Here is a 136988-nt window from a genome sequence, read left to right on the forward strand (position 1 = left end):
TATGAGTAATCACAAGAGGATATACAATAAGCTCATCTTTCAATAATTCACTGAAAGTGCTGTTCCTAAACCAGGAATCTCAGATTGCTAATCCATCTGTTATGCTACCAACAGAATGACATAGGGGTAAGTATCTTATATATTCATATGACATAATATCTACATTTATCTGTCTTTTACTCCATCAGAATGTTCCCTAACCCCCACCTTTGAACAGTTTAGAGTGTATATTGCTGGTATATTTCAACTAAAAAACACTATCTGTGTAAACATTTTCATCAATCTTTTCACTCTCTCTTTTCACTCAGTGATAATAATACCAACCAGCTACAGTTTTGATGGAAGTCTGTTCTGTTGTCTTCTGTCCTGAAGGGACCATAAAATAACTCAAAGGCAAAATACTGCTACCAAAACTGTGATCACTACAGGACCTCAGATGCCTGCAGCCGTTGTCTATGATTGTTTTATGAAAGATTACACAGTTTTTCTTTTGTGAAACAGTTCTCTGTTTTTCAATGTTGAGAGCTGTAAATACTCAAGGTGACAACGTTTAAAATCACTTCAGCCTAGACGTATTTTTGAAGCTGTGTCGATTCGTTACTTGTCTATCTTTGAGAGGCCAATACAACAACTTGCATCACGTTTACATACTTCTTTTGCCACAAAGCTACTTAAAGTTAGCCTACCTTAACCTACTTTAAGGGTTAATGGACTGTGTCAAGTGTTGAACAAAACATTTACCTTTACCTTTATGCTGATCACTAAAGTAACTGAAGTAAGTAGGGCAGAATATTGTGACCACCTCTCCAAACTTGGCCGATGGCCAACAGGCGATCGAGTCCCACATCCCTTGACAACCTGCAAAGACAAAAGACCAATACAGACATCAATAAAGGGAAGTTCAAATAGTAAAATATTTGAACATGACTGTTTTGCTTGCTGCCATAAGAGGTATAACAAGTTGTTGTTATTTTTGTTCAACTCATTGGAAATACCAAGATTCACAGGTTTACACTTAACATCAAGATCAACATCCTGTTTTACAAATTATCATCAATCAGCCAGAGCATATTCATGTCATGACCAGCACACACAGACATCTTCTACCGATATCATTTAACACCAGCTCCAACAAGTACTGAAGTACTGCCTGTTTAGATGTCTATTTGGAGGTATAAACATTTCTTCCAGATGCAATCATGGGTGAGTTTCCTAGGTATGGAGTATGTGTCAATAAATGTTAAGTTGAATGATCCTTTTAAGTAGAGCACCTTACCTCTTTCAGAAACACATTACCTGTAAAATAATATCTGTCCCACTTATGCTTCTGACACAAAGTCATAAGTCTGAATGTTATTAAGTCAGAATGTTATTAAGCTATGAAGGTGTACAGCATAGTATATTAACACACCTAAACCAACGCTATAAATCTGCTTCCTAATACCAGAGTGCATGTTTCTGTTTGTCAGGAATACAGCTTTTGGCCAACTAGGTCGTATCAATTAAAATGCTAATGTCAATGGTGCCAAAGGGAGAATGTTAAACAGTTTACTTGAGACAAGTTTATTTAAGGTATTTCAAGATGGAAATGTTGACTAAATGACTTGGCCTGCTTTAACATTTTCAACAAATAAATAAACAAGCAAAACAAGTAACAGTAAACATGTAGAAAAACTCCTCAAATTTTAAATAAGTAAGTCTCCTGATCTCCTGAACTTGGGAGGTCACTGAAAACTTGTCAACATTAATTCAGAGCTAAGAATCCTCTTCATAGCTGAGATAGCCCAGTCTACCATACATTATGATTAACGCCGATATATGCAAGTCTGACATATGGAAATGTGGTCTTGGAGCAGTAAAGAATGGAATAGACCTCAGCAACCATCCCCAAAACCCCCCACTCCCCCTACAAATGATTTACTCAACATCAAACCAATATCTTGCAAGACTTCGCTGTTATCTTTCCTCACACATTAAAACGCACAGCCTGTGAAATAATTTTTCCACTTCAAGACATAATAGGCTACATTGAAAGTGCGACATTTGCATTACATTTAGTCATTTAGCAGACATTAAAAAGGATGCCACCACTGTAAGCAAAATGCTATAAACAACACAGAAAGTTGTTATTTTCAACAACAAATTATTTACTAAAACAAAGACTAAAATGCTCCTGTGGATTTCAGGTTTTTCTAGAGGACCATAGAAACCTGTACTGTGTCAATAGCCACACAATCCTTATCTCCTTAATCACCGTTATTTAGATAAATCTGCAACTTTATCTACTTCCTCGACAGGAAAATTGGTAGACTGGAAAGGTCATATATCTTGTAATTGGATTTACATAGTCATGGAGCCATGTAATAGAGTATGTTTTTCACAAAGCTCAAAGATTTCTGTGGATGTCAGCTGCACATCAGATGAAATCTTCCTAATGTTTATGACTTCAGAGAACTGACCATATACCGTGGGAAGCTGTTAGCATTGTACACGTCTGACGTTCTATGTCATTTAGAATGCTAATGTTTCTTTCAGAGCATGACACACACGACTACAAAAGGTCTCAAACTAAATACATGTTTACAAAGGGATGTACAGCAGGAGCCAAATGAATCACTTTTATTGTATGGATGTTTTATACAGCGTACGTATTTTCTGCACTTTTTGTAATCTTTAACTTTCTAGATTTTTTTAATGAGAGAGTTTTTGTTGATATACATGACAACAAATACGTTCCCTGGGAAAATCACTGGCGCGTTATAGATAGCATTGGGTTGCATGAAAGGGACAACATAAGGAATTGAAATGGATGGCCCTCACTACAAACGTGCGAGTAAACTGTTCACTGAGAGTTTTATAATTGGTGTAAGTTTCGCTCTGACAGTCCTAACAGACTTGAAAGAACCAGCCTACCTTTTCTTCCATTGGTTCAGTGTGACAGGACGGTCGAACAAGGACAACCCATTTCACACTTCACTGAATTGAAACAGAAAAGCTCATGTATGATCACAGACCAAACGTGCCACAGAGGAAAAATATAAATAAGAAGAGATTTCTAAAATACGTTAACTCCCAGAACAATCGCTTCCGAGCGATGAGACTAATATGCTCAACAGGGGCTTGTTTGTTTACATTCAGAACTGGGCTTGAAAGCACCAGAATAAAACAACTGAGGTGTCCATGTTCAATAACAGTGACGCGGAACAGGGATGCAATTTCAGATGGGTGCGTTTGGGTCATAACACTGTTGGGGTCTTCATACAGCATCATCTTGGTTTTCACACCTATTTTTCTGTAAATTGCCTTCTATGAATAAATACCATGAGAGAGGAAAGCAATGCATTGTGGGTGGAAGAACTGACCTGCCGTGACATTCCCTGCGGTTCTGTTCTCGCAGTGCTCTTTCTCCTGCTCAATCTCATTCACCACGTCACACATCTGCATGGAGGACACCTGCGGGACACACAGAACACAAGTTTGCTCATTTTGCAAAAAAACAAACACTGAACCAGACTGCCTGTGATGCAGTGCTCTCGTCAAGGTCTCCTGTGAGCTCATGTCAATCAGGCAGATCGGCAGTGTAGGGAAACGTAGCGGTTCCTATCAACTATTTTTCGTATTTTTCACCCGTGTCATATTTCATCCTTACAAAACCAAAGTGTGTAGAAATGCATTCATTGTTATTTATGATGTAGGGTTTGTGTCAACGCAAAATCTGAAAGTCTGTCAACGTCTTCTCCCTTCAGGGTGAACATAAGAGTTCTGCAGGCGAGTTGAGACTGAACAGACCCTTGCAGATTAGTGTCAACACACCATGCCTGACGCCAGAACTCCCCTGACCCCCGACCCCCCAGCACTGACCTGGAATCCTCCACCTTGCTAATGGATGATATCACATCGATAATAGTGGAAGTGAGGAGAGAGGTCCAGTGAGTAAGGGCACGACTGTTCATTTGTGTCAAAAGCCGCTGACAAACTCGAGCTGACACTGGCTGGCGTAGTGCCGTGGGTCACTGAAGATGTGTAAGACCGCGAAGCGGCTCGAGAAGGTCAGCGGAGAAGGGGTGGGTGGGTGGGCGGGAGATGGCACACGGAGGAGAGGGTAAACAAGAAAAGGAAAGTAAAAATGGGAAAATGATAGAGGGAAGGGAGAGAGAAAAAAAGAGAGAGGAAGGGAGAAAGAGAAAGCAAAGAAAACACAAAATAAGTAAGACGGGGGGGGGGTAGGGAGGTAGTCAGTCACCCTCCTCCTGCTCTGGACAAGGGAAGGAGTTCTAGGCAGACAGCTGCCACACAGACCTATCTGCTTATTCATGGCTTCCCAGACAGGATTACACAAGCAAGACAAGGCAGCTTCCCAGCACAGCCCACTGCGGTACCATGGACACAATATTAAACACAGGGGTCAGGATTAGTGGCTTTAACATCACAACAACAAAGAAAAAGCCCTGGTACCACAACACGTTTTTGAGGTGAACTTGTTTTCACATCCTCAAACCACATCTCATCACCCCTATCCCCACTGGCGGCAGCTTCACAAACACACGCATGCCGTGGAGAGTGACGCATTCACGGGCACGAACCGTAGTGATCCTCATGAATGCATGGATAATACGCTGAGTTAGGATGTGTGGTTCCCAGGGCTTTTGTACCCTGAGTGGTCCACACAGATGTTGGGCTTCTGCCAGGATCATCAGGGTCCCTCTACCCAGACATCTCCGGGCCATTAGCAGACCTCTCCCCGGGCATCCGCAGTCTTAATGCTTTCAACAACCCCATACCAACAGCAGCACACTCATAACTGCATACTGATGACTGTCATCACTTCAGAATCAAGCTGGGAAGGATAGAGTGTTCTGCTACAGTGTAGAATCCCTACTGGTCTGAAAGGAGGAGGGGTTCCGTGGGCATGTCTGTTTGTTGAATCTAACTACCGTTGATGAAGATACAGATTCAATTCATCAATAGATTTCGTACTGTAAGTGGTGTAAGATAACAACCCTGCAGATGCAGGGGGACACACAGTGTAAACACGGGATTTGACAGTGGTTTCTGAGCTTTTGTCATTCCATCATAGACGTGTCACACCGCAATTTTTCTCTTTCATATTTACAAAGTCCAGAAAAATGATAACTTTGTATAGCCTCTCCATACACAAGCTGTCAAACCATAAGGAGGGAAGGGAGAGGTAACGCTGACTGCTCTGAAAGCCACCAGGATACCCAGCATTAGATGCAATCAAGATCATCAGGACACACAATTATACTCCCCCTCCCCAACCTGTCCATCTCTCTCCATGTCTTCTTCTCTCTCTCTCTCGCTCGCTCTCTCTCTCTCGCCTGTCTCCAAAACATGACCATTGCTGTCATTATTCTTCCAGACAATGTTCAAACCAAGCACAATAGATTGTATTCAAAGAACTCTCACTACCGAACGTCGCACTCATATTTGATTCAACGCCACCACATCATCAAAAGTATGTCCATACATACAAAGTGGTGTAGTTCTATGTACAAAGCTCATGTTTAGAGGCAAAGAGAAAGTAACCAGCACAGCATACTAAGCCCCCTGTCGTCTATCAGGAAGCGAAAGTATGAGGTTCTCCTAGGACATAAGCTATCAGAAGACTTTGTCAAAAGGTTGTTCTAACAAAGAAGATCGACTGGGCTGTGTACCTAGTCCGTGGACAATCCCCCATCATCACTCAGCACAGCTGAGCAACAGACCACCAAGATGCCCCTACAGACCACCAGGATGCCCCTACAGACCACCAGGATGCCCCCTACAGACCACCAGGACGCCCCCTACAGACCACCAAGATGCCCCTACAGACCACCAGGATGCCCCTACAGACCACCAGGATGCCCCCTACAGACCACCAGGACGCCCCCTACAGACCACCAGGATGCCCCCTACAGACCACCAGGATGCCCCCTACAGACCACCAGGACGCCCCTACAGACCACCAGGATGCCCCTACAGAACACCCAGATACTTCCTCGTCTGTTTCCCATCTGTCGGGCCTTATCTGGGCCTGAATCATCATCATCATCATCCCCACATCATACTCACAGCTCTCGGTGAATGAGTGGCTATCGTACTCTCATCCACCCTGGAAAGTAGAAGCCTCTGCTATCTGAAATCTCAATCAACATAGAATTCCACACATTCTACAGCAATATCACATTGTGTCTTTACCCTGGAGGCCATTGACTCTTCATTTTTTTGTTTGTTGACAAAGTCAATATCAATGAGTTGTGTTCCACAGCACTTGTATAAATGTGAATATTGTCGAAAGACAATTCTTGAGTTCTTATTTAAGCTACGAGAAAAACACATGGTTAGCATCATGAAGTCAGAGTATATGCTACTCAAAGACACTGGAGAGGGTTTCTGCTATTACTGGAACTAAATCAAACATATTAGGATATTAATGTAATCCTCTTTTAAATGTGTTGCAGAGGAACATGCCTGAGCTCCTGCATAACAATCTCTTATCTCTCCTGAGAAGAATATACCGATGCTATATCTTCAGGACGGCACTAATGCTGGGTAAATACTGAAAGAATGTAGCCAGATTTCTTAATCAGGAGGAAAAACAGACAGGATAGCAGGCAACAAGCTGGGCCGTGGGATAGTGGCGTCCAAGTGTACTTGACTGGATGGGGATTAATAGTTCATTTATCATCCTATACAGATTTTAACCGGGCATATATGCAAAGCCAAGTCACAACAAAACTGAGTTTTTGGCTTGACACGCGGTTATGATGGAAGAGGTGGATGAGACAGAGTAGCGTTTCCTGCTGTCTGGCTATTTGTGTTGGAGTCTGAGAGAAGAGGATGATCTGGTTCGATCGCTTCCCGTCAGCACGGACAGTAAAGTAAAGCATCAAGTGTTGGAAAGCTGCAAACTCTGAGCTAATTGTCACGTTAAACTGCTGCAGACAAAACTCAGCCCTGACACATTGCGGTGACGTGACACACGTGCGCTGTGGTTTCTCAATGGCTTCCTCCAGGCTAACAGGACGAACACTTATCTGTCTGCCTCTGGAGAGCGGAGGAGTCATGGAGTCAACATTGCGGGGACGAATAATTTATTTTAATGATAATTTCGGACAGCGTGCGTGGTTGCCTGTCGTTGAATATTGGGGTCCCCCCCCCATATGTATTATGATTATGGCTTTGATGCACGCGTATGTGTACCAACTGCCAAGTTGACGGTTTGTTAGCACACATCTAATAACGTTGGTTGCCAGGTTGATGTTATTCCTAGACATGTGTTCTCTTGTCTATCGGTCGCGTGAAGATTACAATCTAGTAAAACAAACAACGTAGCCAACAGAGGATTATAAAATAAAACAACCGATGCAGTGGGAAAATAGAAGTGTAGTGACTAAAGTGTTACTATTTCAGTGTTCAGAGGACATCTTATCTTAAATATGCTCCCAGAGAAATTGCTTTGCACATGGATGTTTTGATTTGTAGGCAAACATATGAACGTGTCCAATTTGATTTCAGGCCGGACGTTTCACCAAGTGGCGAAGATAAATACAGGAAACATGTCCATCCCTATGTTCCAAAAACTGTTTACAAGGACAGAGGGTGACAGTTATATCTGCATTCAAAGTATGCTGAGCAATTTGTCAAAATGAAATGTTGTTTGGTTTGAAGCACAGTTCGGATATAGGAACGTGAGGAGGACCTAAGCACCGATATCGGCCACCCGAGACGAGACCCCCTCCCTTCTCCTCCAGTTTCCTCTGCACTGTGTCACACAAATAACTCTGACATGCAACCCACTCTCACACATTTCTGGCACTTCAGGGGTCTGGTCATCCTTCCTGACACCACCCCATCTCAGCCTGTACATCGTAGGACATGTCAGGGTGTTATTGTTAAGCTGCGTCTGAGGATTGTAGGAAAAGGGACAGATGTTTTAAGAGCAGGGCAGGCAGATGTTTAAAAAACATTCACACAAATGCTTGTGATAGCCTCTGAAAATATGTCAACAAAAGCTTTCCATGCGGCAGCCCTTCAGGCCACATGGTGGGTCAGACATGTCAGGGGGGGAGGGAATCCATTTTTCAGAGCACCTTGGAAATTCGCACTTTGAGTCCACACTTAGTCACCCTTGGCAGGACACATTCAAACGCAGCCAGATTGTCTGACTGTCTGAATTATGTGAGAAAAAAAAAATACAAATACAATTTATACCATAATCACACTTTATTCTTTCCCCACAAAGATTGTGGGAGGACACATTTTAAACCACAACAATTGATACCCATTCATTTGCTTTAGTTTACCAATGTATTTTCCTTTTAATGAGTTTCCCTTTCTCTGCCTTTTTAGATCTTCAAAACGTTTTCATTATTGAAAATTGTGAGGCTACAGGCTGTTGTCTCAGTCACGCCAAATCAACAGGCATCAGGTTTTTCATACAACCCCCAGTCATAAATCACAGCCTTATTTAACAGCAGAAATATGATTTCAAACATGTGCTGTTGAGATGAATGACTGATAGATACTGAAGTCAAGGGCTCAGTGAGAAGCCTCCTTGGCCAAGTCAATGGTGTCAAAAATATGAATGGTTTGGTGGGGACAGGAAGTGAAAGAGCAATCTTTGAAGTAAACACAGAAGTGTCTTGGGTTAATGGACAGGTATATCGTTTGCTATCGAAAATATTTTAATTAGACTCAATCTTTGCATAATGGATTTTCCAAATTAGTCTCAAGCCAATTGTGCTATTAGTACTGCAATAATTATTTTATAAATGATTACAATTTAAATCAGCATTTTCCGCAAGAATCCTTTAAATTGGCCCTCTTTCCAGAACCATTAATTACACTATAGTACTAATGTTCAACAAAGGTAATATCAAGCATGAGCATAGTTACCTGGGCCAGCTTTAAGTAAGAGTGAAAACACATTTAAATCACACATCATTAATCCCTGTTTTATTTACTCTGCAAGAAGATAAATGCTAGCAGTTGTTCGATGATGATTAGGTCATACTAACACCTGGTCAATGCCTGTCTTGCCTCCACTTGCACTCTGAATGCCTTCAACAGCATTAAACAGCAACAGTGTCTGTCTGTCGTTGTGAACAAAAACATCTTCAAACAGAACCACTTTCCTTGTGAAAAGGATGACATCTCCAGTAAGAGCTGCAAAAACGTCATATTATTGTTTTGTTTTTTTCATGCAAACCCACTTATCTAAAGCACAGTTGGGTGTAAAACTCCTCTGCTTATTTTATGATCGGCCTTCAGATATCAAACTGACAGCTCAGTGAGGTAACCACCCAGAGGCTACTGTACTTCAAACTCAAACTGCCACCCCTGCTCATAGTCCACGTTTGTAAAGCAAAAAGAGATTTCAAATCTCCCCCTGAATTATCCTGTACATCCTTTGTAATCATAGTGGACCGTTTCACATAGGTGACATAAGTGTCACTACAGATTAGTTATCATAATCAGTGTGCTTTTGATGTGGCATCCTATTGGACTAATAAGGCTATTCTGCTTAAGAGACAACATACACCTTAATTAAACCCCTACCCTGACATTAATTTAACCGTGAAGTCAAAATTGGGTAGAATTAAGTGAGAAAGATTGTGTATTGGAGATGCCACTGAAGTATGATGATATTTATATTAGTGATTACAATTGTGTGTTTTAAAAATGTAAGGATGTGTGTACCCTGGAGTGACTAATTCCTCTCGTGGGTGCCCTAAGCGGAGGCTCTAACGAAGGCGTTAATCACAATAAAAGGTCATCTTGGTTTGACGTGGATATACGAGCCTACAAAATCTACAAGCGGAAGCTAGCCAATTAGTTTATATCATTAAGTTTGAGATACAACCACTTCAAGGTTGGACAACGTTGCGTATTTACGCAAAACATGTTCAAATGTAAGAATGTATAGATTCGCGACTCTGGTATCGATGCAATTTCGTAACTTTAAATTGATTTGATCCGAGTGACGTCTTTGTATATTAATGAAGCAGGCTACAATACGTATGATACAGTTCGCAGGATGACAAACAGCAGGCACCGCACCTTCCGACTATTGTTCGACACCGCCGAGGAGGCAAGTCGTATCAATTTGTTGAAACAATGACTTCTTATTCCTTAGTGTTGGTGAAACATTTTGAGAAGAGATGGTAAACGACTTACCACAGACAGCACGAGGTGTGTTGAAAGTAGAAGAATAGCGCATTTAGAGGCATCCATCATTTGAGTTCTGACAAAGACTAAACTGTTAAAGTCCCTTGAATTTTTCCGGAGTTTGTAATTCAATAAATATAAAAATTAGTCTCCAAACCTAGATTTAGCTACTTTAAGATTACTCCAAAGACTTTTCATCAGCACAGTAGTCAGTGTATAGCGTGAAGCCGTCAACACTAGCAGGTCTAACTTCGCCAGTGGCTGCAGTGCGCGTTCACCTTAACTTGCGCACGCCCTTTGGTCGTTGGATCCTCTTTAATTGTAGCGGTCGATTCTCCATTCAGAATTCAGCTAGTAAACTGGTCCCGACACAGCAGCCAATGATCACTGCTAGTGACTCATCGTGACAGATACATGTTAATGAGGTGTCAGAGAACGGTCAGGAACTCAGTCTAATGAATTTGTCCTAATGGCATAATGCTCTTAGCATTTTTATTGCTGCCTCGCGTTCAACAAACTGTCATCTGCTATATCTTGTATTACATTCGTCTGTAAACAGTGTACAATTAACATTGGGGATTGTGGTGTTATACCGAAAATATTGTGAATGGCTAATAGATTTAGTGTGCTTTATCAGGCAATAAGAGAATACAGCCTCAACTTTTCCCCATAGCCAGGATAAGGGACCAACTGAATAGCCAAGTAATGGTGTGTATTTGAAGCTTACACTCTTAAGTAAATCTCATAGTGACAAAACAAGGTTTACCTTGGACTCTGAACGTTTTAGGTGTGGTTACAGCGTCACTCCAAAGTTTCCATCCAGCTCTCAATTAGGAACTTTGAAGTCATAATCATCCAAGTAGGCAACTAATTCGTTTCTCACAGTTCACTCACTGACGTTAAGCTTGAAATTCGTAAATAAAATCGCAACTCAAAGACCGCCTAAGGACTGCTGCTTATAAGAAATGTCCTGTTGATTATTCATGCATAGACAGCTCACAATAAAATGATTTGGAGCTCCCGTCAAAGCCTATCAGAATATCGTCAAAGCATTGTAGAAAAAGATTACATTGAAGGAGAAGTGCGCTTAGCAGCACAGTAGCTTAGCATTGTAAACAAGCAAGACCTTCTGTATCAACGGAGAGAAGGTGCACAATTCTAAACCATTGAGTGTGGAGTTTAGATGACTGTACTTCGTAAGTGCCGAAGCCCTCTCGGACAACTTGATATTGAATTAAGGTGTTTCTCCCTTAGATTAATCTCTAACCACCATGATGCAAAGCAAATCCCTGTTGCAATCACATTAAATATATTATGACTAATGGGTTTTATGGGTGTTTGATTCTGACTGTTCCAAGTTAAGATACAGTAGATCAAAGACAGAGCAAGAGAAGGTGTGAGAAAGGGGTTTGCAAGACTGTTTTCTATATTTGTGTAGCAATGCTTAAACAATTTATTGTACTGTGTTTTTGGCCCAAATCAACAGGCGTAACTTGACTAATTTATACCACAGTATTGCAAAGCAGCTGTGAAGTTAGCCAGTAAGACTATACTCATAACAAAAGTGTTTACAGATACATGTGAACACTGTGGCTTTTAACGTGATTAAAAGTCTGAAAAATAAGTAATTCTATTTCAGATTTGAAAATCTATTAAAGATGTAAAGTCACCAAAATGACAATCTTACTCTTAAGAGTTAGAGATAGGGTGACATAAAGCAGGCGTTCTTCTGTCAGTCACACATCCGCACGTCATTCATTCATACACCCCTCCTGAATCTATAAACTCATACCACCCTTACTGAAACTAAACTGTAGGGGGGTAAATATTGTCCAAACAACCAAAACTAATTCCCCTATGGTTTAAAGGAAGATGGGAAACTGAACAGTGTATTAGCATGAACCAAATCATGCCAATACCAATAGAATTCCAGGTATTTGACTCTATGGGTTAAATCAGAGCAAGAATGGTCAAAGTACGGTTAAATGAAATACGCATTTAATTCAACTTTGCAAATGAATGAAATCAATTACAAGGCAAACATGTTACAATATGAAAGCTTTCAATCTTACCTACTCTACCATGATCATTGTAAATCAGAGAGAAAGCAAGAGGTGAGCAAGGAGTAGGACAAGGGAGAACTGAGGAGAAGGTCTCAGGAGACAAAGAATCCACAGAACAATGCATTACAATTCCCTTTATACACAAGAACAACCAATCAGACCACATCTTGGATCCTTTATAACTTTGGCACTTGGCTAACGGAGGACTTTTCTGTTTCAATATTCTCTCTGCTGCATTCAACTTACATACATTTACACTTAGTCATTTAGCAGACACTCTTATCCAGAGCGACTTACAGTTAGTAGAGGGACATTCCCCCCTGAGGCAAGTAGGGTGAAGTGCCCTGCCCAAGGACCTAACGTAATTTGGCACAGCCAGGAATCGAACCAGCGACCTTCTGATTACTAGCCCAATTCCCTAACCGCTCAGCCATCTGACTCCCTACTTACAGGCTTGCCTCGGTATCTGTGCCAGGGAAGGATTTGAATGTTTCCCTCTCTTCCACCTTGGGCTTCAACCACGAGTTGGAAGTTAACCAGCCATACCTCTGCTGGAACCAGTGAATGGCCGAACCATGTAGCGGATATAAAGAGGAAATTGACAATGTTTTGGGCTACCTGGGCTTTAGTCCCAGCACGGTCAATTTGCAGGATTCTCATTGTGTTGAAGACATTATGGTACACTGCTCCAGTGGGAGAGCCTAAAACAAATACAAGCAAAGTAGATGATAACTTGAACGCTTTGTGTCTTTATTTGGTGGAATCACACCACACACACCACTAGGGGCAGTGCCTCATTGAACTGGTTTTCCAATTAGAAAATATGGAAGTGGAAACAAGCAGAGACCAATACATGATATCAAACTTACAATGATAAATGTTTGTGCAGATGACAATTTTTTATCAGCAAGTTTGTCTCATTAGCTCTTGATTCTTTCAATTGAAACCTAGGTCCAATATAAGACATTGTATACATGTAATGTCATCAATAAGGTCCGCGTTTTGTCAAAAGTTTAAATTTTGTTTTTGTTGTCACTGTTGTGAATTAATGCTGCAGTGCTGTACATATCATATTTGTTTATTTTTTTGCATAAAAAAGTGTTTAGTGTTTCTTAAATGTTTACTTTCTGTTTTTGTTCTGTTTTGGGTTAACGTAACTATGTGATCAGCTTTTGTTTACTTTGCTAATGTTGTGTTATGCATGCTAGGGCAATTACTATGGGGGGGGGGGGGTTGTTACTTTTAGAAATCAGACCAACTTCACCCTTTGATGTCCTGAAATCCTCTCAGTCATATACCATTCAGTTTCCAGCCACAATTGCTGCACTCACTGGCGTCTCAATTTCTTATCAGTCCTAAATTCAAATATACAGACACCACAGTAAGTGGGGGACATCACAGGACTGAAAACAGGAAGAAGGAAGATAGAGTGAGATTTACAGAATCCTACAGAGGCCCAAGGCTAAGATGAATCAATATGATTTCTTCATCCCCATTATCATCAATTCTGCCATGAAGGAACAACATTTCTACCACATGGCTCTTGCACACCGGAGCCACTGGTATCACAGTATCAGTCTCATTACCCACAATCAGAGGTCGACGCTCAACCAGGAAATCAACCAAAGTGGCTATTATGGTCTCCTTAAAAGGTTAATGGTTAGAATTTGATGTCACTGTTCCAGAATGCCCTATATGTCTCTTTGGTACCGTAAATGTGCACCATTAAGACGTGTTGCCCTGAGATTAGCTGGGATGGTGGCCTCAGATTAGCTGGTGTAACTGTGTTATAGGTGCCTCACTGTGGAATCACCAGCTCTCAAAATATGTGCTCTATCTTTCCCTCTGCTAACATAAACTGAGACATTTACTTCTTCTCTGTGACTTATTTTCTAAAGAATATTACCTTACAAGGACAGCTGAGTCACAGTAAAAAAAAAAATGAATAGAAAAGCTGAAAGGAGTCTGCATCTGAAATCTCTCTTCCAACCCATCATTGTATTTTTTGTTCAAGAAATACAGTAGGCAATACTGTCGAGTCTGTTTATAATCAAAGTTACAATGAATGAGCCCTTTTTTTTAACCATGTATAGTATTTGTGTGTTAGTAACTGGAACCAAATAATTTGCTGCAGGAGGTTGACAGATCATAAATAACCAAAATCCATCTGCCAAACTACTGTATATTTTTTGGTGTTAATTAAATTGCCTGGCAGTCAACTCTTTTGCGTATAATAGTCTCTCTTGTGTGGTTGCGAGTTTGAATTGGTTGAAGTATAGCCACTGCAGGCAGGTTGTTTTCAAACGCAAGTTTTTCTATTTAGTAAATGATGAGAACCTGTGAAAATCACCCCCTTATAAATAAACCGAAGCCCTGATGGATCTAGCCATAACACATTTAGCCACACCCATAACACACTTAGCCACACCCATAACACATAGAGCTACAGTGTTCACAAAGGCAGCCAAATTGTCTCTTCACTCTTCGGTGAGTCAAAAGAACCCTCAACGGGTGCCCAGTACACCAACACCACATGCCAGATCTGTCAGCTTCGCCGCGCTCCGTGTCTGTGTCTCTCCTGCCAGTACTACCCCTCAATCGCCATAGTGACATACACACACACTCCCCAAGTGCAGAGGATCAGACGTGATTTTCAACGTGACCGACCAACACAAACACAATCAACAAGGCCCTGGTGAGATATCGCGAGGAACAACTGGTGCATTCCTCCACTGCCCTCCAAGACCATACACTGTGCCTATTTAAGGCCACTGTTTCATTTGCACATATTTTCGAGCTTAGCAGGCAATCAGGTAACCATAATAAGGTGAGTTTATTTACACACGATGAACCATACAGGGCTTCGTGAGTCATAGGTAGTCAAACAGGGGGCCGAGAGATGGAAAAAATGTATTTCTCCCATGGCTATCCAGCTAATGGTGTAGTAGGTTGAGAACGCACAACAAGCTGCTGCGAGCTATGAAGGAAAACTGATTTCTTGACGGTGAGCTGTTTTTTTTCTTTTTTTTTCGCCCTGCTTTTACACTCACACACACAAAGCTGCTTTATTATACTTGTACTGTCGTGCTGTCGTATGAGCGTATGGTCTTGGAGCGGGCGTCTCAAGGAGAGCCTGAGGGTCAGGGCATTGGCAGGGGATGGAGGTGCTGGAAGCAGGAAGCAGGAACCCAGAGCCGAAGGAACAGGTTAGGCACAGTGTGACAGAGTCGTTTTGGCCACCGTTCCGTCTCAGGGACTAAGGAGCACCTGACACATTGGCTCACTCCTCCATGCAGAGATTACCCAGGCGGCTCGTGATGTCGTGCCGAGATCTCACTCTGAAAGTCTGGAGATGTGATTTAAACCTGGACGAGGGACCTCTGGTGACCGTGATGATGTGCCCTCTTGACAAACTGAAGGGTTAAATGTCTCCTCCGCTTTGATTTAAAGATAATGGGATTTCCAGTTTGAACTTCAATTTTCTACTTTGTGACACTTTGACACTATTTCCTTAAAAAGGAACTCTAGATACCTTCTGTAAAAGCTGTAAGCGTTTGTTATTTCTGATTTGCTTTTATTAAGAGCAACAGTGTAGTGTTTGTGGGGAAACTGAGGAGAGGATTCTGGTCAAGCTCCGACAGCACAACTACATCTGACCACATACTCACCACCTGAATCAACAATGTCATTTAATTTAGGGTTGGCATATTCTTGCGACCTACATCCAACTCCACAGAGTAAATGAACCCTGTGGCTTTATTAAAATATCAACGTCCTCTTTATTTTACCCTTTTGCTCTACGGCGTGTGTGTGCTGTCGTTAAACAGCTTTGGGTAAAACGTCTCAGGTAACTGTACAAGGACAGACAGTTGTCATGGGGATCTGGCTGAAAGTGTCTGTACACGTGCTTCTGATAAACCCAACAGGAGGAGTTCCAGTGCTCTGTTCTCCAGGCTGTGCTTAAAGTCCATAAGATAGTCACACCGCAGCTGCTATGTGAACAGTTATAGCCCACCAGCTGCATCTGATTTCCCAAAAGCATCCACCACTACCAGGTATATACTGTACCAATTTAGCTAATGTTACGACCACATGTTCCAAGACCTTAATATCAATTTTTACTTAATGGCCTTTTACTATATTTAGGTATTCTGCACAGGGGCTGGAGAGAAATTAAGAACAGAAAGAAGACAGAAATAGAGAATGTGAGGGCAAAAAGTAAAATGGAGAAAAAAGAAATTGAGTTGGGGTGTGGAATGGGCTCCAAACATGTTTAGATGGACAACTAATAGTCCACTGTTTCAAAAACACAAGTAGTTTTGGCTTTCTTTAAACGAATCCCCCGCAACAAGGTCTACTCAACACAGAAGTGATGCCTAAAACATAACACGGAGCTAGATAAATAACAGATTTCACAGGAGGATAGCCTCTGAGTATTGTAAAACATATCGAGTTTAAGTATTTGAACCTTCCAACAAATCATAGATTTATCCTTGACAGGCACAACATCTAGGGAGTCATCGTATCGTTGGATCGTCCTCATCCTTCATGTTGTTCTGTTTTTAGCTTGGTGGAACTGTTGCACACCTTTGTTTAAGGAGGAGGAGGAATGACCTCCTGTCAGTGAGTGGTGAGTGGGTGATGGTATTGCAAACTGAATGTAATATAGATTGACTGCGGGTCACAAATGAATGTTGGGGTCAAGAGCCCATGGTGTCACTGATAATCCATTTCCACACAATTGAATTCAATGGCACATACAGATTTATCCACAAACCTGAGGATCAATTTGACATCCATAAACAGTCTGCTAAGGGGTCAACGCAGACTACATGTCTCTCGTCCCAATGAAAATGTAAATGTCCCTTGTTTCATGATCATCACGGACAAAAACGAACCTTTTCAGAGAAGGACCGACATGCAGATACTCTGTACATGGAAAATAATTGTCTGTGACAGTACCGTTTACTGTTGTGTGAGTTTGTGATTTGAAAATAAGAAAAAAAAATCAGGAATCATTGTTGGCAGAAGAAATTAAAGCTATTCATAAAATGTATTAACTTTTCAGAACATGGACAAAAAATCAACATCTGACTCATTTTTAGTTTTTTTTTAGCTAATTACTCATCATGATTCAGGCTATGTCTGCATTAAAACCCTCCAGATATCATGACAAATAGAGACCCAATGTGATCTGGATCACTAAAAATTACCATCTCCCTTTGGAGGTGAACACAAAGTCACATGCAAAAAAACAAACCGAGATTACAGTAAGAGTGGCCTTTGCACAATAGTTGTGACACAACCGATTATGATCAATGGTTGTCCATCTCAAATTAGCCTGCAAACATCTCACAAATTCTGAAATGTATATTTTTATACTGAGATTCTACACGTACTGCAATCATTGCTGAGTGGGTTTACATTTACTTGCATGCACATTTAAAACAATGCAAGCTATAGGCAAACTGATGTACCCTGAAGTTGGTGTACTTATCTGTGACCACAACAGGCAAACAATGGATGCTATATAATTTCTTGCTTAGGTTGTCTAACATAATTACATTACTGCTCGGAGTAGTAGTATGACCAGCACATTCTCAGCATTGGCAACATTTATAATTCAGACTGCAGGCATTGTGTATCATACCCAGAGCAGAACCAGCAGTTAAGAACTACAAGTCGGAAAAGCCGTGGGCTTAGGGGGTGATGTGTTGCATTTAAACTAAGACATTTTGATTCTCTGAACTGGGCCTATGGTCTGCAGGACTGGGCTACTGGGTGTGCAGATATCGGTTGCCCACTGGGAACAGACACCAAAGCTAGAGTCCCCAAGACTCACACAAAATGTCTTGTTTCCCTTCTGCTACCTATGACTTGAAACTAGCATCAAGTGATCACATCCAGAAGGTGTGAGTGTTTAAGGGGAAACAGTTTGAGTTGTGGCAAGTTCACTCTATTCCTTTCTAAAAGAGATGCAACCTAATTCATCATCACAGCTAAGTAATAACATTTCAAGACGCCCTGCCCAGACAAGTATATTGAATCGGTCTCCACTGTGCCTGGTGACAATCTATTGAGGTAAATAATCAGAGTGACAAAGGCTTGGATGAGCTGGTCTGGACAACTGCACCAACCCAGTATGAAACTGGTCTACAGGTCAAGAAATGCATGCCTCAAAATTCTCACCAGAATGATGAAAGCCCAATTCGCAATGGCATTCAAACCAAGACTCTCGTCATGTTTATTAAATAAACCGTTATAGGCTACAGTCGGATTCATTAAAGAATCACGATGTTGCAATATCCAAAACCTGTAAACAATAGAGGAATACATATAAACTTGAATATGCATGAGGTTTTTTTTGCATCATTTTTCAAATGAACCACTGCTACACACCGGCAAGTCCTGAGGGCTGTCAAATTTTATTTCAGCTCCAGATAGTTTGAAGGTGCACTCCTACTGGAAAGCACCACCAGAAGGATCATCTGAGGGGTGGGACAACAGAGGCTTTATCACAAGACGCATGAAATAGGTCTTTACAATCCAAGCTTGATTTAAGAGTTGGTAGGCTGTAGTCTGCTTTAGAGACAGATCAATTTATGACACAGAGTTTTCCTCACCAAGTTCTCTATTATGCTGTTGTCTGCATCCGTGATTACAAAGAAAGTAATCTGCTCCCTTGCTTCAAACAGGACCTAGAAAGAATGACACGGAATAGATTAATTTAGAAAATAAAAGTCAATTAAAATGAGAGGGTAGCAACTTTAATAGTTGCACCAAGATATGTCAGATGAGTCAATATACTTCAACAGAAAAGGTCATGAATAATTAACAGCTCTGTTGCCAGGACAGGTAAGCAAATGTATCAGAATTCTGACCTTAGTGCTGATTGTGTGGAACAGATTATATTCAATCATGTAGACATTCAATCATGTAGAGGCTTTAACCAAGAGCCAAAAGAAGCTTTTAGGCAAATCGTTTTTTGTGTGAGGCAATCCATTACACTTTGAAAGGGTTCTAATATCAAATTCTTTGCTCCTACTGTCCACAAACATTGAAGTGAAGGATTAATAAGTGGCACACTGGATGCTGGCCAATACGAAAGTTGCCAAGTCATGAGGTAAGACAATTCAGTCAGGGTATTTTGGGTAAAAAACACTTTGTGGTTAGAAAATCAATGGTAAGCCTTGAATTGGTTGGGTGGAAAAAGTTACGAAAAAATCAAAAAACAGGATCGATAACAGCTCAAGCAGAAATAGGGCTCCCTCAGATGCATTTCAAATGGCTGTAGAAGACCTTAAAACCTTAATTAGGATGTGTTTACCTGCACATACTGCTCTCACCTTTAGATGTAAGACACGGCGAGTTCCTCTGGGTAACCTCCAACGCTTCAGTTAAGCACTCTGCTCTATTAAATGTGCTTTACTGTTGCCTGTAATGTATTCCTTTAGGAAGGAAGAAACACCATCGGGATACTTGATAGTGGCCAATTAGGGGAGATTGATATCCACGCACTGAATTTCCTCATGGCAACGTTTCACCCGTCATAGAAAACTTTCAAAGAAAATGTGGTTACTTCCTGTAGTCTTGTGTGTGAAAGCATTGTGTTTTAAACCAAACACATCTGTAGTCAATCAAGGTCATTAAATGCATGAGATGCAAAGATGTACAGTAATCCGCTTTCACACAGTATGGCTGTCAACTCCAATAAAGAATGATTCAAATGGGACTACAAGAGAGAACACATGGAATTGTCAGTTCCTTTGAAAATGACCTTACAAAGTGGTGGGTGGATGGATAATTGACCTTCTTCCTTGGCTTCGATAATGTCCCAGTACATGGCAGAGAAAGCAGAAGGGGACTGAATAATAAATACCACAGCTTTTGATCCCTGCCACTTGAGAAAACTGCCTCTATCGAATCCAAGGGCAGGCTATATGAAATTCACATGTCACAACTTAGCATGTGACAAATATCTGCCTCCAGGCCAGCCGACAGGGCACGTAGGTGCACACATCTGCAGGACTACAGATAGGAGAGCACAAGGCTGACTATTGAGCCAACACTCAATGGATTTGTCCAATGCAGCTGTGTCTCCTCGGCCACAAACATCCACCTGGCTAAACATTACCGTCAGTGACCATTCCTCCTGCTCTACCTGGAGGTCAGGGAGATTGCTCAAACTATCTGTCACAGACATTATCTCTGATGCCAGGAAAGAGGCACATGCTTTCACATCCACTGCTGTGCATCAAGAGTGCACGGGGGCTTCACATGCCTGTAGAAATGAGATTCTGACGATGGCTCTGACATAGTCAGGCCTACCGGGGAGTCTGGAACGTTTGTGTCAGCAGAGTCTGACCTCGTCCTCTCATTGAGTTGGTCGAAGACAAAATAAACTTGAATAGAAAAAGATGATGGGTGTTCCAATCTCTAGCGGTAGAACATGCACACCTGACACTCACAGGAAAATGTTTTACAAAAACATAACTGCAGATGTGGTTTGTTTCACTATATATTATCAAGCCCCTGACCCCTGCAATTATCTCTGATAGGCAATATTGTTGCAAGGGACTCTGAGATGGACTATGGAAGTAAGTAAGTAGGCCTAAGTAAATTGTATTTATAAAGCACACTAACACAGCAAGGCTGACCAATGTGCCAAACAAGAGCACACAAAAAAGACACCATAAAATACATATAAAAACTAAATACAAACAGTTAATAACAGTAAAATAAGTAACAATACAACTCAAGAGGTAGTGGGAAACGCTAGTGCATATAAGTGCTTTTTAAGTTTGGATTTAAAAACAGACAATGCCACAATGCAGTGTTGACACAAGGACGAGACACTGGACTTGTACCAACATGTCCAGTTTTCTTATCTTCTCCCGCAGGAAAGCAGAAAACCTTGTAAAGCCATTATTCCGATTCAGCTCATTGATTTATTTTTCGCAACAACTCTCAAGAATATTTCCTGGTGATTCCGTCTATGGTTTCCTATTATGTCTGCTGTGTCATTAAATGTGTCTGTCTTTCTTTGATTTCTCACATAAACACAGCATTCCCTTGGCCTGTTTTCTGGATGACAACTGTTCAGAATCCATTTGATACACTTTCCAAGAAAACGCCAACTGACATATTTATATCGTCACTTTCTGTAACATCCCCCCGGCACCGCAGCACTCGGTGAAGTATCCTCACCGTTCGAAGTCGGTCCTGTGCGTGACAGAACAGAAGGTAACTGGAGCAACACAACAAAAGCATTTAATGAACTTCAACCGCCAAAATATGATCTCAATGCTGCATATATCTAAATTTCAGTAACCTACCACTCCTGTAATCCGAGATAAAGTGTGGCCCTTGAGATTGCAGGTGACAGAATATTATCACCGCCTCACCCAAAAACGCCCTTCAGATAACACAGTGCCTTTAATCATGAGTCGTGGTGCGACTGCAGAACAGGTTCTGTGCTACGTTTGAGAGTAACTTCACAAATTGTTTTATGACTAAATTTAGCCAGTTATAGGGAGCCAGGCTCCAGGACAGTAGCATAATTGCTGGCGCATGTCACTGTCACAATGTGGACCCGCTGTGCTTTTACATTAATTGTTTGGTTTACTATCAAGCCTCAAGGGCAGCTGGCATTTCTTCCTCTGCTGCTGCGTGGATTGCACCACAAGAAAGAGCATCACTTCAAGGTTTGGCGGCAAGCCATTTGTGACGAAGAGACCGTATACCTCTCCAAACCCATCTATTACAGTGCGTGACCACCAACTATATTAAACAAGATATTAAAGTGAAAGTACATTAAAGCAAAGTCAAATTACTACCATGATTTCTTCTAGTTTTGAGTGAGAGCTTGCGGGGCGAATTAAAAGCTAACTGCTATTGGGGATATTGATAGTATATTCTGTATAGAATACATTAATACATACAATAAATGTGCATATTAGCTGACCTTGTTTGACACTTGAAGTTGATGTTTTAAACTGGAGACATCTGGAGCATTCATTGGCATTGTGGAGGCTCACCCTTGCACTGATTGGCACAAGACCTAAAGTTTGTATCTAAACATCACAGCTAAGTAACTGTTAATAGCAAACATTGAGGTAGTTGAGAAATCTAGACTAAACACATTCTGCTGGACAAAACAAAGCTTTTACTTGAGAGTGTACATTTCTGAGCATTCATTAAAAAGCTTGACTGGAAGCTTATCTAAAACAAGGCGGGCAGAAGGCTTTGAAAAGGTGACAGATATGCTGCTCTGAGCTGGGGAGAGAGATACACTACTCAGGTGGTGTCAACACATTCCTAAAGGTAAAATATCTGATCTTGTATGATGCCCATCGATCAGAACCCACCAGGAGCCACAAAGACTCTGACAGGCATCTACATGCCACTCTTGCAACACTTTTAATTATTTAATTATTTCTCACATTTCTTCTCGTTTCTAAACCTTTGTTATATCATAAAAAAGTTGTTGCTTTTAACTGATGACAAAAGGTTGCAGAGGTATAACTGTGGCATAGGCACAGTTTGGACTGTGCATGGGATGTTAGAAGAGATCATGAAAGGTCATGGGAGGTTAGGGTTAGATAGCTGAGCAGTTAGGGAGCCGGGCTTTTAATCCGAAGGTTGTTGGTTCGATTCCCGGCCATGCAGAATGACATTGTGTCCTTGGGCAAGGCACTTCACCCTACTTGCCTCGGGGAGAATGTCCCTGTACTTACTGTAAGTCGCTCTGGATAAAAGCATCTGCCAAATTACTAAATGTTGTCTTGCATTTACATAATTAAGGAAATAAATTCTGCTCATGTATTCCTGCTGAGACAGAAAAATCTTTAACACACTCGACTAGACTTTATTTTAATTATTTGTTTTTCTGAATTCCGTCTTTTCTGTTATATAGAAATGCACTTTCAAAGATGGAGATAGTGCCAGACAAATGCCAGCCAATTACCACATGAATGATGAAAGGAGAAATATAACTTTGAGGTGTTAAATTAAAAAACATTCTCAAAATAAACATGGTGATCATGGTGTACACACTTCTCTCTCTTTCTCTCTATACTTTCTCTCTCACTCACTCCTCGCATATTACTATTGAACCGAAATGTCGCCTCCGAGCATCTGTTTGTCTTATCTATTGATTCATTCTGCAACAAATCACAGCACTGCTCAATCGTAGAATTACTTTTTACTTTTGTCAAAGGATCCCTGCGTGAGCTCCACAGCCAAGTCAAAGGGCAGTAATTGACAATTCCTGGCCTGGATTCCTGGGTGGTCCGAGCACCTCAGTGTCAGTCAGAAGAGCCAAATCCAACGAAACATCTTTTGATTTTGATCAGCAGAGCTGACGATGTATATGTGCACATCCCAATGGGAAAGGAGCATCGGAAATCAACTCCAATTTATAGTCCTTCGAAAACAGAGAAAGCTGAGGGTCTTTCCATGGCTGATTGTGTCACTGGGATCAGAATGATTAGCTGTTTCCAGAATCCATTACAGGAAATCCATTGCGGTCATCTCAAGCAAAAAAAACGAATACTTAACAAGTACAAAAATACTTGCAACTATTCAATAGTTCAATTGTGTAGAAAAATATACATATTTGAAGAAAGTATTGAACTATAATTTACTCCATTTAAGTACTCTTTTTCCAGTTTGGGATAAAGCTTGTTAAAAAAAGTTAAGAATGCTCTTAGTACTGATGACGCATAATATTGTTTTCCACCAATTTAATAAAAAACAAACCAAAACTCAATCTCAGGATATTCAGTCTTTATTGAGGGGTTTGTTTATGTTTGACAAATGTTCTTTCTGATTCTTATCAAGCCAATTACCCCCAATGCTTCCACGAATCCTAGTGTAAAGGTCCTGTTTACGGCAAAACTGAGTAGATGAAAAGAGTGAGCTGAGCAGTGGATTATACAAGGATTTAACCCTGATGCTTCATTAGGGTCTTGATCCTGAACACAGGGTGAACTATTTCTTACGTCAACATACGCTACATGAATTACAAATATGTGGTCCTCATCCTCCCCCAAAGAACCATAAAGTCCTGATTAGAACAGTGAGGAGAATTATATAGAAGGGTTCTGGAATAAATGATCAACAAATGAATTCCAACCACACTCCATGTCATCATGCAGTGCTGCTGAGAATGACATCACTATTGAAGGAGATTGAAGGCCTTAATGCTACAAAACAGTGACTCCAGTTTTTCATGGCGCAAAGTATCGCACACTGACACAGGAGAACAAACAACATGCTCAACAAACACATAAAAATATTAACTGTTTATATGTTTGATTTTTATGTACAGGTGCCTTTAATCTTCTTTCTCACAGGTGATGTGATTCTGCGTTCTGCCAGAAATGTTATTGCAATAGTTTTGAAAGCAATTTCACAATTGCTTTGTTTTCATACAAAACAAGGCGAATCATACAGGATCAACAATTTTAATAAATACGTCGCCGTTGGTCGTTGTTGCTTATAATTCTAATTAATTGCCAAAGGACAGTTTTCTCGCTTTGTTCCAATATGATTATGTTAACTGGCTTCTATTTCAATCTTTTTTATTATGTTTTTTTTTTCAGTAAACACTGGGAGCAGAAATCATTTCCTCAGTGTCCTATTCTTGTCCTATAGGCAAAACAGTCCTTGTTTCAGGACTGTGGTAATGACTCTTAAACAGTAGGACCCATCATTCCAACATACATTGTGAATAGAACAATAACTCATGTTACATACGCCATGTAAAATCACCCAGAAACCTCCACACTGAATTTATCATCAATACCCCCGTCCCCCCGTCCCCCCTCCGACCCCCTAAACACACACACACTTCACCCCTCACTCCCACATCATCCCACAGTCAGTTATAGGACCTTACATAAGACTGATCAATTATATACTCTACCTTCCATTTCAACTCCCAGACTCTGCCCTCTTCCAGTTTGTTTCAATGCCAAACGAACAGAATGGCCTCATTGTCTATGTCTGATTAATGGAGCAATCCAGCGCCACAGAAGAAAGTAAGACCAGCTTCATTGTGGGGGCTGATACCATTTTAATGGGTTTATTCCTGAGCCATGGCAGAGATTCGTAGTCACAATGTGTAGTGGCCACAATAACAATTGCAGGAAATTATACATATTCCAGGGTGACAACACCTAGACCTTAAGCATAAAGTAATCATGTCAAACAGCCTTGGTTTTCTGGCAAAGCAGCTTCATATCACTCATAAAAGCAAGTCATATTTTCCACCTGAAAGAATTCTCTCGAGCAGTAGAGAAGGTCTAACTGTGCTCGTGCTCTAACTGTGTACTTTTCAGTATTGTAGTCAGCTAATCCTTCAGTCTAAATGCAAAGCAGAAATAAACTGTAATACTGACTTATACTGTCCTAAAAACTATATTATTAAACTAGAAAGGGTATGATTTCTGGGGAAATTGTGAAGTGTACTTGTGGCCACTGTAACTGGGATGAAAAAAAAATCAATACACCTATAAACCTATTGTTTAAGAAATAAAGGGCAATCTTGTGTAAAAATTGTCCAAAACTATATTGTGAATATTCCCTTTCTACTGATTTACTAGTAGCTACTCATATTGCATTTCATGAATAAAGAAACTCTGTTGAAACAAGTTGATTCAAACAACATTGTCCTTCTGGCAGTATTTTAGCTGGATGGTGATTCAAACGCAGGGCTGCCAACTTAAAACAAAAACTTGGAGTGAGATCTGGTGGGGCCAACCAAAATGTTGCTGCGTATGAAGCAAACGGCGTAAACCTTAATACATTACATCCACGGGTGCAAGCTGTATGATTATTGCAGTTTATTTTTGCCTCCTAAGGAGAAAGAGTAAACCGCTGGTGACCATATTACAGTAACCACCTCGGGCATAATAACATATGTTTATCTGAAAGTAAATCAAATATATTAAGGTACATTTTCTCTGAAATGTTTCGAGACATATATTTCTTTGTGACTGAATTGCACGAGCTACATTTGTAATAACCTACCTAAAACCTTACACTCAACCTATATTTCAAACGTTAAATAATCAAATTCTATTGTAAAGAAAAGAAAGAACTAAATATGGAATGGACCTGCACATTGGGTAAGTCGTCAGAATATGTGACTCCACTGTAACTGCTGAAAAAGGAATTCAATTTCAAAATATTGTTTGAGGAAGTTATGTCATCCCTTCACACTAATCTGAACACGTTTTCTTATTTGGAGTCATCACAGAGCCAGTACCACAGAGGTCACCATATCTGACAGCCGTCTGGAATATGTGACCCCACTGTTTGCGTTTACGCTTTTCTTTGCTCTCCATTGTCTACCACACACGGGCAGATGATGTGCAGCAGGGTCCTCTGCGGTCACAGTTTCTGATGGGTCATATCTTTTGGTACAACACCTGTTGTACCGAAAGTACTGTTGGTACTACAGTAGGCTACTACTGTGGGGGATTGCTAACCAGAAGAACGAAGTCATGTCAAGCTACAGAAACTACTTATGAGACATTCTCTCCCAAGGCCTGTGCCTGTTCTTTTTGTTGTGTAGCTAGCTAGCTAGTCTAGCAAAAAATTAATACAAAATAAGTGGCCTTTTTGCCTTGCTCGGGTCGCCAGCTATCCCAAACTGTCTTGTGGGGCCTTTCGCGTGAGGCGTGACGAAAATGATTTGGAGACCAAATTTTGCTCGCAAATGTTGTCATTTTTCTTCAGAGTACTTTGATTATGGTGCCACTGAAGGATGGGGGGAGGGAGTACAATAAAACAGGAGAGAATGAGTGCTACAGTTTTGGTCCGCTGGGTGACAGACTTTCAAGTATACATTATTTACCCGCTCAGAGATATGACCCTCTATCACCTCTTAAAGCAACTTAGGAGAGCCCGGTGCCTCTGGGCAACTTGTGATAGAGGGAAATAGCCCATGATGACTCCATCACTTTTCTGCTTCTGCTTCAGACCTTCGGAAAGTGGTTGTGGAGATGGGATCGAAGTTAGTCAAAGCCCAGATGTATTTATTTTATGTAGGCTATTTGTCCAGGATTTCTAAATCATTTTTATAAACAGCGAAGTAATCGTAATCTCAGTTGGCTCGTCTGTATTAGGGGCCGTTGAGGAAATACTAGCCTATGTAAATGTTAAGTAGTAGGCTATGAATGTGTGCAAACATTTCACATGTTCGTGCGAGCATTTCACATAGGCCTACGTGGATGTGAGTTTTCAGTAGCCTAGTATATGTGTGTGAATGTTTCATATGTGAATCTGTATGTGTTTCGATGTGTTTGTGTGAGGACACTCAATCATTTCCTTAACGGCCCCTTATACGTATATGTGCAGCTAACGATTCGTTATGTGAAACGCACAGGTACTTTTTTTTAATCGTCAGTCACTGCCTAGTGCCTTCAGGTAGGCTAATATAGGCCTAATACATTGCATCACAGATAAAAACAACGGGGTCTGCGCTTTGCAAGCTTTGAGGAGGAAATATTTTCGACTACAGTACATTACCACAGTAAACCCCCAAGGTCTGGAACCTAGCAACAGCCCTGGGATCTAAGGAGACCGCAGACCGGTGGACCTGTCGAGGTGGTTGAACAACAGCTGGAAACTGGGTCTTCCCAGTGTTTGTGTTCCAGTGCTAAATAAAACTAGCTAATGGCGTGCTGTATATTTCAAGGGTTGGGGGACCCAACAGAGAAGCAGAGAGAGAGAGAGAAGCAGAGAGAGAGAGATGCACAAAATCACTCATCCCAAAAATTGTGGGTGCTTTTCTACATATTGTGGGGAGTTAATACCTTAACCCTCATGGCGAAGGCCGTGTGGGAACTCAAACATCTGTTTTGAAGAGGAGCTAAATGATTTGTAGGCAGGGAAACCTTTCAAATATATGCTCTGTGTGCTACACAAATGTCGGAACTTTGTGTGCCATCGTTCCTTATCAGAACTAATTATACTGCTACCGTTAAACATATCAGGAGACGGCATGCATTCAACCCTCAAAACTGAGACTTGCGGTTGGTCCTCGATCTACTACTTTCTATGGTATGCCACCCTCTAGAGGTGAAACCTGGTACTTGTATCAACTGAATGGATTATCGTAGCTATTGATCAAAATACACCACAGTGGTTAAAAAAAAACATTATTCATTAGAAAAGATTAAGTACAAACATTTGATTTATGTACAGCGACTCTAACACAGTATTGAAATAATAAGGAAGAATGTGACTTCCGAAAGTTTTTTTTTTTTTTTCCATGAGCATCATTTCAATTAAGTTGACTTTGTATGATGCACCATTTAACCGCTAGGGTTATTAAAAAACTGACAAAAATGCAGTCAGGAAACACTATGTACACAATATCCAAATAAGATCATCTTACAATTATTTCAGAAGGTGCTCCTATCTGCAGTTAAAGCCCCATTCATGTTTACTCTAATGGACTACCAAAACTATTTTAATTGAACAATGAGTAAATCCGTGAGGACGTCGAAAGGTTGACAGGAAGGCAGGTTGGGCGGCCATCTTGTCTTCACTCTGGGCTTTCAGCCTGCATCCTGTTAAAGTAGAGGACTGCAGGCTCCTGGGCAAGGTTGTGAATGTTGTAGGCATGTCCTGTTACGTGAACAGGAGAAGAGCCACAAGGGATTGTTGAGGATTAATAATGTTTTACTTCAGAGCTCAGTTTTCCTAAAGACCCTGTCACGCTGCACAGCTAATTGATTCGCCCATGAAAGACATTTCCAACGCTGTGGGGAAAATCATAGGTTGTGTGAACATTTAACCCATTTAACCCTCAGATAAAGCATAATCCTGGATTTATTAAAAAAGAAAAAAAGACTTTTAGTTCTGCACTAGTCTTAATCGGTTCAGAAAAATAGATGAAGAGAAATCAAAGACTTCTTACCACACGGGACCATGAACGTTTGTCCGGGGTTGTAAAGCGACACCTTCCCGTTGATGGTCACCCGGACACAGCTCGTCAGGACATTATAAACCTGGAAAAGAACCAACAACCTCTGAGTCTGTTTCTGAGGAATCGAGACCATAGGTAATTCACTGCAATACGATACATACTCGTGCAGGACGACCAACAAAGTAAGAAATGAGGAGAGATGCAGGAAGGAAGTCGATCCGACTCACTGATGTGAAGCTGTGATCCACCCAGAGAGGCTTCTTCATGAAGGAGCCCAGCAAGATTCTTCCGCTGCAGAAGGAGCTGGTCTGCAGGTCCACGCGGAGGCCCAGGGCTCGACCACGGTAGGAGTACCACTGGAACTGCTCTGGAGTTACCTGCCCCCCTCCTACAGTAGCCACACAAAGATACTGCGTCAGATCAGAACATCCTTCTAACTGGAAGCAGATAAAGAAGGTAAATGGGATCTGGTTCTGGCCTGTGCCTTTAAGGCAGGGGTTCTCAACCCTGGTCCTCAAGTACCCCCTTGTCCTGCATGTTTTAGATATTTCCCTGTTCCAACACACCTGATTCAAATGAATGGTCGTTAACAGACTTCAGCATAACTAGATTACAACCCATTCATTTGAATCAGGTGTGTTGGAGCAGGGAAACATCTAAAACATGCAGGACAGGGGGTACTTGAGGACCAGGGTTGAGAACCCCTAAAGTTACACAGATACACTCTGTAGATATGTTCTGGACGTGTAGAGTTTTGATTTCAACAACAACAACAAAACATATAGTCTGGGACTAAGGCGTGCACAGACGGCACAAACGTATCTGAGCCCCAATGTTGTAGGAACCTCGGAAAGAAACGTAGCTTTGGGATAAATGTGTAACTGCTGATCAAAAACGAGCGTTAGACGAGCAGCATTCCTGGATGTCTGATCTCACATCACCCTGTCCCAGAGGGTTTCCGGGCTCACCCTTGATGGTGGTGGGCCAGAGCACCTTGAGCCACTCCTGCAGGTTGGCCCTGTCCTCCTGCTGCAGAAGCAGTGGTCTGAGAGGAGGCCCACACAGCTCAGAGCCAGCCAGGACAGGCACAGACAATCTGGACGACGGTAAACCTGACGGAGGTTCAAGGATACAGCGTTTTTCAGCACTTCAATAGGAGATTTTTTTTTTTTGTCAAAAGAAGTTGTTGTTGTTGTTCGAGTGATGTTGCTGTTTGGGGCCACAGAGTTAAGAACTTACACATGTCCTCGTCTTCCTCGTGATGCTCCAGATCGACCATGGAGGACGGCCCACTTATGAAGCCCTTTAACCTGTGGAAAAACAAAAAACCAGCATCCACACTTGAATTACTCAGTTCACTGTGAAGACTCAGTGTCGAACTGAGGGAACAGACGGTTCAAAACAGGAACCCTGTGAAAGGAGAAGTGAAGGGTACTCACGTGTTGTCTGACAGCCGTTGGCTGATGGAGGGCCAGCTTAGCCTCTTTCCCAGCTCTCCTGCAGACTCCATACACACTGAGGTGGTATGAGTCTCTACAGGACTGGAAGTGTCATCACAGGGGATCAAGCTGCCGGAAGGTTCTTGACCCGGATCGACATCCTCAGTGTTGGTACCCTCGCTGGCGAGACTGCTCTGGGCCGAGCCTTGGCCCTGGGAGGGGAACAACGTTTTACGTCTTCCACGCCGGGCCGCACTTCGGACCCTCGCCACCGGGGGCACTGTGTCGCCTGAGGTGAAGATGGCTGCGAAAGTGGCCAGGGACCTCTTCGCCGTCTTGGGAGCAGAGAGGTCTTTCTTCTTCAGTGGTGGCTCGGGGTCTGTGCGGCGGGGTTTGGGCGAGCGGACCAATCTGCCGTTCTGATGCGGTCTGAGAGAAGGTGACTTGTGTGCTTTGGGCTGCTTTGCCTCACCTTTTTGACTTTTCGTTTTCTTGTCTTTGGGTTTCCGTGGCGACGGGGGGGTGGCCTCTACGTTGGCAGGAGGACTGCCGATCGCCCACCAGTTTCCAGGAGCTTTCCGGCATCGTTTTTCTTGCATGGGAATATTGTCATGATTATGGTGTCTTTGAGGTGTGGAAGGGTGGTTCAGGCCTGACTTTGCATTGGGGGTGCGACCATAGACCCGGTCAAACACCTTTTCACCTGTAAAGTCACAGTGTGCACAATCAGAACAGCAACAACACAAAACACAGCATCCACCTACAGCCCAAGCAGACCATAGCCAATTCCTTAATGGACTAAGCATTATTCCACTACCTATCCATTTTATTAAGCGTTAAAGCAATTTAAAAATATTAACAGCTGAGCTTCCACATTGATATTAGTAAGACGTTTGTTGAGGTTTTAACCATCCTTACTGGGAGTGGAAGAATGTTGTCTGAGTGGACTGGGCTGTGGGCTGAACTCTCCCTGTTCACAGCTGCCAGAGTCGACCACAGCTTCCACTTCCGTCTCAGCAGGTTTTTCTGGCTTTGGTCGGCTGCTCTTCCTCTTCCTGGTGTGCCTGGCCCTCGTACCAGCCTTCTTAGGCTGTGCTTCTCCAGACCGCCTGGACGAGAGTTTCGACGGCTTCCTGTCACTCACACCTCCACCCCCTTCCAGCGCCTCGTCCTGGACCACAGGCGGGGAGACGGCACCTTTTGCCGTCTTCCTGCTGGTCTGTTTAGACTTTTTAGAAGCCGGTCCACTGAAGGCCTCGGTCTTAATGGTTTTGTCAGACACACCTAGCCACCAGGCCCCAGGCGCACACTTCTTTCTCTTCCCTAGCACAGGGCTCTCTGCACACGTGTCAGAAACACCCACAGTGGAGGACTCTGTACCCTTAGGGATGGAGGGGCAATTAGAAGTTGCTTTTCTTTGTCCTTTTGGAAGTTTGTTCTTTGCCCTTTCTGCAGAGAAACAAGAGTCAACAAGAGTGGAGAATGAGATATTAATACTAACAACATGTTCGCATACAAGAGAGGACACATATTTAGTTATGTCTACGCCTTTAAGCTATCGAAATTAAACACACACACACAACGTCTGTGACAAGACTGAACAAAGGTAGCTTAATACTTGTGTTCTCTGGTTCAGGGGAAGCCTTACCTGGCGCAGAATCCTTCTCCTCCTTCCTGTCTCCATCAGTTGATGGAGACAGGAAGTCTGCACCTCCTCCAGGCTCCTCCAAGTCCTCCACGTGACCAGGTTCTGCAGGAGGTTCTGGCAGCTCCAGCCCGGGGGAAAGTTCCCTGCTCTCCTTGGCAGACTTGCCTCTTCCCCTCTTGGGCTTCTCCAGACCAGCTTTGGATCTTTGAGCATCTGATGGTTTGGGAGCTTCCTCCTCCTTCTTTTGTTTTCTTTTGCTGGGTTTGGCAGAGGCACCTTCTCCGTGTCGGTCCTTCTTTCCATCTTCTTCGGCGGATGTAGCTTTAGATGAAACCTTGGTAGCTCCTTTCTTCTTGGACTGAGGTTTGTCTCGGTCGTCCTGATTGGCCAACCCACCGGCATCGCTCTCAGGCCTCGTCAATCTTCCAGGACTGGAGCTCTCCTCTCGGTCCATCACAGCTACGTTCCTGTCCGTGCATGTGGAGAGGACAGGTCTCGATGACACGCCTCTCGATGACACTGCCTTCCCTTTCCTTCCCTTTGTTTCTTGTCGAGCCGGGTTCTCCGTTCCCTCTAGGGCTTCCTGCTCCCTGGGAGCCCAGCCTCCGTGGTCCCGCTGGGGAACCACGTCTGCAAACGCCTCCTTGTTGGATGAAGAGCTCTGAACTTTGTTCTGCTTTGTTCGTGCCTTGCTTTTGTTCGGGTCAGTCTTCCTCGGGATGGAAAACAAGCTCGGGCCATCGTCTTCCAGGATCATGAAGTCATCGTCAAAGTCCTCAGGAGGAGCTTTGCTCACTTTAGAAGGCACCGGCTTTGAGCTGGAAAACATGGGAGTGTGTTTACTTCAAGGACTCTTAGTGCTAGCACCCCCAGGATACGGTTACTGTGGTCGTGAGCTTAAACTTAAACAAGAGCATTGTGTTATGGAAACAGGCAGTCAATCGTAAACCCATTGAGGACAAAGGGAGGCGGTATCCTGGTCTTACCGTGCTGGTATGGGCTGGCTGGCCTCCCTCAGTTTTAACAGAAAGGCAAACGCGTCTTTCTGCTTTTCTTTGGACTTGTCCTCTGTCACCAGGGAAGGTCTGGGCTCACAAGGTTGGTTGTCCTGTTTCATTGTTGAGACTAAAGGGCAGGACCTTTCTTGCCTGGGTAAAAGCCAAAACAACAAACAATAGAAAAAAATAATATAAATCCTAAAATCCCCCCCCCTCCCCCCCCCCGTAAGCTACACTGCAGAAGCATATACATGTTCTGGATACTGAATTTAAGGTTTAATGAAATGATTCTTACGAGGATTCTTTTGGAATGGACTGCGGTACAGCACATTGGACACTCTGTGATGGGTTTTCCAGGATTTGACGATTATCCTCACTGCAAACAGATCACGTCAACATATCACCCTTATACTGCCACGGTCCTGTCATAATCTACAGTACCAACGTCAGAGCAACGCGAATACCAAATGCAAATAATTCTGAAAGATTGTGCGACAATCACTGATTAACTGAGTATTTTCATTCAAAAGTCTTACCACGGTGCTTTTGTTTTGCAAAGCAAAGCAAACTTCGTCGGAGGCGAGTCCACCCCAAGGTCATCCCCACTACAATCAGGATGGACAGGACAGTAACCAAGTATGCACTTACCTTATCACCACAATATCACATTTATAAAAGCACCTACTAAAAACACATGAATAACACCAAAGAAGGACATTTATTTAGGATATCCCCTCACCTGTCTGTTGCCTGTCCACTGCAGTGCACGTCCTGTGAGGTGGAGGGGTTGAGTTTGGGAGGGACATCCTCTTCATCCTCACAGACAAACAGGAGAGGAGAGGCTGTCTTGTCTCTATAGCAACAGTCAGTGTTGTCCACATGTACCTCTTGCTCAATGGGACTTGATGTCTTGATGGGGCCATGTTCTTTGAATGGGGTCACTACCTCTGATGGACAACAGTGAAATAGTACAGGCTCATAGGTGAAAAGGTCAACCTTAGGTTCAAAATACAGGCCTTTAAACTGGTCATATTTGAAATGATAGTGATTACTTCCAAACTTCCCAGTTTCACAACATGTATTTTACCAGTTCCAATAAATGACTCTATTGTGCATGCATGTTTCTTACCAGCATCAAGTGTAGGGCAGTACAATGCCTTTAATGCCTCACATTTGAGCTCCTCAGGTGGAACAGCCTGAGACACCAGACATGGCTCTTTAAGAGATGGTTCTGGAACAGGCGATGCACTTCCCTGCTCCTCTACAGCAGGACATGTCTCTTTAAGAGGAGATGGTTCTGGAACAGGCGATGCACTTCCCTGCTCCTCTACAGCAGGACATGTCTCTTTAAGAGGAGATGGTTCTGGAACAGGTGATGCACTTCCCTGCTCCTCTACAGCAGGACATGTCTTCGGTATGGGAGACAGAGTTGGTAGATCTAGCTCTTCCTCTGAGGTAGAGTCTGTAACAATGTACATGGCATCATTAACTATATGCAGGTTACCAGTGAATGGTGTGTAGACTCATGCTCACCCAAGTCGGACCAATTTCAGTAGGACCAAACACAGGATATGACGTAAGGAAGTAAAACAAAAAACTGCTGTTCTTACGTACCCAGGTCATCGAACAACTTGTCAATGTCCTTCAATTGCCACCGTTTGTCTTGTAATTCTGTAGATTTACTGCCATAACAACATCATAACATTGCAAGCACGGTTAGTTTGCGTGATTTACTCAGATAACCACAACACTGAAAACATTTGTTGTAAAAACTAATGAATCATTGAGAATACATCTAAAAGAATGTCGCGTGAAAACAATTAAGTTTTCTCACCACTCTTTACTTGGGAAGTAGCGGAGCCTCTTCTGTGGTCTTTCCTGCAGTGAAGACACATCATTATTCTTCCATACCAATTCTGCTGGCCAGCTTGCTACCGCTACAGTTCCAGCTGTTGAACGACCAGTCCCATTTTCTGGTCATTTGAGACTACAAGGTTGTTTTTAACGGTCCAAGATAAAGGTATACATACCAGTTTCGGAATTTTGGAGTCCATCAGTACACTATTTGTTAAAAAGCTAGTGCTAACGCCTAGCGTCGTTACGTTAGCTTGATACTCGTTCTGCTAGCTAGTTGAGCTAATGGACAAAAGTCACTTTAGTTTTGCCACAACCAAATTGTTCTATCTACAAGATTATACATTACAAAATATTGTGCAGAGCTATACATAACTTAACTTCACTCATTGTGTCAAATCTACAAGAGCTACCTATGCGGCTAATTCCCGCTAGCAAAACAAAAGTGCGCGCGACTTATCTAAACGCCTTCTCTTTTGATTTGGATACGGTGGCTCTAAGGTGCACAACAGAACGGCATAAGCAAAAGCAAAGCTAACAATTTACAGTAATCGATAACACAAAAGCATGAACGTAAACGTAACATTTGAGAAATGTATTGCAAAATATACACACACATATACACAACACCGTCGTGTTGTGTGTGAAAAGAAAGTTTCGATTTTCTTTTTTCGAAAGCTTGAAAGAAAAATCGGTCGAAAACTTATTTTCGAAGAAGGCACTACAGAGACGCCGAGTGCCTTCGCTGAGATCAGAGATACACGGTGAAAGGTTACTTTGGGAGAGGTAGCCTAGGTCCAAATACATACCATTCAGATAGTGCTCTTATCTAGACCTATATGCTTATGGTGTGCTGTATACTAATCAATATTACTATGAAACTGACATAAAAAGTTAATGAATCACAACCACTAAAATTTTTACAATACATGCTGTTGAATAAACAGAGGGGGTTAAAAGGTTACTAGAATCAAGTGCACCCAAATCCAAGTTACAAAACATATTTTATTACTTTTTATTATAACCCGATAATCACAGTTGAATTAAACTATTTACAAAATTACAATTTACAAATGCATCATTGGATCATTTTCAGTCAATAATATTATTACATTTATTCATTTAGCAGGAGCTTTTATCCAAAGCGACTTCCAAGAGAGAGCTTTACAAAAGTGCACAGGTCACTGATCATAACACCGAGATATCCCCAAACATTGCGGGTAGCCAAACATGAAGCATACATTGTGAAAAAAAACAGAAATAAGTGCAAAAGGGAAGATCTATAAGAGCATGATATTATTGCCATAACACATTCATTTATGGTCACTTTAGAGTGTTTCTTAAAAAAACATGTTTCAAACGAACACTAAAGAAATATTTTCTTTGTCTTTTCTGCAATCTCCATTGGAGAAAACGCTTCGTCTGGGCTGACATGTTTGTACAGGGGGTTCTTGATGTGCCTCCACACAACCAACCCAATCCTTACGACGAACAGGAAACAGGTCAAACCCATCAGCACAGCTATGGGGAGGAAATACAGATACACAAATGAACATCTTGGTGTGCATGTAGTGTGTTCAGGGCCAAACACCATCTTGAAGTGTTTATTTTAATAATGTATTAATATACTGTATAATACTGTTGTGAAAACAGAACACAAACAAAAGCCAGTGCTGTGTAGTCCTATCTGTACCACCAATATTTCCCTTCTTGGATTTGATCCCTGCATTTATAGTTTTTGTTAATGTCCCTTACCCTCGAAGACAGCATTGCGACTGGGAGAAGATGGATCATAGTTCTTTGTCAAGTTTCCAGCCAGGGCCACAATCACAACCGGGTAGATCGTGAGGATATAGCGCACGTGTTTGTCTAAAACAAAGTTCTCCAGAACAAACCTGGGAAAGATTAACCAATAGAAAGTTGAAAATACACACCAATCTCATAATCTGTCTAGACATACTGCAGCACGCCCACTATGAAAAATATGCATGCCTACTCTTTTTGATACATGACATGGTTTAATCTATACTTACCAAACAACCAACAACACAGTCAGAATAGAGAGAGAAACTGTTGCAGCATCTGTTGCAGACAGACTTCCATCATAGCTCATTACAATTGTCAGGTTGATCAAGGTAGCAAGGGTTGTCCAAGTTGTGTAGGTGGACAGTGCATTCTGAACCTGAAAATATAGCACAAAGTGTGTGAGAAAAGACTATCGGTGGTTGAACTCATTTACATATACGATAACAATGCCAAAATGTCATATAAGTAAATGTTACAGTTTGTTGGATGAAAAAATAAACTACCACTGTGCATTTCACAGAAAATAAACTGTCCTACTCACTAATGCACGGATTAGCCAGAGGTCGACTTTGTGGTACTTGTTGAGCCAGGCACCATAGATGTGAAGTCCGTGACAGGTGAAGAATATCATAGCATAGTTTGTGCAGGCAACCAGAAACAAAAAAATCAAAGCTGGTATCATGTACCTTCGAAAGAAAAGAAAAACCATCAGATTAAAAAAAACAACAACATTAGTCTACCATAAATATTTGAGGATTACATTTAGTCATTTAGCATTTATCCAGAGCGACTTATAGTAAGTACAGGGACATTCCTCCCAAGGCAAGTAGGTTGAAGTGCCTTGCCCAAGGACTCATTTGGCATAGCGGGGAATCGATCTGGCAACCTTCTGATTACTAGCCCAACTCCCTCACCGCTTAGCCATCTGACTCTGTTTTTATACTTAGGTTTACTTAGATTACCTAACTTCCATGTAATAACCAGGTTTAAAAGAAATTAACTTTCTTATACAAAAATATAATTGATGGACATTGTCACACTTACGTTCTGTCCCACAGTAGTAACCACCCAATATTTAGACCCATGTTCAGGATCCAGGACACAAAGAACCCATATGGCAACACCGGAGGACTGCAGTACATCCACCCATAAGCGTTTCTAGAAAATATGAGAAAATCTCATGTCACATGTAATTACCAAAGCAACTCGGAAAGAGTAATATAAGTGTTAAGCCCAAAAATATCTGGCATGGAAAACTGAAATGTATTAGGCTATACAGACACCAACTTAAAGTTATTCTTCAAAACAAACTATAAAAAGAGTATAAGAGAAGTTTTATCTTACTTTCTGCAGAGACCAGAGAGGATGTAGGCCAACATGAGCGTCAACCAAGCGTAGATCACCCCCCAGATAGAGAACGTCCATCCTGACGGAGTAATCTGGGTGTCAAACTCGGCTGACACATTGCCTGTGCTGGACTTAAATGGATCTGATAAGAAAATACATAATTGTATCAAACAGTGTCTTCCCCATTACACCCAAACAAGTGTCTCTAAATTTTTTATTGCATTTCTAGTAGGCCTACGCTAACTCACATAGTCCTGGACCGGCCAAAATGTTGAATGCAATGATGATGATATAGGAAACGAGGGACGCTACTATTAAAGCCAAACGACCAGGATTGTGCTTTTCCATTTTGGTTAACTGCAACAAATACATTTAACGTTAAAATGTGTAATGGCACAGACCTGAACAAAATTCATATAATGAGCTTCAACCAAAATAATTTACACGTACCTTTTCCGTTCTGCTCTAGGATAAATGTTGATAAACAGACAGACTGAATGGGTATAGCCTATGGTTGGCGTGCGATGCTCATATACCTAGCTAGTTATGTAACCTGAACCTGTTTTTTTATAACCAAGCAACACGTGCACTTTATCTTTACCACAGGTGAGTAGCCTATAGTACCTGTTACAAAAGGATTTCCTATGCAGTTTTTTTCCCCTTTTCAAATCAAGCATTGGTTGAAGAATCTTACGAAACTAAAACATAAAACGTATAACACCTGGTTAGGTGTGGCTGTACTTTGACAGCATCCATCTAAAATGTAAACATAGATACGCTACCCCTTTGTATATCCCCTTTGTCATCTATTGCCAGTTGATCTTTTCGTCCAGTTCACTTAATGTAAGTCAGAAAGAAAAAAAATTATGCAAGTGGCCTTGCCCCTAACCGTCATATTGTCATTGTAGTATCGTGTGTAGGCTACGTTCACGGATAAATTAGCCTACCTGGCAACGATTAAGTAACAGTGGACAACTTGCGACTCGAGTTGCGTAAAATCTCACGATGATCTCACGGTACTTTCAGTAGGCGTTCAGGGCAAATCTTTGTAGCTCACGGTTTTTTGAATTTGAAGTTTATCGTTAGCTTTCCTACATCCACGATGCTTTCGACTGATATGGCTTCAGCGTGGTTTTCAATCAGCCTGAATCAGGTGTGTTGGAGCAGGGAAACATCTAAAACAAGCAGGACTGTCCTGAGGACAGGGTTGAGAACCACTCTTTAAATCCATTACACAAGTACGTAGTAATAGTTTTCTATAGCAGCTTTAATCTCAGATATGGTACTGAGAGAGTGGTACTGTTAAGAATAAAACGTTAATATCTAGCTGGGGCAGTAGCACCAACCTGTTCACTGAGTGCAATGAAATACCTCAGTTTGAAGAGAAGCAGCATGTGAAATAAAATGGAGTTAAACTATTTGTATTTACAAACAATGTTATTACACTTCTATTTATCGGTGCTTGAATTAGGCAACAATATATTGTTCAGCTAATATTTAGCCTAGGAGTGAGATGTGCATAGGCTAATTATAGCTGTCTAGCATATCTGGGATGAAATGTTGAAGAGAGATCAGAAGAATAAAAACAATATTGACAAAGACAACGTTTATGTAAAAAAAAAGAGTCTATGTTTACTTTCTTTGTAACAAAACAAACGGTAACATATTCAACATTTATGGCAAACTTTGTCAAACAGCGAACTACAACATTGCCATTGTCTATGTAAATATTTAGGCTTCCGTGTTTTTTCTTCTTTTTTTTTCTTCTGATTTGCCTAACTTTCAGTCTCCCAGGGTCTGTCCCTCATTTGCGCTTTGGACAGTAGCGTCGCGTGTGAGCTTTGTCACCGGTAGCGTCACAGATCGGGCAGATGTAACTCCTCAGAATGGGACAAATAACCCTTCCGTCTTTTGCTTTCAGTTTGTGGGATCGGTAAATTTTCTCCGTTTCGCCGTTCTGTTTGCAGAAGGCACAGCAAGTTGAGGTCGGGCTGCAGCGGCTGGTGTCTGAGATACTACTCGCCGAGCTCAGATCATCAGCTTCAGAGTTGTTACTTAACGAGTCATCGCGGCGACGGGGTTGGACCGCTGGCACGCATCGAATCCACTCGGGCATCGGGGGTCCTCTCTCTATCTTGCGCGTCACACCCAGTTGCTCCAGTGTCCTCCCAAGATTCATATAGTCGTGCCACATGTCGAAGGCATTTCTTGACCCGATGCTGTTTTCTTCTGCGAGGAGATGTCTCTGCATGGTTGTCATTTTTGGTGATTGTTGTATTCTTGGGGGGCTTTGTGTCTCCTAGTATTTATAGGTGTCTGGCTCGTGACTGACTGACCCTCATATTGCAACATTGTATGGCAGGCGGCATGCCGACACGGTGGTCACAGTCTGGCGCCACTTATTGCAATGTGTCTTTGTTTTTGTATGAGTCTACTTTGGTGTCTCGTTTTTCAACCCTTTGGTTTAATTGCATCACCGACAGTTCTAACAACAAACGCTTATATATATAACACATTGCCAGGATAATTACATATCAATCTTACACCACATTGACCTAAGCATGCACTGGGCTTGCTGTTAGAAGATATGTGCAAGGTTGAAAGGTAAATTGGGTTGATGTTGATGATTGATCAAATAGCACAAGAGAGAACTGGAATGTCATTTACGGTTTGGGTAAGATAGATTTTAAAGGTCATTTGTATAGGTCTGATTTACACCTTATTTGAAGAAGATTGATTCCAGACAACCTATACTTGAGCGTCTGAGTGGCTTGAAACATTGTTATTTATCTGGTCTGTTGACCCACTTCAGGCCTCTCTGATTCCACCTTCAGCCAGGTGCACAAGATGTCTGCATGTGCAGCTCATGCCATACAAACACGTCATGCAATGTCCTAAACCATAGGCCTAGTGCATGATAATATCTATCTGAATAACTGTATGTAGGCTATACACGTCAAGCATTACAGCAGCTTGTTGTTTAGCATTTAGGCTACATACAGACATTGTGCTATATAGGGTTAGGTTTAACAAATTGTGCAGTTCAGTATAATATTAGGACTGAGCTTAAAATGACACTCAAAGGCATCAGAAAAAGCTGCATGCAAGGGAAATGTTCAGATCAATTTAGCAATGTCATAGTAGGCTCTTACAATTTCAAACTTTCATCCCAGCAAAGTTCCTTAAAAAACCTACAACCTAATTTTGAACAGCACTGTGTAAACAATGTGTATCCATAAAATGCAGATAAAAATCCAGGACATTTCTGTAACTCCAGAGATAAGAAAACGTGTTGTGGTGCCAACTATTTTTGCATTACTCTCTTCATTTAATAAGATCCTCTTATTCATAAATGAGTAACTTCTCTTACACATTTAATGAGTGCACTCAATGCACTCGTTTTGCATTGATGCGATGCAAACCATGGGCAAAGTAGGTGGCACCATAACACGTTTTCTTATAACACGTAATTTCTTAGTATTACTCAGGTCTAAATAGCCATGGACTTCCTAGATGATCTGCGTTTGTTTGAGCGGAATAAACAAGTGCACATGCGCAGTATTTAAACCGGCGGTGGCTGTAGGAGTGGTGGCCTAGCGAATTGGGGGATTATTATACCCAAATTATACAGGTCAGTAAAACGTATCAAGGTTATTAAGAATCAGATATTATTTGCGGCATCTAAGGTCCTATTTACATGTGTTCAAAAACGAGTAATATATTGTTTTAGACCTTTTATGTACCTTTTTAAGTATACCAGTCGTTAGGCTAGCTTCGGTGGTCGTCAAATAGCTAGAGCTAATATCGACGACGTGAAATTAGGCTAGTCAAGTAGAATTGTTGCCTTCGTAAATTGTTATTTGTTCACAATCCGGCGCATGACAGACGGTTAGGGGGGTTTCGACCCACCACTTGCCCAGCAGCAGCGACTCAATTCACCGTAGGTCAGTCCTGGATACTCAAACTGGGTTAGCTACACACCGACAATAACATTAGTTGCTAAGATAGCATAGCCTATCTGGCAGATAGTCTAGCTAGGCTAGCTATATCCTCAAACACCCTATACCAGCTGCTTTGCTCGGCCAATGTTACAGCGCTTTAATTACAACAACGCGGTTAAATCGGACATTCGCCGATTAAAGCTAAAAATCAGGTTTAGCTACATGTTGGTTGTCTTTTACTTGTTAAGTCTAGCTAGCCAATTTAGCTCTACTGGCAACGTTACGTAGCGAGCTGTACATTTATAAGTAGCTGTCTGGATAGTTGACATTAATAACATTTCCTCTCATTGCTAGTCTAGCTAGCGTTTATTCGAGACAACCATTAGCTATTATTGTGAAGCTACTGAAAGCAAGTCCATGCAGTCACATCCATTACTTCCGAGCATCATTTTATACTTTCGTCATACTATATCTTTTTTTCCATCATTTAACCCCTCTTTAAATAACTCAATTGCCTACTCCCAGACTACAGAATGAGTCAGGGTAAAGATAATGCACGGCTCAAGAGCTACAAGAACAAGTCGCTCAACACAGACGAGATGAGGAGGAGGAGAGAGGAGGAGGGATTACAACTCCGTAAACAGAAGAAAGATGAACAGGTGAGCCTAAGAAAGCTACATGTTGTTACATTACCATCATTCCCTTCCCTACGTTCCCATGGGGATCTACAGAGGAGGATCACACAGCATAGGTGAAGTATGACATCGTTGCCAGGCAACCTGCAGTTCTCTGTAGACATCTGCAAAAGCTTGATGAGGATGTGTGTCTTTGTTGCTGTATGGACTAGAACGATTAACAAGCATAACGATCTGAGCTGGTTCTCTCGTAAAGCTGTTCAAGAGGAGGAATGTTGCAACAGTGGAGGAGGATGGAACCGCGGAGGAAGACAGCATGGGCGACAGCGGCTACCTCGAGTCCCAGGCTAATAACATGGACCCCCTCACTGTGAGTAGTGTAAATGATTGCAGATTGCGATCGATAAAGCTATGCTTATTCCTGATTTGACTGGCGCTTGATTCTCACAAACAGGCTATCTGTCCATCTCTCTCTATCTCTCCTCCAGGGAGGATTTATTTCAGAGGACATGACCCAGATGATCTTCTCGAGTTCCCCTGAGCAACAGCTAATGGCGACACAGCGCTTCAGGAAGCTGCTGTCTAAAGGTAAGAATGCCGGCTGTGCCCTGGCCTCCGTATGGGTGCCGACCTGACCACAAGTGTCCCTCTGACCCTTGCATGCCCAGTCTCTCACTGTTGTCGAATTCGTCACACAGAGCCCAACCCTCCCATTGATGAAGTCATCGCCACCAGTGGAGTTGTGGAGCGCTTTGTGGAGTTCCTTAAGAGGAGGGAAAACTGTACTCTGCAGGTAGATTCACGCAACCTGTCTTGATTCAGTCTGTGGGCAAAATGTTGCACATACACACACACACACACATATCTTTAGCAATGTCTGTGGATGTATGACCATTCAGGTAGTGATTGTTCATCCGGTGTGTGTGTGTGTGTCCAGTTTGAGGCGGCGTGGGTCCTGACCAACATCGCCTCAGGGACGTCCCACCAGACACGCGTGGTCATCCAGGCTGGAGCTGTGCCCGTCTTCATAGAGATGCTCAGCTCCGACTTCGAGGACGTCCAGGAACAGGTACGTCACACACCTCTGGGAAGGCCCTCTGTCTGCCATCCAGTGTTTGTCCTACCATTATATTAGGGGGGCTAATTATTGTTATTTTTTTAAGTACAGTTAATAAATTTAAAAAATAAATAAATTTATTTTTGTTATATAGTGCCAGATCACAAAATAAGTCATTTAAGGTTACCTTTCCTATAAAACAGGTCTATAGCTTGCTCTTATATTAAACTATATGGCCTTATGTTATTTATCTTATTTACATGACGGCTTGTCATTTCTGTCATTGGGACAGTAATGACATGCCCACCCACCCCCACCCCCCCCAAAAGATGTAAACCCAGGGGAAACACTGCCATCTCTAAGTCCTGTTACACATTTAATCTCAAAACACACACACCCGTCTCCTCTGTGTCTCTTGTTGCGCATGGAGCTGTGTTGAATACCAGTGTGTGTGTGGAGACGAATGTTTGATTGTGCCTCTGGTTTTGGATTGTTGCTGTACCACATTGTTTTGGATACACTCAGAATGTGCTTGTGATGCTGTGTGTTGCTGTCGCTGCAGGCGGTGTGGGCCCTGGGTAACATAGCAGGAGACAGCACAGAGTGCAGAGACTATGTGGTGGACTGCAACATCCTGCCCTCTCTAGTACAGTAAGTACTCCACTACCATCTCCCTTGCTTGAAATATACACTCTGTGATGTTTTTTTTTTGTTTTATAACAGGCCGTTATCAGGTGAACTATGTTCTTTGACAGATCAATACCTGTCGCTTCCCTCTCTCTGCCAGGTTGTTGGCCAAGCAGAATCGTCTCACAATGATGAGGAATGCTGTGTGGGCGCTCTCCAACCTCTGCCGAGGGAAGAACCCTCCTCCGGACTTCGCCAAGGTAACGTCCCACCTTTGACATCGCCACGGTAACAAACAGGACCCACCTCCCACATCACCATCTTGATGTCTCTAACCTAGAACCGTGGCAACAGCAGACCAACACACAGAACAATAGATGTTCTCCTCCTCCTCCCTCTCCTCCTCCAGGTGTCTCCATGTCTCAGTGTGCTGTCGTGGCTGCTGTTTGTCAACGACACGGACATCCTTGCGGATGCGTGCTGGGCTCTCTCCTACCTATCGGATGGCCCCAACGACAAGATCCAGGCCGTCATAGACTCAGGGGTCTGCCGACGCCTGGTGGAGCTGCTGCTGTAAGGACACACGCATCACTCGGTCACCATTCTCTCACACACACACACACACACATATACACACCTCTCAATGCTACAGACAATGACCTAACCCTGCGATGCCTCTTGTGGTGTCATTTCAGACACGCTGACTACAAGGTGGTGTCACCAGCTCTGCGGGCCGTGGGAAACATCGTCACAGGAGACGACCTCCAGACACAGGTAAAGACCGCAGACGTGAACGTCCTGCTTGCATTCAGAGCAGCTCACTGCTGGTCTGGCCAGGATTTGTCTTGTGTGTTGTTGTTGTTTCACTGTGTGTGTGTGTGTGTGCGCTCTCTCCAGGTGATCCTGAACTGCTCCGCCCTCCAGTCTCTGCTCCACCTCCTCAGCAGTCCTAAGGAGTCCATCAAGAAGGAGGCCTGTTGGACCATCTCCAACATCACTGCAGGAAACCGTGCTCAGATACAGGTACGTGTGTTTGTGCTTTAATGTTTCTTTAATGGTTTAATTTCCTGGGACCAGCAGTTCTATAACTCCGTCAGTCGTTCGGCTGGTCACTGCCTACGTGGTCACAGCTTGTTTTCATTCATGTTAGTCTGCTTCCAAGAGCTAACTCTCCTTGAATCTATTGCCTTTTGCTTCCCCCTCCTCTCTGTCTCTGTCTTTCTCTGTCTCTCTCTTTCTCTCCCCCCCCCCTCCTGCTGGCCTGTAGATGGTGATGGATGCAGGGCTGCTGCCCCCCATGATCAATATTCTCCAGGTGGCAGAGTTCCGAACCCGGAAGGAAGCAGCCTGGGCCATCACCAACGCCACCTCAGGAGGCTCTGCAGAGCAGATCAGGTACAGCCCCATGCCGGGAGCCCCCAGGCCTGCTCTCAAACTGCAGTCTGTCCAGGTGTCGTTCACCGCGTTGTCATTCGCTCAGGTAATCAAACTAAAATCTTCTGTGTGTTTTCTCTGCAGGCACCTTGTGGAGTTGGGCTGTATCAAGCCTCTGTGCGACCTCCTGACGCTGATGGACTCCAAGATCGTCCAGGTGGCCCTGAACGGGCTGGAGAACATCCTGCGGCTGGGAGAACTGGAGGCCAAGAGGGGCGGGGGCATCAACCCATACTGTGCTCTCCTAGAGGAGGCCTATGGTACGCACACATCCAGCCTAGCTGGCTCCTTCTCAAAAAATGAAGGAAGGACAGGATATTTGACAGCACACAGACCCAGGGGTTGGTCTTGACGGCCCTTGTGTTTTCTGCCTCCTCTCCAGGTCTGGACAAGCTGGAGTTTCTACAGGGCCACGAGAACCAGGAGATCTACCAGAAGGCGTTCGACCTGATCGAGCGCTACTTCAGCCCCGAGGATGAGGACCCGTCCCTGGCCCCGGCCGTCGACCTGCAGCAGCAACAGTTCCTCTTCCAGCAGTGCGAGGCCCCCATGGAGGGCTTCCAGCTATAATCCTCAACACCCCTCACCCTGGCACACACCCCTGCCCCTCTCTCTGCCCACTCCCTCAGATCCCCCCCCCAGCCCCTCCCCCCTTACCTCCCCCACACCCCCAACTCCACTAAGAGAGATTGATTTAATCATTATCATGATTACTAGAAGTGTAATATTTCCAGAGCACGTGTGTGTGTGTGTGCAATGCAGGCAGAGTCCTTGCAGTCCTGTCAGCCAGTTGGTGAAGGTTTTCGCTGTCGTGCTCTTAAGTCTTCTCTGAGCTCACACCCACACGCTTATTGTTCAGCAGCACAGCAACAACAACCCTCCCTCCTCCTCCTGCTCCCCTCAGCCCCCTCCCAGCCTCCCTCATTCAGAGGACACAAAACTGCCCCTTCACCCTAACTGGCTTGTTACCATATGGAGAGAAAAGAAGAAAAAAAAACGTGTCCACGACCACATTCTCAGACCATGACCTGACCCAGACCCGGAGGAAATGGGAGTGGGTACAGCCAAGCTGTTTGTCTGACTAAACTGCATCAACGACTGAGAAAAGCTACACGCGGATATGCCAAACCCCCCCAACCAGCATCCAATCCAAACACTGGACTGACCGTGAGACTGTGTGACCACACAACCGTGTCTCGACCGTGGTCATTGGACTGACCCACCCCCAGCGGCGTGATGTGGCCAGTCCAAACCTAAGGACTCAATGACTTCTACTGAAGGCACTTAAAAACGACAAAAAAAGGAGGTTACTTTGCCCTCTTTTTTGGCCATTGATTGGTCACCATGGATTGACTTAATAGGAGTTTAACCAGTGGTTGTGAGGGGTGGAGCCTGTTTTTGTGACTAACCTGGCTTGTTTTACCCTTCCAGTCCCCATATCATGCATTCCTTTCTACAGTGGCGGGACTCCCTCCATCTGTATTGCAGGCTCCATCCCTAAGAGTTTGGGCTGGCTCCTGCCTCTGGTGTGATACATATACCCCATGGAATCATGGGAATTGGAGTCTTCCCTCGCACTGAGACAAATGGACGGACGTAGACCAGACAAAATAAAACTATTTATTTCCGTGAGCCTGTCCAACAGACCATGGGAACTTTGAAAACCTAAATCTGCTATTCAATTTCATTTGTGCACTTTAGTTCAGGAATTTCACCTGTTCATTCAGAATTTTTCAGAAGTTTTTAGCGCTCACTTTTCATTGGCTCACAATGGCTCTTTCCCCTCCTCAGGAAGTGAGGTGTAAATACTCTGTAAACAGTTGGGACTATAACTAATGAACTAGTTGTTTCACTTCAGCTCGACAATGTCTCAAGGCACTTAGAATTACACATGTCAAGAAATATTCAAATTCCACTAGTCTGTGGGGGTATTGGCTATTGAGATACTGTTCTGTCTCCAGTTTGATCATGCCAAATAAGTACACCAACCTAATCCAACGATGTGATTGTACAACAGAGTTGAGAAGAAAAAAATATAAATTCTTTGAAAACATGATATGCTTTAATTTGGGAGAAAACCTGTCAGTACCAGAGGTGCCAAATTAATCTCTCACGAAAACGAAGCAGAGAATAGAGATATTAAAATTTAAATTGAATACTACCAATTTATTAGTCACCAAGGCTGAAAGATTGTTTTCCAAGTTCTTTATTTTGTCAGATTCCTCCATTGATTACTTGCTCTTCATGTTCAATACTGCAGTCGTATTAAGTTTGTGTAACTGTCCTATGTTATACCATTTGCATAAATGCTGTTTCATGAACTTGTCGTGAACTTGTCTCATTCAAGTCAAACCTCTGATTCTAACACGGTGCCATCAAACTTACTCAGAACTACTTTGACAGCCTTAGATTTTCACAATCATTTGAATGGCTTTACAACACACAGAGGTTTGCACACTGCTCAGTGTCAGGACACTAAATTGAGGTAAGGATGAAGCTAGAGGGAGTGATCTGGCATGTATACAAGGACCCATCTCTGATCCACCTTTCCAATGTACTTACCTGAAAATAAGCCATGTTCTACATGTAAGTGCAAAACGTATACGGGTGTACCTTAGGTCATGATTTAGCCATCCTGACTGAAATGTAGTACACCCAGAATGGACCAAATTATCCTTAACACTTATCACATTTTAAAACTAAAGTTTTACTTTCTTGCTAGGATAAATATGGTTACATTTAAGGCATTTACACAGAGGAGCATGAGAGAAAAACAAGGATGGTTTTGACAGTCACATGTTAAGCTATATTCAGAATAATGAGTGAGTGCTTTCATTAGGTCAGCAAAAACCCAAAACAAAAAAAGCACTTCCAGACAATTTGGACCAATTTATCAAACGCAGATTATGGAGGAAAAAAGCAATGAACATTTGGCATACTTCCATTGTGTGGGTGAGATACTCTAAACCAGCGGTTCCCAATCCTGGTCCTCGGGCCTCCCTGCCCTGCATGTTTTAGATGTTTCCTTGTTCCAACACACCTGATTCAAATGAATGGTCGTTAGCAGGTTTCTGCATAACTAGATAACGACTCATTCATTGGAATCAGGTGTGTTGGAACAAGGAAACATCTAAAACATGCAGGGCAGGGAGGCCCGAGGACCAGGATTGGGAACCCCTGCTCTAAACCAAATACATATACTCAGTAAAGATTTCTCTATAAAATGAGTTATTGTATACAAATGACCTCTCATACATTATTTTGAAATAGACAGGGGATCTGGGGTGTAAGTAACTGAACCAAAATTAAATACCAAATCTCTGCTCAATTCCTGTGCAATGCTACGTTACAAGAGAAATGGAGTTCCCAGTACCACAGGCTACCGTACCAACCATCAGCCCAGTGGATGTGACTGCAACAGTGTGACACAAGAGTGTAGTGTTGGGGGACAGGTGTAGGTGTGGTTGTTCTCATCCAGTTCCTCTCACTGAGCCTTTACAGTCAGGCTAGCTGCTTCTATGGCCGCTGCTGTGTCCTTCTCCTTCTGTATCTCTTCTCTCCATCTCGCTTTCTTCTCCATGTTCTGAGAGGTCAGAGACTCGTGTCTGCCAGCGGCCTGGGAAGGGGCAGAGGAAGAGACAGTCAGGCAGAGGAAGAGACAGTCAGGCAGAGGAAGAGACAGTCAGGCAGAGGAAAAGACAGTCAGGCAGAGGAAGAAACACTCAGGCAGAGGAAGAGACAGTCAGGCAGAGGAAGAGACAGTCAGGCAGAGGAAGAGACACTCAGGCAGAGGAAGAGACAGTCAGGCAGAGGAAGAGACAGTCAGGCAGAGGAAGAGACACTCAGGCAGAGGAAGAGACAGTCAGGCAGAGGAAGAGACAGTCAGGCAGAGGAAAAGACAGTCAGGCAGAGGAAGAGACAGTCAGGCAGAGGAAGAGACAGTCAGGCAGAGGAAGAGACACTCAGGCAGAGGAAGAGACAGTCAGGCAGAGGAAGAGACAGTCAGGCAGAGGAAGAGACAGTCAGGCAGAGGAAGAGACAGTCAGGCAGAGGAAGAGACAGTCAGGCAGGAGAAAACCGAGCCCAGGATGACTCAGTTGAGGCATCTTCAAGCTCAGTTATCACTTTCATTTGAAAGTTTAGTAACATTTTCCTTTCAGAACTGACCCGAGGTGAACACCAAGACAACACAAATGAACCGTAACACATGCTAGAACATGGACCCTACGAGTCATGTACTCAACTCACTTCTAAAAGGAGAGGAGAAGGGTAAATCCATCCAACCCAGGACATTTCTGTCAACACGTGAACATGGAGAACAGCGTGTACACACTCGCATGCATGCGCGCACATACTGACATCACTGTGTTTCTCTACTGCCTGTTAAAGCTCACCCGTTTTCCCAAGATGACCGTGACTAGACAGGCTCCGATGGTGACCGCCATCATTATGTAGCAGGCCTTCACTCTGACTTTGTTCCTGGCCGCATCAATCATCTCGAACCTGTGTGAGGTATATAAAATATTGTCTCAATCCAATAAAGTCACTCCTGAAAAACTTTACAACACGCAGTACATGTCATGGGAGGGTGTGTTACTGTTTAATAAGAAGAAAGTATGAGGTGTGGCTGTGAGAGAGTCTGGGGAGGAGGACTGTTTGGGACAGACTGACTGTTTGGGACAGACTGACTGTTTGGGACAGAGTGACTGTTTGGGACAGACTGACTGTTTGGGACAGAGTGCTGCTCTAAATCAAACCAACAGATCTTCATAGATCTCCTCCCTGATGGCAGACGTCCCAAATTATCTTTGCCTTCGGACAGATTTGGTTTGAACTAACAGCAGTTGTCCCACACGACCAGCCCCCCCCCCCCCTCCCGTAACAACACTCATCCAATTAGCTGGCAGCTAGCACGGCAGTGATGTCACTCGGTGTAAACAGCCAACCAGAGGTGGGTGTGCTGGGACGTCTGGTGTAAACAGCAGAGTCACTTACGACACAAGCTCTGGGATCTGGTCGGGGGTCTTGAAGCGTCCGGACCAGACTAGGATCTTCCTGTCCATGTTGGATGGTCTGTAGCCGGGTAGCTTGAACCCAGGACGGGGTGCTGGGGGGGGGGAACAGAGCAGAAGGTAACTAAAACCAACTGCATGTTCCACTGGCCCAAGTGTACTGTATACAAACAGTAGATTCACATCCCGTGCGATAAACATAGATTAAGATATTGTGTATGTTTCACATGCTCCAGCCATTAACTTCAACCCTGTGATGACCTCACTTGCCTTGTTCCCCATCCTCAGGGACAAGACGGTAAACTTTCCCCTGGTTTCTACTGTAGCGTGCTGGACCTGTTAATCCACTATGGGGCGTCCAAGGAAACTTTAAACTGAGAGGACTTTTCAATGTTTCCGATAATATGATTATGTTTGAGGGATGTTGTTGTAGAACAACCTCACTCATGCACCCATGTGGCCCAATCAGAGAGCTGCACTATCACTACAGTGCCAATTAAGAGGTTCACATTCAGTACTTGCCAACGTTACAGAGTTATGTTATCTTTAATAATCTGTTCTTGGAAGCCTCTTCCATTTCCTGAATAGCTGTGCTGAGATAATAATCTGGCTAAATGCGGTTTATTTATCTTTACAAAAAGAATCAACTCTCTGCTGTGTTATCCAATTTACAACACTAAGTACCACATAGTCCAGTCAAGTTAGTACTGAATCCTACAGCAACTACAAAATGCTCCCTATCTTTGTCACTTTCATCCTCAGGCTCCCAGTCTGTTTATTGGAATGGACCCTCAGAGGAAATGGGGGCTATATTTGGAATTGGGATCAGGATCTCTTTAACTCAGCTCTCGTCAACTCATCCCTAACTAGGATCTCTACAGAAGTGTATGTTTGTTATTTAGATTATTTTGCGTTCGTGTGTTTGTCGTACCTTGTGCTGGTACTGCAGGCACCTCAGTGTGCCCCTCCTGGGGTTTGTTACACATCCTCCGAACACCCCCATTCTCCTGCGCATGTCCGCGCCACTGACCTGGTGAAAACACATCGTGATAACAGATACCCGAATCCTGAGTTCTTATTCTGCTCTCCTGGTACAACTATTGTCATTAGTTGTTTGTTGACAGCGGTCCCATTTGTGAAGAATAGGTAAACGCCCACGCCCAGACTATCTTAGCAGGCAATACTTGTACTTAAGTTAAGTATCTTCGCAAATTAAAATCCTCATGTACGTTGTTTTTGATATAAGCGTCCTCCAAATGCTTACATTATTGTTATTAAAAGCATTATTATGGTTGTAAATAGAAAAGGACAACCGAGGAACACACCCCCCTTTACTCTTGGCCCACAACGACAGCACGTATGCCCAAACATCAAGAAACCTAACTACGAGGTGTAGGCCTACTGTACGACGATGACGATCAAACTATATCTAAAGTGTTAATAGGCTTATAATACGACCCGGTTTAATTTGAACAACCGTCACACGTGAGCCAGCTACAGAAGCCTTGCTAGATAGCAGAAACTATGAAAACCGCAAAAATACGAAAACAATACAACTAAGTTACTCACCAATCAACGTCCCAGTGGCAATGCGAGATCTGATGAAGTTCATATTAAAAAGCAGTAGTATATGCCACAATCCGTTAAGCCATGAAGGTGTGAAATCAAAAGTTCTTTGGCTGTTGAATGTCAACCCTCAGTCATATCGTTCCAAAACACTAAAGTGAGCTGTCGCTGCAGTCTAAGGACCCTTGGACATTTTGCTACATGCCTGCTTAATTCTGCTTCTGACGCACGTAACCTTCTTCACACAGCCTGGGTGCTTCGTGTTGATGTTCACATGAGAGATAATACCGTTATATTCACATATATAGTTGAATACACACATTTATATAGTTGTAATTACAAAGAATTAAACACATGAAAAATTTGCTATATGTGTATATCTTAAACCATAAATACTTGCGTTCACACCTTAGTATTTTATTAGGTTAGTTTGCGCAATTTATATTTAATCGCCGTCATAATATGAACAGAAACACTTCAAACACCAAAATGAATTTCTATAGATAATATAATTAAATGTTTTTGTTCAGGCATCCACAAAAGACATACATAAATTTTGTAAGCGTGCAGGACCTGTTTATCCACTATGGCGGCGCCCAATGAAACTTTAAACTGTGAGGACTTTTCAATGTTTCAGGTAATATGATTGTGTAAAAAGTCTCGCTTACAGATACTATATCATGAAATTGCATTTTCCTGAATCGACACACAAAGCAAATGGGCAGGTCCCGTTCTCTATGGTGTGGATCACGGTGAGATTGAATTAGTGACCCCTTCTCTTTGCTGCGGAGCAGCCAGTACTTGCACAGGGTTCAATGTGCATTATATGTAAACGGAGTAATGACAATAAGTTTTGCATGTCGGTTGATGTCGGTTGAAGGATAGCTGAGATCTCGTACAGCTTGTAGATTGTCTTTATCATTGCATCACGATAATCTCTTTAGGTCATTATAGCACATAACAAGAAACCATCGTGCTATATTTCTGAAAACTTGCAGCCTAAGTTCGTGTAGTTTCCGTGACTAGACTACTTCCAAGAGCCACGTCAGTCAGTCTCACAGATTCATTCAAATCATGGACACAGAAACAGCAAGTGTTATTCACATAGTGAATGAAGTCCCAAAGCTAGTTCCATTTAACTTGTCAAACTTCTTTCCTCCATGTACCAATCATGTTTTCACATTCAATTCACAACGCAGATACTTTTATCAAAGGTGATGTGCAAATAATGCAAAGATTAAGCCAATAGTGCGTATGCAATAGGGATTGGTACTCAATCAAATGCGCAGCTTCTTATTCCTCTATCTCTGTGCTTACCAGGAGGTGCTGAAAGTGATGCGCACCATCGACGACAGGATTGTCCACGCCCTCAACACCACAGTGCCCACAGTGTCCTTCTCGGGCAAGGTCGACGCCACGCAGACATGCAAACAACTTTATGAGTCTGTGAGTGTAATTACCTTGCTCTTCCCGAGCATGTGCAGCGTGTGTTAGTTCAAAGTGTAGGACATTTTCTCAAGCTCAAAATTTTTAGATCACCGTTTGTCCTCTCGGTTTCTTTGGTTACGCTGTAACCTCGTTCCTGTATGTTGTGTCGTCTCTCTGGTAGATGATGAAGGGCCATCTAAGCCGAGACAGAGCCATCAAGAGCTGTATAGCCCAGACCTCAGAGGTGGTGGGGCAGCTGCGAGAGGAGAGAGGAAGGGACCGTGACAACGTGACCCTCGTCAAACAACTCAGGAAGGAGCAGACTAAGGTAAGACGAGTTTGGTCACCGCTAGAGTGCAGCAGAAGCATTCGTGACGGATTAGTACGAGTTCGACAAGTACGAGGGGCCCTGTGAGGCTTGTTTCTCATCACTGCAAGTGAATTGCTCATGCATACATATTCTGTAAATCTATGCTCGCTCATATGTGAACACATACTCAGATGAATCACTTGCACATGCGTTTGAGAAAGCTCACTGGAAAAGCTGACATACACATTGTTGAACACTTTTAGATTGTAACTGAATCTGCTGCATATGATTTAAAAACCTGGTTAAAAGGTTTGATTGACGTTTTCCATTACATGTATCTGCGGTCTTACATATAGATGTGTGTGCATTTCACACATATAGATGTAAATCATTTCAGTTATACATGAAAGATAAACTTTCAGTAGCTTACAGAGGCCATTCTCAGTTAGACGGAAAGCTGAAGTAAAGAGCACACCTTGAGCGAATGATTACGGCAGATGGAGAGGAAAATACAGTATATTCTATGTGTATGCATGAAGGTTTATCGAGTTAAATAAGTAAAACATGCATGTAAGTCCTACTCGAAGACAAATCTTAACCGACATTTCTTTTTCTCTCCTCTAGTTAAAACTGATGCAATCAGAGCTGAATGTTGAAGAGGTCGTCAATGATAGAAGTCTGAAGGTGAGAGGGCGTTTCTGTTCTGTGCAGGGTCTTGTACGGTTTGACCTGCATTCTTGTCAGTAAATCCCATCGTTTTTGTGCGTGTAGACATATTCCAGCTCCTAGTTGTGAAAGAGGTTACGGTGGTCACTGTCATCTGCTCATGGCCAGCTCAGCCTAAATCTGGTGTAAAAAAAAAAAAAAAAAAGGGAAGTCGCCACATTCCATACTCCTTTTACCAAACACACACACATTCTATATCTAACATGATCTCTTCCCCAAGAGCACACATGCACACAATTGTCTCTTATTTGATTTACTTTAATCTATTTGAACGTATAGACGTGTTCCACCTCCTAGTGGTGAAAGAAGAGAGAAAACAGTCTCTCTTCAGCTGTTGTACAGGATGTAGCCAGCCCATTCTTGGAACTAGTGGCTTTTGAGGGGAGTGGACATTCCATACTCCTTTTCACACACTCACCTACACCCACATCTACGCGTGTGGAACACAGGTGAACAAATGGTCTCTTATCTGCTGTAAATGGAGTCAGATGGCTGAGTGGATAGGGAACCGGGCTAGTAATCTGAAGGTTGCTAGAGCCAAATGACGTTGTGTCCTTGGGCAAGGCACTTCACCCTACTTGTCTCGGGGGGAATGTCCCTGTACTTACTGTAAGTCGCTCTGGCTAAGAGCGTCTGCTAAATGACTAAATGTAAATGTAAATTAAAGCATACTAACCCAAGGGTTGTGCTGCGGCACTCAGAACAGCTTGCAGCATAAAAAGCGATCACAAACTTCCTTCATTGACCCATCTTCCTTTGCTCCGGTACATCTCAGGTGTTCAGTGAAAGGTGCCGAATCCACTACACTCCTCCTAAGGTTAAGTGATTGCCTATTTTGGTTTCCTGGGACAAGACGCAGATCCAGTTGGCTGCACCAGGACTGGATACAGAACCAGCAGGGTGTTGCAGCCCAGACCGACGGGCCTCTGTCATCCGACCAGCTCATTTCAGTTGTTGCCCACGACGATCAGGACACTGTGTTACCGTGTCGATGCATAATTACCAATGTAAAGGAAAGAGCCATCATTGTGTTTATTTTCTAACAAACATCCCCCAAACAAAGATTTTTTAAAGTGCATTAATTGTTATCCAATGGTATTCATGGAGTAAAATATGAGGCTGGCTTTTTGAGCCAGATTAAGTTGTAAACAGTGTTTGTTTGACCCCCATGACCAACATCCATTCTATGACTAAAAAGGGGATCAATTCCTCACTGCAAAGGACTCAACATAATCTGACTGAAGCACTGTCTCCAATGTGTCTTTAACATGTGTGTACTGTGTTCTAATCCTTGAACAGTGGTCTGGTCATTCCAGATCCTTAAGTAATGTGTGTGATTGCAGTTCTCTCAGGTTTACATTGCGAAACACACACACACACACACAACAGGTTCTCACTGGTTGTAGTCATAGAAGGGATAAGGGCGTGATGTGAAAGAATCTGATGTTTACCAGACACGATGAGTAATCGTCTGCTGCTTATGAGTGTGCAGCCCAGCATATCTTAGAACTTGTGGTTTTTCAAAAGGAGAAGTGACCGCATTCCATTCCTTCATCCAAAACACATAATTTAAAGTAATTTTCTTTAATTTATTTCATTGGCTGAGTTACAAAAATGTTTTGTCTTCCAATCAAACTGCTAATATGATTACACACACAATCATGTTTGAATATGAAACAAACTTTTTAATATACATTTCTGCACAGAGAAATTAGGAAAAAAAAAGAAAACATGATCCCAGATAATTTTATAACGAATCATAAAAAATCAGAGTAAAACAACCAGGCACTGGAGGGGATCAGGTCTACTTAAAGACGTATATCACTTTTACATCAGAAAAACTCAATGGGATCCTGGTGGGATTTGGAATCCTGCAGGCTCGTCAGATCCAGTTTTCCTCCTGCGTGAGGAAGCATCTTGTACACGCGCAGGTGAACATGGTCATCTCCCCCAACATGGACCTAGAACAAAAAACGATACATTTGAGGAGGTAGGTAAGCTACGTGAAATACAACACAACAAGCATCCTATCCAGATCATAAACTGTACGTCTACTAACCTTAATAAAGTAGTTTGTACCGGCCACAACCTGCGTCTTGAACGATTTCGCTGTGAAGGTGTCAAAACTCTTTCCGGCCTTCTTCTCTGCATGTGGCTTCATCTGTGCGTAAAATATAGCTAGTTTAGATTTTTTATATTGAGCCCATTGCAATCTGTGCAGTAATAATAAAAGGCTCAGATATACTATCTATTCAAAGAAGATTCAGGGAACTAATAGATACCATTAAAGGCACGGGCCCTGGACGAAAGTAAATTGTTAACTTACCTCATCACAAATCTTTTGGACTTCATCCGTAGCTGTTTCTGCAGCTGATGTTCCTCCACACATCATTTTTGCTGAATAAGGAATAACGACAGAAGACGAAAAAATGTAATGGTGAGAGAGAAAGATGCTGCTCTTATTTGTTTTCCAGACCTGGGAGTTCCGTTTGGGTAGCGATCACATGACCGTCGTTCTGGGACATACCATTATTTTGAATTTGGAACATACCATAGCCTATAGTTAACTTTTTACCAAAGGAAATTTAAATGTTTCCTGCCAACGTTATTTAATATCATGGGACATATTTCATAGTCCTAGCTGGATGGTTTATTTAAGAATTCTGAGGAAATATAGAACTAGATTTAAACATATGGACTCCCCCACTGTATTTCACGTGGTTTATTCGTTAAAATGTTTCCCAAAATTATTTCGCAAAAAAGGAAAACACAAACATTGATTAGTGGTGTGCTTGTGACAGGACTTCAGAATGCATGTTTAAATTGAAATACGTATTTGAACGACAAAGATTTATCGATTTTTATATTCCAGCACTGCCAATAGAGGGCAGAATATAAAAGTAGCCCTTCAACAGCCGACATGTAGTTTGTTATCAAGCCAACATGTTGTCTTACCTGTTATCACGGAGAACAGTAATTATAGTAGCCGACACTGCCAGCCGTCTGCCTCTCGGCTCGTGTGGTCACTGGCTGAGCTTTAGAACGTCGACATCAAAGTCTGGCAAACCCTTGATCGACAGCGGTAAAGTTTATTAGATTGTTGGGCTAGTAGCCTACCTTGTATTTTGTTGGTTAGGCTACGCTCTAGCTTCAAATACTGCAGATCCAGTTAGGAGGGTTTTGACTGCCTTTTCTAGTAAATGAGCCTATGTGTATATTTGTAGCCTGCTTTGTAACCGTTCAACAATGGATGTTATCGGGAACAGGTCGATAGGTCACCCATCTGTGCGACGAGAAGCCTCTGAACTGTTACACTGTATAAAGGGCCCAGCAGGCTTACTAGAATTCTATGGCAAATGTTGTTGTACGTGACAGGATAAACTTGTGTCAGCGATGGATGGTGAGTGTAGGTTGTGCAATGATTTGGCATGTAGCTGTTGTGATGCAATGATAGTTAATGTAATATTGTGGTTTCAGACTCAGTGGTGTCCTATGAGCAGCTGAAGAATATGCTGTCCAGACGAAACATTCAGTTGTTTGATGTCCGCAATCCCGATGAATATCTCGCTGGTCGAATTCCTGACTCTGTGAACATTCCATGTAGGTGTGTGTGTGTGTGTGATATACATCAGTGTTTGTGTGTGTTATTGTGTGTGTGTGTGTGTGTGTGTGTGTGTGTGTGTGTGTGTGTGTGTGTGTGTGTGTGTAATATATGTCATGTTTTTTATGCATGTTTCAGTGGGTGAGCTGGAGGAATCTCTGAAGCTGTCCCCTGAGCACTTTAAGCAGACCTTTGAGGTGCCTGCTCCATTGAAAGACGCTGACAATATCGTTTTTCACTGCAAGAGTGGAAACAGGAGTGGCAAAGCCTTGGCCATTGCCTATAATCTGGGGTTCACTAGGTAAACACTGCTACATCCATGCCTGTAACCTCCCTCAGTGCTTGTTGGCCTGTATTTCAATGAACTGTTTTGGCTTTCAATGTCTGTTTTCTTTTCTCTTTTAGAGCAAGACATTATAAAGGGGGCTACAGCGAGTGGGTTGAACGAGAGGGCAAATGATGGCACATATATAACCGGCCTTTTCAGGGAGGTTTGTTTTGTTCCTGTAACAGATGATGTTACTGCAAGATCTGATACTTCTTCCTCTGATATATCTTTGAATTATGTGTATAACTGCTTACTGATTTTGACAAGGTGTGTGCATGGTACTGAATGCAATCGAGTGGTTTAGGATCCCATTAAACCTGACTTGCACAATAGGTTTGACCCTAACTCAAGATATCAAATATTTGTTATATTGCTTTTGTGACAAAAGTATTACTTCTGACAATCTGAAGTTACTGAGCAACCTTAAGGTCCTGTGCGTGAAAGAGGTTTGATAAAAAATAAATACATTTGAAACAAAAAATCCAAGCACGTCCTTTAGTGTCTTTCTTGTTTGTTTTTGGAACATTGAAACATGTCTGTGTGAATACACACGGATGGGTTGAAGTCCATGTTGTGGTAATTCAAGGCTCTTTCTGTCATTTCAACTTTGAGCCAGTAGATGGCAGCAGTGTGTTACACTACCCAGATAGATCTCATGCAAAAGCGTGTTCCCAACTAAAAGTATTCACCACAGTTAAACTCCTGTTCTTAAAGGGCCAGTATGCATGGTCATTGATGAGGGTCAAACTTGCATAACTCTGGTCAGCTATTTATCTTGTGACGGCTCTGCAAACAGCTGTCAAGCATGCAGTCAGCTCAAGGTCTCAGTATCTCTCACTGAGGAGGAAGGTTGCTCTCTTACCTCTCTCCCCCAACCCAGGGGTGCAGATGGAATTTTTGAACCGAGGGGGACCAAGCTTTCAGCAAATGGTTCCAACTCAATTTTGTGTAAGATATATGTATATATACTGAAGCTGCAATAAACATTAGTATGTCAATCACGCACCAAAACTTCATGCCCTCTGCAAATGTTTCATTTAAACATTTGCTGATCCAAGCAGGATGTAAATGATTACAAATATAACAATGTGTATGAACACGGAAGTATAAACACTTAAACAGTTTTAAACAAATACAAATAAGTATAGCCTACATACCATGAAATGTGAAATTAAATTTAAACTTTAAATTAAATATTCCTAATTCTCTCTGCAAGTATGACTTTTCATTGTAATTTTTTTTCCAATAATAAACAAAATGTATTTAAAAAAAAAATCCCTCTGCTGCCAAACTAATTTACTCTCTAGAAGCAGACTCGGCAGCCCAGACAGACGGGCCTCTGTCATCCGACCAGAGGCCTGTTCCATAAAGCGAGTTTACCGAATAAGCCAGACTTATGTCAGTTAGTCGGACTCATTTCTTGTTCATTCGGTTCTATAAAGCTAGCTCAACGTAGTTCGAACTCGGTTACTATGGCAACTTAGGCTACGAAACTAGTCTGGTCAGGGTCAGACTAACTCTCTGGCTTAGCGTGACTTGGTGCTTAACCAGACATTCCTGTAACACTGACCCAACGGGAAAACGATGATTTTCCACGTATATTCTCATTTTCTTAGTCTCATCAGTTCAACATTGATAGAAAATCAACGTAAATAGCCTACATAGGCTACAACATGTAGTCTAAATGCATTAAACAATAATGAACAATGCTTTGATAGGCTACGCACCATAGCCGTTAAATGTATGGATGTTAGTTTGTGATTTCAAATGTTTAGGCATCAGGCATAGGCCTACATCTCAATCTAAATTATCCGAATATATTTATCATAGCAATATAATTGTTAACAGTAGCCTACAATTGCAAAACGAACCTAAATCCGCCCTCCATTTCCCCGACACAAAACCCATGTTAAAAAGTTAGCACTAGGCTACTGGATAATGTTTTAGTTAATAGTAGGCTATTTATTTTAAACAATGTCAAAAAAGTCCATTTAGATTAGTTTAGAGGGTATTTTTTAATCAACAAAGGTCTACTTTCACGACGTCAATCATGGCGTGTCATTTTACTTCGATTGAAGCGGTGGATGAGGGAGCTGTCATTGTACACGATTTAAAGGGGACGTTCTTTCTGGAAGAAGTCATGTGGCCGTGTGCATTGCATTTGCCGTGGTGGATTGAATAATCCATGTTTTACCTTTCGGGATGTTAAAAAATAGGATGCACGCGCAATTAGCTTGACTACGTAAATCTGGCTTGAATTAGTACCCAGACAGCAAAATGTGTTTGGGCCAGATCTGGCCCAGGTCTTCATTACCATTTGGCCCAGATCCGCTTTACGGACCTGGGCCGGGCTCATCCTTTCCAACGGCCCAATACCGGAACAGGTCGGAATTACGGATCAGAGACAGATCTGGGCCAGAACTGGCCCAGTACAGTTATTAATGCCATGACGTGTGGTGCGGATCTGGCCCAGATCCGCGACTCATATCAGGGGCTCATCTGGCCCTGCTCTGTGATTCATACTATCAGAAAATTAATGGCCAAACAAATACCCACACAATTTATAATTTTCAAACGTTTTATTTTAAACAGGCACAAGAGAACATTTAATTTAAACATTTCATTTTCATTTCATTTTCTATTTCATTTTCCCGGTACACACATTAAAAAAACAAAACAAATGTGAACATTGCACACGCTTATTGACCATCAGTTGGGTGTGACCGGGCACGGCGGCCACCCCCGCGGTCGCAAGCCAGATTCAACCACCTGATGGCACAATGATTGATCTCCACGTCGGTGGCTTTGTCGCAAATGCGATTCTTCCTTACTGCCCCTGTAAGACGTACAAAAAGCACACAAAGCAAAGAAACAAAGAGTACATATTAGATTCAATATTCAAAGATTCTTTATTACATGAATTGCATACTTTTCCCGTTTGGATCTGCGCCAAATGCCAATGAATGAAGAGCTGGTCCAAACACATTTTGCTGTCGACCATGGTGCTTTAGATAACTATTGCGGTAATACGTTCATAGTGTGTTGATGTTGAAGATTAACCTAAATGTGTATAATACAGTGAGACTTTGGATATGGTACTGACGTCCGAACTAGTTAATGTATTTGGACTTGGGAAGTGGGCGCTAGCAGTAGCTAGCAGCGATCATCACAGTGTAGTAGTACCAGCAGCAACGCTAGCTACAGACAATAAAGTGGTTAGTGCTAACATGGTCTACGATGTTGCAGCTAACACACAATGGACACGATATTCAGCAATTTTGGTGGATAATAAAGATCCCCGATTTGGCCTGATGTTCACATTAGTTGTGGATGTTTTAAAGAACCTATACAGTACTACCGTACCAGCTAACCTTACGGTAGCTATGCTACTAGCTTGTCTAGCACGTACGTCTGAGGTTGTCAGAATAATGTGTCAACAGTTTGGAAACTTCTATATTTAAAATACATATTTAACAGACTTACATGACATCAACCCCAGTTTACTTTTAAATTTCTACTTACTAATAATGCACTTACCAACAATCACAAATCTCAACAATCAAACGGTGCAGCCTGCCTTACACTCTGCATAAGTCAGATAGAGTGGCAGGCTCTACTAAGCGTTCCGTTAGTTGTGGCGCGTCTGGTCTGCGCAGCTGGCCCGGATCCGGCCCACACCCGCCGGGCGGACTCGATTCAGTTGTGGCGCGTCTGGTCTGCGCAGCTGGCCCAGATCCGGCCCGCACCCACCGGACGGACTCGATTCAGCTGTGGCGCGTCTGGTCTGAGCAGCTGGCCCGGATCCGGCCCGCACCCACCGGGCGGACTCGATTCAGTTGTGGCGCGTCTGGTCTGCGCTGCTGGCCCGGATCGGTGCCGCACCCGCCGGACGGAATGTCACAGACAGAATTGCTATAGACGTCTGGCCCACATTTGGTGCAGATCTGCATTGTGAGTGCGACTGCTGCGCGAATCTGCTGATTCGAAAACGGATCTGGCACAGATGTAAATGCTGTCTGGGTAGGACTGCGTGAGCTGAAATTGGCCTTCATGGAACCGCTTAAGCCCCACTTGACTAATTAAACTTATTTAAGTCTGGTTTAGGACTTTAAGTCTAGCTTTATTGAGCGGCCTTTATGGAATAGGCCCCAGCTCTGCCTCATTTCAGTTTTTGCCCACGACGATCAGGACACTGTCTTACTGTGTCGATGCATAATTACCAATGTCAAGGAAAGAGCCATCATCGTGTTTATTTTCTAACAGACATCCCCTCCCAAAAGTTTTTTTAAAGTGCATTAACTGTTATCCAATTGTCTTCCTGTGTTGAAGCTGGCTGGCCAAGATGAGTAATCGTCAGCTGCTTATGAGTGCAGCCCAGCATATCTTAGAACTTGTGTTTTTTTTAAAGAAGTGACCGCATTCCATTCTTTCATCCAAAACACAGAATTTTAAGTAATGTTCTTTCATTTCTTTTATTGGCCGTTTTACAAAAGAAAATGGTGTCATACAATATAACTGCTAATACGATTACACACACACCATCATGTTTGAATATGACACATTTCTGCATCGACAAATTAGGATGAAAACATGATCCCAGATTTAAAATTCTAACAAATCCAGTACAGAGACTGAAACAACCAGGCACTGGAGGGGATCAGGTCTACTTGAAGACGTAGATCTCTTTTACATCAGAAATACTCAATGGGAGCATGGTGGTATATGTTCTCCTGCAGGCTTGTCAGTTCCAGTTGTCCTCCTTCGCAAGGCAACCTCTCCCACACCCGCAGGTGAAGATGGTCTTCTCCCCCAACATAGACCTACAACCAAAAATGATATGTTTGAGGAGGTAGGTAAGCTATGGGAAATATGACACAACACGCATCATATCCAGATCAAAACTGCACCTTTCTTTACCTTAATGAAGTAATTCATACCGGCCACAAGCTGCTTTCTGTAGAATTCCGCTGTGAAGATGTGAAAAGTCTTTCCGGTCTTCTTCTCTACTTGCTCCTTAATCTGTGCGTATAATACAGGTAACAGGTTATTGATATTGGGCCCATTGCAGTCTGTGCAATAATAATAATAGGCTCAAATACTATCTATTCAAAGAAGACTCAGGGAACTAATGGATTTCATTAAAGGCACAGGACCAGGACGAAAGTAAATTGTTAACTTACCTCATCACAAATCTTTTGGATTTCAGGTGTTGCATGTTCCTGCTTTGCTAGTCCCCCAAATTTACGATCCATTTTTCTTGAATAAGGAATAACAACAGAAGACAAAAAGATGTAATGGTGATAGAGAAAGATGCTGCTTTTATTTGTTTCCTTGACCTGGGAGTTCCGTTTCAGTAGCGATCACATGACCATGAGGGTTTATTTGGAACAGCCAAATTAACTATCATTGCAAAACAACAGTTACATGCCAAATCATTGCACAGCTTACATTCACCATCCATCACTGAAACAAGTTTATCCTGTTTTGAACATGTACTGCACAATTGACCATAGAATTCTAGGAAGTCTGGGTCCTTTATACAGTGTAACAGTTCAGAGGAAATTAGTCACACAGGTTGGTTGCCTATTGACTTGTTGTAAAAAAAGAAACATCTTTAGAGATACACACACACACACACACACACACACACACACTGACCTCTCTGCTCAGATTGGAGAAGAAACGAATGAAGGAATAACACCCTAATCCACTGGTATAGAGACAGACTGAGACCAGAGTGCAGCTGTGACCCCCAGAACCACAGACACTGTAGGCTCTGTACCTCCGAGCCCAGGGACGGCAGAGGGATGGACAGGGGTCACACTGAGGTCAGGGGTCAAGTTCTGCTCAATTATCAAATTACTGGGGGAAAGAAAGTATGCTATTATAAAAAAGTAGTGTAGGAATATCTGGCAAAAGGCATAAAAGACACAGGTGCATTGGCAGAATTGCCTTGGGCACTTCACTTTCTTGTGAAATTCTACAGAATGTTAAGGGTTACTAGAAGTACAATGCCCTTCCCTGGGTTTCCAATGAAACAACTTTAAACAGTTCCTCTCTGACTCCTTTATCAACTGTATTTGATCAGTTGTCATCCTTGCTTCCTGTCGTAAATATGTTACTGCAACCTGTTTACTGGCACATTTACATTTATGCATTTAGCACACGCTTTTATCCAAAGCGATTATTCCAATAGAGAGCTTTACAAAATAGCATAGGTCCCTGATCATAACAACGAGGTAGTCCCAAACATTGCAAGCAGCCAAAACATGAAGCATACATTGTGAAAAAAATAAACAAGTGCCAAAGGGAAGACCCATAAGTGCATGCAGTTATACACGTTACAAATTAAAACAACATGAACCACAAAAAGTGCAAGACTGTACCTGTAGAAGAACAATCAACAGTAAAATATTTCACAGCGAGTACAAGAGTTAACTTCGTTATAACTAACCTACAAGAGCAACAAGTCACTCAATAAGAGTCATTGTGATCCTGGAGGAAACTAACATCAGGTCCAGCCAAGCATTCCTGAGTGCCGTTGTACTCCCGGAACAAGTGTGTCTTGAGCCTTTTCTTGAAGGTGGGGAGACAGTCAGTGTCCCTGATGGAGGTGGGGAGCTGGTGCCACCATTGGGGGGCCAGGCAGGAGAAGAGCTTGTGACCGGGCGGTCTTGAGCGGTGGGACCACCAGGCGATTGTCTGAAGAAGACCGTAGGTGACGGGTGGGGGTGTAAGGTTGCAGGACAGACTTGATGTAGTCGGGTGCAGTCCCGTTCACTGCTCGGAAGGTCAGTACCAGGGTCTTGAATCTGATACAGGTGTTGATGGGTAGCCAATGGAGAGAGATGAGGAGCGGGGTAACATGGGAGCGTCTGGGTAGATTGTAGACCAGGCGGGCCGGTGCGTTCTGAATCCTCTGAAGAGGGCGGGTTGCACATGCTGGGAGACCAGCGAGCAGAGAGTTACAGTAGTCCAACTTGGAGAGGACCAGTGCTTGGACTAGCAGCTGGGTGGAGTGCTCAGACAGGTATCTCCTGATCTTCCGGATGTTGTAGAGGGTGAATCTACACGACCGGGAGACTGCAGCAATGTGGGCCGTGAGGGAGAGCTCCTCATCCATGGTAACCCCAAGGTTCCTGGCAGAGGATGAAGGGGTCACCGTTGCAGATCCCAGAGTGATTGACAGATCGTGGTTGAATGGAAGGTTTAGCCGGGATGATGAGAAGTTCTGTTTTGGCGAGGTTCAGCTGGAGCTGGTGCTCGGTCATCCAGGCGGAGATGTCTGTGAGGCAGGCCTCGATCCTAGCTGAGATCCCCGGATCAGTCGGGGGGAATGACAGGTACAGCTGCATGTCGTCAGCGTAGCAGTGGTAGGAGAAACCATGGGAGGTGATGATTGGTCCAAGTGAGGTGGTGTACAAAGAGAAGAGGAGGGGTCCAAGGACGGAGCCCTGTGGGACACCAGTGGAGAGCTGGCGAGGGCCTGACAGTTTGCCTCCCCAGGAGACCTGGTAGGATCTTCCCAACAGCATAACATACATTCAACTTCATGTGACACATCTTAATAGAACTGTGCTTTGGTGATATAAACCATGGTTGTCCTTTTATAGCAACATGGGATGAAATAGTAATCTCATTCAGTCCTCATGTGAGCATTGTTCAAATTCAAGTATTTTATTGTCAGATGCACAGAACAACACAAGGTCACTAGGCACTGAAATTGTTAGGACAAGACAACGCAAAGCAACCTGGCATAACATGACATATAAGTACTTAGAACATAGATTACACCTATAATAAGATAAAATTAATATTATAAACCTCTTAATTGACAAACTAATATACAATACAGTATACTAAACCTCTAATACACATAACCAATACTAACCTTATAACCTATACTAACCAAAGACAAGTGGGGTACAATTAGTGAAATATTGCTGATGCAACCAGTAGCTGAAAGTGCAGAAATTAGGGAGTATGTCTGACTCCATGCCAAACTTCTTCAGTCTCCTTAGGAAGAAGAGGCGTTTCCGGGCCGCTTTGTCCACCGTGTCTGTGTACGTAGGTGACATCATCGCTGATGTGTATATATAGATATGCTGTCCAGACGCAACATTCAGTTGTTTGATGTCCGCAATCCCGATGAATATCTCGCTGGGCGAATTCCTGACTCTGTGAACATTCCATGTAGGTGTGTGTGTGTGTGTGATATACATCAGTGTTTGTGTGTGTATCTGTGTGTTATTGTGTGTGTGTGTGTGTGTGTAATATATGTCATGTTTTTTATGCATGTTTCAGTGGGTGAGCTGGAGGAATCTCTGAAGCTGTCCCCTGAGCACTTTAAGCAGACCTTTGAGGTGCCTGCTCCATTGAAAGACGCTGACAATATCGTTTTTCACTGCAAGAGTGGAAACAGGAGTGGCAAAGCCTTGGCCATTGCCTATAATCTGGGGTTCACTAGGTAAACACCACTGCTACATCCATGCCTGCAACCTCCCTCAGTGCTTGTTGGCCTGTATTTCAATGAACTGTTTTGGCTTTCAATGTCTGTTTTCTTTTCTCTTTTAGAGCAAGACATTATAAAGGGGGCTACAGCGAGTGGGTTGAACGAGAGGGCAAATGATGGCACATATATAACCGGCCTTTTCAGGGAGGTTTGTTTTGTTCCTGTAACAGATGATGTTACTGCAAGATCTGATACTTCTTCCTCTGATATATCTTTGAATTATGTGTACACCTGCTTACTGATTTTGACAAGGTGTGTGCTTGGTACTGAAAGAGTTGAATGCAATCGAGTGGTTTAGGATCCCATTAAACCTGACTTGCACAATAGGTTTGACCCTAACTCAAGATATCAAATATTTGTTATATTGTTTTTGTGACACAAGTATTACTTTTGACAATCTGAGGTTACTGAGCAACCTTAAGGCCCTGTGCGTGAAAGAGGTTTGTTAAAATAAATAAATAAATACATTTGAAACTAAAAATCCATGCACGTCCTTGTCTTGTTTGTTTTTGGAACATTGAAACATGTCTGTGTGAATACACACGGATGGGTTGAAGTTTATGTTGTGGTAATTCAAGGCTCTTTCTGTCGTTTCAACTTTGAGCCAGTAGATGGCAGCAGTGTGTTACACTACCCAGAAAGATCTCATGGTAAAGCGTGTTCCCAACTAAAAGTATACACCACAGGTAAACTCCTGTTCTTAAAGGGCCAGTATGCATGGTCATTGATGAGGGTCAAACCTGCATTACTCTGGTCGACTATTAATCTTGCGACGGCTCTCTAAACAGCTGTCAAACACACAGTCAGCTCAAGGTCTCAGTATCTCTCACTCAGGAGGAAGGTTGCTCTCTCTCCTCTCTCCCCATTCTTCTCTCCATTACATTTTATGTGGCTGCCCTCCATTGTCAGTAACCGGGCCAGTTTAGACAGGTGCAGCTGTCCATAAAAATATGGCTGCCGTCTTTATACTGTTTAAGAACAGAGACGACTGCAGGTTAAGGTTTTTGGTGTGTCTGCGTGTGATTGATTTCAAGGACAATCTTGTACGCTTACAGGGATGGTGGAGGTGTAGAGGGGAGTCAAGTGACTAGATGAAAAAAAACATGTTCAGGTAATATTTCACTATCCCCTCAGGGTTTACAGTTGCTGCTACAGTAGTTGGCAGTGTAACATGACACATAGGAGGTCCAGTGCACTCCACAGTGTTCAGATTATATCTTGAGTGATTCAAGGTGATGGGTGGTTTGCGTTTGAGTTATTGTCAAGTATTTTATCTTTCATAAAGACTCACCCTAAACTCCAAACCTTCAAATGAATCTTCATATGCAGGGTTGCAAGGGGGAGGAGATGAATCTGGTTCCTATAGTTGCAGCTGATTAATTCATCCAGACCGTCATTCCGTAGACAACCGGCACGCCTGCATGCATTCACATATTTTACTGTATGTCAAGTTGATCTTATGACTAATGTACACTTGTCACTGCGCCCTTGAGGTTTACAACATATTTGACCTGAACCATCATTGAGGAAAAAACATAAATTTCATCTCATGTATAACAGCAAGGTGCCTGCCTGTCTTCGTTCAGGGATGGAATTAATTATACATATTGACTATATGGCACCACATTTAATCGGATATGTGGTGACAATATTCTGAACGTCTGTCAATGTGATCAAAGATACAAATAATACAAGTAAAAATTAATCTCAGTTCACGCATGCTGTTGAGCTGCGTGCACTGAGCTCAACATTTTAATCCCATGTCTAATTTACATACATGTAAGTCATGTGCACATTAAAAGTTTATTCCATACGCCACACACCATCTGTTCTATACATTCCACTACATGCAAATTCGCAATGCTTCAATCCCCGATGAATGGAAGCGATTGGCACCATGTAATTAGTTTTTGGAGTTCTTTGTCCCGTGATTTATTATGCCTGTCCAGAGCTGCGTATTAGTGCTGAATGAGTGGGAGGAAAGAGAGTGACAGAAACAGAACTGAGAACTAAAGGAATTACTATTTTTATATAAACGGTTTTTGTAAAAGAAAGAAACACCAATTCAAAAGCAAACCACCCATCACCTTGAAACACTCAAGATATGATCTGAACACTGTGGAGTGCACTGGACCTCCTATGTGTCATGTGACACTCACAACTTGTCTTTCACATTGTCTTTACATGTGCAGACGTTAGTTTCTCAGGTTTCAGCTAGTCTTTAGGCCTTATAATGCCTGTGATTTACAAAGATGATATATTTCTTAAACATTGGACAACAGGAAAAAACGTCTTCAACGCCCAAACGTTTCCTGGTATCTAAGGTATTAGCTTTTTGTTCTGAGAACAAATGAGGTGGCTGAATTCTGAATTCTCTGTTGCTATTATACGGATTCTTTCCGCTGAGGTTTTCAGTGGTCCGCAATGCATGTGTGACATCTGAATAGCCTACATCGGGCTTTATAACGACTCCATCTGAATTAACACGCAAAATATATACGTCACTGAAATGTCGCGTTTGTGAATGTCCCGGGATGCCTCTGCAAATATATCAATTTTACTGACTGGCACGAAGCCGTAGGACCCATTAAGATAAGCTATATCATTTTTCAAATGAAATCAATGTAAATATTGTATTTGCATGGCACTGTATAAAAGGATAAATTGTATGATGTCATAGCATCTTTTAACCCAAACTTGGTTGGTTTGGGTCGAAGAAGGCATATACCAAATGTAGCCATGTATTTCAATGGACGAATTTGCTTCGTCTTCCTTCTCCAAGCTCACAATACAGAACGATTTGTTGGTAAATCAGTCTTTTACAAAACCACCCTGCTAGCCACCGGTTAATAGTGAACTCTTGGTTAGTCTGTGCTTTCATTGGGGTTTGCTAGACAGCTCAAACAAAGTGACTGCTCTTTCCTGAAATCCCGTGTGCGCGCCTCTGTTTTACGCGCAACAAGACCAGTAAAGAGAAAGTGAGCCACATGTCTTAAATTGAATAACTCAAGGTGAAGAAATCGGAGAAGGTTCATATATATTTTATTGAGGATTCATGAGTCCCAGACTTGGAGTTCTGGCTGTCTGCACGGAGATGGGCGCCCCTTCGCTCCCGGTACCGTTGGAGAGGATACAAACAGACCGGTCAACTTTTATCTTTCAACGGATGGATCACGCCATGGCATCTATTGTGTTCTCCTTTGTGAGAGTCTAAAAGGTATACTTTCCTTATTTTCTATTCCAAATATTAATTGATTCATTATATGACCTTGTCTTTTACATTTATTGCAATATGTATATTACTCACTGATATCCTTGTGAGCAATTTATGACAATAATCATAGAATGAGTAATGTCATTTGTCACGCGTAATTCTGGTTAAGATATCAAGAACTGACCCCAATCTCACGAGCTCCGTTCGCAATATTATTAATTTGACAGAATTTCTTGTTGAAGGTTTGATTAAATAAGGTTGTAAATTGAGACACTTTGACTGGAAGCATATTTTGCAGATGGAACATCAACAATAACAGCACGTATTATAGATTATTTTGGTTATTTAGCTCGTATCATCTAGTTTACTCAGGATGATTTCACAGTCTGTTAAATGTTAACTTCCGATGTTTTTTGTCATTAAAATGTTGTGTTTAGCGGTTGCATGTAAATGCACATTGACTTGGCTGCTTCAGTCCAGGTCTGTGTTTGGATCCCTGTTCTGTGTGTACCGTGTAGGTTGTTTGTGGGAGGTGGGTGTTTGCTTTATGTTGGCGCCTTCAAAACAACCGGAGCCATTAAAGGGACAAACAAGCACTGCACTATTCCCAAGCACGTATGTGTGGAGAGACATATAGAGAGATGAGTCTGAGACGACACATTTTCACACAAACACACACACACGTTTCCTAAGGTAAAACCAACAAATATAAACGTAATTGCATCCAGCAACAGATTCACGCACAGTTAAGGGTACAGGTCTCCTTAGCACTGCCAAGCTGTTTGCCTGCGCTGAAACAGAGCAAGCGCACACACCCACAGACACCCTTTAATAGTTGTATTTCTCCTTGACCAGAGCCCCATGCTGCACTCTCATTGACAGGGCTTAGGGGGTGGTTATCATAACAGGGCAGCAAGTATGCCACGAGTACACTGAGTCACTCAGTCTCTGCAGTCACACGGTCGTCGTCCCCCCACCACCACCACCACCACACACACACACACAATGCATGGTTCTGTTACAGCGCAGCATAGCTGAGCAGAGAGGACGAGAGCACAGAGTCAGGAGACAGAGGGTTAGCTGTACACATTAGAGAGACGCTTGGACCCAGGAGTGGGTCTGGGCATTGCCAGGTCAACATGGCAAGGGGACAAGCAGCTTCGCAGAACAACCACATCAGTAGACGAGAGGGCAGCCGCTTCGAGTCGTGCTCACAGAAATCGGGGGATAAAAAAGCCGCAGGCTGGGTCCCAATCTGAAAACGTGGCTCTCTGCCTCCCAGCCTGCATGCTCCGGATGACTCCCATTTCCCTCCAGCCTCATCCCTTCAAGTGCCCCCCTCACCTCCTCCATCCCTCTCCCTTACCTCCTCCATCCCTCTCCCTTACGTCCTCCATCCCTCTCCCTCACCTCCTCCATCCCTCTCCCTCACCTCCTCCATCATTCCCCCTCACCTCCTCCATCATTCCCCCTCACCTCCTCCATCCCTCTCCCTTACCTCCTCCATCCCTCTCCCTTACGTCCTCCATCCCTCTCCCTCACCTCCTCCATCCCTCTCCCTCACCTCCTCCATCATTCCCCCTCACCTCCTCCATCATTCCCCCTCACCTCCTCCATCATTCCCCCTCACTTTCTCCATCCCTCCCCCACTCACCAGGAAGGGCTGGAGGAGAGGGCGCAGTCTGTGTACCTGGGAATCACATGGAAGCCAGTGTAAGCAGAGCTGTTATCAGGCCTCGAGCCATCTGCAGGCCAGGATAGACACGGAGGCAGAGCGATGGGTGAAGGGAGGAAGGAGGAAGGAGGAAGGGGGCTCAGAGAGAGATGAAAAGTGGGAAAGGAGAAATGGAACAAGGGAGATGTATGTGGAGAGAAAGAGAGATTTGATTCTAAAAGGTCAGCAAACAAAAGCTATTTTAAAATGCTAAGTCATGTTCGATCAAAAAGTGAAAAGGGATGGAAAGAGATGCTTGTTAAGAGTGCCAGCCATTGTGGAATGATTAGTGCTCTTTGATGGAGGCTTACAGTAACTGGTCACGGGAAGTAAGTCATCTGTGCATTGCATTTACAATTTGCTTTTAAGTCATTTCTCAAAGGCTCTCATCATCGCAACCATTTACAGTAAGTGCATATAATAGGGTCTGACGGGAAAGATCATCCTCAAAAAAAGAAAACTGTAGCATAAAGACCAGACATATTCCACGTACACTCAGCGATTCATATTGTGAAGTATCAATATTGCAGTGAGGCAAAATGCCGTGATCACATTTGACTGACAGTCTATGGCAATAATGTCTGGAAACCATTGCAAGTATGCATGGCTACGACTCTGGTTCTTTTGTTGTAAAAAATAAATAAATGGAGTGACACCTGAATGTGATTATGCAGCTCCCTCTCTCCTACTCAGCTCTGTGTCTGATGTGACGGCCATGGCCCGATTATGAATGAGACGCCATCACATCTGACGGATGGGCTTTCATATTGTGAGGGCTATAGGGTGTACTGAAGAGGGGGCCTTATGTATGTAGGGTTTGTCATGGGGATATGACGTGATGTCACGGGGACAGGACGTGATGTCACGGGGACAGGACGTGATGTGAGGAATATTAGCCTCAGCTCTCCACCTCTCTTTTCTTCTCGGTCCTCCTGTTCCTTCCTCTCACCGCCAAGAAATAGTATTTCCTCATCTCTTCTCCTTCTTCTCCTCCGTTTCCTCTCCTCTCAGATCCATCATAGAGTCCGTCTCCCATGTCACCGGGACATCTCCATGGCGATGTTTAGCGGCGCAGAGCTGTTCTGGAATGAGTCGGACTTCCTGTCGGAGGAGCAGGGGAACGGTAGCGCGGCGGGGGCGGGGGAGGAGGAGGCTGAACGGAACTACTACGCCATGCTGTACTCACTGCTCATCCTGGCCATCGTGTTCGGGAACGTGCTGGTGTGCCTGGCCGTGCTGCGAGAACGCTCCCTCCAGACCACCACCAACTACCTGGTGGTGAGCCTGGCCGTGGCTGACCTGCTGGTGGCCTCGCTGGTCATGCCCTGGGCCGTCTACCTGGAGGTGAGGGGGGTGTTGGGGAGGGGGGAGGTGAGGGGGGTGTTGGGGAGGGGGGAGGTGAGGTGAGGGGGGACGTTGGGGAGGGGGAGGTGAGGTGAGGGGGGGTGTTGGGGAGGGGGAGGTGAGGTGAGGGGGGGTGTTGGGGAGGGGGAGGTGAAGGGGGTGTTGGGGAGGGGGGAGGTGAGGTGAGGTGAGGGGGGGTGTTGGGGAGGGGGAGGTGAGGTGAGGGGGGTGTTGGGGAAGGGGGTGGTGAGGTGAGGGGGGGTGTTGGGGAGGGGGGAGGTGAGGTGAGGGGGGTGTTGGGGAGGGGGGTGGTGAGGTGAGGGGGGTGTTGGGGAGGGGGAGGTGAGGTGAGGGGGGTGTTGGGGAGGGGGGAGGTGAGGTGAGGGGGGTGTTGGGGAGGGGAGAGGTGAGGTGAGGGGGGGTGTTGGGGAGGGGGGAGGTGAGGTGAGGGGGGTGTTGGGGAGGGGGAGGTGAGGGGGGTGTTGGGGAGGGGGGAGGTGAGGTGAGGTGAGTGGGGGTGTTGGGGAGGGGGAGGTGAGGGGGGTGTTGGGGAGGGGAGAGGTGAGGGGGGGTGTTGGGGAGGAGGAGGTGAGGTGAGGGGGGTGTTGGGGAGGGGAGAGGTGAGGTGAGGGGGGGTGTTGGGGAGGGGGAGGTGAGGAGGGTGTTGGGGAGGGGGGAGGTGAGGTGAGGTGAGGGGGGGTGTTGGGGAGGGGAGAGGTGAGGGGGGTGTTGGGGAGGGGGAGGTGAGGTGAGGGGGGTGTTGGGGAGGGGGGAGGTAAGGGAGGTGTTGGGGAGGGGAGAGGTGAGGGGGGGTGCTGGGGAGGGGGGGAGGTGAGGGGGGGTGTTGGGGAGGGGAAAGGTGAGGTGAGGGGGGGTGTTGGGGAGGGGGAGGTGAGGGGGGTGTTGGGGAGGCGGGAGGTGAGGTGAGGGGGGGTGTTGGGGAGGGGGGAGGTGAGGGGGGGTGTTGGGGAGGGGAGAGGTGAGGTGAGGGGGGTGTTGGGGAGGGGGAGGTGAGGTGAGGTGAGGGGGGGTGTTGGGGAGGGGGGAGGGGAGGGGGGGTGTTGGAGGGGGGGAGGGGAGGGGTGTGTTGGGGAGGGGGAGGAGCACACAAAGCGTGCATGTACTGCAGGTTAGACCGACAGAAAGCGTTGCGTTGGTGTCGTGTCGTGAAGCTTCCTTCCTTAGAGATGAATGACTGCACCTTCAGCTAATAATTTTAATGATATTGAGTTATTTAAATGAAACTTTTCACTATTCATGTGCATATAAATAATTGGAATGGACATATTTCTTATTAACAACTAATGAGTTAATTTGCAGTGAAGAATTGTTTGTGATTAATCAGTCAGAATAATAAGGGAGCAGGCCTGTATCTTAGACAGTTGTTCTCCTTACCCTGCTACACTGATTCACGTCTTGTGTCTGAGAAAATTACAATCCAGGATCTAATTAATTATAATTAGTGTTGAGGATATTCACTGATTTGCAATGTATCTTGACGATGTGTATTATCTCTCAAGGACATCTACAATATACAATATATTTACCTGGCTTTAATGCCAAATAACACACACACAGACACACTGAAATGGGCTTGTGTCACATATCATGTGTTTCTGTAAAGGAATGTAAACAGTGAAGATAGCTCAAAGGCACATGTTCTTATGACTGGCATGGTGTGCGTGTCAGATTTCAGTCCCTCTAGGGAAGGTGAGGTGTGTGTGTGTGTGTGTGCCTGCGTGCATGCATGTGCATTTATATGTGTGTGTTAATGTGCATGCATGTGTACACATGGATGAGTCTGTGTGCATGAGTTGGAGACCCAGTTGTCAGGGGAAGGAGATCACGGGACATTTGTCTTGTCAGACAGTTATTACCACCAACATTATATGGCCATAGTGGTGGTCTGTCTGTGAAGGAGAGGGGAGGGGAGGGGAGGGGGGAGAGGGGAGGGGAGGAGAGGGGGAGAGGAGAGGGGAGGAGAGGGGGGAGAGGAGGGGAGGGGAGGAGAAGGGGGAGAGGAGAGGAAAGGAGAGGGGAGGGGAGGAGAAGGGGGAGAGGAGAGGAAAGGAGAGTCATTTGACCACGTATGTGACAGATCTTTCCCCCCAAATATATACATACCACATACCAATCCACTTTTCCCCCTGCAGGTGGTTGGTGGGGCCTGGCTCTTCAGCAGGCTGTATTGCAACATCTTTGTCACCCTGGACGTGATGATGTGCACTGCCAGCATCCTCAACCTGTGTGCTATCAGCATTGACAGGTAAGAGCGTGTGTGTGTGTGTGTGTGGGTGTGTGTGTGTGTAAAAGATAGAGAAAGTGAGAGAGTCAGAAAGGAAAAGCTGAGTATTGTGTTTGTGTGTATTGTGTTTGTGTGCTGTATAAATCTTTGGTTTGCAATCTACGTTGATACTTAAGGGCTTAGGTATGTGTAAAAGAAAGAGAGAGAAAATGGGAGAAAGAGAGATGTAATATGAGGGAGAGGGAGAGAGAAAGAATAGGAGAGAGAGAGAGAGAGAGAGAGAGAGAGAGAGAGAGAGAGAGAGAGAGAGAGAGAGAGAGAGACAGAGAGAGAGAGAGAGAGAGAGAGAGAGAGAGAGAGAGAGAGAGAGAGAGAGAGAGAGAGAGAGAGAGAGAGAGAGAGAGAGGGAGAGAGAGGGAGAGAGAGAAGGAGAGAGAGAAAGAGTGCGAGGTGGAGAGCTGAGTAGCAACGTGAGGATGAAAGCAACATTGAGTTGTGAGTGTGTATAACTCAGCTGTATACCTCACCTGTTGTGGGCACTGTCCGTGTACCTTGTTACATCTTGGGTTCCCACTGGGTTTCTCTGATGCACCAGCTGGCTTTATATCAACTTCTATGTTTTATTTATGTTTCATTTGTGGTTCAGTACAAACTGTACAGAACACACTCCATAGGTAAATACTTTATCGGGCCAATCTTCATTCCTGGTTTGCTCGGATTTTACTGACAGGGCTATGGTTGTTTGCATCGTGTGTGTGTGTGTCTGTGTGTACAGCTGTATAAATCTTTGTTTGTGCATACAATGTCTTATCGTGTTGTACTTGGCGTGTTGATCCTTGTACTTATTGTCTGTACATAATTGATGCTTTTAGTTCTGCTCATGTAGCACTGAATATTGTACAACTATGCAGGAGGAAGAACTCATGACCTTCAAGCACACATCTTTAACCGCTACAGACTTAAGAATTCAGAGCTCTGATGTGTTTGCGCGTTTACTCATCGTAGTGAACAAACATGCAATCAAAGCGCTGCTGTGTTGCTCCATCCTGTGTATGACTGGAAATATGCTGAGTTGTGACAGGTGCTTCATTAACACCTCCACACGTCAGGTGTGTGTGTGTGTTTACTGTTTGTGCGTGCCCGCATGTGTGTGTATGCGTGTGTGAGTGTGCATGCAGGTGTACCTGTATGTGTGTGTTCGACGTGTGCGATCCATGTTAAGTTGTGGTGAGAGTGTGCAGTGATCCGTCTGCAGAGGGCCTTGTGGCTGGCAGTGATTGATGACGGTTATCACAGGGGAACATGATTTCAGCATTATCATAATGTTTTTGTTTAGCAGACAGAACAGACACTGCACCTGAGGCACGGAGTAGGTAGCCTCGCTCCGAATGTGCCGTGACGTAGGCTGTGACGGATGGACCAGTTTAGTCACAGGGCTTGACCAACGTGCTCTGACTGACTGACCCAAAATGTCAGTTACAGCCGTCTGATTTCATGTTGTTTGCACGTGTTGTTGTATCGGAGGGTGTCGTTCACAATCGCCGTGTTTGTAAATACCTCCCACGTTGTTTTCCACCTTCTATCGTCTTTGTGCCTTATTAAGAAAAGGAACAATTACGCTGATGAGGGTAAACAACGGCGGTGGCTGTAATAAAATAATTGTCGCAACTGTGTCGGAATCAGGTCGAGTTTAATTACAGACTCCTTCTGCCGCTGTTAGCGTTGCAGCCACGTCATGTTCTGTTCATTATGTATTCCTGGCAAACGCAGGGTTTATTAATTCTCGAATCAAAGCCTTACTGGCATTAATGCTGAATTGCCAGATTAGAAACGACAGAGTTTTAAAATGTGCTCTGCTTGCTCTCGCATTGTTCATCTTGATTTCACATTCTCTCTGCACTCCTCATCTGCCCTCTTTCTCAAACTTTTCTTTGTCTCTCTTTTACAAACTTTACTTCTTCCCAAGTCAAGTCAATGTTATTGATTCCGCTAGGGGAAATGTGCTTGTAGACATGTGTTTGTGTACAGGTATTAAAACACATTCACTCCATCATAAAATACTACATAAACAGCATACCTGACACCACACAAGACAACACACAATAAATTACAATACAGTACAAGGATCACTTAATATTGAAAACCCTGAATAAATTCCGTCCATAAAAACTTCATACCATTCATTTTTGCACATTTAGCCTCCCAATAGCAAAACAAATAAAAGAGTCCCCAAATCTTTTTGTTCTGTGTGTGGGAGCTCTATACCTTCTTCCTGAAGGCAAGAGCTCAAACTTCAGGGGATGGTCAGTAGAAGCCAATATGGACTGGGTCTTCCTTGCGACCTGCCGAACATAAAGCTCAGAGAGCTGGACTTTGTTTACCCAAATGACTTTACTGGCCACTCTGACAAGCTGATCAAGCCTGTTCTTATTAGCCAAATTCAGATTCCCAAACGATACCACCACACAAAATTTCAGAACTGACTCAATAAAAGTTCTATAAAACAGCGTCACCATTTTGGTGCATACCTTAAAAGAGTTCATTTTTCTCAAGAAATAGCGACGTTGCTGTACCTTTTTTGAAATGGCATCTGTGTTGTTCTGAAAGCACAGCCTGTTATCAAACACCGTACCCAGATATTTATAACTCTCAACCAAATCAATCTCAATCCTCTCAATAGTTGTAAATTGGGGGATGGGCACCGACCTCCTGAAGTCGATAATCATATCCTTGGACTTTGACAAATTCAGTTCAAGGTGAAACTCCTTACACCATGACACAAAGTCATTGACAACTATCTCCCAGTCCTTATCTTTAAGTTACATTCTGTTACCAAGGTGTCTTTAAAGTATGTCTTGTTATTTGATATCCCCCTTTATCAGCCTTTACTTCTGTTATTGTTTGTGAACTCTCTCTGTCTCTCTCTCTGTCTCTCTCTCTAGCTCTCTCTCTCGTTCTTTCTCTCTCTAGCTCTCTCTCTCTCTAGCTCACTCTCTCTATCTCTCTCTCTCTCTCTCTCTCTCTAGCTCTCTCTCTCTCTCTCTCTCTCTCTCTCTCTCTCTCTCTCTCTCTCTCTCTCTCTCTCTCTCTCTCTCTCTCTCTCTCTCTCTCTCTCTCTCTCTCTCTCTCTCTCTCTCTCTCTCCACCTCCACATCTTTGTCCTCGTCCTCCGTGCTAATCTCCATATTGTTTGATGTTGCCCTGCACTAAAACAGCGGTAACAACAAAAGTCCCCCCCACACACACACACACACACCCTGTGCGGTGTGTGTGTGCCTGTGTAGGTACACACACACACACTGTCCCTGTGCTTGTTTAGGTACACTGCGGTGACGATGCCGGTGCTGTACAACACCACACACAGCTCCAGAAAGAGGGTGTCCGTCATGATCGCCACCGTGTGGATCCTGGCCTTCGCCGTCTCCTGCCCCCTGCTGTTTGGCTTCAACACTACAGGTGAGACACGTGAGTACAGGCCATGCATGTCCCCGCTACAGAAACATCAGCCCCTCCAGCAGGAGGCAAAGCCAGACATTGTTCAAGCCCCCAGAAGCCACACCCCCCGCTCCGCCCCTGCCCTCCAGCCCCCCTAGAGACTGTGTGTAAGCCACAACCTGGGACCCCTGAGACAGTTTGGGGGTATTTCTTCAGGAAATCATGAGAAAGTTCCTCCGCGTGTCGAGAAAGGGATGATTCTCAACTAGGCAACCCTCCAATGTAAGTAATGTGCACTTGACCTTAGGTCAATGCCACTTTTTTCTGGCAAGCTGTGACATGAACTGGAAGGTAATGCATTTCATGTTGTCGTTATGGTTCAGGCTCTGAAAGCTCAAGAATGTAAACGGTGACTAATTAACAACAATATCCATCCCTCCTTTGATACAGGAATACATTACCAGTAGGCAAGTGGAGGCAGCAACATGCTTCTTCTATCAGCATTGTCAGACAAGCGTGTGAAGAGCCTCTGGTCTTGTTAAGTTATCCAGAGTGTGTGACAGTAAATCTCCCACTCACTCTCATCAAAAATCATTACCCTGAAATAGGTTTTTGGGAAGTTATCAGAGTGATGTGAATCTTGCAGTAAGACATGGCATGCGTGACCTACAAAGACCTACAAATGCATTTTTATTGAGGACCTGAAGAAATGTTCCAGATTTTGGAACATTAGTTAGCATCTTATCTGAGCAGGTGACTGTAAAGGACATGGCTTTGACAGGCAAGCCCTGTGTGTGTTCTCTCCCTCTCCCTCTCCCTCTCCTTCTCTCTCTCTCTCTCCCTCTCCCTCTCCCTCTCCCTTTCCCTCTCCCTCTCCCTCTCCCTCTCCCTCTCCCTCTCCCTCTCCCTCTCCCTCTCTCTCTCTCTCTCTCTCTCTCTCTCTCTCTCTCAGACGACCCGACAGTGTGCTCCATCTCTAACCCCGACTTTGTGATCTACTCCTCTGTGGTGTCCTTCTACTTGCCCTTCGTGGTCACCCTGCTGGTCTACATCCGCATCTACGTCTTCCTGAGGAAGAGGAGGAAGAGGATCACCTTCCGGCAGGCCAGCGGGAAAGTCCAGCCGGGCTCAACCCAGCCGTCTGTGGTGAGAACGTTACCATATGGCCTCGCTCTGCTGGGACTGATATGAAAATGTGGGCTCTCCATCTCTTCCCCTCCCTCTCTCTCTCTCTCTCTCTCTCTCTCTCTCTCTCTCTCTCTCTCTCTCTCTCTCTCTCTCTCTCCCTCTCGCTCTCTCTCTCTCCCTATCGCTCTCTCTCTCTCCCTCTCGCTCTCTCTCTCTCTCTCTCTCTCTCTCTCTCTCTCCCTCTCTCTCTCTCTCTCTCTCTCTCTCTCTCTCTCTCTCTCTCTCTCTCTCTCTCTCTCTCTCTTTCACACACATGCACTCCCATCCCCACATATCTCCACACACCACATGTGTTTCCTCCCTGATAGCATCGTCATCACAACATCCAGAACTGTGATGGTCATTGACACCGCATGTCAGGATGAGCTGTCCCGACATATATCTTCGTCATGGTAACCCAGATGAAATCTTCCCCCTCGCTTGGTGTCTGATTAAGCCACTGTCAACATGACTCAGAGATTAGTATGTGTGTGTAGACAGATACACAGATGAAAAGGTATGTGACTATGTGTATATATATTTAGATATACATGTATATATACATATGACATGGTAGACTGAGTGAGGATAGTGGAGCAAGGTTACTGACAGTGCTTCTCCAGTCTTGGTTGTCCAGGTGAATTGAGACTAGAGAGAAAGCTTAAACCTGTTCCTTGGATCCCGTCCACTGTGTCTCACGTTCCACAGATGCTGTTGGTTTTACGATCAAATGTGTTATTTAGGCAGTGAGTTAGGGGATCCTTTTAAGGTGTCTGATTCAAGGTTTGGATCAGATCCCGTTACGTGACCATGCTCATGTAAGATCACCTCCCAGGGGGAAGTGCTTGGACTCAGGGTATCGGAATGGAATACGTTTTTGGAGTCTTATATGGTAAAGTTTAGTTCTAGCTAACTGGAGCAAAATTTGATACAGAGGGAAAAAAGGCTTTTAGAGGTTGTCCTGTTTTTTTTTATTTATTTAAAAGTAAATCAATTCTCCATTTAATTTTAATCATTCCAAGCAGTTTAGACCTGAAAATAACCCAGAATATACAGACGCAGAGAGCAAAATGATATATTCTAATCATGTTCTGGTTTCAAATCAGAATAAAATTGTTGGGTTGAAGTAAAGTGATGGACACATGGGTGGAAAGATAGTTGGATGTATGAATGTAAAGTTCAGAGGATGATGAGTATGTCATCATTTCTTATTTTCCATTTCTCGTCTCTCCCTCCTCCTTGACCCCTCTATCCTCCCTCTATCCTCCCTCTACCCTCCCTCCCTCCCCTGCCCTCTCCTAAGGACACCATTCTGCAGGAGGATACTCAGAAGGAAAAACATGACCTGTCACCGATTAGGCTCAAAGTGGTAAGAATGTGTATATGTCTGTGTGTATGTGTAAGTGCCTCTGTTTCAGCAATTTTGTGGCTGTAATGAAATGAAATCCTTTTTTAAGAGTGACTGAGGAATTCAGTCTGCACAGTTGTTGGCCAGAATACAATCGATGACTGACTGACTCTCATTATGAAACTGGTGGCATCATAATAGCATTCTTGGCAGGTTTTTTCGGTTCTGTTCCAACCGTTTAAATTGTGTGTGTGTTTGTGTATGAATGTGTGTGTGTATGATTATGTATGTGTATGATTGTGTGTGTGTGTGTGTGTGTGTGTGGGGGGGGGGGTGTTGTCATGGTTATGCTGTGCTGTTAGTGCCCCTGGGGCTGACAGGAGTAACTGAAAACGGGTCCCGTTGCCTTCCCTCTCCTCGCCTCGCTGGTGCTGTACTCTGAAAAGCAGGCTTTGGGTGTCAAGCTTTGTTTGTCACACCAGCTCCTGCATAATCCACAGATTGCTTCAAAGATGGAGGAAATCACAAGCTTGAATTTGGCCCCTGAGAACTTGGGTAGCACGAACATGGCTGTTGGCCTTGTGAGAGTCAGGAGAGGCCTGGGGCTCTGGGCACTGAGAGAGGGTCCTGAGACCCAGGAACAGAGACCAGGTCAGGGGTAACAGTCCAGGGGACGGAAGCCGGGACTTCCAGATCTGTGTGTGTTCGTGTGACTGTTCTGTCTGTCTGCTTGTGACAGACTCTTTCCCTCCGTCTGCCCTGGTTCTTGTCTCAGGAGTGCATGGAGCCCGTTGCCCCGCCGAAGCCCTTCCTCCTGGCCACGTGTCTGAGACGCAAGCGGCCGCGTACCGGCCCGGTGGAGAACTCCCTACTGCCCCCGCTGGACACCCAGAACTACTGCAGCATCAGCCACGCCTCCTGCGGCCCCACAGAGCAGGAAGGGGAGCGGCCCGGGGGGGAGGCGGAGGAGGGGGAGGAGGGGGAGGAGGGGGCCAAGCAGGAGGAGAGACCTCCGGTCCTGCGGAGCTTCGAGGTCAAGGAACTGTCCAATGGTCGCACCCACACCGCCCTCAAGCCCCTCCCCCGCTCCCGCTCCAACCAACCACGTTGCAGGAGCATGCAAACCAGGGAGAAGAAGGCTACAAAGATGCTGGCCATTGTTCTTGGTGAGTAGAGCTCTCTTGAGCAGGCCTGTGGATATCTCCTCGACTAACGCCTACATCCTATAGTGGCTGTGCTTGATTACTGTGATGCTGCCGTGTCGGCAATCCTATCTTGGTCTTGAGTATAGTTGTTTTAACTCGTCCTCGACGCGCTGCCCGGCACCTGTGGTGCTCGCTTCAGCAGCTGTCCGGAGGCTTGCCAGACCATCTGGCCCTCTGCCCCTAAGTGTCGTTATCCTGAGCCGGCCAGAGAGATGGCGCGCAGTGGGGCCATCAGCAGGAGTCAGACCCCTCCGCAGGAGTTCTCACACACGCACAAACACCCGAGCGAGCTCTGAGACGCTTTAATTACCGGCCGCCGCCGCCGTGGCGACGGTCTGGTCGGATCCCACCGGTTTCTCTTCCGTCCACTTCCCGCCGAGTGACAATAATGTTAATCGGAGGTGTCTGTTTAATTGGACGGAAGATCACGTCACTCGGGCAGCAGATGTCCCTCGCCCTACCAAGCACACAGAGCAAGCCAGCTGCCCTGGATCACAGCCTGGCTGTCACACACTGTGTCACAGCACCTCACTGTGTGTGTGTGTGTGTGTGTGTGTGTTGGTGTCCAAGGTGCTCAGGGAGACTGTGTGTGTGTGTGTGTGTGTGTGTGTGTGTGTGTGTGTGTGTGTGTGTGTGTGTGTTGGTGTCCAAGGTGCTCAGGGAGACTGTGTGTGTGTGTGTGTATCCAAGACATTGCCCTTAAGCCATAGAGACTGATGATGCCTGTCTGTGTGTGTGTGTGTGTTGTATACGTATTCCATCTTGAATCACGGTGGTTTGGGTTGTATACCTGACAGCTCTGCTTCGCTCCTGCTGCGGCTGTGGGTTACCTGACCTTAAGGATAACATATACACCACATACGGCACAGGTTAATGAGTTGTTTGATCATTTAATTATGACTCCCTAATGCGATTTCTCTCTCACTCTCTCTTGCCTGTTTGACTCGTTCACTCCTACTGGTTGAGTCGCTGTAATTGAATCTCTTTCCTCCCTCATTCTACTCACATCTTCTGACCCATTCTGCCTTCATTATCTTTCCATTCTCTGTCCTCTATCTTTGCTTCCTTCTGCTCATTTTTATTCCCATTTCTTCCATATCTCTTCTCTACTTCCCTCTCCTCTTCTTTCCCCATTTTCTCTATCTGTTAATTTTCTCCACTCCTCTCCTCTCCTTTGGCCTCTTCTCTATGCTTCTCTCTCCTCTCCTTCCCCCCCCTCCCCTCTCCTCCCCTCCCCCTCCTCTCCTCTCCCCTCCCCTCTCCCCCTCCTCTCCTCTCCCCTCCTCTCCCCTCCCCCTTACCCTCTCCCCCCTCCTCTCCTCTCTCCTCTCTCCTCCTCTCCTCTCCTCCAGGGGTGTTCCTAATCTGCTGGCTCCCCTTCTTCGTGACTCACATCCTGAACACGCACTGCAGTACGTGCTACGTGCCTCCAGAGCTCTACAGCGCCTTCACCTGGCTGGGCTACGTCAACAGCGCCCTCAACCCGGTCATCTACACCACCTTCAACATTGAGTTCCGACGAGCTTTCATCAAGATCCTCAGCTGCTGAGTGGCCAGGACTCCTGTCCGTTACTCTGGTCACGCCTTTGTCCCTCAGGCCTGGGGAGGGCTCCGGAGCCCAGGTCCACAGAGACACGGGGACCTGCTGGCTGTTGGGGTGTGAATGACCCGGGACAGCGAGGTGTGTCATACCTGCGATGCTAGAGAGTAGAGCCACAGGACAGCAGCCTGCTGTCACCACAAGCACATGCTCACACTTAGAAGAGAGTTCAAGAAGAATCGGGAGTAGATATTCTTGGAATCATAATACTTGGACTGATCCCAAACCGGACTGTTCCAAAGTGTCACTGGCGTTAGATTGGGTGGTTGGACTGGAAAAACAACAGAGTTTAAACTGTGGTTAGTAGGTCATACAGGGAGCATGGGTTCAATTTTTATTCAAAATATTTGTGGTTCACGTCACTTGGGGAGCAGTTCTGGACCATGGGATTGGCTCACTCTGGGGGAATCTCTCTGTGCTGTTCAGCCGAACATCTGACCTTTGACCTGGTCTCAGTTATGACCTCCCTGAAGACTTCTTCATGGATGATCCGGATGCAGATATCATATCAGTTTTACCTTCCTGAATCTCTTATAGTTGTTGGTAATGCCTGGGATGTTCTGTGTTTGTGTCTATTGGATTCTGCCATTGAGCAATGCATTGTGGTCGCTACGGTGAGGGAAGCCCAGTATTATTGCCCCCTATCTACAGTCACCTGCCACTGCATGCCTATCACAATGACTGTAACAGGCCATTCATTTGAATCATCAAGCCTTATAAAAGGCTCTTTTCAGATCACTATGAAGTGTTTTATCTTGACGTGGAGACGTGTGCTTTGCTGTCTTTCGAATTTGATGTTCCGACTTATGTGTGACTCACGGCGGGGGCGTATTAAATGGTTCTTTTTTAAGGTGCTGTCAGATTTTCTTTCGTCCGGCCATTTTGAGGGCTTTGAGATGCCTGTTAGATGGATGACTCTGAGGCTTTTCTCTGCTTTGATGTGGTCTGGTGGGTGTGGCTTTGTGATCTGCCTGGTGAGCTGTGAGGTGGGCGTGGCCAGTTGTGAATGGAACATGTGCTGCCCTGTGTAAATAAAGTTAACTGGAGCACTGGGGTGGCTTGCCGTTTGTATGCGTGAACACACGCACACACGCACACACACAATATCCCACATACGCAAAGAACAGCACGCACACATGTAAAAATAACACGCGTGACGACGGTGACAGCAGTGGAAACCTGGGGTGTGGAGAGGCAGAGGAGGCTGGAGGCAGAGGAGGCTGGAGGCAGAGGAGGCTGGAGGCAGAGGAGGCTGGAGGCTGGAGGCAGAGGAGGCTGGAGGCTGGAGGCAGAGGAGGCTGGAGGCAGAGGAGGCTGGAGGCTGGAGGCAGAGGAGGCTGGAGGCTGGAGGCAGAGGAGGCGGTGGAGAGAGAGAGGATGGTTGGAGAGAGAGAGGATGGATGGAGGGAGAGAAAGAGACTGAAGCAGTGTTCATCAATGTTCTTTCTCGGCTGTGTGTGCACGCATGTGTGTATGTGTGTGTGTGTGTGTACGTATGCGCGTGTGGGTAAGTGTGTCTTTGTGACGCTAGCTTTTTGAATCCACTTAGAAAAATCCTCACCTGCTCCCCCTCTACTGTCTAACTCTGAACACACTCAGTCTGGAACCAGGAGATTGCCTTAAAGCCATTGATGATGCCTGTGTGTGTGTGTGTGTGTGTGTGTGTGCGTGTGTGTGCGTGTGTGTATGCATGTGTCTTTATGCCTGCATGTGTGTCCCACAGTGGAAGTCGAGACACACACGAGCATGTACCTGCATGCGAGAGGGAGAGGGAAACGCAGAGCGGTGTGCACATTCTGCTCAATGCTATCTTCCTAGGTCCTGTATGAGGAGATACTGTAGATGATGAATGAGAGGCTGTGAAAGTGTGTGTGTGTGTGTGTGTGTGAGAGAGCGAGAGAGAGGGCCAGAAATGGAGGATGCCAGAAAGAGTGATGAGCGATGGCGTCTTGCTCCTCCTCTAATTACTCAGAGGAGACTTGGGTGCTGTCTGTCTCTAACTTTAGTGTGCAAAGTTGTCTGACGCCGTGCAGAAAGGCACAGTCACACTTAATGAATCAGATATAACAGCACCCCCTCCTCCACACACACACACACACACAAACACATTACACATCTCTCTCCGCACTGTCCACTAGCTGTCATATTCCTGTAATTACAGGGAGGTTACATAGACAAAGACAAGATGGTTTGAGTGTTTATAAATTGTACAGGAGTGAAAGGGGAGAGAGAGAGTATTAAGTGTGTGTTGGTGAGTGAGTGTGTCTGGCCAGCCTCCTGTAAGATAAACAGGACTCAAGGACAGTTTTGGCGTCATAAACAGCCACTAATGGTGATGGACGATAAGAGAGGGTCGGCCTTCCATCCTCAGCCGTTCTCTCTCTCCCTCCCTCACTTCCTCCCCCGTCCAGACTTCACTCTCTCTCCTCCCACAATAGTCTCCCAGATGCCGATGACTCCCTTCACCCCATTCCCTCCCGCTTCCTTGCAGGAACCCACATACGCTAATGGGAGCACACGCACAGACAAGTATGAGTCAGATGGTGGCGTTCATAAATAACTTGGTGTTGGAACTTCAGTTTGCGTTCAGCTCTGCGGAGACTCTTAGCTCTGTATATGTCTGTAGATCCATCCAAACCCAAACAGTGAACGAGACCATGTTATCTACCAACCGCCATCCACCATCTCGCGCCTGACTCTGTGATGATGCATGTGTGAGGTCACCATGGTAATAGCATTAGAATCTAATGAATGCAGGACGTTGCCGCTGGGGGACATAAAGCCCTTAAACAAGTCAGCCAATTACCCGGGATCAAAGCTGGTGCCGGAGCAGATTCGGCGCACACATACAGACACACTTCAGCACATGCTCAAGTCATGCTGTTAGCCCGTTGCACACAGGAAAAGACCATGGGTTTCTCCTGCACTTTGTCAGCCAAAGTTCTGATCCAGAGGCGCCTTTGTCCCTGTGTGTGTATATATGTGTGTTGGTGTGTGTTTCTGTGTCATGGAGGCGTTTATAACAGCTGTGAGAGAAAGCTGTGAGACCCAGGGCTACCGGGCGTCATGTCTCACAGATGTACCAGTTCTGTTGAGAGTCTAGGAAACTCAGAGCAGAGTGAGATGATCGTGTCTTCACTGGAACATTTTCTTGGGTTTACCCTCATGGAAGATGTTAGACACCTAGATCCATCTGCATCTACAGCCTCTCCTGAAGATGGCATTTAAGGAAGTGATTGTAGATTAAGGTTGGAATATACTGTCTGTATGTATTGTGTGCATCATGTTGGATCTCAGTTTGATTGTAGAGTGAGATGTGAGTTAGAAAAGATCTGCGGTAGAGATGTGGTCTCCTGACTCAGACAAGGCACCATTGTACACAGTGAGATAAACACTTGAAACAGGGAAACTTTGACGACAAAGCAAAATGGTGGAATCTTTTCACGTTTGAAACCTTGGCATGGATCGGCGGTGCCATCTGACAGCCAGCGAAGCAGCCAGCTGCAGCGTAGCGTTTGTTCTGGCACGTGTCTGAACTCCCTTATCTACCACAGCAGTCTGCTGAGCACGCCAGCAGCTCACTGATAGCTATGCAAATCCAGACCAGTGCTCCCGCGCACCGAATGCCTAAACACCCCATGTTATGTTGACCTATGAATCTCTACCCCGCCCACTGCCCCCCTTGTTAAGAGATCTGGGATTGGGGAGGAGAGGGGTGGGTGAGGGGAGGGGGTGTAATGAAGATGAATTTGTGATGAACATTCAGAGAAGCTCAGGTTTAAAAGCATTTACAATATGTCAGGGGAAGGGAGTCAGATGGCTGAGCGGTTAGGGAATTAGACTATTAATCAGGTTGCCAGCTCAATTCCCGGCTGTGCTAAATAACGTTGTGCAATGCACTTCACCCTACTTGCCTCGGGGGGGATTTCCCTGTACTTACTATAAGTCGCTCTGGATAAGAGCGTCTGCTAAATGTAAATGTTATGGATGTTTTTGAGGCAGAGAGATATGGGGGCTTTTCAATTATTTCTTCTACGGGCGATGTGTAAGCAAACCTTTCACATATAATGACTTCTATGTATAGAACATTTCAGTAGCTCCGTACAGAGGTTTGCGATGTAGAGATGAAAGCATAGCTGAAGCCTGCGAGGTACTGCCGCGAACACTGTGAAACCGGTGTATGACATGAAACTTAAAGACAATCAGTGGCACACAGATCTCATCTTGAGAGCCTGGGAACTGCGGTGAAGCAAAGCGATTAGGCAAGCAGTGCTTACGCCCCATTGTGCAGTTCCACAGAGATAAGTCGGCCCTTAAAGAGGTCTGCAGAAAAGTCACTTAGACACCAGCGCTTCTGTACCTTTTCACACAATCGCTTTGCACAGAAAAACCTACCCTCTCACACAGCGTTCATGCCCACACATGCAGAAGAAAGAATCACACAAGCACGCTTATACTCCTTACAAACACCCCACTCAGGTACTGACATGCAGGAGCTAGCTGTTTGACACCCACCTCTAAGAAACAATCAGAGGTCACTGCCAACCCAGCAAGGACAGCTACCATCAGAACGAGAGCCTGGGATTATTCTTTACAGTCCCAGGTCACGGCTAGGGAGCTGCTACTGCCGCGGATAATGAGAGACGAGAGGGAGAGGGGGATGGGTGGGTGGTAAGGTGGTTAGGGGAAACAGGGGTGATGGATGAAGAGAGGGCAGAGGAGAGGGAAAGGTAAAAAGAGATCAATGAGAAGATGGCTGGAGGAGAGGGGTATGAGAGACATATTGCGGAAGGGCAGCTGAGGAGAGAGGGAGGAGGAGGAGAGGGAGAGAGAAGGAACGCAGGAGAGAGGGGGAAGAGGAGAGAGGGGGAGGAAGAGGAGAGGGAGAGCAAGAGAGAAGGAGAGCAGGAGAGACAGAAAGCAGAAGAGAGGGGAGGAGGAGAGAGGGAGAGGGAGAGAGAAGGAACGCAGGAGAGAGGGGGAGGAGGAGAGAGGGGGAGGAGGAGAGAGAGAGGGGGAGGAGGAGAGAGGGAGAGGGAGAGAGAAGGAACGCAGGAGAGAGGGGGAGGAGGAGAGAGGGGGAGGAGGAGAGAGGGAGAGGGAGAGAGAAGGAACGCAGGAGAGAGGGGGAGGAGGAGAGAGGGGGAGGAGGAGAGGTAGAGCAAGAGAGAGGGAGAGCGGTCCAACCAAAGCTATCAAGATACATCTGAGGAGAATTTAACAAGCCCTCTTTTCTCTCAGTGTGAGAAAGGGATAAAAGTATTGGACTCATCTCGTTACCAAGACGCTTGAATTTCCCAAAGGGGATTTTTTTCCTACTCCATCAGAGGCACGAGAGAGAGAACACGCGCGTGAGAGAGAGAGAGAATTATAAATAGGAAATGATGATTTAGGCCAAACAAATGGACTGTGTTTTATATCCTCCCTCCAGATTCAGTTGAGATCTGCTCTTCGCAGCGACAGAAAGAAGTGAGTGGAAAAATGTCGGCGTACAGATTAGATTTGAATATTTCATCAGAGGGTTGCAAACCAGAGAGAGAGAGCTCCCCTCTCGCACCTGTCCTGGCTCTACTGCTGCTCAGTGTCTCAGGTCCCCTCATTCTGTCAATGTGTGGGAGCTATTTAGGCCAACTCTCCACCACCGTGGGTGGGATTGAGGTGATAGAGGAACTGTACGAGAGCGCTAAGAGAAGTGTATATGTGTGGGGTCAAAGTGCTTGTTTGTACATGCTTGGTAAGACCACATATAAGTATTTTCATCTTTTTACCGATTTTTTAAATCCCTGTGATTTGCTTGATGCAAGACACGTTCTCAATGGTAATTCAAAGCAACCAGAAAGACATATATATGTCAAGAAGAATATATACACGTTGTATCCTCTACATATTGAATTTGTCTGGGGAAAAACGAAGTGCTTTGAGTGTGTGCATGGTGGGTGAAAGATATTAGCACAAGGGGCAGAGTTTGAGTACAACCCTTTGCCAATATTTTGCACAGAGCGTGCTTTCAAAATGCAATCACATTATGATTTGACTCCAACCATTATAACGGCAGAATGGTAATTATAAATTCTGCGTTCTCTCATTCATCGTCCATGCTAAGTAACCAGCCCTCACTCACACCAACGACAACAGAGATGGAATGTCAGCGGTCATGGTACCTGCTCACGAACACACTGTCAACACCGTAAACACAGAAACAGACCCAGCACAGAGACCCTGTCCTCCCTCCCCTCATTCATATTCATGAGCCTCAGGACACTCTCTCTCATTCGGAGCCCTTGGAGCACCCACGTGTCACTTCCTGTCAGCTTGACACCACTCGCAGGTAACTACGGTATACAGGGTTTTCTTCCTCCACCTCTTTGCGCTCCTCTTGTGCTTGCTTCTCTTCCTGTTCCCCTCACAGACTTATCCCACGCACGCTGCCTGTCATGCTGCTTTTTGCACGCCGCCTCGCACGCTGCCTCGCACACTGCCTCTCCCACGCTGCCTCGCACGCTGCCTCGCACGCTGCCTCGCACGCTGCCTCGCACGCTGCCTCTCCCACGCTGCCTCTCCCACGCTGCCTCTCCGCGCTGCCTCTCCCACGCTGCCTCTCCCACGCTGCCTCTCCCACGCTGCCTCGCCGCGCTGCCTCTCCCACGCTGCCTCTCCCACGCTGCCTCTCCCACGCTGCCTCGCCGCCCTGCCTCTCCCACGCTGCCTCTCCCACGCTGCCTCTCCCACGCTGCCTCGCCGCGCTGCCTCTCCCACGCTGCCTCTCCCATGCTGCCTCGCCGCGCTGCCTCTCCCACGCTGCCTCTCCCACGCTGCCTCTCCCACGCTGCCTCTCCGCGCTGCCTCTCCCACGCTGCCTCTCCCACGCTGCCTCGCCGCGCTGCCTCGCTGTGCTGCCTCGCACGTTCTCTCTCACTCCCGTTCCCTTTCATTGGCAGCCTTCCCCAGTCGTGCATCTCGAAGTAACGTCAATAGTGTGTCTTAGATACATCATCAACGAAATCTGGACCTGGATTAGGCCTAACCACCATGTTCAACCCCCCCCCCCCCCACACACACACCACCGCCTCCCCTCTTTCCATTCTCCACCCACTCTCATTCTTCCCTCAAGTGTGTGATTCAATCCTCTGGCATCACCCAATCGGTGGCACATTTCTACTCCGTAATTACGTGTGCGTGTGTGTGTGTGTGCGTGACTCTCAGCTCTGATTGTAATCCTGCCATGTATCGAACGCTCTGTGATATTGCATGTGAGAGTGTGATTTGCAATGCAACGGTTTGTGTGTCCAAAGAGCGTGTGTGTGTGTGTATGTGTGTGTGTATAGGTGTGTGTGTATGTATAGTTGTGTGTGTGTGTGTATAGGTGTTGTATTGACTGGTGCATCACTGAACAGGTCACTCACTGTCTGCATGTGAACACCAGTGATGGATTCTGCACGACCTCCAGGGGCAGGGGAAAAGAAAGCCAACAGGCTGGATATATGGTTGACGAATTCAGGCCTGAGATCAACATGACAGGGTACAAAAACAACATCAAACATGTTTGAGGTGTAAAACACGTTTCTCTCAGTCAGTTTGTCTTCGCTCATGTCTTTTCCCATCTAATCAAGCACTTTCTTCATGCAGTTTCGCTAGCACATACTGGGGAATCACATATACTCTCACAACCCTCCAACCCTTTCTCTCCAGAGGTAGCAAGCCCCTGCTAGCCTGTCACCCTTGTGAAACTGCTTAATTAAATCTGTGGATTTAGAGAGCCCACAAGGGAAACAATGCAAAATTGATTCACACAAATGAATGAAAATGATTTGGGCCTATCCTTCGCCCTGTTTCAGCAACATGGTTGGAAAGATCCATGCATCTCCCCGTGATCATCTTAAACACACACACACGCACGCACACACGCGCACACACACACAAACACTTCTTCCCCTTTGCCATTGTTAACGTCCTGTAACTTCTCTTCACAAAAGTATATTGGTGTATGTTTATCTGTGCCAATTGGCTTGAGTTTTCTTTACAGAATTTCTCCTTCCTCGTAATGGGAAACATTCAGGGCATTGCCACGGCATGACCCACATTCTGAGAAAATGAAGGACACAGCAATGCTCACACACACACACACACACCTACAGACACACATACACACACACAAGCAGAGGGGGTACAGTTTGCAGTGCTTTGGGGCAGACTCAGCTGCAAATTGTAGCCTCATTCCCCCAGCTGTCCCTGTGCCCTTCTAGAAAACACACTCTCCATCTCTCCCTCTGTCTGTCTCACTCCTCTCCCTCTCCCCTTCTAGAAAAACAAACCCCTCCCTCCCTCCCTCCCTCCCTGCCTCTCCCTCTCTCTCCTCTCTCCCTCTCCCTCCCTCCCTCCCTCCCTCCCTCCCTCCCTCCCTCCCTCCCTCCCTCCCTCCCTCCCTCCCTCCCTCCCTCCCTCCCTCCCTCCCTCCCTCCCTCCCTCCCTCCCTCCCTCCCTCCCTCCCTCCCTCACCCCGTCTGTGTAACTAGCCATCCCATCTGGGTCAAGGCCTCAGACCAACACAAACATGCCCCCTGCCCTCCCGCCCTGTGCCACCAGCAGCGAGAAGAAACAAAGGAGATGGCTGCTGGCTGAACATCCCAAAACAAACAGACCCAATCATGAAAACAATACACTGGCGACCTCCACGCATGCTGACTAATTTCACGTTTTCTTTTCTCCCCCCCCCCCTCTCTCTCTCTCTCTCTCTCTCTCTCGGTGGATCACACACACACGTACCCTGAGTGGTCAAGCTGTCAAGCTGTCAAGCTGTCAAGCTGTCAAGCTGTCTTCATCAGCGTGTTTGATGTTTTGTGTGGTGGTGAGTAAGACGGCGGTGCGAGGAGATTTGTGTGTGAGCGCGGCTGTCAGACAGCAGTTTAATCAGCAGCATCATGGAGCTGTGCCAGTCTGTGTGCAGCGGTCTGTACAGGACCTTACACACTGAGGCATCACTCACCCTGGGCCAATGAGGCAAGGGATGAGATTATGATCATTGTGAGTGCAGTACATCACAGCTAAAGTGGGCTGTCTGCTCAGCGCTGATTACTGGAAGTGTGAAGCTGTGTTCACCAGAGGGTGGAGCGGACAAACCCTGAACCTTCCAAGAGGCAGTGTCAGACCCGGAGCCAGGCCGCGAGGCCAAATCAACCGAAACCAAAAACATCTGGGAGGAATGTCACCTCAGAGTCCCCAAGCCTTCCCTGATCTCAATACATCAACTAGTCCTCTGCCCGGTTCATTTGTCCATCTACCCTCCCGCCCCTGTGATGACCCCCTGCTCCTTCTGTTTCTCCTGCTCCAGCGTGGCCACCTCACCTCACCTCCTCCTCCTCACCTCCTCCTAACCTCCTCCTCACTTCCTCCTAACCTCCTCCTAACTTCCTCCTAACCTCCTCCTCACCTCCTCCTCCTCTCCTCATCACCTCTCCTCCTCCTCTCCTCCTCCCCCTCACCTCTCCTCCTCCTCACCTCCCCCTCTGTGCAGACCTACCGTGGTGAAGGTAAGAGGGACTGACAACCAAAGCGCCTCCACTTTTGATCTTTCTCAAAGAACCCCTAATCCTGTCTTAATGCTTTCTGTCCCTCTGAGGCCATTTAAATAGGCTCTCCTCAGAGCAGCACTGCTACTGGAGGGTTTCCACCCTGCTCAAACCATCCGTCACAACTTAATCTAATATATATACTAGTCTGTAAGTCGACCATGCAATCCCCTTCTATTCCCTCCACCTCTCATCCCCACACATCTCCCTTTCTTCTCTCTATCACTTCTCCACACACACACACACACACACCCACTTCCCACCAAAAGCCTGCTCTTGTGATTCGTAGACGAGTACTCCTCCAGCCTCAGAGGCCTCTAGAAAAGCGTATCTCACCTCCTGCTACCTAAGTGTCCCCATGCAGCAGCAGGCAATCCTCTCCAGCCGCTCTCTCTCACCGCCCAGCAGGAGGGCGGGGCTAAAGCTGAACTTCCTCCACAGGAGAAGGCGCTGATCACATTTTCAAGCGGCTGATTACTGTTTAATCAGTCACGTAGTGGTAGCGTTTCAAGTCGCGTCACACTCCTTAGAAACTCAACTGCTCTGAGGTGATTTAACCCTTTCTAACCGGTGGCACTCTAGTTACAAGGGCTTTAACACAAATCCACCTCATATTTGCATGTGTTTATATCAATCCAGAGGGAGAGACACCCTCTCTTATCTTTCCCCACCACCATCTCTCCTCTTCACATCCACTGTTTGTGCAGCTACGGTGTACCTTTCTACAACCAACTCTTATGATTCTAAAACATTCTGAAGAGGTTTCCGGTATCCTAAACTTCATTTTTGTGAGGCCCTGGTGTTTTCTCAGCGAATCCCTGACACAGCCCAGCGGATGGCTGCAAATGAAAAATGCTCATCTTCTCTGTATTCTCTGTATCCTCCCCTGACAGAGCCAGACTCCCCAGCCCTGCGGTCAAGCGTGAGATTATTACCGGTGTGTCAGGAGACTGTTGATGCTGTTCCAAAACGTTGACCCCCTCCCCAACCCTCCCTGTTACCCCCTGGTGCGTCCAATGATTTGTACCTTACAAATGCCACAAGTTTTTTTTAGGGTTTGCATACATAAATCATGACATCCTGCACAGGAATACAAGAATTGTGATTGGATAGGCAACCGTTTGAATAAATCATCGGGCCTGTGTTTGGACTGGACTGTCTGGAAGACAACGTGACAGCCATCCTGCTGCAATCCTGCGCATCTCATCTCCATCTCCATGGCAATGGGAGCCTCATTAACTACTGTATATTTCCACAATCAAGAGTGATTAGTTCCATTTAAAGTCAGGTTCAACATCCGAATCACCAGCGAGGCGTCTTCAATCCCCGTGACGACGCCATGAACGTTGAAGTAGCCGCGTGCGACATGTACACTGACATACGCTGTTTACACCCGTGATGGAAACCCTGAGCGTCTGAACATGCACCACAGCAGCTGTGTGGAAGAGGGGACTCAGACAGGTTTTCACAGCCAGACAGCACACATGTTGCGTGTGTTTGTGAGAGAGAGACGGTCACAGAAGCCCCACCGTTCTTGACCTTAGCATATGCTTTCTGTCACACCGCAGTTACCACGGCTGACAGTTCTCACAACCCTCTTTGTCCTCTGTGCCAAGACATACACACATGAAGACATACACACACAGAGAGATACACACACAGAGAGATACACACATGAAGACATACACACACAGAGAGATACACACACAGAGAGATACACACATGAAGACATACACACACAGAGACATACACACACAGAGAGATACACACATGAAGACATACACACACAGAGAGATACACACATGAAGACATACACACACAGAGAGATACACACATGAAGACATACACACACAGAGAGATACACACACAGAGACATACACACACAGAGACATACACACAGAGAGATACACACACAGAGAGATACAGACATGGAGACATACACACACAGAGACATACACACACAGAGACATACACACACAGAGACATACACACACAGAGAGATACACACACAGAGAGATACACACATGGAGAGATACACACAGAGAGAAATACACACACACAGAGATACGTGGACCTGACCCCCTGCCCTCTCCTAAGCCCTCCTGACCCTTCACCTTAGTCCAAGTAAAGATCGTCCAATTTCTAAACATCACAGAAACTGAGGTTTGATTTGATGCTCCACTGGGAAACGTTCTATGACAACACCAAAATAATTGCCTAACTTTCTTGCCAAGTGCAGAAAGTCTTTTAACTTTCGCCATATCCAGTAGCAGTGGAATATGCTGGAACAGGCTTAGACTTAGCAGTCAACTGTGACAAAGGCCCAGGTTGCCCCCAAGGAGATTTTCCTTCAAATCATATTAGGTTGTAGAGAGCGGCATGTACGTGCAAAGAGGCCAAGGGATCTATTCACGCAGACGTCTTGAGCGCTAATGTTATGACCTTGCTTCAATATTTCATCAGAGTGCTTAAACCTACACTTAAACATATCATTTCTAGAAGGTACAGGGGCTGAAATGAAATATTCAGACGGGAAGACAGACTTTGACCCTTTAGACAGGGGAAGTCTATCCCCAGTGGATCTGAAATCTCGTGACAAGGTAACAGCTTGAATTAATTCAAGGACATCAGGGAGGTATATCTGCATGAAGACCTGCGTCGCGCCCAACTGCCATGGATCAGAATGGGGTCAGATACAATGGGGACAGGAGGATTAGAAATCCAATGGTTGCCCTGTTCGATGTTCTCATGTCATTGGGGAGAACGTAGAGCACAGATTTAACTCACCCAAACTGACATTTTGTCTTAGTGATTTAAGAGGACGTTTGGAGTTCAGTCTCCTTTGAAACAACTTTAATCGACGAGGGAATGTCGTTCACGTTTCACGCAGCGCCACAAAGCAACATTGCGCCGAGCATATCGAACTGGCTGTCCAACCAGTTTCCTTTTTTGACAACCTAATTCCTGTTAAATGCGGTAACTTGAAAACAAGCTTGGAGGAACAACTAATGCTCTCACACTATCATCCTCTCTCTTGATCACAGTTGCATCTTTCATCAAAGCAGTGGCGGGTACGATGGATGGCCTCTTCCGTTTCAACTGCACGCTATCAACGGCAGTCGATAACAATCTGGCTGGGTGTGTGAAGTGCAAGATAAAATGACACCTCACACAGGAAAGTTTTGGGAGGGAGGTGAGAGCAGGGAAACTTTTAATGATCGCGGGAGCAGCTCTGTCAATGTAATTGGTTCAAACGAGCTGTGTGGCCCACCTGTTGCGTTCGTGCCTATCATGGTCCCCTTTTAAATGCAAATAGTCCCCACTGTCTCTCACACATCCGTAGCAGACTTGTGACACACACAAACACACACTGGTTTCTTATTTACCGTGGTCTCCTCTCGGGACACACGCAAATACACCTGACGCTGTATTGCAGAATCTCATCCAGACAGACACACGTCACACATTGTACGTGTGGCTCAATAAAACTCAAGCACAAACCCACTCAGGAATATTATCGTGCGAATTCTCGCAAGCGTAGCACATTTTCTCCTCCCACCCATACAGTTATAGTCACAGTCCTTCAATTACAGCCTCAATCTTTCACTAATACATTCCCCTTCGCCCTCTTCCTGCCACGGAGACGCCGCGGTCTGCCACATCTGTGTCGGTCCTCGGCAGAGCTAACGATGGAGATGACAACTGGAACCTCTAGTTAACCTCAAGGAATCCCCTGGGTTGCACTATCCTAACATAAACCATCACATATGTATGCATGCGCATAACATAGCTGCATTTGGAATGCACAAGATTGCGTTTTTCATTCCAGAGACATTCCCAACAGGCGTGTATGGGTTTATGTGTGAATTTTCTGCATATATAATAGCAATAGATAAAGTCCTCGGGTAATAAGCACATACTTTTCCAATTTATTAGACATGGCAAATCCATCATCAAATACCTGTTCAAGTGCAAAAACATTATATATAAAAGAATGAAGATCCTTGTTTTAGATAAATTGAAACTGGTTATTAATAAAGCACATAGATGGTTTCAAAAGAAAACACTGGTCCAACACCTGAGGTATTCAACTTTTACATCTTAAAAGTGAAGTGGATATGAGGCCAAACAAAACAAAAATGTCATGAGGAACACAAAGTGTTGACAACATATCAATGGAGGATGCGAGACAGAGAGTTCCTGCTGGATGTTCATTGTTAATCATCACGACTTGCTCTCCCAGCAGTCCTGCTCCTGGCCCAGTTATGTTAAGGAGGCTGGAGGACATTACTCTTCCACTGGACTGGGACCCTGTCAGGAGGGATGCCGGGGTGACGCCATGGTCGATACTCTGCTGTCCCCTATACCAGTACTCTCTCTCTCTCTCCTTATGAAACCTACCCCCTCTTTCCCCTCCCCTCCTCTCTCTCTTCTCCTGTCTCTCCTCTTCCCCTCCTCCATGTCCTCCGTCTTGGCTCTCTTCCCCCTCTTCTCTGTTTCCCACCTGTCCTCTTCAGTTCAAGGGGAGGGAAATGCTCAGGAAATGGTTCTGACAAGGGCGAAAACTCCTTCATCTCCTCTTCCCCTACCCTTTAAGAGCCTAAACTCTGACCCCTGAAACCTTTTCCGCGCCTTCAAGTGATCATACTCCTGTCTGCCGAGCAGGTGAAACCAATTAGAGTAAAGCCCTGACAATACGGTCAGCAGACTAGTGATCCTTGCATGGCAGCAGCCCTCTCCACGTCCACCCCACCCACCCCCTCCCTGTTCTCCACCCTCCCCAACTCAACTCTGCTAGTCCTCATCCTTTACCACATCCCTGCTCCTCTCTCCACTCCTCCCCCACAGTACTCTTCTCTTGAGGGCATCCAGCTGGCCGCTGGCTAGCGCCCCCCTCAGGGCGGAGAAGAAGGAGCAGTAGTGGGCCGTGTTGTGGAGCATGAGCAGGACTCCGGCGAGAAGCTCATTGGTCACTAGGAGGTGATGCAGGTACGCCCTCTGGTGGTTCCGGCAGCAGTAGCAGCCACACCCCTCCACAAGGGGCCTGAAGTCCCCCCTAAACCTGCAGGTCACAGGGCCAAAGGTCATGGGTCAGATCCGTGCCCTGGTAAAGCTCAACCTCCGAGAGCAGACAATATGCAGAACAAGGTCAACCAGACCACCGGGAGTGAATCCTCAGGTGTGAGAGAGAAAGAAACCAACCTCTTGTCTTTCAGGTTGATCTCAAAGCGAGTCATCTGGGTCTGGTCCTCTCCAAGACAGTCTCCTGGTCTCTCCACGGTCTCTCCTGCGGAGCTCCCCTCATTCTGCTGCAGCACTGCCCAAACACACGCCAATCACAACGCTGTCCAACTCCACAGGAACGTGGGCCAATCCAATCTCTTCCTACAGCCCCCCTGCTGTCCCTCCAACAAACCTCTCGTCTCAAATTCCAAATCCATACAACCAAAACCAATTGCACTCCATTATGTCCTAATTTCACACCGCTATCCCTTCTGGAAAAAGGCAGTATTGACTTGATTCCACCATCTCTCTCACACACACACACACCCACGCACACATCAACAAACAAACAAAAAAATCCCCACCATGCACAAACAGTAAAAGCTTCCAGTCTACCCAGCTTCATTAAAGAGTTATCAGGGCACTTCCAGCGATACAGGCAGGGAGAAAGAGAGAAGTATCGCGGGAGAGAAGGGGGTGGGGAGGGGGGCTGGGGGACAGGTACGCAAAAGGAAGAAGCAGGGTGAAAGCAGGAGGGGCTGGGAGAGGGAAAGCAAACAGATGGAGTGAAAATAGACAAGGAGTTGAACTCCAACAGCAAGCGTTGAAAGACGCATGAAGAAAGAGGAAGGGGGGATGGGCCTGTTGACCAAACAAGGTAGTCAGAGAAACAGTGAGCAGGGAGGACTGGCAAAAAAAAGGAAATGAGAGCAGGAGGAGAAAGGCGAGTGGAAAGAAAGGACACATGTGAGATAAAGTGAGCTTTTGTGGGAATGAGAGACAGAGATTAAGATGAGGGGGAGACTCACCCTCTCAGAGTAGACAGGAGGAGAGGGGGGCAGGGAGAGGAGGTGGCCTCCAGTATGAGGCATTGGGCCAGAGAACAGGCAGACTGGGGTGACACTCTGACACCACGTCCCCATGGACCACTCTAATTGGCTGAGGAGGGATTTGGAGTCTTTTTTCGGCTCGGTTTGCCCACACCGGCCCTGCACTCACCTCTAGCGAACCCCATTACATTCCTTGTGCAGAATCGATTCGTTCTGTCTGACACTAAACCCCTACTTGATATGGAGCTTTGCATTTCTGACACATTAGTCTGGCACACGTTTTCCTCATAGCTGTGTCTAGCAGATTCAAATATACGCTCCAATCTCGTGTCAGATAGCATGACCGGACATGATTTAATTGAAATTGTCACTGAAACTCATTAAGTCTTGCTATCTCTGCTTATGTACTCCATCTGACCAGACACTAGAAAATATGTTCTAGCTCCACCAAAGGCATACAATACACTCAAAAGCATACGTTGCACTCTGCTCTGCCAATGAACTGGAAGCGAGATACCATGTTACAGAGTGTGTTCATTAATTCACAATGCCTCGCCAGAATGGCTGCTCTTAAAAATATCTGGATCCATAGAGGGCTATCTCACACAGGGAAAAGGATTCATATCGACCCCAGTGGAGTAAAAATCCCCCTCCAGAATCTTTTAACAGAATAAATATCTTGCTCAAGTTCATCAGCATCTTGACTATTGGTTGTCTTCAACATAAGCACAGTAAGAATGCTTGTCTTTGATCAGGCTCTTATCCAGACAGTAGAAGCTAAATCTCTGAGAGCGTCATAGCCGTCCATATGGACGTCCATAGACTGACGGCGATGGCTGCTGATCTTAGCATGGATGGACAGACGGCGATGCTGTTCAGAGTGCCGTCCCTGAGCAGCGACAGAGGGAGCATAGTAGCATGACAGCATCGCTGTCCATCGCCGTCCATGCTACTATGCTCCCTCTATTGCTGGATGTCCCTGCTAATCAGGGACGGCACTCTGAACAGCACCATATAAGTGTTAAGTGGGTATGAAATGTCGGTAACATTTCGTAGAAAAACATATCTGTGCTGTGTGGTTGGCTATAGCATCAAGTGAAACATCAATTAGCATCAAATTTATCAAATGATATCCGCCGTGTTCCTCTTTCCTGTTCTCTCCCTCTCATTCCAAACCATGATCAACGGCAGTCTCCCTTCTCCGCAGAACACAAAAAAGCATTTTTTTAAGAATTGTTTTTTGTCTGACCGGTCTGTCGGCAAACCCACCCTACCACCTTAACTAACACATGTTCTGCTGGAAACCCTGTGAGGGTCAGGAAACACAGGCAGAAAGGGGGTAAACACGTGACAGTACTGCAGCACACCTGAGGGGGGCGCTGTACCTGCTCTCTCAGGGTCGGGGTTGATGTCGAAGTCAAAGCAGAGGGCGCAGCCTCTCTCCGTCACCTGGAAGGGGAAGAAGCTCTCAAACAGGTCCACACCAGCCTCCACGCACGCCAGCACCTCGTCAGGCCTCCCCACGCCTTGCAGTAGCCTGGCACAGCACACACACACGCACACAGAGACGCACACACACAGCACGCACGCACACAGAGACGCACACACACAGCACGCACGCACACACGCACACAGAGACGCACACACACAGCACGCACGCACACACGCACACACACAGCACGCACGCACACACACACACACAGACACACGCACACACACACACACAGACACACGCACAGAAACAAAGTCAATGAGCGTGTAAAGAAAACATTGCAGACAAACCTACACTACAAACACACATGCACAAGATACTGGGACACAAATAAGCAGATTACAGCCCGTTCCTGCAGCTGCTGATGATTCATGTTTGTGTGGACTGGTTCTCCCCGGCTCTCTGCCTCCAAGAGCCAGACCCAGACCCAATTCCCCCTTCTATAATGACTCCTCCACACAGCCCACAGCGGGATCACATGCCAGCAGACTGACCCAGAGGGGGGTGCAGCCACTGACCTACTACTGTCCACATGGAGCTGCTGGTCAGAACCAAACCCAATTAGACCCATAGAGGTGCTTCTGGGCTACTGAATAGACAGTCCCGATCCACTTTCCATATCAGCGGTGCTGATAGCGCCTCCATCCACTCCTCCAGGACAAGGAGGTTGGGGAGGACACTTCCCCAGAGACGAGGCCCTGAAGTGAGTGACAAGCTGACGAGACATAGAGCGCAGAGAAAAGTTTGCTCCGTCTGTCTCAAACGCAGGCCGTATTCCCAGTGTGGCATGAAAGCAGGCTGGTTGCTATGGCTCCCAGGAGAGAAGGAGGGGGTTGCCATGGTTTCAAGAGAGCATTATAAGTGAAGTGTGATTGGGAGAACAGAAGTGAGGAACAGAGGGATGAAGGGAGGAGGAGGAGGTTGATGGGGGGGGGGGGGGGGGGGTATCAGTCTAAAGCTGGGTTTCCAGCAATGAGGAGAAAAAGAATCTCACTGAGGGTTTAAGAGTTGGGCTAGAGGGGAGAAAAACTATTTGGAGGGAGGGAGGGAGAGCGGTATGTCTGTATTTCATCAAGCAATCACTGGCTGAAGAAGCAATGAGGATGTGAGGACAGACAGGACAGCAGTGATTGTAGTGAGAAGTCAACAGACGTTGATTTAGGTAAACAAGCCTGGCGCAGGATTCAATAATGAATGACAGACCGCCTGGAGAGTGAGGCCAGACTTCACATTTAGCACCAATAAATTTTCTTTACGTGACCTATTTATTATTTTACAATTTTCGAAAGAATGTCTCATTCAAAGAATTTTGCCGCAACACCTGGAAAAAACGTTAACCCATGTGGCTAAGGGTTAGGTATAGTTATTAGGCACAGCACATTCAAAGGTGTACCGAACTGTGACACACACCTGGGCTTGTCTTCAGGCAGCTCCTTGGTTACCGCGGTGATGAGCTGGGTCCTGAGGTTCTGTTCCATAGAGCCAGTGTGCAGCCCGTCCAAACAGAACCCCCCCACGGGCCTCTTGGCCGTCTCTTTGGCTGAGCGCACCCTCTCCTCCAGGGCATCCCCGCCCTCCACCACCCCAAACACCTCCACGCCCTGCAGCTCCTGCACACACGAGGGGCCACAGGTGAGTGGAGGGCGTGCCTGCCTGCCTGCGTGGGCGAGTGCCTACGAGGTTGCGAGCAGGTGCAAAAAAGAATCACCTGTGTTTTGTGATGCAGGAGGAGACATTCGTCCAGGTGGGCCAGGGTGCGGTCCACCGACTTGCGGACCCTCTTGAGGGAGGTGTCACTGGGCCAGGTCTCTCCATCAGCCATGCTCTGGTACCAGTCCGGCTGGACGGCCTTCTGGAGCGCCATGAACTTGGCCACCGTTAACTCGATACGCCCACCGCTGCCCCACACTGACACAGTCTGCACCCCAACACACACAGGCAGCATTGTCACATATCACAGTCAGTGAAGCCAGTCACACGTGATCCATAGAGAGACATGCATTCTATGGGTTGGGACTGAAGCGTGACCTTGTTGGTGATGTGACCTAGAGGGCTCGGAGAGGCGGGGTCATGAAGAGAGCAGTACAAAACTGTGTCATGAAGACCTGCAGAGAAAACATGTAGTCATTTAGCAGACGCTCTTATCCAGAGTCACATACAGTAAGTACAGGGACATTCCCCCCGAGGCAAGTAGGGTGAAGTGCCTTGCCCAAGGACACAACATAATTTGGCACGGACAGAAATCGAACCGGCAACCTTCTGATAATAGCCTGATTCCCTAACCGCTCAACCATCTGACCCTACTGAAAACAACGACATACAGTAACACTGCATACATCACAGGACACGGCAGCATACTAGCACAGCAGAAGACCCAAGCGCCACATCGTTCATTATGTTCATTACAGTGTGAACCTAAGACAGGACAGAAAGAAGGTGTGGTCTTATCAGTGAGCCCAGCCGGGGGGGGGGGGGAATCACGGGGGGGGGGGGGAGGATCAAGGGGGGGGGGACTACCAACCAAACAACAACAACAACATGCACTGGTGGCACACTCACTTTTAATTAACGCATCACAGAGCTCACTGGCCCCTTAAGACACAATGTAATAGTTCCTGTGTGAACAACAAGCGCTTAGACTTTCATTATCCTTTCAATTTCAGCTTGCCAAGGGCAACCTTGATGCTATAGCCAAACACACAGCACAGATATGTTTTTCTACAAAATGTTTCCGACATTTCATACCCACTTAACACTAATATGGGACAGACATAGCATAGTTTAAAAGGACTACAATCAATTTTGTGTTTCATTACTATACTTCAGGTCATGAATAATGGTATTTCTATTGAAATCTTCCATGTAACAGTGTTATATGCAGTGGAGATGGAAGGGAAGAGGTGTTCAACATCGCCTACCTGCAAACTTCCTGAATCCCTGCTTAAACTCCTCCAACACTTCCTGGTGTTCCGCTCTAGAATACAAAACAAAATGTAAACGTAAGAGAGAGTAGGGCACTGAGGTGACTCGGGTGAATGTGCGTGCGTGGGAGGGTGTCAGTGTCTCACAGCGTGGATAAGGTGACCTGAGTGAGTGGGGGTAGGCTGCCGAGGGTCTGCAGTGTGTCCTGGGTTAGATGAGGGACTGTGCCACAGCGTGTGTAGAGCATACAACCAGGGACCTCCAGTGACTGCTTTCCCATCTTGCCCAGCTCCGTCAGAACCCCCAGCCGACATCCCTGTACCACACGGGACAGCTCCAACTTCATACTGCCTGGAGATCAAACAACTGGATTAGATCATCTTCTCTAACGGTCCTTTGGGATGATGCAAACAGAGGAAAGGACGAGACGTTCATTTTTATGAACGCTTATTTAAAACACGGATGGCATTTCTAGTTATCCTACTATTTCTAAGGAAAAGGCTGACTAGAGCTGGACTATGATGAATCAGTGTTGGTTTTTGACATTGTTAAACCCACAAGAAATCACATACCCTTTCTGTCTAACTGTGATGAGTGATTCACAGTAGCTAAATAAGCTAACGATAACTAGCGAGGTGAGAAGTCTTGCTGGCTGGCTAGCTCAGCTGTCAATGCGGCACTTGAATACATAGCAATCCAACGAAGCCGAACCTTTCATTAACTACTTCACAATACTAGCAAGTTAAATAAAGTAACGTACTGCTCACGTAAAATGTTTATTCCACACCCTTTCTGCATAAAGTCGCTCACCAGTAAGCAGCTACAGTATATCAGCATGTGAGAGGAAGTCGCGGCAGTATTACGTCACTAGCTAAACTGTAAGGAGTTAGTTTTGACAACAAGAAGCTAAAATCATAAATAAAGAAATGACTCATGTTAACATATCTTTATTAGTACACAGAGAGTTGGTAAAAGATTGTGCAACAGTAAACGAAACATAAGTTAATTAACAAACATTTCAAGGCGTCCAGCCTTGGGACAAGAGCTTCCAAGTTACCATAGTAACAAAAGAGAAGTTTCTCATACACATGGGAAATGTAGTCGTGTAAGGTCGGGCAGAAGGTCAAGGAGGATGACTTATTCACTACAATATCCAGCAGCACATATTTATTCACCTGTAGTATACAAACAGCAGCACCGTGCAAAAGTTTGGTGCGAGAAGCTACAAATGTAGTTTTACAACTTTCTTGAGAATTACTATTAATTTGGTTTTTGTGCAACTGATTCTTCTTCACAAGGGATATTTAGAGCTAACGTTTTTCATAGTGAGATTACTTTTCAACTGAAATGAGCAAATTTAGTATTTGTCCCATCATCCCTTCAGTTAGCCACTACTACTAGCTAAGCTAGCAACCGTAGCCTGCATAGGAAACAAAATTGATTGCTGAATCTGAGTGTGAGTTGGTGGACTAGCAAATTAATGAAATGGCATACCCAAGACATAATCCTGATATTTTTCGCTGGAAGAGATTCACCAGAAGTAATATACCAGCTTCTGGAAAGGTAAATCTCATACCTATTTCTTTTTGTTGATTTAACTTAGTTACACTGAAATCTAAACATGATTCAAAGGATTTTTGAAGTAGTAACTTTTTATTACATAAACACATTCATAGTGGTCGAAGTTGAGCGCCCGAAACCTCTGGGAGTCCGCCTTTAACCCTGGCATACTTTATACTGATAGTTTTATATATATATTAAAAAACTGAATTTCTTTATGCTATATGTGCTCTGTGTTGGTTTGTGTGTCCACTGTCTATCTTCATTTTTCAGACATTTCCTTTCTGGATGAAATCCCCCCGGTAGAGATAAACCCTAATAAAACTGCCCTCTTGGCTGACTGATAAATAAAGTGAATGGATTATTATCTCACTCTAGCGATATGCTTATAAATGCCACGCAGACTAATATCATGGCCTCGACCATCTGTAGAGAGAGACAGGGCTATTCGAATCTCTGAAAGTCAGGCGAATTTTGATGGCTTAGTTGGAAATGATTCATAAACAATATGCTGACCTTAAGAACTGGCCAAGCTTTCTGCAGGAAAGGCTATAATCAGCAGACACCAGGCTCTGGCCGGGTGCCGTTTGTAGTATAACAGCAACCTACTGACCGCTGACTCTGCAAACCTGTAACCATTGGTCTGATATGATGATCAAAACAGAGGTTACAAAATACAAACCCCAGATTATTTTTATAGACTATCTTTGCTCCTGCTTTTCAGTCAATACCTCTTCACGGTTGACTTATTCTACACAGGTGCAGTTGAGTAATGGTGATATAGACCATTGGATGAAGGTAAGAACTTTGGATTTTTGTATGCATGCGCATGCATGTGCGAGAGAGACAGATATGCCCTAACATAAGGATGATTTATAGGCATTCGTAAACATCAAGTTCTGAAAATATTTTTGTCATTAGAGAGTGGAAATGGCCTCAGAGTTTGCTGTGTCAGAGGTTTTCTCCCTCAAGAAAGCACCCTCAGGAATAAGCAGCCAAGCGACATCACTAGCCAGCACAGACCAGCTGCAGGACCACGATGAAGCATACACCGAAGGTAGGTCACAACACAGGAAGTCACCACACAAAGCAGTGTACAGAAAGAAAGAACTGTTCAGCAGTTAATAGGTATAAGGAATTCACCTCCATGAATACTGCCTCGTGTAGCCCAGGCTCTGCTGAGTGACTGGATGAACAGGAAGTTGTGTCTGGATATCGAGGGGGAGGATGACCCTGTCGGTCCTGGTGAGAGGACCAGTCCTCCAGCTGTGCCCCTTGTTCAACCTGCTCATCTGGACTACAGCAATTTCGACGGTATAATGACCTGCACAGTTGGATGAGTCAGGCTGGCTAAAAAAAAAACGTGATTAGATTACTAATAGGATGATTTAAAGAGCGAATTATGTCAACTCCAGTGATTTTGAATCACTAACCTAGCGTTCTCTCTGTTTCTCATCCCCCCCTCACTAATTAACTGACACTTGTACACATGCTCAGATTTATACTCCCATCTGGCTGAGGAGGAGGAAAGCAGTGCAGTCAACAACTTCCTTCAGGACCTCATGGAGCGGGAAGTGTTGGATTCTGGGACAGTGGAGGACCTGTCGCTGGACTCGGAGCGAGAGAAGAAGAGGCCCAGAGACCCCTCCATCACCATGGAGGCTCGACACAAGCAGGTGCGTGTTCAGCATGAGATGACGCAGGCTCAGGTTCTAACATCTACGGAATCCTTGAGGCGGTTTACATGCTATGAGGGCCAAACTGAATTTGAAGCGATTAGTGCCGATTAAAGCAATTAGACCCGTTGTATTCTTCCTGATCTATTTCCAGACTTAATGACTTGCCGTGGTTCCTCAACATGCTGTTGCAGGTGCGTGAGAACCGCGCTCAGCGAGACGCGCTGAGGGAGAGGCAGAGGAGAGAGAAGGAGCTGAGGAGGGCGGCCAGAGAGGAGGCTCAGAGGAGGGAGAAGGAGGAGGAGCGCAGGAGGAGGCAGGAGGCCCGGCGGCAGGAGGACATGGTGGAGCAGGAGATGGTGCGACTACGTCGGCAGATGGAGGAGAGAAGGAGCCTGGAAAAGCTGGCCAGACAGAGGTAGTGTTATCACAGCAGCCAGGGGCTTTCCACATGCTCCACTTCTGAACAGCCCGAGAAGAGGGACCAATCATTTTTCATTTTCAAATTGGAATCTTTTTTTAAATGAATTTAATGCATTGAAACCTGTCCAATACAGAGCACAGTAATCAGTCTCCCTGGTCTTTTAGAAGGCAGTTGTGAATTTCTAACCCGTGAAGGTTATGCAGGCATGACTGTGCTCGGTATGTCCCACAGGGAGAGGGCAACACTGGACAGAAGGAGGGCAGAGCCGACGCCCCTGGTGCCACAGTCCTGGTGTGGTCTCCCTGCAGCCCCGCAGCAACAGGACAGAGAGAGACTGCATGGACAACAGGCAGAGGCCAGGGTCCAGATACTAAACCTGAAGGTTTGTGTGTGTGTGTGTGTGTGTACGCATGTGTGTACGTGTGCTTACATGGGTCAGCGTCACATGTTTGTGTATACATGTGTGATGGAAAATGCGATAGTGTGTTTGAGCCTCATAACGTGTGTACTATGTCACATGTGTACTATGTCACATGTGTACTATGTGGGCTAGTGTTTGCAGATGTACTTCTCTGGTTGGTACTCTGTACTACTGGAGAGGAGGGTCCGCATGGGGAAGGCTGCGGCGCTCTGTGATTGGAGGAGACAGCTCAGGACATGGCGAGCCTGGCGGGCGCTGGTGTGGGCGGGGCGGGAACAGCGGGAGGCGGAGAAAACTCAGGAGGAGCTACGAACTGAAAACAGGTAAGGAGAACATGGAGCCTCTCAGGGTTACCATGGAGACACAATCATACCCAGCACATAGAAACTCATCTCATTAAAACCAGTTTTTTGCTAGGACTTGGTTGTTCTTCCCGAGGATTGTTCGATATTCTACCCAAAGGCCCACCCAAAGGCTTCACTTAGTAGCAAGATCAGGAGTCTCTGCTAGTTAGGTTCAAGGGATCACTCAAAGTAACAGCGGAATTATTGATACTGCAACCCCACTAGAAACTGCCAGGTGGCGACGGAGAGCGATCGCAGGCGGTTGCTCAGACGATGCCTGGATGATTGGCGGCTGTGGTGTCGTGCGGAAGGAGAACGCCGGGAGCTCCTAGCCCAGCAGGAGGAGACTCGACGCAAGATGGCCGCCCTGATCTGCGCCGCGGCAACGGGGAAACTCTCCATGGTTCCTACAGCCAGTGAGCCAATCACAGTCAGGCCTAAGCCATCTGTGCAATCAGAGGCCTCCCAAGAGGTGAGTGACACTTCATGTTATTTGCCCAGCTTCTGAAACACAAAAAGGATAGTTCTGTTACCTTTACTTATGCAGGATATCCCAAGATGTATCCTCTTTTGAAAGGAAGCTTTCCGTGCAGAAATAAAAACATACATAAACAATGATGCACTTGACGACACTTGCGCACACACCCACTTGATTATGTCTGCTGGATATTAACCTAGTCATCCATAGCACAAAACCTAAAGGTTACACCACTCCCAGGCCATGAATGAAACATTATTTGTACTGTCATTCTGTACTGGTAAAAAATCAATCAATATGCTTTTGTTTTCATTCGGTGTTCATACATAGTGTGGTGGTGTCTGAACTGAATAAACAAGCGTTGGATCCTCCAGGTCCTGGGCTTGCATGAGGGACCTCATACTTTCCTCCAAGTTGATCACCGGCACAGGGAAACTTTCCCTGATGAATTATTCAGAACCTTGCAAGTCTTGCTTTCTCACCAGAGAGATAGAGAGAGAGGGAGGGAGAGATAGAGGGAGAGAGAAATAGAAACAGAGAAGAGTAGTTGTGGAAAATAAAAATGGGCAGAAACGTAGACAGAGAAATGGTAGCAGTGATGGGTTTGGAGACACTAGTTTGGAGACACTACTATACAGAAGTGAGGTCAGTAAGGATGGACAGACTAGTAGGTGCTGTGTGATGGAACAGGACCCCGGGCAGCACTTCACTAGACCTGCACAGGGTGCCAGCCTGGGGCCCTCCTGTATCTCAACCCCGCTCACCTCACACGCTAACATCCCACCTTGGCACTCCATACTCTACTTGTATTCATAGAAAGAACAACAGGGGTCACCGACCGTAGCCCCCGCCCCCTCTCCTGGTCGTCAGGGCGATGTCCCTCCCCCCACCCTGGCCTGGCAGGTGACGCGTCGCCACGCGGAGCTGACCCCCGGGGAGCTCCGCCGTACGCAGCAGAGGGGGAAGGAGGGCGCGGCCAGCGGCCCCCGGAGTCGGAGCGCGGAACTGCGCGGCGGCGGGTTCCACCATCGCCACGCCAACCAGCAGCACACCATCCAGGAGCAGAGGAGGCTGTTGCGGGAGCAGGAGGAGCAGATCGCCAGGCTGCAGGAGGAGAAGAGCATGCTGGGACTGAAGCAGGAGCTCCAGAGAGCCGCGCTGGCGCTTTCAGACCCCAAGGAGCCGAGGTAAAACCCCTGCAGCAGAGCCTCACGTCTCGCGTGTGTGAGCGTGGGTCTGTAGCTCTCAGGCCCTGACTGTTGGCTGTTTATCGCCTCCCAATTCAACCAGGCCGCTAGGTGGATCCCGAGATTTAATTGGCCCTTATTGTATTTAACTAGCTACAGTATATTGGTATTCATTGCAAAGGCTTCCATCCTGTGGATGTTCTGACTGTGTCCTGCTTTGGGGGCCTGTGGGTGGAGAGATCCCAAACAGACCTTCCCTGGTGTGCCCTGGTGACTTAAATTAGCTTACTCTGGTTTGAAGTTATTCTTTTGAAGACACAAAAGGCTATCAGTGTGAGAGATGTAATTATAAATGAACATCACGGTGATGGTTTGACTGAAATCAAGCGTCGGCCTCGTTGGAATAAATCCACCAGGGAGAAGTTATATTAAAGTTATATTAAAACAATAAAGCATCGCGTCCTAATATGAATGCAGCTCACTGCGTCCTAATTCTAGATTTACTGGGGTGATAACGGTAAATTGTACCATGCATTTAAATAAACCCCTAAAACATGCCCACTGAATGCTTCACTAATTAAAAGTGATGCATTGATTTGGAATGAGGGCTCGGGGCGAGTGTTCCACTGGAGACTAGCTCAGACAGGCTGCCTGTGGGGTCGACGGGGATCGTTGTAGAGAAGGTGAATCTATAGAGGGTGAATATTTCATGATTTGCGTTCCCGGTTTCAGGGTGAATTGTGTTTCTCTCTGTTCCAGAGCTTGCGGCATCTCAAGGGACCAGGCCGGCCTCTGCTTGCCCCGCCAGAAACCACCTGTCCGTCACCCTGGCCAGCATCTCGCCGTCATGGGTCAGCCGTCACATTTCCCTCTTCCTGATTAGAGATGAACAACACACACACACACACACACACGCTACACACACATGCACACTAGGCGTTCCGATTGGCTGGTCACAAAACTTCCAGTCAGGGTTTTTTATTTTATAATGGGAACTAAATAAAAGTAAGTAAGTACATAAAAAAGTAAATACTAATTTCATGGTCGTGAGTCTGATGTATAGCTGCAGCCTTCGCAGTGCAATAAAACAAGATTTAAAGTTTTACTCTCTGTTGAACTCCATTTGGCTTAAATTACAACTGTGGGAGGAATAGGAAGAGACCAACACTCTCTCTCTCTCTCTCTCTCTCTCTCTCTCTCTCTCTCTCTCTCTCTCTCTCTCTCTCTCTCTCTCTCTTACAGACACTCACACAGAGTATTCTTTCTTCTTTCTAAAGCCTCAGAAGAACACACACACACACACCATAATGTATTCACCCAGATCTCTGTCTTCATCACCCCCTCTCTCTCCACACAGCCATGGAAGAGCGTGCTCGCCTGCGCGCTGAACGCAGGAGGGAGGTGGAGGAGATGAAGAGAAAAAGGGAGGAAGAGAAACTGGTGAGAGGTGGAGGAGTTAGATGAGAGGCAGGCCAGCAGGGTGATGCAAAACGGAAGTGCTCAGTGGGTCTACAGGAAAGCATCCAGGTCTCATGAGGATACGTCGTCGGGTTGTGTATCTGGAGGTTGTGTATCGGGAGGTTGTATATCGGGAGGTTGTGTATCGGGAGGTTGTGTATCGGGAGGTTGTGTATCGGGAGGTTGTGTATCGGGAGGTTGTGTATCGGGAGGTTGTGTATCTGGAGGTTGTGTATCGGGAGGTTGTGTATCGGGAGGTTGTGTATCTGGAGGTTGTGTATCGGGAGGTTGTGTATCGGGAGGTTGTGTATCGGGAGGTTGTGTATCGGGAGGTTGTGTATCGGGAGGTTGTGTATCGGGAGGTTGTGTATCGGGAGGTTGTGTATCGGGAGGTTGTGTATCGGGAGGTTGTGTATCGGGAGGTTGTAAGGGTGACAATTAACTGTTGCCTGGAGTGTATTCATACAGCCTACGGGGGAGTTGAAGACACAGCTGTTCACCAGAGCCAGTCTGGACTCGTGTTATTCAGCAGTGTGAAAGGATGACATGTCCCGTCCAGGCCCAGATGAAGGCAGCACAGGAGGAGAAGCAGAGGGAGGAGGAGGAGGAGAGACGCCGTGCCGTGGAGAGGAGGAGAGAGGACAGGAGGCAGGAGAGAGAGGTGAACAACCTTTCTACGTTTCATTAGAGCACACAGCCTCCACAATCAGACGCATGAATCAGAATCCATGAAGCCGTAGTCTTCTGTGAGTGTGACTCATGGATGTACTGTAGTCTCAGTACTTGCAAAGTAAGAAAGTATGTGTACCTTTACGTGTGTGCGTGTGTGTCGACAGAGGGAACAGGAGAAACAGAGGCGCGTGGAGCTGGAACGCCAACTTCAGGTTGAGGCCCAGCAGCACTACCGCCGAACCCTGTTACTACGGCGAGGCCTGGCACCATGGAAACGCCTCGTCAGCCTCGGCCGAGACAAAGCACAGGTAATCAGACACATACACTGTACAGGGGACTGAAGAGCAAAATAAGAACAAAAACAATGCTGCATTGAGTCTACAATCAAAACGCACGACGACGCAAACACAGCCCACCTGGGATCAGACACTGCTCTGATGATGTTTACAGAGAGGAGGCTTCACCACCTGCCTGAGAACTGAAGGAATGGGGAAATGGACAGAAGGATAGAACATGAAAGGGGAGTGTGTGTGTGTGTGTGTGTGTGTGTGTGTGTGTGTGTGTGTGTGTGTGTGTGTGTGTGTGTGTGTGTGTGTGTGTGTGTGTGTGTGTGTGTGTGTGTGTGTGTGTGTGTGCGTGCGTGTGTGTGTGTGTGTGGGGGGGGGGGGGTGCGTGGGTAAAAGGAGCTGGGGGAGCTAAATGATTGAGCAGATTAATTGAGGCCAAGGATTTCAAGATGATGTAACTTCTCAGCAATATGTTTCCAGCTCTGCAACCTTGAGAATTCATTTTTGGCCAAATATCAATTTTTATATAAAAAACTCCATTGTTTGTTTTTTTGAGTAATTTGTATGGTTACTGGATGGTAAAAACAACAAAATCTGCACCCAATTTGGATAAGAAAATGTTGATTTTGGCCCCACAGCCTTTTGTGCTATCCCATAATTGTCTTTACCTGGCACCATCAAGCTTCAGTATTGTCTTTCAATCCTTTCCAGCTGGCAGGGAGCCATCACGGGCATGCTCTCTTGAGACAGTGCATCCTGTCCTGGCAGCAGGTCGCAGGCGAGGCCCAGGCTCAGAAACGGGCCTCTGCTGACCAACTGCATCAGCACATTCTGCTACGCAGGAGCCTGTGCAGCTGGAAGAGGGTATGCATCACACACACCTGTGTGTTTAACACACACACACCTGTCTGTTTAATACACACACACATCTACTGTCTATTAAACACACAAGCATACACCTACTGTCTATTTAACACATAAAACACAGACCCTGTGTGTGTGTGTGTGTGTGCGCGCGCGCAGTTAAAAGACCAGTGTGGGATCCTGGCGGGTCGGGCGGAACGCTTCCACCGCACACACACTCTGAGGAGGGTTCTGACACTGCTGCTGGATCATGTGACCCAGGAGAGGCTGAGGAACTGGGACCAGCAGCAGCAGGCTGACCAGCACAGTGACAGGTCTGTAGTCCTAGTCTGTTGTCCTAGTCTGTAGTCCTAGTCTGTTGTCCTAGTCTGTAGTCCTAGTCTGTAGTCCTAGTCTGTAATCCTAGTCTGTTGTCCTAGTCTGTAATCCTAGTCTGTTGTCCTAGTCTGTTGTCCTATCTGTAGTCTTGGTCTGTATTCTTATTTGTAGTCTTGGTCTGTAGTTATGTCTGTTGTCCTGGTCTGTGGAACCTTGTAGAGGGTTTCCTTCAGCTCTCCATACTAGCCTGACAGGAAGGTTCTTTCAGCTCTCCATACTAGCCTGACAGGAAGGTTCTTTCAGCTCTCCATACTAGCCTGACAGGAAGCATTTCGGTGAAGACCACCTGCTGCTAGACCTGATTAAACTAGAGGCCGTTCAACGGAGGCAGAATTATTTTCAGATTGGCTGCCCTAGGCTCAGTCCTCACCACACACCATTTCATCAGATCATTATATAAGTATTTACTGTATAAACATGTTCCGCCTCAAAAGTTAATTTCTTTGACATTCCCCTGAATGTTCGATTTCCAATATCTTGCCTTTTTAATGTGCCACTGTGTGTGTGTGTGTGTGTGTGTGTGTGTCAGACGATCGTTGCGGAGCTGCTTCCAGGCCTGGCAGAGGTTTCCACGGCAGCAGCGTGAGGAGCGAGAGAAGGAGTTCCGCCGGCAGCAGTTGAGACGCAGGGTGGCTGAGGTCCTCCCTGACTTCCACTGCTCTCCTCTGCAGAGCTTCTGGGAACCCCCCACCTGACAGGACCCACAGCCACGTGCACACACACACACACTCACACCCAACATGCTGCTGTGATGAGCAGGGCACAGACAACCCCTGCTTTTAAATGTTTCCATCACTTTAAATAAAGTATAAAGTTATAAAGTGTAGCATTGTAAAGCATTTTAATGCATTTCATTGTCCAATCTATTTTTCAAACCATTACGTCTACGTGTGTTTTGTTTTTCGAAACTGTTTAATTCTAATTCAGTTTGACAAACCTTGAGAGCATAAATCTTAATGACGCTTTGTTTGTTTAGCCTTCTGTTCTCTCCTTCTATGTCATGTTTAATGTAACCGCACACTTTCAAAACACAAATCATCCAGAACAAACCGCTTCTCCAGAGGTCAATCAATGTGATTCTGTTTGTGACAAAAACACACAACCTGTTTATTTCTGATGAGAGTGCAAACTTAATATGGAAATACTCAGCGACGCCTTCATGCTGCAGCATTAATCAAGTCTTCAAAAGAGCCCTGGGGCTCCATTTTTGGTCACAAACCAAACAAGGCACCCAGAACTCAGGGAGAAGGAATGTGGCCATGAATGATGAGGAGCTGGTGTGTGGAAGATGGAGAGATCCATGGAGAGATAGGTGAACGGTGCGGGGAGAGGAGAGGAGAGGAAAAGGTCAGTAGGACAAACAAAGATGGAGGCTGGAGATTGCAGGTGTCAGTCATTCCTGTAACCGGTGGCAGATCATTATGGTCTGTTAGTCGTGTGGTTCAAGGTCACGGACAGACGTGCTGGCTAGTCGTCACCAGACAGTGTTGGCCTGGCCTTAGCCTATAGTGTCTCGTGTGGTGTTGGACGGTCTGGCCAAGCTGGAGGAGGGTGGACCGGCATCCCTGCTATGCTGCCATGCTGCCATCCTGTGGTGATAATCAGAACTGCGGCAACAGCTCCAAAAAAAGGTCCGGTCCTTTCATTGCTCCGGTCGCAGTTCTCTAGACCAAGTCGGTATGGCTGGGGGAGGGCGGGGGGTGGCCCATGGTTAGAAACTCCACCCAGTTGCTGCGGAAACCACGGGAGTAGACCCCGGTGTCCAGGACGAGGCCCCACAGATGCCTGCGAGCAGTGTGGTCCCTGAGGGCCATGCGGAGCTCCCGCTCTGTCACGTTGGAGCTGACGTTCAGCAGCTGCAGTACCAGCAGGTGCAGCATCCCTCCTGTCACCATACTGCTGTACCAGGCACAGGTGAAGCACAGCGCAGAGCTGCAAACAGGACACACACCACACACACATACATCATACACACACATGCATTCATCATCATCATACACACATCTGAGTTCTTTATTTCTTAATTTCCTCATAGAATGGGACAGGGGTTCATATTTTAAATCAGTCCACACATTAACGTAAAGCTGTATATTGCTGTCTCGGAGAGAAGGTTCCAGAATAATAGAGAAACTTGAACACACATCACAAGAGGACCAAGCTGATTGAGTCAACAGTATGATAAATAAGCACTGTTGGCAGGTTGTAATCATAATCTCTTGAAGACTCAATTACAATTTCAATCAGCTCACACTGACTACCACGATAATCTAGAGCCATCTAAAAATATCCATGCTTTTAGTGACGCTGAAGCAATTGCAAGGATCAGTTACATATTACGTGTTCTCTGGAGATTCTTAAGAGGCAATCTGGCAGTGTGCCATAGGGTATTTTACTCACTATTGATCTACTGTAAACTGGCTTATTTTCATCTGGGTAGGGATGTGTGTGTGTGTGTGTGTAACTGGATGTACCTGTATTGGTTGTAGACCCCAGGGCAGTAGAGCAGCGCGGTCAGGACGTTCTGACGTGGACACACGCTTTGCAGTACCAGGCTGACCCCGTACACAGAGGTCAACAGAAAGAGGAGGAGCGTCAGCAGGAAGCTGCGATGATTGGCCTGTCCCACACAGTTGTTTATCCTGCCATCGGCATTGACGAACATGACACACGCACACGTATAGACAAGACAGAACACTGTACTGAGACCCTAGGTTACACACACACAGCACTGCGCTTTTAACAATTGTAGTGATTCATGCAACGGTTACTGTCACTGTCACTTTTTTTAAACATACAGTTAATAGTAGTTTAGACACAGTTAGAAATAATTTGATCCTAGAGCAACGAGTCATACAGGCCAGACATGAGCAGTCGACATGACATTAACTTCACACAGTAAAGCCCGCAGCTATACCGCTGCCTGTAAACAGCAGTGAGGAAATGAAGGAGGTAGAGGGTCCAAGTCTGACCCACCAGACACAGTGGTGGTCCATCCTCAAGACGCAGAGCCCACAGATCCTGCAGTGGCCCGCCCTGGGAGGGCGGAGCAGCCTGCAGACGGAGCACCAGCCCCCCTGCCCCCCTGCCCCCTCCTCCCTCTGCTTCATCTCCTCCTCAGGCCGCTCGGACGACCCCGCCCGATGGGCGATCACGACCTCATGAGCTCCGTTGAGGGCGGGATCTCTGTCCGGCGGAGGGCTGTGATAGGTCACCGTGCTGTGTGCGTGGGCGGTGCTGGGTCGTACGTAGCCTGGCTGTCTCTTGGTGTGGTGCAGGGCCACCAGCGTGAGGACCACCCCCAGAGTCACCACCCCCAGCTGGAGCAGCCCGGTGTGTCCGCGCCAGTACACCTCCGTGAGGAACAGGAAGTACATGTACGCCAGGGAGAACAGCGCCAGGCTTAGGAAGAAGAGGGTGCGGCCCTTCTTGCGGTGGGTGATGTAGTAGTACCACAACACCAGTACGGGCAGGGCAGTCAGTACTATCACCCCCAACAGCGGGTGAAGGGCTGCCAGGTGCAGGAAGACAGGAAGTAACACGAGGGGCGGGACAACAGACAGGTCCGCTCGCCTGGCTCCGCCCCACAGCCAGGGAACGCGGACGCGGTCGGAGACGGTGTTTATCAGACGGGACATGGAGTCTGGCTTCTGAGGCTCCCTCTTTAACCATCTTAGGGAAGATAAAGAAAGAAGATAAAGAAAGAATTCTGAATCCTTATGTACACTGTTGCTCCCAAGAACCCAACAGCACATTTTATCCCCAAGCCCATCGGAGAAAGCAATGGAAAATCAAGAGTATGTTTAGAAAAGTCTCTGGAGACAGTTCCATCATTTTACTGGGCTATTCATATTTAGTCATTTGGGAGGCATATATTGCAAAGGATAAGTTGGAGCCTTGAAGGCTACTCAGAGCGCAACCTATCACAGCGCAACCTATCACAGCGCAACCTATCACAGCGCAACCTATCACAGCGCAACCTATCACAGCGCAATCAATCACAGCGCAATCAATCACAGCGCAATGATACGAGAGTGCATGTGCTATCCATCACAGCGGCGCCCATTGCCAGGTAAACCAAACATGATAAATGGGTGAATCTAGAAGGTGTCCCTCACCTGTCACAGGCTTCATCCAGCTCGTCACACTCACAACAGCAGGCTGCCACGTGGCTCCGCCTCCCGTGACTGTCCACATACTCACAGCAGCACAGAGACTCCTCCTCCTCCAGCACCTTATTGGTCGATTTGGCTCGTTTCTTCATGACGGATAGCCCGTCAGCCAATTAATGATGTCACGGCCGTACTGAAGAAGTTCAGTTTCCTGGGAATTAACAGAGGGCTTGGTTACCATTAGTGTGTGTGTCTGTGTGTCTGTGTGTGTATGTTGAGAAAAACAGAATGAGAGAAAGAGAAGGTGTATGGAGTCCATTCTCTTATGATGAATTCACTCCACTTAATGACCAGTGCAGGCAGATATTGGAAACAGGAGTTTCTATTTGCAGTGCCAAATCAGATGCCAGCTCTTGATTATTCCAGGTATTTATCACATTTAAATGTCACATTACTCAGAAAAATGTCAGGAATATTTTGCTTAAGCATTCAGTAGGGACGCAACCGGTAATTTTCTAGTGTACCTTCATTCCCCTGTATGCTCTCAATCATAATAAGTAAGGTTAATGTGTCCCCAGTGATTCACCAACCAATGACTCATTTTAGTGATCACCATCTCTAGGTCCCTGGCTTGTAGAATAACAGATGGGAGAGGAAAGGGAGACAAATACACACAGGTTTTGTAGAAGTGTAGGAGAGGTTATAGTCACAGAAAGAAACAATATTCTTTGAATATGTACGATAGGAGATTCAGTATGGTACCCTATAGGAATGCAGTATTGTTCACCAAATATATTCTTAAATTTCTTAACTGTGACTTCTACAGTTAATGGAAATAAATAACATGTCATCTTTTTTGTTAAGTTGATATCACTGCATAATTTTGTTATAGTCGAACACGTAGTCTTGAGGCTATCCTTGTAAAGCCTTCCTGGATGTAACTTGAGACAATACTACAGTTCTGAAAGTTAAGTAGTTGTTTGAAGAAGAAGCATGATATTTCCGTTTATCTTACTACATTTAACCTCGTCCTCTGGTCTAGACCATCAAACATCGGCATAAACTAAAACATGTTCCAGTTCAAAAGGTGGCACAATGATTCATTTCAACTGAATGCGATTTTCTACTTCCTCGAAAACAAAAACAGACAGACGCCAACCCTCGCCGCTAACGTCCAACCGCAAAACACTAAACGAATGAAAATGGCAAATATTATGTTTCCTACCTGAAAAACAGACGAGTTAGTTACATGATGATACTGTTGAAAAGCCATTCATTTCGTTTGACGTAGTTTTCGGTGGATTCTGTCCACCCGGTGAGCTCGAGCGGTCTGCTGCCTGAACGCATTCGCTGGACTGTGACTCTTCCACACGTCATTGTTGTGGAAGTTACTAGAACACCACCTCTACCCTGTCTGCTATATTGCATAATAATTGATATAGCCTACATTAGGCTATATGCGAATACGTGACCTAATGACAACGTCGAGAAACAGCAAACCTGTAGATCGACATAGGCCTACGTCTAGGAGCGCAGCGTTGTTTTTGGAGGCGAATAGATCACCATTTGGGTGAAGTAAGAGGATGGTCACGCTTATATCAGCTGGATGAACACATTTGAAGGTATGCTACAATAACAAGGCAGTGTCAGGATAATATTTCTTTATTCATAACATTTACATACATTACATATTCGTAGGCCAAATGTAAGAAACAGTAAAAACCCAATTGATAGTGAAAACGTTGTCCAACAACACTACAGAAACAACCGATGTACAGTACAACAGACTGTACAACCATGTTCTTAAATCAACATTGACAGCAACATAAAGGCACACGTGTAGAGGCAGAACTCACGAAACGTATTCTCAATTGAACCGTGTTAAATATAAAAGTGTGTTTCAGTAGAAGTAGGTGAAGCCTGAGGGTACCGTCTTTTTTTGTTGTTGATCATAGATCAAAAGAATTAACTTCTAAGATGAACCATGGCTTGCCGTGACACTAATGTGTCGTGTTACCCTCTTTTGGATTGCATTATCACGTAAAACTCAGTCACTGATCTAAAATCTTCAAATAAAAAAGGTATCCTAACTGCACCTTATTAAAAGATTACTAATTCATCCTGGCTAAAAGGCTCCTGAGAATGTTTTTTTAATATTTAAATGGTCTAATGTTTATCACAAACCAGCTGTAAAACCGCAAACCAGATACAATTTAAATAAGTCTATAGAAGGAAAAATGTAATAAAAATAAATGTATTTTTCTACAAAAGTAGAAGAAACCCGCACTCAGTTACCAATATGAAATAGAAATTCATTCTGACAATAAGCAAGTAAATTGTGCAAAATGTCAAATTAAATTATAAATTAAATAGTAATTTTCTACAAGTTTGTACACATTCTACAGGTCCTGACCTTAGCTCTAGAGTAAAATGTTTTAACTGCCATTTGCACACTCACTAGTGTATCCACATACAAGAAAGGGAAAAAAACATCACTGTGAACTGTGAACATAACTTATCTGAACCAACCTGACAAAATAATTCTCCACCCATCATTCCTCCATGTTGGAAATGGTTCTGGAACCTTTCACCTTACATGACAACAACGCCGGCAGCATTTATAAACATCCACAAACACCTGGTGCCAGAGGATCAAAGGCCCTGGGATTTGTTGGCCTTAGTGACAGAATGTTGGCCTTAGTGACAGGATGTCGCTGTGATGCTGAAGACAAGGCTACGACAACTTCCCAGGAGTCCGTTCCTAGAGTCTTGTAGCCCCCGGAGGCACACCTCAAGAGTCAAAAATGGCATCCTGTGACCACAAGGTGCGCTGGTGTCACTGTGGGGGCATTGCTGTTCTGTTGGCTAAGGCAAAGTTCTGCTGGAGTAGGACTAGAGAACCGCGGAGCTGGGGAGAGGGACAGCAGAGTCAGCATTATGAGAAGCACATGCAGATCTCATTCTGGAGCATCTTTTCACAGCAGTATCAGAGTGCATATGTAGGGCAAGGACAACAGTGCAGTCTGTAGCTAGCACGGTCTTACCCAGCGACACAGCGCTGTTTTTATTTTATTTCAAGGACACCGAGTAATGAATTATGAACATTGAGTGTTTGTGTGAGATTTCTGTGTCAAATAAGGGTAGACACATGCACACACCTGTTCCAACAGGTTGATAGAGTCCTGTAAGACAGCTTTCATCAGCTGGTTCTCCTCTCTCGTCCTGTGAGGAGTGGGCGGTCTGGCGCCGAAGTCTGGAGCCAAACTGGGGCAAAGAACAGGCAGACAACACACACAACGCTAATTTAAAAACCTGTGCAATTATTGTTATTTTTTTGTCGGTTAGCAGACGCTCTTATCCAGAGCGTAAGTACAGAGTCATACTGCTGAGGCAAGTTGGGTGAAGTGCCTTTCTCAAGGACACAACGTCATTTTTCACAGCCAGGAATTGAACCGGCAACCTTCTGATTAATAGCCCAATTCCCTAACCGCTCAGCCATCTGAGCTTCTCTAATCCACCCAGGAGTCCTCAGACAGGATAATGGTGAGCAGGCTCGGCGACAGAATCAATCAGATGGGGGGGGGGGGGGGGGGGGGGGCGCATAGCCCGTCAATGCCACCCCCTTGGTGGTGAGGAGAGGAGAGCAGAGAGGATAGAGAGGCTGGGCTACCTGGCCTCGCTCCTCTCCCTCAGACGGTTCTTGGTGCTGAGGAACATGCGGTGAGCCACATCCTCCATGGCCCACAGCTTGAAGAACAGCCCCAGGTTCATTACCGTCAGAATCAGCAGGCTGCAGGGGACGACCAGAAACACTGTGCTTAGATTATGAAAACACACTGAAGTACAGCACAACAGAGTCGAAAAGCTGTTCGGGGGGGGGGGAGAAAGAAAATTAAGGATATAAAAAAAAAACTAATGCGAAATTACTGTCTCAGTATGAAGAGTACATTTTTTCCCCCCTCTCTCTCATACTAGGTTTACAGGAACAAGTGGATAAACCGGTCTGGGCACTCTAGTCTCTGATCAAGATCGTGTTAATCTTTTTTTTTTGTGAGTGCTCCAATTTTGTTGACTTACATGACACTCATTCCAGCAACAATGGTGGTAATGTTCCACCTTTGTTGATCCTTCATATCCATCGTCCCTGAAACACAGCAAAGAAGAGCAGTCATTAAAACGGACCCAGGTCAACAGCATGTACACAAATGCTTGAAATGCCCCGTTTTTTCCCCAGAAAGATCTCTCCAGTTGGCGTGTGATTCACAAGCAGATTAAGATCGAGATCTCCTGGTGACTTACATGAAGTGAATCCTATACAGGCAGTGTAAGATACTTACGCTTACATTTAGTCATTTAGCAGACGCTCTTCTCCAGAGCGACTTACAGTAAGTACAGGGACATCCCCCCCGAGGCAAGTAGGGTGAAGTGCCTTGCCCAAGGACACGTCAATTGGCACGGTGGGGAACCGATCTGGCAACCTTCTGATTACCCGCCCGACTCCCTCACCACTCAGCCATGTGACTTACCCATGCCCCCTTCTCTGTGGTGATCAGGGTCCGTCCCATACTGCTTGTTGGGCTTCATGTGCCCAGACAGGGTCCTACTGTACGCCCGTCGCCTCCGCCGGAGACCTCCAGCCTTCCCAGCATCCCCCCCGGCCTGGTTGAGCTCTGCATCCTCCTTCAGCAGCTCCGACTCTGACCACGTCACAGAGCAAACAAGACACGTTGGAGCAGATGAATGAATGTGTGAGGGGTGAGTCGGCAAAGACTTGCGGGTTCAAGGTCACGCAGTGCATTGAGATGTTAGGACAGACGTACACAAGCAGTGCTCTGGTTAGTGCGTAACTCAATGTTGAGAACAACTGTCGGGGAAAAGGATGTCCTTTAGAATCAGATTGCTTACATTTTACATTTAGCAGACGCTCTTATCCAGAGCAACTTACAGTAAGTACTGGGACATTCCCCCCAGAGGCAAGTAAGGTGAAGTGCCTTGCCCAAGGACACAATGTCATTTTTCACAGCCAGGAATCAAACCGGCAACCTTCTGATTAATAGCCCGATTCCCTAAACGCTCAGCCATCTGACTCCCGCTTACAGTAACCCAGAATTAACCAAAGAGTACCAAACAAAAATGGACTCTCACCCACTTTGTGCTACTCACCCAGGTGTTTAAAGTAATCTTCCAGACCACTCCAGGAGTTCTTGGTGATGAAGGACTTAATCAAACTCCACGGTTCCTTCCTGTACTTCACATCGGTGTCGATCCTAAATACAAAACATCTCAATTAAATACATACTGCCTTTCTAGACAATAAACACAGAGATTCTCCTTTGACAGAGCTAGCCAGCGAGCAAGCATGTGCTGTAACAATAAATTAAAAATGTTCCTCACCTCAGACGACACTTCCGCTTGGAGTTGCGAATGATACAGTATCGATTCTGAGTGTAGAAGTAGTCGTGGTATGGCACGTCATGCGTGTAGACCTCGGCATTGACCAGATAGTAATGACCCTCCCTGGACTCTTTGTAAAGGGTCTGACCAGCAGGGCACTCATTAGAACACACACGGCAACATCCGCAAATCATACTCAAAGTGTACTTTCACGCAAACAAATCATCGACTCATCCCTGCTGCTCTGAAGTCAGAACCCCCCCACACACACACACACACACCTGGTTCTCTGTGGCGGTGGAGAACTTTCCAATCAGAGGGTTGTTGATGGTGATGGTGTAGTTGAGGTTCCTCTTCATGGCACCAGAGGCTTCTCTCTCCCACGGGTTCAGTCTTGAATCTGGACACGACACAGAGCCAGGAGCTAGGTTAACAAACCATGGATTTACAAACCTGTAAATGACTGACTGTGACTCTGGAGCATGTGTAGAAGAAATTTTAAAAAAGCACTTTTTCCGATATCTGATGCAAGTCATTCATGAATCAGCTTAATTTCTGTTGAATGACTGGACATAAGGCATTTTCCAGGGTCATGTGGGATGATACTTCGAGGGAGGTGAAAGGTTAAACTCACTCGTGATCTTTCTGGCCTTCATGAACCTGCGCATGAACGGAGAATCTGAGAAGAGCAGCTCGAACATCTTCTCAGCGCTGAAGTGGAAGACCCGGTTCACGTACATCCGGCCCTGCTCCTGCGACACACACGCTCGCTCCTCTACAAGGTCTGACAGAGAAAGAGAGAGAGACAAAGAGACAGAGAGAGGAGAGAGAGAGACCAACAGAAAGACATAAATGTATTGATTGTAATGGCCAATGTAAAGGCCACCTCTATCTCTCCAAAACAGCTTTACTGAGGTAGCAGGTTGGTTTGATTCTCACCCTCGTCAGGACCGCTCTCTGACCCGCTTTGCTCAGATAAGCCGTCAAGGTTGGCATTGAGGTCCAAAGAGAGGGAGGAGCGCTTGGAGACCCTCTCTGGAGCGAGTCTGTCTAGGGCCGGACTGCGGCTGCGTTGCTGGGAAGGGCTGGTCCCACGAGAGTCTTCCTGCTGGACACACGTGGACAGACACAAGCACAGAAGAAGAAAAAAAAAACCATCAATATCAGAAGGCGTCATGACGAACACGCGTAATGGACGAACACAGACTGGAGCTTGTACCATGCTGCCAGAGTTGGGGCTGAGGGGGAAAGGCATGTCCTCTCCCTGGGGGGTGGATGTCTGGAGGGGCTCCTGGTCCACCTGATGAAGACGCACAGAGGGCATTCTCTCCAGACGGCCTAAATTCTCCTCCACACTCGGTCTCATGGTTAAGCTGCACAGGGAGATATTGGCAAATCAGGCATGGCATTTCAGTAGTAAAGACATACAGAGTAGGCTAAAGCATGCGAGTTCTTACTTATGCTGTGGTGTTGATTCTGCCGCTACTTGTAGGCTGTCCATCTCTTCATGGCTCAGGCCAAGATCGTTTCCATAGTGCTGCTTTACCATCTGCCACAGCTCTATACTCGTCAGGGGCTAGGACAGCACAGTAGAAACTATGAAAAGAAGCCAAAGGTACTTTTGATAAACCGCATTCACACTCCATACGCAGATGCTCGCAAACAATGTTTTGTTTTCCGAAATCTCACAAGTTATTCGACGCCAAACTCGACTGCGTGGAGCCTACTTTTCAAATGCACTAGGCTACAAACCTGCCGAGAGCAAAAAAACGATACCGCGATAACAGCTTTTAGCTCTACACCAGGCAACGTCAGGTTATAGACTTTATTTATATTATCAGATTCGTTTGTTTTGTTTTTTTAGTTAGCTTGACCACTCCACTCTGTTAACATAAGTTAAGTCCGTGGCTTGTTCAACGCCAGAAAAGAAGCAAAACAAACAAGCTTGGGCACGATGTGTTCAATCCAACAACATAGGGAATTGTGATATTAGTAACCTGCTGCTACCAAGTTTTGTACAAGTCAGTACAATATCATTATAAAAAAAAAAAAGTGTGATACACTTACTTTTCAGTGCTCGTTTTCTCACTACCTCAGTTTTTCACTACCCTCGGAGTTCGCTGGACTGTGAACTACCACAACCTGCAATAAGGAAGTCCTCGTGCGTTCCTCCAATGCAACTTCGTTTCAGACCCAACAATTAGAGAGAGCTCCTCCCCTTTATATCGAGACAGGTAACTGCTTATACGCATACATACCTCGGATCCCATTCAGTTGTGACGAAAACTGACATTATAATTCAGTAAAGTAGAATTTAAGTTTAAGCTAAATATCGATTGTTAAAACCAAAACGTTATTCTCCGCGCCTGACAGCTCTTCACGTTTATGCTAATGAGCTCTCCCCTCACGCCTTGAAGGGGGTCATTGAACTTCACCTTTGTTCCCGACTGCCATTAGTGTTTCGTACGGAGTTGTTTGCGTTATAGCTGTATTCCCTCGGCTCACAGTCCTAGGAGCATGGCCTACTAGCACGGTTGTCAAGAGCAATATCCATGCAAATCTCAGAGGTGAGATCATAAAACGATGAAATCTTTACGTCTAATTACCAAGTCGCCAAGGCTGGAATCACATAGCCTACAGTAGGTATATCACTCAACCCTGTTAAGCAGTCCTGCTCAGTCCGAAAGACGGAAACTAAAGGCCATTCAGAATCGGACTGTAGCCAGATGTAAGCACGGTGTGTACTTAGGGTTGATTAGATAAGACCAGGGTAAAGTCACAGTCCTAATAGCGGTGCACAAGACAGGTCACATGGAACAGCACCGGTTGTGATACTCAAAACGTACCCAGGCAGTTGCAACTGTTTGACATACATCATGGGATCAATGCAATGGAATTCAGAATAAATAAAGAAAAGAACAGTCTGCCTTGTGAATATTAGGGCCTCATAATAGGGATGCTAGAGCTTTCGTTTGAGATGTGAGCATCTTACAGGGATGGGTTTCTGAGGCGATGCTACTGTATGATAGTTTACCATTCCTGTTCAAATATTTGAACCTGATCTATGAACATGCAGGACAGCTACATTGTATGCAGTTAGGCAATACTGTTCCTGGGTTTCAGCTCACACCCAAACCTTCCAGATCTGTGATACGGACTGAACGACACCACAAGTCAGGAACAGTGCTCTGAAGTGCAATTTCCCCCGGTGTGGTGGATTTTTTTGGCATGGATTCGGTAAGTGTCATGTCACCTCATCTGATCAGTGCCTTACCTTGTCCATCAGAGTGTTCTGCCACATGCGGAACACACCCTGGTAACTTTTCTCTCTCGATGAGAAGGAGGTAAAGAACAGCTGTTTTGGGGAAACCAAAATCACCAACAAGTTAATTTGTATCAAAGTGATACGTCTAGCATCTTGAAATGAAAACATTTGTTTGTGTAGATGCCCTTTTGAACAGGCAATCTTGACAGTATCAGAATCAGGTTTACTGCCAAGTGAGTTACACAAACGAGGAATTTGCTGTGATGACATACACAAACAAGGAATACCGTGTTCCTGAATAGTGATGTTTGGTGTACCTTTTCTGTGTCGGTGGAAACCTGGATGGCGTTCGGAATGAGTCTGGCTGTCTTTTCTCTGCTCATGGAGGTTATGTCCCTCAGAGTTAACACGATCTATAACATAAAGGTTATGTCCCTCAGAGTTAACACGATCTATAACATGAAGGTTATGTCCCTCAGAGTTAACACGATCTATAACATGAAGGTTATGTCTCTCAGAGTTAACACGATCTATAACATGAAGGTTATGTCCCTCAGAGTTAACACGATCTATAACATGAAGGTTATGTCCCTCAGAGTTAACACGATCTATAACATGAAGGTTATGTCTCTCAGAGTTAACACGATCTATAACATGAAGGTTATGTCTCTCAGAGTTAACACGATCTATAACATGAAGGTTATGTCCCTCAGAGTTAACACGATCTATAACATGAAGGTTATGTCCCTCAGAGTTAACACGATCTATAACATGAAGGTTATGTCCCTCAGAGTTAACACGATCTATAACATGAAGGTTATGTCCCTCAGAGTTAACACGATCTATAACATGAAGGTTATGTCCCTCAGAGTTAACACGATCTATAACATGAAGGTTATGTCTCTCAGAGTTAACACGATCTATAACATGAAGGTTATGTCCCTCAGAGTTAACATGATCTATAACATGAAGGTTATGTCCCTCAGAGTTAACATGATCTATAACATGAAGGTTATGTCCCTCAGAGTTAACACGATCTATAACATGAAGGTTATGTCTCTCAGAGTTAACACGATCTATAACATGGAGGTTATGTCTCTCAGAGTTAACATGATCTATAACATGAAGGTTATGTCCCTCAGAGTTAACACGATCTATAACATGAAGGTTATGTCCCTCAGAGTTAACACGATCTATAACATGAAGGTTATGTCTCTCAGAGTTAACATGATCTATAACATGATCTATAACACAGATCACAAAAAGGAGAGTCAACTGACACTGTTCACAAGCAGTAGGTTCATTAATAAAACCCATGCTTTTGTTCACTCAGACATTCTAGAAAATGCACACATTTAGAACACTAACACACACTCTTTCTCCAGAAGACAAACACACACACACACCTTAGGATGTATTCAAGCATTCAGAATAAATACTTCCTCATAGTGGCTCATTGATTCTCCCTCTCCCACTCCCTCTCCTCCTTCTCCTTCTCCCTCTCCTTCTCCCTCTCCTTCTCCTTCTCCTTCTCCTTCTCCCTCTCCCTCTCCTTCTCCCTCTCCTTCTCCCTCTCCTTCTCCTTCTCCTTCTCCCTCTCCCTCTCCTTCTCCCTCTCCCTCTCCCTCTCCCTCTCCCTCTCCCTCTCCCTCTCTCTCTCCCTCTCCCTCTCCCTCTCCCTCTCCCTCTCCCTCTCCCTCTCCCTCTCCCTCTCCCTCTCCCTCTCCCTCCCCCTCCCCCTCCCTCCCTCCCTCCCCCTCTCCCTCTCCCTCTCCCTCTCCCTCTCCCTCTCCCTCTCCCTCTCCCTCTCCCTCTCCCTCTCCCTCTCCCTCTCCCTCCCCCTCTCCCTCTCCCTCCCTCATCCTCTGCACTGTTTGTTCTCACCTTTGTCCCCCTGAACACATTGCTGTAGAAGCAGAGGCAGTTCTCAGACAGGTAAAGCCGTCCTTGCAGTAGAATGTCTCTCTGCAGGGCGCACGGGTAGTCTGGGGAACAGATTAGACAGATATACAGATCCACTCAACCCAAAGTAAGGAAGCAGCAGGATATTCTGTGCGGTGTTTAAATGCACAAAGGGTGGAAAAAGCTACTGTAAGGTGCTGAGATCCACCGGGTAACTGACCCACTATAAGTCGTTCTGACTCCTGCAGCTCTTTGAAGAGCTTCTTGAATTCATCAGACCTCTGTTTGTAGGTAGGGGGCGGGACCTGGGGAGCTGCTAGACACGCCCCCTGAGGATCTGACACCTGAGCAACAGACATCAAACACACAAATAAACCAACATTGAGTTTCAGAAGAACAGGTCGACATAACACAAACGGACGACTTTAATGCAAAACTTATATTTATAAATGAGATAACTGCAAAGTTGTATCCATTATTATTTGTAATTTTTTATGTTCAGTGAAAACTCTAACATCTATATCCAAAATCAGATAATGTTGAGAATCTGGATTCAAGCAAATGTTCAACAAAAAAACGACAGAATCTTAATGATGTTTGAGTGTTTCAACCTGGATGTGATGAAATACTTTCAACATGTGCTGCAGAGAAACTGCTTTTGTGGACTCCACTAGAGGGCAGCAATTTGAGATATGTGTGAGTTTTGTGTATGTTAAGCAAAGGAGTAAATCAGTGCAAGTTTGGCTGTATCTATGTGTACCTCGAATAGTTTGTGAGTATGTTTGCAAATGTCTGATAGATGAGAATAGAAAGATATTTGACCTCATCTTCATCGGAGCTCGATCTGAAATCCCCTATAGATGCAGTCTCGTCTGTGAAATCACTTCCAATCCCTATACTGGACCCTTGGTCCATTTCTGCGGGCTGTATTGGAAGGACACATACAGACGACACATGACTAATTACAAATATTCATGTAAGGATGCTGTTTTTTGGCCATTCCAAACATGTTGTCTGGTTTGCTACGGTGCACATACAGACCTAGGGTATACTACAACAGGGTAACAGGTCACAATGGCAAACTGCACTGCGTTAGGTACAAACGGGTTTATCCTGCCCTGCTACCCAGGAGAAACTGTAGCCAAGACAACTCCCATCGAGTATCATATACAAGACAATCCACTGAATGTGAAGTGACTTGTTAAAGCATGTAGACTTTGTAAACATTAGGGGCTTAGCCCAGCCTAGTACCTAGTCAAGTTTTTTTTTATCTGAGCAGAGACGGACTTCCTCAGGTATCACGAGCGAAATATGTTGGCTTTGAGCGCAAAATAGTTTTGGAGCTTTATGTGATATAAACATTACGTTAGACTCGTAATGTTATATTTACTGAAAATGACAAGACACATTTTTACCTAAAAGATTCGTTTTTTTTGCCCCAGAAGCCACCCCATGGTTGGGTCACTGACTTTTTGATAAGCTACAACTCAGCACAATTAACTCATGCATTCACTCATTCAGTGAATGCATTCACTTTATTATATGTCCAGAGAATATGCACGTGAGACGGGAAAACATTTGACCAGTGGATGTTGAATCTACTTCTACACGATAAATTGACCAGCCAAAATCAGTTTTATTTTACTCGTTGATTCTTTAACGTAGACTTGACGTGTCAAATATATTATAAACAACATCTTAGCCTATTTTAATGGTTATAATCGGAATAGCTACCGCTGCATAAAGATGATCGGTTCGTTGCGCAAATAGCTGGCAAAGGTCACGAAAGGCGACCCTGTGGGTAAAATGCCACCTCGACAGCTGGTTCCCCGTAATAAGGTTTCACATCATGTTCATTGTGGTATAAATGTTCTGTGAAAACATACCTTTTGTTTCACCCAGGTGAGGACCAGACCTGAGATGGTTATCTTCTTCTGCAAATTCTAAGTGAGTCTTGGATGACACATTTCTGAAATCATGCGCTCGATTCAGATCCTGTTCCTTCGATGACTTGGATCACACCAAGTGCGGTCTCATTAGTGGAACTAGCTTTCCGTTCACCTGGTAACAAGCGTCACATAGGGAACCAGTTTGTTGATATGGGAGCTGCATACCTTTAAAGCTGTTGTCATCGGGCCTGTGCTCACCCTATTAGCATTTGCATACTTTAACTGATAGCAGACTAGCGAGTCTAAAAATACACCCTCTCGATCGATACATGATACCACTGGGTTGTCATCCAGGTGAACATCAATCTTTACAGTATGTTCATTAATGAGTCGGCAATCAACCAAAAAAGACAACGTAGAGGAATTACAGGTTGAAATTGTAGATTGAAAACGATTATTTCCGTCATCGAGGCCATGTAAGCACTCTTTGAGCAGAGAAGAAGGCTTGGCATTGAGGCCTGAGATTCCACAGATATATGTGTGACAGGAGGTAAGACCAGTTTATCCAGCCCCACAAGAAGAACCATCGTTGACCCCATCCCCATCTCTTTCATGTGTGTTAGAATGACAAGCAGGGAGTATTTTATTTTTTCAACATTTTATTCTTATAGACTCAAAACACTATCACATGAGCAGTGAGCAATCAGGGAAAAACCCAACCCTTACACGCACAGCAAGAACACTGACAGCACAGGCTAGAACATAATCATAAGAAAACACACAACGAAAAAGGCGCTTGTGTCAAACGCTTGCAATAAATATAGTCACTCTTTTTTTTTTATCATCAAGTTTCTTCAACAATCTTCTGTACAGAGGGAAGATTAACGATAATTACATCAACTGAAGTATTCCAATACACAGCTAGGGGGCAGAGATGAGGTGGTAAACAGGATGGGGGCAGTGAAGGGGTCGATGACATCTCTCACACATCAAGCTTTACCTACTAGGGTGAGTATGTCCAAGTACTGCAGGTAACATAAAACATGAACACAGAACATCCCTTTATCCATCCATCCATCCCTCCACACACACACACACAGACACACACACAGACACACACACAGACACACACACAGACACACACACACACACACAGACACACACACAGACACACACACATTCAGCAGTGGAATGTGAGGCTGTGGTGAAGGAGAGATCACAGAGAGAAAGAGGGGTGACATTGACATGCACTGCCCCCTGGGGTCAAGGGTCAAAGGTAAACGTTGAGGGTTGAATGCTTATTCCTCCAAAGTACGGAAGGAGTTCTGCATGTCTTCCAGAAGTTGGGCGTATTCTGCCTTGATCTTGGTCTCGCCGTCCTTCACTGGGTCCTGTAAGGCATGGACAAAACGGTGCAATCACACAAAACATGGAGGTGAAAGGGCAATTCAAAGATGATTTAAGATTATGTTTAGTCTGTATTTTTGTGGAATATTATCTTGGATACATATTGTCCTTTTATTATTTCAATTTTTAGAATTTTCATTTCCCCCCCCTCAAAAAAGTAACAAAAATGGCAACCACAACAAACAAAAAAAACCCAGGTAAACACAAGCTCTACATTAAAGATGTCCGTAGCATTGAAAACACAAGTCAAACAGTCACAGAGACCTACGGAACTGAATGGACCAGGGGTGGATAAGAAAGACAGAAACGGAAGGAGGAAAAAAAAAAAACAGCAAATCAAAACAAACCTTGAATTTCATGGAGCTCAGCTTGTAAAGCATCTCCCCCATGTGTTCACGGATGATGGCCCAGGTGATTTTGTTGTCGCTCTGGGCTGTGGTCTCCACTGCGTGCCGGGCCATGTCGTAGAAGGCGATGGTGTTGGACAGGATGCCCACGGTCTTATAGAAGGGGCAGAACCTGTGGGAGGCCGTTGTGGTGGAGTTAGAGTTTATTTTCTGTAGTTTGTGTGTGTGTGTGTGTGTGTGTGTGTGTGTGTGAATGCGTCTGTGTGTGTGGTCACCTGTCGTAAGGAGTGTAACCGTTCTGTTGCAGGAAGTCATCTTTGAGCAACTTGGCCACCTCAAGGGTGATCTTGTCCGTTTCTGCCAGTGAAGCCTGTTACCAAGACAACAAAGGAGTGAGAAACAAATGAGCTCCAAAAACGTCCATCAAACCCCCCCCCCCCCCAAAAAACGTCCCAAAAATCCCGACAGACTAAAGCATCGTTGTTAGCTATTTCTCCCGCCTTTTCCGTTACCTTGCCGACCAGCTGTACGATCTCAGCCAGGTCTTCCTCTTCCTGCAGGATCTCCTTGGCCTTGGTGCGCAGCGGCACAAACTCGGGGAAGTGCTTGTCGTAATACTCGTCCAGAGCGCGGGTGTACTTGCTGTAGCTGATCAGCCAGTTGACAGAGGGGAAGTGCTTCCTCTGAGCCAGCTTCTTATCCAGACCCCAGAACACCTGATCAGGAGAGAGAGAGAGATACGGGTCAAGATACAACATCAAGCGTCCTCGAGGATGATTTTCCCGTGTCTGTATGAAAGCACCATGAGCAGTAGAAGGCGGAGTCAGTGGAAAGCTCACCTGTACGATACCCAGGGTGGCTGAAGTGACGGGGTCGGAGAAGTCACCACCAGGGGGAGACACACTGAGGAGAAACACACACAAACCTCATGTACCTTCCTGCCATTGTAAATACCTTGTGTGTGCCAACTTACATGGCGAAATAAAGCTGAGTCTGAAACACGTTTCGCATTTCTTCCAGTGTCGGGGTGCCTGATGGGGTCACAGAGAGAGCGCTGGCTCCCCCTTGTGGACGAGAGGTGTACTTACGCCCCCACGATGCTGACGCTGCCCTCTCTCTCAGGGTTGCCCAGACACTTCACTCTCCCAGCACGCTCGTAGAAGGAAGCCAGGCGGGCACCGAGGTAGGCAGGATAACCGCTGTCTGTAAACACAAAACACACACACAACTTTAACAAAATTCTTTCACAAACTTTCCCACCTAGATGATTTTGTACCAAGAGGAGTCAGTCCATGTTTTCCAGAACTGGGTGCAATGCGGTCGTGCTCCAGCAGGGGGCCCACTCACCGGCCGGCATCTCTGCCAGTCGTCCTGAGATCTCCCTAAGGGCCTCAGCCCATCGAGACGTGGAGTCAGCCATCATGCTCACATTGTAGCCCATGTCCCGGAAATACTCAGACAGCGTGATGCCTGCACAAACACACAGGCACACAGAGATCCATGGAAGAGCATCTACGATGGTGGCTTAAGGTTTGATTGGTTGTAAGATGTGCTCTTCAATGTGATTGGTTAGTAGGTCTATGCCACTGGCAGGTAGGGACCTGTGTAGATGGAGGCCTCTCGGGCAGCCACGGGCATGTTGGAGGTGTTGGCCACCAGTGCAGTTCTCTTCATAATGCTCTCAGTCTTCCCATCCACCTCCATGGTCAGCTATTGGACAAACACACTGTCAATCACAAAGGACTTGGGAACAGTGGGAGTCAGGTGGTTGAGCGGTTAGAGAATCGGGCTAGTAATCTGAAGGTCACCAGTTCGATTCCCGGCCGTGCCAAAATGATGTTAGGGCAAGGCACTTTACCCTACTTGCCTCGGGGGAATGTCTCTGTACTTTCTGTAAGTCGCTCTGGATAAGAGCGTCTGCTAAATGACTACATGTAAATAAACTTCTGACTGGAGATGAAAAGGTATTTATATGGATCGTGAGCCAGTCAACTACGGACACAAACATCTGTCGTCATTCTCAACTGCCGAAACAGAAAGGCCACCCACCTCAGGGAAGTCTCGCAGCACTTCCGACATCTCGTTACCACGTTCCCCGCAGCCCACGTAGATGATGACATCACTGTTGGAGTACTTGGACAGGGACTGGGAGATGACAGTTTTACCACACCCAAAGGCTCCTGGGATAGCGGTGGTTCCTCCCTGCACGCACCTGGAGAGAGGGAAACAGAACGAGAGAGAGATGGATGGAGGAGATAGTGAATTATGGAGAGCAGACAGAGAGCCAGAAAGAGAGAGAGAGAGAGACACACAGAGAGAGAGACTCACGGAAAGAGTGCATCCAGGACCCTCTGGCCCGTCAGCAGGGGGTGATTGGCAGGAAGCTTCTCTGTTACAGGACGCACCTGTCTCACAGGCCACACCTGAACCATGGTGAACTTCTCCTTGAGGCCCTCAAACTCCAGCTCCAGCACCACATCCTGACACACACACACACAATGTGCCTTCAATATAACCCACTTCTAACACAGCTATTACTAGTACAATGTGTACTGAGGTGTGACCAGTGTGAGTGCAGCAGCTGTCCCAGCAGCTTGAGGTGAGGCACAGAGACAGGAGGCAGCTTGAGGTGAGGCACAGAGACAGGAAGCAGCTTGAGGTGAGGCACAGAGACAGGAGGCAGTTTGAGGTGAGGCACAGAGACAGGAGGCAGTTTGAGGTGAGGCACAGAGACAGGAGGCAGCTTGAGGTGAGGCACAGAGACAGGGGGCAGTTTGAGGTGAGGCACAGAGACAGGAGGCAGCTTGAGGTGAGGCACAGAGACAGGAGGCAGCTTGAGGTGAGGCACAGAGACAGGAGGCAGTTTGAGGTGAGGCACAGAGACAGGAGGCAGCTTGAGGTGAGGCACAGAGACAGGGGGCAGTTTGAGGTGAGGCACAGAGACAGGAGGCAGCTTGAGGTGAGGCAGGAGGGACTCACTGAGACGTCATAGTTGCCAGGGGGGGCCACGTAGGTGACGGTGCCCCTGTTCCTTGGAGGCAGCATGAGCTTGTGCTTGATGAGGGAGTTCTCAAACACCGTCCCATAGATATCTCCCCCTGTGATGTGACTGCCAACCTACAACAAGCAAGAGAAGAAGAAAAGGATGGAAACATGTATTGATGTCTGTTTTTCAGGGGTGAGTGGGTCCATAAATCTACAACGACACACAAACACACACTCTCACGCACGCACGTGCACACACACACACTCAAGCACGCGCACACACAACGAGCGCTCACTCGTAAGCTCTTTCCAGGAGAGAACTCCCACTTGAGGTCTCGGTTGAGGGCCCCGATGTTGACTCCACGGGGGATGTAGATGCTCTGTGTGAGGTCGTTGATGTCCTTCAGGGGGCGCTGGATACCGTCAAAGATGGAGCCCATGATGCCCGGGCCCAGTTCCACAGACAGGGGCTTCCCAGTCCGCAGCACAGGGTCCCCCACGGACACGCCCGCTGTGACGGGGGGCTCAGGAATGTCAACTGATAAAGAGAGCGTGTGCGAGCGACATATACAAACTGTCCGTTGTTAAGCATTTCAGCTACGCGTGGGTTTTTGTTCCATGTATACAGATGAAATCGTCTACACGAGAGACCCTCAGAGTAGCGGGAGCAGACACACGAGATGTAGCAGGCTATATGCCGGTCAGAGCAGACAGATATGAGATGTAGCAGGCTATAGGCCGGTCAGAGCAGACCGACATGAGATGTAGCAGGCTATAGGCTGGTCAGGCTCAGAAGGATACAGGTCTCCTCGTAGACCTGGATGGTAGCCATGTCTCCCTCCAGACGGATGATCTCCCCCACCAGCTCACTGTGGCCCACTCTCACCAGCTCGTACATGGCCGCCCCCGCCATCGCCGTGGCAGTCACCACTAGAGGTCAGAGGTCGTATTGAGACGCCACAGAAAAGTGAGTACATAATATACATTCTGAACTGTCAACAGAGATTACATGAAGCTGAAAATGTGATGGCAATCACAATGTGTAGTTTGTTGTTCCTCAGAAATGATCCATTTAAATACTTTTTTTTAATTATTTTTTTACTTAATGTATTTACATTTATGCATTCAAGTGTTTAGTTAGTTAAGCTTAGGGTAAGAAGTCATGTCCTGACCTGGGCCGGAGACTCCGTGG

The 136988-nt window shown here is 45.5% G+C and overlaps 16 protein-coding genes and 1 long non-coding RNA gene across 29 annotated transcripts in view; 6 read left to right on the forward strand and 11 right to left on the reverse strand.

Annotated features, from left to right (window-relative positions):
- The window catches only part of vipr1b (vasoactive intestinal peptide receptor 1b), a 27820-nt gene extending 23860 nt beyond the window's left edge, over positions 1-3960 (reverse strand). The window contains exons 1-2 of one of the 2 annotated variants that reach the window (XM_084703176.1): positions 3363-3960; positions 748-858 (exon numbers count right to left, since the gene is read on the reverse strand). In XM_084703176.1, coding sequence (XP_084559302.1) covers positions 748-858; positions 3363-3558 — 307 coding nt within the window. In that variant the 5' untranslated portion in view covers positions 3559-3960. Of the gene's footprint in view, positions 1-741; positions 859-3362 lie in introns of both variants that reach the window. The other variant, XM_084703175.1, reaches the window with a different exon arrangement.
- A 24429-nt stretch (positions 3961-28389) lies between these two features.
- On the reverse strand, positions 28390-35582 carry LOC146274710 (uncharacterized). The gene is made up of 16 exons (XM_084703809.1): positions 35291-35582; positions 35095-35138; positions 34875-34942; positions 34390-34722; positions 34000-34207; positions 33797-33865; positions 33556-33636; positions 33249-33410; positions 32263-33080; positions 31533-32063; positions 30615-31317; positions 30415-30485; positions 30144-30287; positions 29403-29563; positions 29167-29257; positions 28390-28874 (listed from the first exon to the last, which is right to left on the reverse strand). The coding sequence occupies exons 1-16, from the start codon at positions 35312-35314 to the stop codon at positions 28792-28794; spliced, it is 3591 nt and encodes a 1196-aa protein (XP_084559935.1). The 5' UTR covers positions 35315-35582; the 3' UTR covers positions 28390-28791.
- Positions 35583-36145: 563 nt separating this feature from the next.
- On the reverse strand, positions 36146-39330 carry LOC146274711 (uncharacterized). Of its 3 annotated transcripts, none has more exons than XM_084702569.1 (8): positions 39215-39330; positions 38516-38624; positions 38265-38409; positions 37965-38078; positions 37462-37606; positions 37148-37296; positions 36870-37009; positions 36146-36635 (listed from the first exon to the last, which is right to left on the reverse strand). In XM_084702569.1, exons 2-8 carry the CDS (start codon positions 38613-38615, stop codon positions 36481-36483), a joined length of 948 nt encoding a protein of 315 aa, XP_084558695.1. In that variant the 5' UTR covers positions 38616-38624; positions 39215-39330; the 3' UTR covers positions 36146-36480. The 3 variants fall into 3 exon arrangements, with proteins under 3 accessions (XP_084558695.1, XP_084558694.1, XP_084558693.1); XM_084702568.1 differs by having other exon boundaries at positions 38718-39320; XM_084702567.1 differs by having other exon boundaries at positions 38516-39320.
- Positions 39331-39858: 528 nt separating this feature from the next.
- Positions 39859-41362, reverse strand: nanos2 (nanos homolog 2). Its single transcript, XM_084702571.1, has one exon. The coding sequence runs from the start codon at positions 40525-40527 to the stop codon at positions 40072-40074; it is 456 nt and encodes a 151-aa protein (XP_084558697.1). The 5' UTR covers positions 40528-41362; the 3' UTR covers positions 39859-40071.
- Positions 41363-41806: 444 nt separating this feature from the next.
- On the forward strand, positions 41807-48282 carry kpna1 (karyopherin alpha 1 (importin alpha 5)). Its single transcript, XM_084702566.1, has 14 exons — positions 41807-41898; positions 42734-42867; positions 43100-43213; positions 43332-43431; positions 43542-43636; positions 43781-43912; positions 44463-44551; positions 44688-44787; positions 44937-45100; positions 45223-45301; positions 45425-45550; positions 45795-45922; positions 46046-46221; positions 46344-48282. The coding sequence occupies exons 2-14, from the start codon at positions 42742-42744 to the stop codon at positions 46529-46531; spliced, it is 1617 nt and encodes a 538-aa protein (XP_084558692.1). The 5' UTR covers positions 41807-41898; positions 42734-42741; the 3' UTR covers positions 46532-48282.
- Positions 48283-48837: 555 nt separating this feature from the next.
- Positions 48838-52704, reverse strand: fam162a (family with sequence similarity 162 member A). The gene is made up of 5 exons (XM_084702570.1): positions 52543-52704; positions 51905-52003; positions 50957-51068; positions 50356-50464; positions 48838-49577 (listed from the first exon to the last, which is right to left on the reverse strand). Exons 1-5 carry the CDS (start codon positions 52583-52585, stop codon positions 49446-49448), a joined length of 495 nt encoding a protein of 164 aa, XP_084558696.1. The 5' UTR covers positions 52586-52704; the 3' UTR covers positions 48838-49445.
- A 373-nt stretch (positions 52705-53077) lies between these two features.
- mix23 (mitochondrial matrix import factor 23) lies at positions 53078-56236 on the forward strand. 2 transcript variants are annotated; one of them, XM_084703293.1, is made up of 5 exons: positions 53078-53176; positions 53860-53985; positions 54149-54295; positions 54902-54961; positions 55779-56236. In XM_084703293.1, the coding sequence occupies exons 1-5, from the start codon at positions 53126-53128 to the stop codon at positions 55827-55829; spliced, it is 435 nt and encodes a 144-aa protein (XP_084559419.1). In that variant the 5' UTR covers positions 53078-53125; the 3' UTR covers positions 55830-56236. The 2 variants fall into 2 exon arrangements, with proteins under 2 accessions (XP_084559419.1, XP_084559420.1); XM_084703294.1 differs by having other exon boundaries at positions 53135-53153.
- Positions 56237-56667: 431 nt separating this feature from the next.
- On the reverse strand, positions 56668-57491 carry LOC146274716 (cystatin-B-like). The gene is made up of 3 exons (XM_084703295.1): positions 57330-57491; positions 57063-57164; positions 56668-56964 (listed from the first exon to the last, which is right to left on the reverse strand). Exons 1-3 carry the CDS (start codon positions 57393-57395, stop codon positions 56836-56838), a joined length of 297 nt encoding a protein of 98 aa, XP_084559421.1. The 5' UTR covers positions 57396-57491; the 3' UTR covers positions 56668-56835.
- Positions 57492-57783: 292 nt separating this feature from the next.
- LOC146274717 (thiosulfate:glutathione sulfurtransferase-like) lies at positions 57784-59418 on the forward strand. 2 transcript variants are annotated; one of them, XM_084703285.1, is made up of 4 exons: positions 57784-58085; positions 58481-58603; positions 58743-58905; positions 59010-59418. In XM_084703285.1, the coding sequence occupies exons 1-4, from the start codon at positions 57947-57949 to the stop codon at positions 59062-59064; spliced, it is 480 nt and encodes a 159-aa protein (XP_084559411.1). In that variant the 5' UTR covers positions 57784-57946; the 3' UTR covers positions 59065-59418. The 2 variants fall into 2 exon arrangements, with proteins under 2 accessions (XP_084559411.1, XP_084559412.1); XM_084703286.1 differs by lacking the exon at positions 57784-58085 and adding an exon at positions 58114-58403.
- Positions 59419-61492: 2074 nt separating this feature from the next.
- LOC146274718 (uncharacterized) lies at positions 61493-62910 on the reverse strand. The gene is made up of 2 exons (XR_014766354.1): positions 62470-62910; positions 61493-61768 (listed from the first exon to the last, which is right to left on the reverse strand). It is a non-coding gene; the product is annotated as an uncharacterized LOC146274718 (long non-coding RNA).
- Positions 62911-67034: 4124 nt separating this feature from the next.
- Positions 67035-67683, forward strand: LOC146274719 (thiosulfate:glutathione sulfurtransferase-like). Its single transcript, XM_084703494.1, has 3 exons — positions 67035-67125; positions 67237-67399; positions 67507-67683. Exons 1-3 carry the CDS (start codon positions 67035-67037, stop codon positions 67559-67561), a joined length of 309 nt encoding a protein of 102 aa, XP_084559620.1. The 3' UTR covers positions 67562-67683.
- A 2741-nt stretch (positions 67684-70424) lies between these two features.
- drd3 (dopamine receptor D3) lies at positions 70425-85566 on the forward strand. Its single transcript, XM_084703070.1, has 8 exons — positions 70425-70661; positions 73384-73716; positions 75870-75982; positions 79281-79417; positions 80349-80542; positions 81867-81932; positions 82687-83077; positions 84469-85566. The coding sequence occupies exons 2-8, from the start codon at positions 73426-73428 to the stop codon at positions 84663-84665; spliced, it is 1389 nt and encodes a 462-aa protein (XP_084559196.1). The 5' UTR covers positions 70425-70661; positions 73384-73425; the 3' UTR covers positions 84666-85566.
- A 12622-nt stretch (positions 85567-98188) lies between these two features.
- On the reverse strand, positions 98189-105617 carry qtrt2 (queuine tRNA-ribosyltransferase accessory subunit 2). Of its 4 annotated transcripts, none has more exons than XM_084703770.1 (9): positions 105560-105617; positions 104896-105100; positions 104746-104801; positions 103856-103932; positions 103536-103745; positions 103238-103437; positions 101703-101872; positions 99485-99599; positions 98189-99344 (listed from the first exon to the last, which is right to left on the reverse strand). In XM_084703770.1, the coding sequence occupies exons 2-9, from the start codon at positions 105093-105095 to the stop codon at positions 99077-99079; spliced, it is 1296 nt and encodes a 431-aa protein (XP_084559896.1). In that variant the 5' UTR covers positions 105096-105100; positions 105560-105617; the 3' UTR covers positions 98189-99076. The 4 variants fall into 4 exon arrangements, with proteins under 4 accessions (XP_084559896.1, XP_084559898.1, XP_084559895.1 ...); XM_084703772.1 differs by having other exon boundaries at positions 101721-101872; positions 105510-105599; XM_084703769.1 differs by having other exon boundaries at positions 105510-105599.
- Positions 105618-105898: 281 nt separating this feature from the next.
- ccdc191 (coiled-coil domain containing 191) lies at positions 105899-115319 on the forward strand. Of its 3 annotated transcripts, none has more exons than XM_084703060.1 (18): positions 105899-106312; positions 106583-106661; positions 107069-107107; positions 107231-107366; positions 107477-107623; positions 107807-107985; positions 108180-108403; positions 108641-108791; positions 108963-109153; positions 109400-109646; positions 110469-110839; positions 111599-111690; positions 112197-112279; positions 112857-112958; positions 113134-113277; positions 113968-114120; positions 114280-114434; positions 115028-115319. In XM_084703060.1, exons 3-18 carry the CDS (start codon positions 107102-107104, stop codon positions 115191-115193), a joined length of 2547 nt encoding a protein of 848 aa, XP_084559186.1. In that variant the 5' UTR covers positions 105899-106312; positions 106583-106661; positions 107069-107101; the 3' UTR covers positions 115194-115319. The 3 variants fall into 3 exon arrangements, with proteins under 3 accessions (XP_084559186.1, XP_084559187.1, XP_084559185.1); XM_084703061.1 differs by having other exon boundaries at positions 106583-106611; XM_084703059.1 differs by lacking the exon at positions 106583-106661.
- A 3-nt stretch (positions 115320-115322) lies between these two features.
- On the reverse strand, positions 115323-120035 carry zdhhc23b (zDHHC palmitoyltransferase 23b). The gene is made up of 5 exons (XM_084703067.1): positions 119833-120035; positions 118614-118818; positions 117472-118167; positions 116970-117137; positions 115323-116430 (listed from the first exon to the last, which is right to left on the reverse strand). The coding sequence occupies exons 2-5, from the start codon at positions 118757-118759 to the stop codon at positions 116163-116165; spliced, it is 1278 nt and encodes a 425-aa protein (XP_084559193.1). The 5' UTR covers positions 118760-118818; positions 119833-120035; the 3' UTR covers positions 115323-116162.
- A 218-nt stretch (positions 120036-120253) lies between these two features.
- On the reverse strand, positions 120254-131218 carry gramd1c (GRAM domain containing 1c). Of its 2 annotated transcripts, none has more exons than XM_084703063.1 (18): positions 131055-131218; positions 129991-130092; positions 129389-129512; positions 129151-129251; positions 127584-127679; positions 127276-127356; positions 125459-125577; positions 125221-125374; positions 124941-125106; positions 124636-124785; positions 124283-124401; positions 124002-124144; positions 123771-123874; positions 123134-123304; positions 122685-122751; positions 122278-122397; positions 121766-121871; positions 120254-121515 (listed from the first exon to the last, which is right to left on the reverse strand). In XM_084703063.1, the coding sequence occupies exons 2-18, from the start codon at positions 130081-130083 to the stop codon at positions 121444-121446; spliced, it is 1986 nt and encodes a 661-aa protein (XP_084559189.1). In that variant the 5' UTR covers positions 130084-130092; positions 131055-131218; the 3' UTR covers positions 120254-121443. The 2 variants fall into 2 exon arrangements, with proteins under 2 accessions (XP_084559189.1, XP_084559188.1); XM_084703062.1 differs by having other exon boundaries at positions 124941-125109; positions 131055-131216.
- A 480-nt stretch (positions 131219-131698) lies between these two features.
- The window catches only part of atp6v1ab (ATPase H+ transporting V1 subunit Ab), a 9879-nt gene continuing 4589 nt past the window's right edge, over positions 131699-136988 (reverse strand). For both annotated transcript variants that reach the window (XM_084703066.1, XM_084703064.1), the window contains 14 exons: positions 136969-136988; positions 136598-136726; positions 136093-136307; positions 135791-135928; positions 135140-135291; positions 134861-135023; positions 134413-134521; positions 134159-134281; positions 133900-134014; positions 133651-133714; positions 133324-133527; positions 133087-133181; positions 132812-132983; positions 131699-132448 (listed from right to left, as the gene is read on the reverse strand). The exon at positions 136969-136988 is cut by the window's right edge and continues 81 nt beyond it. In XM_084703066.1, coding sequence (XP_084559192.1) covers positions 132356-132448; positions 132812-132983; positions 133087-133181; positions 133324-133527; positions 133651-133714; positions 133900-134014; positions 134159-134281; positions 134413-134521; positions 134861-135023; positions 135140-135291; positions 135791-135928; positions 136093-136307; positions 136598-136726; positions 136969-136988 — 1792 coding nt within the window. In that variant the 3' untranslated portion in view covers positions 131699-132355. The remainder of the gene's footprint in view (positions 132449-132811; positions 132984-133086; positions 133182-133323; positions 133528-133650; positions 133715-133899; positions 134015-134158; positions 134282-134412; positions 134522-134860; positions 135024-135139; positions 135292-135790; positions 135929-136092; positions 136308-136597; positions 136727-136968) is intronic.

The sequence above is a fragment of the Hypomesus nipponensis genome, chromosome 8 (assembly GCF_054491055.1).
Source record: "Hypomesus nipponensis isolate SF chromosome 8, ASM5449105v1, whole genome shotgun sequence".
In the NCBI taxonomy this organism is placed as follows: Eukaryota; Metazoa; Chordata; class Actinopteri; order Osmeriformes; family Osmeridae; genus Hypomesus; species Hypomesus nipponensis.

Bases quoted from the DNA above. Each gene is read 5' to 3' on its own strand.
- LOC146274716 (XM_084703295.1), bottom strand. From the start codon at position 57,395: ATGATGTGTGGAGGAACATCAGCTGCAGAAACAGCTACGGATGAAGTC. The intron at 57,165-57,329 runs GTAAGTTAACAA...TTTTACGCACAG, and splicing joins TCCAAAAGATTTGTGATGAG to ATGAAGCCACATGCAGAGAA. The intron at 56,965-57,062 runs GTTAGTAGACGT...TTTTTGTTCTAG, and splicing joins GTACAAACTACTTTATTAAG to GTCCATGTTGGGGGAGATGA.
- ccdc191 (XM_084703059.1), top strand. From the start codon at position 106,235: ATGGCATACCCAAGACATAATCCTGATATTTTTCGCTGGAAGAGATTC. The intron at 107,986-108,179 runs GTGCGTGTTCAG...ATGCTGTTGCAG, and splicing joins TGGAGGCTCGACACAAGCAG to GTGCGTGAGAACCGCGCTCA. The intron at 109,154-109,399 runs GTAAGGAGAACA...CAACCCCACTAG, and splicing joins GAGCTACGAACTGAAAACAG to AAACTGCCAGGTGGCGACGG.
- LOC146274710 (XM_084703809.1), bottom strand. From the start codon at position 35,314: ATGGACTCCAAAATTCCGAAACTG. The intron at 34,723-34,874 runs GTACGTAAGAAC...ACATTGTTACAG, and splicing joins CAAGTTGTTCGATGACCTGG to ACTCTACCTCAGAGGAAGAG. The intron at 29,258-29,402 runs GTGAGTCGGATC...GTTCTTTTCCAG, and splicing joins TGGATCACAGCTTCACATCA to GTTTATAATGTCCTGACGAG.
- LOC146274711 (XM_084702567.1), bottom strand. From the start codon at position 38,639: ATGTATTTGTTGCAGTTAACCAAAATGGAAAAGCACAATCCTGGTCGT. The intron at 38,410-38,515 runs GTGAGTTAGCGT...TTTTCTTATCAG, and splicing joins TTTGGCCGGTCCAGGACTAT to ATCCATTTAAGTCCAGCACA. The intron at 36,636-36,869 runs GTAAGGGACATT...TCCTCCCCATAG, and splicing joins TCGCAATGCTGTCTTCGAGG to CTGTGCTGATGGGTTTGACC.
- LOC146274717 (XM_084703285.1), top strand. From the start codon at position 57,947: ATGTTGTCTTACCTGTTATCACGGAGAACAGTAATTATAGTAGCCGAC. The intron at 58,086-58,480 runs GTAAAGTTTATT...TTGTGGTTTCAG, and splicing joins CAAACCCTTGATCGACAGCG to ACTCAGTGGTGTCCTATGAG. The intron at 58,604-58,742 runs GTAGGTGTGTGT...TGCATGTTTCAG, and splicing joins TGACTCTGTGAACATTCCAT to TGGGTGAGCTGGAGGAATCT.
- mix23 (XM_084703293.1), top strand. From the start codon at position 53,126: ATGGCGGCGCCCAATGAAACTTTAAACTGTGAGGACTTTTCAATGTTT. The intron at 53,986-54,148 runs GTGAGTGTAATT...TCTCTCTGGTAG, and splicing joins GCAAACAACTTTATGAGTCT to ATGATGAAGGGCCATCTAAG. The intron at 54,962-55,778 runs GTGAGAGGGCGT...GGTACATCTCAG, and splicing joins TCAATGATAGAAGTCTGAAG to GTGTTCAGTGAAAGGTGCCG.
- gramd1c (XM_084703062.1), bottom strand. From the start codon at position 130,083: ATGGACCAAGGGTCCAGTATAGGGATTGGAAGTGATTTCACAGACGAG. The intron at 129,252-129,388 runs GTCAGTTACCCG...TCTGTTCCCCAG, and splicing joins GTCAGAACGACTTATAGTGG to ACTACCCGTGCGCCCTGCAG. The intron at 121,872-122,277 runs GTAGCCCAGCCT...TCTTTGCCCCAG, and splicing joins AGGGAGAGGAGCGAGGCCAG to TTTGGCTCCAGACTTCGGCG.
- fam162a (XM_084702570.1), bottom strand. From the start codon at position 52,585: ATGAACTTCATCAGATCTCGCATTGCCACTGGGACGTTGATTG. The intron at 50,465-50,956 runs GTAAGTGACTCT...TACCTCACACAG, and splicing joins CAGATCCCAGAGCTTGTGTC to GTTCGAGATGATTGATGCGG. The intron at 49,578-50,355 runs GTGAGCTTTAAC...GCCCCTTCCCAG, and splicing joins CGGTCATCTTGGGAAAACGG to GCCGCTGGCAGACACGAGTC.
- kpna1 (XM_084702566.1), top strand. From the start codon at position 42,742: ATGAGTCAGGGTAAAGATAATGCACGGCTCAAGAGCTACAAGAACAAG. The intron at 42,868-43,099 runs GTGAGCCTAAGA...TCTCTCGTAAAG, and splicing joins AACAGAAGAAAGATGAACAG to CTGTTCAAGAGGAGGAATGT. The intron at 45,101-45,222 runs GTAAGGACACAC...GTGTCATTTCAG, and splicing joins CGCCTGGTGGAGCTGCTGCT to ACACGCTGACTACAAGGTGG.
- LOC146274719 (XM_084703494.1), top strand. From the start codon at position 67,035: ATGCTGTCCAGACGCAACATTCAGTTGTTTGATGTCCGCAATCCCGAT. The intron at 67,126-67,236 runs GTAGGTGTGTGT...TGCATGTTTCAG, and splicing joins TGACTCTGTGAACATTCCAT to TGGGTGAGCTGGAGGAATCT. The intron at 67,400-67,506 runs GTAAACACCACT...TTTCTCTTTTAG, and splicing joins TATAATCTGGGGTTCACTAG to AGCAAGACATTATAAAGGGG.
- zdhhc23b (XM_084703067.1), bottom strand. From the start codon at position 118,759: ATGAAGAAACGAGCCAAATCGACCAATAAGGTGCTGGAGGAGGAGGAG. The intron at 118,168-118,613 runs GTGAGGGACACC...ATCTTCCCTAAG, and splicing joins CTGGATGAAGCCTGTGACAG to ATGGTTAAAGAGGGAGCCTC. The intron at 116,431-116,969 runs GTACATCCAGTT...TCCTGTTTGCAG, and splicing joins GGGGTCTACAACCAATACAG to CTCTGCGCTGTGCTTCACCT.
- drd3 (XM_084703070.1), top strand. From the start codon at position 73,426: ATGGCGATGTTTAGCGGCGCAGAGCTGTTCTGGAATGAGTCGGACTTC. The intron at 73,717-75,869 runs GTGAGGGGGGTG...TTCCCCCTGCAG, and splicing joins CCTGGGCCGTCTACCTGGAG to GTGGTTGGTGGGGCCTGGCT. The intron at 81,933-82,686 runs GTAAGAATGTGT...TTCTTGTCTCAG, and splicing joins CACCGATTAGGCTCAAAGTG to GAGTGCATGGAGCCCGTTGC.
- nanos2 (XM_084702571.1), bottom strand. From the start codon at position 40,527: ATGACAACCATGCAGAGACATCTCCTCGCAGAAGAAAACAGCATCGGG.
- qtrt2 (XM_084703770.1), bottom strand. From the start codon at position 105,095: ATGAAGTTGGAGCTGTCCCGTGTGGTACAGGGATGTCGGCTGGGGGTT. The intron at 104,802-104,895 runs GTGAGACACTGA...TTTGTATTCTAG, and splicing joins CAGGTCACCTTATCCACGCT to AGCGGAACACCAGGAAGTGT. The intron at 99,345-99,484 runs GTTGGTTTCTTT...TGTGACCTGCAG, and splicing joins ATCAACCTGAAAGACAAGAG to GTTTAGGGGGGACTTCAGGC.